General features: G+C 44.0%; 2 protein-coding genes and 1 pseudogene across 11 annotated transcripts; 1 reads left to right on the top strand and 2 right to left on the bottom strand.

The window, feature by feature from the left end:
* Positions 1–9,090: 9,090 nt before the first annotated feature.
* LOC142586297 (uncharacterized) lies at positions 9,091–23,835 on the bottom strand. The gene is made up of 7 exons (XM_075697541.1): positions 23,779–23,835; positions 19,402–19,531; positions 16,394–16,569; positions 14,541–14,666; positions 13,192–13,434; positions 12,316–12,501; positions 9,091–9,263 (listed from the first exon to the last, which is right to left on the bottom strand). Exons 1-7 carry the CDS (start codon positions 23,833–23,835, stop codon positions 9,132–9,134), a joined length of 1,050 nt encoding a protein of 349 aa, XP_075553656.1. The 3' UTR covers positions 9,091–9,131.
* A 29,342-nt stretch (positions 23,836–53,177) lies between these two features.
* On the top strand, positions 53,178–108,655 carry LOC142585252 (uncharacterized). Of its 10 annotated transcripts, XM_075695856.1 has the most exons (28): positions 53,178–53,432; positions 53,858–54,093; positions 55,038–55,135; positions 57,848–58,000; positions 58,219–58,264; positions 58,376–58,463; positions 58,990–59,141; positions 63,305–63,433; positions 69,899–70,015; positions 72,129–72,183; positions 72,265–72,313; positions 73,924–74,002; positions 75,805–75,920; positions 76,374–76,450; positions 79,459–79,497; positions 79,590–79,637; positions 81,614–81,658; positions 83,065–83,109; positions 83,580–83,636; positions 83,872–83,901; positions 87,387–87,444; positions 90,248–90,309; positions 91,379–91,541; positions 92,766–92,892; positions 94,628–94,684; positions 102,425–102,501; positions 103,537–103,663; positions 108,468–108,655. In XM_075695856.1, the coding sequence occupies exons 2-28, from the start codon at positions 53,866–53,868 to the stop codon at positions 108,507–108,509; spliced, it is 2,364 nt and encodes a 787-aa protein (XP_075551971.1). In that variant the 5' UTR covers positions 53,178–53,432; positions 53,858–53,865; the 3' UTR covers positions 108,510–108,655. The 10 variants fall into 10 exon arrangements, 9 of the variants coding, with proteins under 9 accessions (XP_075551971.1, XP_075551970.1, XP_075551973.1 ...); XM_075695855.1 differs by having other exon boundaries at positions 53,178–54,093; XR_012829063.1 differs by lacking the exon at positions 108,468–108,655 and having other exon boundaries at positions 53,178–54,093; positions 94,628–94,682.
* Positions 108,656–137,396: 28,741 nt separating this feature from the next.
* On the bottom strand, positions 137,397–139,148 carry LOC142584372 (very long chain fatty acid elongase 4 pseudogene; annotated as a pseudogene).
* Positions 139,149–144,179: the final 5,031 nt, after the last annotated feature.

The following is a 144,179-nucleotide window of genomic DNA, read 5'->3' as shown; positions in this document are numbered from 1 at the left end:
GATCGCCAGTTAGCCTTTAGAGTCTATACGGGAGTACGTTTATCTAGGTCGATTACTCACAGGGGTCCCTGATCGTGAGAAGGAAATTTACAGAGGAATACAAATGGGTGAGAGTCATTATCAAATCCTGACTGGCAGCTTACTACTGTCGTTGAAAAAGAAATGTGTACAATCATTGTATTCTACGGGTGCCAAAATATGAGGCAGAAACTTTGAGGTTAACAAAAAAGCTCGAGAACAAGTTAAGGACCGCGCAAAGAGTGATGGAACGAAAAATGTTAGGCGCAACGTTAAGAGTCAGGAAGAGAGCAATGGTGGATCAGAGAACGAACGGGGATAGCCGATATTCTAGTTTCCATTAAGAGAAAGAAATGGATCTGGGCAGGCCATGTAATGAGAAGGGTAGATAACCGGTGGACAATTAGAGTTACAGAATGGGTGCCAAGCGAAGGGAAGCGCAGTCGAGGAGGGCAGAAAACTAGGTGGGGAGATTAAATTAAGAAATTTGCAGGCGCAAGTTGGAATCAGCTAGCGCAAGACAGGAGTAATTGGAGGTCGCAGGGAGAGGCCTTCGTCCTGCAGTGGACATCAATATAGGCTACTTCTGCTGCTGCTGATGATGAATGAGCATCTATTCTCGTTTCCAGTCTGCAGTTCGTGTGACATGGGCGTAACTCTGGCTCGTATACTTAGGTAAGAGTCCGCACCACATTTAGTGAACTGATTCACAGCGGCATGACAAGGTGCTCGAATTGCACACAAGAAGAATTGCACTCCCAGAGTATTGTACGTCCAAAGTGATGCAGCGAATTCACAAAATGAGAGCGCACTATTTCGAAGCTTCACAGTTGTGGAACTCATCACCACCGCCGACATTCCTTGGTCTGCCTGTTAAAGCTACAAGAGAATGTTATCTATATATATGTATATATATTGTGTACATGCATATACGGGTTTTACTTATGTTATCACTCTTGAAAATTAGTAGTTGTTGTTGCTTCTTAGACTCACGAAATGCCGTTGTCGTACCGGAGATGTTATGTTTCTCAGCTCGAAGGTATACGGAATCAAAAGTGAAACTCTCAGTTCTGTACAATGTTGCTGCAAGAAACATGTGTTCCTACGCATTATGCCAAGCGCGTGACGCTATGTGCGCGAGTAGCGCGTCACAAAAGGATTGCACGACACAATCTGAATCTTTCTTTCTTTTTTGCTAATTTAAGCTGCGCTCAAACTTCCTCCGGCAACGGCCAGCGGCTGGCCTTCCCAGTTCTTTTTTTTTTTTCGATAGGCTGCAGGTATATATTTAGTTCCTCTCCGTTACTTTCCTTGCGTCATGCGGAACCCAAAAAAGTCTGCGTAAGAAATCTACGGTGTTTCTAGCCCCATTTGCGTTTCCTTTTTCTCCTTCTGTTTCATGTCCGAGTTGGCCGTCGAGCCGACAGGGTTGCGTGTGCTGGCGACGAGCGCCACAACAGTGTGACCGATGCGTCACGCAACTGTTATCAGGTGTTCGCACGCACCGCCTGTCACCCTTGTCGCTCTCACTTGCCTACACTACCCCCCACACCCCCTCTTTGCTTTTAACCGAGTCCGTATATCCCACCCTCTTTTGTTTCTGTCGTCGTCGCCACAGTGCCGGTCGCTGCGCAGGAAGCTCGTCTGTCTTGCGGCTTTAAGGCTTTTGACAGTTTCTGTTCAACTTAAAAGCGAGACACTGTGTCCCCCTCGCCAACTTTGCCACCCACATTGAGATCCCCCTTCCGTATCGCCTTCCGACAACGCGAAGCCAGGCGGAAAAGGAGAAACGGCAACGAGTGGAATCGAGCCACACCCTGTCTGTCGCGTGGGGTTCGCTGGGACACGCTCGCGCTACGCTATTGGTTTAATACGCGCGCACGCAGATCTAGCGAGTATGTGCGTGCGCGTAGTGGTGTTTGTGTAATCGAGAGTTCGGCGGCTGCCCGTCAACTCGCGGGAAAGTTGACATATGGTTTGAGAGAGAGAAAGAGAGAGAGAGAGAGAGAGAGAGAATGATGTATTTGCCGAGGCAGCTTGGATGAAAAAGTAAGAACAGAAATCGGACTTCGAAGCAAGTATTAAAGTGACGAAGCAAACTAGAAGGCTTACTGGGAAGGAAAAGAAGTATTAAAAAGTGTGGTACTGAAGTACGACGGCGCCAGCGTTTTATAATCAGACCAAGAAGGCTTTTGCGGTGATTGCGAACCTGACAGGGTGTAGTTTAAAGCGAGATATTTTTATCTGGACAAAGCAAAATAAAGGTGGGAGGGGCAGGGGAGGGGTAGACACGACCGCGGCTTTATAGGTAGTTTCTTGGAGCACAGAAAGTCGAGAGGACGTTAAAATAGCGAGGGCGTCGTGCTTGCGTCTCTGAATTTCGTAGCTGTTGATGCTGCTATTCATGCATATTATGCGCATGCATGCGTAAAACGACATAAAAAGAAAAACTGAAATACAAGTTAGCCGAATCACAATCGACGGTTAACGTAGCCAAAATTAATCCGGATAGCTCCACCAAGGCGTCCCCGATTTTCCAGATGTAGCTTTGTGGCATCCGACCTATCAACTGTTCCTATTAATTCACACACACACAAAAAAAATATTTCACCAGACAATGATTTCCAGCCCCATATGGGGCTGGAAATCATTGTCTAGCATATCTAGCAAAATGTCTGTTTTGGCTAGTCGACCCACTTTCGTTAACTGCAAAACAGCGCCAAAGACGTGTGAGTGAGTGAGTGTGCGTGCGTGTACGTGTTTGTGCGTGTGTGTATGTGTGTGCTAGCGAAGACTTGTCGCGCTTCCCTGTCATCGTTTTTCACCGTCTTTCGGCGGCTGCCCTCCTTAAACGCAAGCACTTCGCCCTTGAATTGATGCAAATCAGCTAGCACCTGCCGGCCTTCGTGTGTTCAAAGAACGTCGGAGCTGCGGACTCTCTCACATCTCCATATTATAGCAACCGTTAAGTGCGTCCGTCTCGCGTTTGTCAATCCAAAACGTGACCCTCCGTCCCGCAGAGTCGAGTCCACAGACGCTAAATCGCGGCGCCAAATCTCGTATATCCTATCCAGGTCCGGCAGATGCGTGCATTGCAATCTCAGAAACCGCGTTGTTCACGTACGCATAAACGCATTTACATGCGCGGCCAACCGACAAATCTGCTCGCGTACTGAAACGCGTAGCCTACGCGCTGCTCCCCTTCGTAGGCCCCGATCGCTATCGACGTTTCCCTTCTATACCATGCCACTGCCCCCCCTCCTCCCCCGTTCACTCTTTCCTTTCGACGCACCGTCATGTTGTGTGTATCGCAGCATGACAAATGGTGTTTCTTTCCCGGAGAAAACGGACCTCGGCAGTACCACCTTTTGACCCGGCGACAGTTGGCATCCGCAGACGAAGCCACGTAATACTTAGCGAGAGAAAGACAAAAGGGCCTTCTGGGAATGAATGGACGACGACTTCGTTTTTGTTCTTAGTTTTTGTCTTTCGTTGTACGGGCACTGCCCGGGCTTTCTGCTCCTTTAGCCAAAAGCACTGTGTTTTACAGCCAGCCTGCGCCGTCGGCTCATTTATATATATTTTTTTTTCTTCTCATACATGAAAGATGCCTTCATCGTTGTTCCTTCAGCAGCGACAATCTACTGTCGCCATCGCCGTAATTGCGCGACGGGACCCCAGCGGCTGCAGGAGGCGGTACGTTGCCCCCAGTTCGCCCATTGTTTGCGACGTGCGCGCGCGCTGCAGAACTTTAATTTGAGTGCGCGCTCGTAGATGCGAGATCCGCGGACGCTGAATTCGTCAGCCTCGTAACCAGACGGCGCCCTTGTTTTTGTTCCTTTGTCGCACGTGGTTAGGGCCTTAGAGCACTGGCCCTTACATCTGAACATGCGCCGAAGCACAAGCTGTTTCTAAGCTATACTTCAAAGAAATTTTCGGTGAGCAAGAGCTTTACTATATAACAGAGACACGCAAAAAAGTAGGATATCAGAAAAACTTAGTAACGCTAGTCGTGGTCTTCAAACTTGTCCTTTAGGTAGGAACAAATGAGCCACCTTTTGTATAGTTTAATACACGTAAGCATGAAATGTGTTATTGTTGCCTAGCAAGTTAGTAAACTCTCGAGAACACTAATTCTCGGTGTTCTTTTTTTGTTTTTTTTTTTTGGTGTAGCAAAAACAAACGAACATAGCATTTAGCCGGGTGTGCTGCATGCTTCGCCTGCCTATAGCTATCATTAACCGCCGCGAGGGAAGCTCATCGGTGACGTAAATTGCGCAGCCAACGCTTGCGTCACTGCCCTGTCACCTTTTAAGCGGCAGCCCACCCTGTTAGATGCTATGTTCGTTTGTACGAGAAATATGTTTGGGAGCGCTGCAATCACGACACGCAAGCGAGCAAGTCACCTGGTATTTTTTTTTTTCGCGGGCATCTGCAGTAAGCGGGAAAACAGTAATGCCTAATAGATAGAAAGCTGGAAACTGTATAATCGGACGTTTTGCAAAGCGCTCTACAACTTTCTAATTTGAATTTGTGTCTGACTTCGTTGCTTCCGAAGTTGGTTAAATAATCTTGACTAATTAAGCAATTAAGCAGAATACAAAAAATAGCGTGACTTACTCCATACGATGGTTAGCAACATGCATTTGGTCGCGTCGTCTTAGAGTGTATTAGCATATTTTAAAACTCTGGCTAAAGTTAGCTAGGACACCCTGAGACAACAGCGCATAAGGCGTGTTATGCGCAATCTTTAGTTTGCGTTGAAGAAGTAGCGCTTATGGCGTGTTTCTTTTTCTTTAGTTTTAAGAAGTTCGTCGGTACTTTTTGGTTTAGGTGTCTCTATTCCCTTGTAAACTTGTTTGTAGTTTTGCAGCCCGCAGCAAGCGATAATTCTTAGCCACTTGGTTTTGCTTCTTACATATTTCGACCTTACTCTTTGCCATACTTCATAAACGAGAAAACGAAATGCTCAATGAAGCCTGACTAGCAAAATGCCTCTTTGCAAACTTGTTCCGCAGGAATCCACGACTGAAGCCGGCGGAGACAATCGCAATTCAAGGACGAACGTCGATTTACCGCTTTCTATACCAACCATGCAAATACAATGACGGAGCGATTGCTTGACGTAGTAAACTTGTCTGCTTACAAATTTTAGTTTTTCAGCACTGCTAGTCCACCAGAGCTTTTAAACCTAACTTTTTATTTTATAGCAATTCCTTCCCCTTAGTAGCCAACGTTACATTAACTTCTTCCAATCTTCCCAACAACGGGACACTGTCGTTTGCAGTTACAAACAAGTAATTTAAGATACACTTTGTGCTAGACGATTTCATTCCGGTGTGTAGTATGTGCGAAGGACGCAGTTTTCTCGAGGATGTGTCTGTAGTGTTGTAGAGCCACACATTGAGCGAGGCGTTTGCCGGTTCAAACGTGTCCAACTTGGTCGCGTGGCCTATGCTTGCAAATGGTCACTAAACGAGAACGGCGCTTCTAGCAAATAGCTATAGACTGGTTCGCTTAAACCTGTTTCCGCAGCAACGTGCGATCTGCATGTTTTCGTCTTATCGTCACGCTATATTATCTAGACACGAGCTGACGCTGTACGGATCTTACGGCGTCAGCAGCGACTATAACCCTGGAAGTTTGAGCTCCCTTTCGATTGTGCCTGCGTCTTTTTCTGGCTTACCACCAAGAAACCACCGCTCACAGCAGGACTAGCGTTTTCGGCGCCTGGTCGTTCCTACCATTAGTGGAACTGGCGCTGCAGGAAAACCTGCCTCCTCCTGCGCTTTAAGAGTAGAGATGGACATCGGGTGCTGCGTGCGCCCACCGCACGAAGCGCTCTTTCTCTCGCCACACTTTTGTGTCCACACGGGGATGTATCATCGCCCCGCGGCTCTGTAGCCTGACAGGACGGCGCTTACGCGCGCTGCAGGAAAAGCAACAACGTGCGATGCCGAGTAGCTTCGCGGGCGGGCACACGCGCGCACACATACACACATCGTGGGGAAGCCGCGCGTGGGACGGCAGAGGCCCGCTCGGCTGGCCGCCGCTGAGTCAATTCATTACCTGCAAGCCACGGGCTGCGGTCAGCCGCGTCGCGTGACCGTGCCGACAGGCCGCGCCGACCGCCCCCCCTCCGCCTAATGGACCGGCGAGCTACGCGTCCCGCACTGTATACACTCCACCGGCGCTCTTCCCGTGCCCAACACGAGGCGCTCAGGTTCACGGCTATAGACTGTACAGTACGATGCGGTGGTGGCGGCGAGACCGGCGTTGCGCTGAGCCCCGAGCTTCACACCGTCGAGTCATGGATGACCAGATGCATACTGCGCATATCGATAGCTGTGTGGGAAAGCACAACTTGTGGCGTGGGATCCCTATAGAAGTGAGCCTAAAATAATGACGAGTTTTCTCGGCTCCGAGTAAGCGTGCGATTGAAATACGCATTCTCATTAGTCTTGTAAAGTTGGACGTTTCTTTCTTTTCCCGACTTCGGCCGAGCAGTCGCCTCTTTTCCCAATGATATACATACACGCACGTTGAGTCAGAACATTAGAAGCCAGCATACAACGAAAGCAAGGAAAACAGAGGAAAGTAAACGTATTATTAATTAAAGCTGATAGTGAAATTTGCGGTGGGTTTCGTATTTCTAATAATTAGAGAGGGTGCAAGTTCGGAGGTTGCGGGTTCGGATCGTGCGGTGCCAAACTTGTTTTCTGCCACTCTTATTTTCCATTTCCTTACGTAAAAGTACCGAGTTAATCGTAAATTAATAACCCTCGTCTTTAATTATACAGTTAATTTCACCAAAACTCTCGTTGACTTCATTGTCCGTTGGCTTCTTACTGGAGCTATCAAAATAATTACGCGTGTCTTCATGTTACTACTCCTGAACGACTTGTACTGGCGGAGCTGGTGGACAACGCTATACAACAATATATGCAACGCTATGACAGTACATGCAGTGCTATACATTCGCTGTCATGCAAATAACGACACACAACGACACAATTAACAATGCGAAGTGTTGAAGTGAAGGAGGAAGCCCAGTAAGCGACCTGCTTTTATGGATGTGAAAGCATCAAATGGCCCATCAAGCGAAAAAGCCGGCGTCTGTAGCAGCGAAACGACACCTAAATTCGCATTTGTTGCGACGCCAAGTCACGTGAGCGCCTCGACAGGGCAGAGCGGGCGAAAGGGCCACCTGCCGCATCGCTGGCGCGCCAGGTGTGGTGTGAGGGGAGAGGGCAATGCCACGACGCCACGCCACCCTCGCTCTCGGAAGCCTCCGTTATCCACGCGTTCCTTGACTGCGCAAGCTCTCGCCTGCGTTCCAACTTTGCCTCGGTAATCGCTATAAATGAATTACTGTATAAAAGAAATGAGTTCGAAAGGAAAAACGTTGTCGGTAGTGCGTTTCGAATCTACGACCCCGCGCTCACAAGCCAAGTATCTTACCCAGATGGATGGATGGATGCTATGAATGTTCCATTTGGTACGGGGCGGTGGGTTGTGCCATCAAGCTCTTGTTATTACATTGCCTAATCTCCTACCTTTATTCAAAAAAAAAAAAGAAGAAAATCCCATGAAGAATTCACATCACCAGACTTTCTGGACCCTTACTGGAAACTTTGTTTTTGTACGCCTCCGTTGTTTGTCGTTTCCCTACTTCCACCAATCTTCCAATCACCCCTCAGTAATCTCTATTGCGGACATGTTTACTTTCCCACTGCTCTCGCTGAACCAAAGGACTTCAAGGAAACAAGAGGTGCCTAAATCACCCGCTGCGCAGATACTTTCACATACTAATAAAACATGCTCGATCGTTCACCTAGCTTTACCGCAGCAAGCACTTGCTTCTTCCTTGTATTTCGCTTTATAAGTGCGTATTCTAGGGCATCCTGATCTAGCTTCGAAAAGTAAAGAGCTTCCCTTTGAGTTATGATAGATTATTTCTTTCCTAAACTCGTTTTTTTCCCCTCTTAAGTAGTTGCTCATAGCAGTTTTCCATTGCTGCCACCCATGAGATTATCTCAGCCTCTCTGACTTTCCGCTTGACTTTCTTTGTTGCCATGTTGCTCACCATATACCGGTCACATACTTGCTGGGAAGCTTCCTAGTTCTTTTCCTCCACCACGAATTAATGCTTTTCCTGCACAAATATCTGAACACTCTCCCAGCCCATTACCATATTTCCGCATTCCTCAGTAGTTCTTCATAATCAATTTTAGTCTGAGCTTCTCTCACTTCAAAACTTGTCCAGCCCATATCATCCTACACAACTTCATTTGTAGCCTTCCCGTGAGCGCCCAATGCGAGGCGTCCCACTGACTTTTGGTTGCCATCGAGTCCATCGTACCCAATGGGCAAAACGAGTGCCTCATAGATATCAGGCCTGTGCACTGTGCTTTATGACATCATGCTACTTGGACCGAAACTTACATATTGCCAAACTGGGCGTGACGAAAACGGTGACGTCAAAATCAACGCGGCTTACCCGGGAGCGACCCCAGTAGATTCTATGCCAGTCGGGCAAAGCAGCATGAAGTCACAGATCGGAGTGCACCGGCCTTGTGGTATCTTGGAGGCGTTGGCCAAGCATCTCAACGCACTCGCTTGACCGCGAGGAGTTCATAACTCGAAGAACCGCTCAGCGGCGTTCCATTCACAACTCATGAGAAGTATACTTAGGTGTCCTCGGATTTTTCTCGTGATTAATGAGATTGATTATATTTATTGGCGTCTCTTTAGTTATATTTTATGGGTTTTTTGATGCGCGCAAAATGCGTTGATTGTTGTTTTATCTGTTTAAAGTATCCTTAAACGTGTATTTGGCGCTGAAAGAGCCTATCTTCTCTACGGCGTTATTTTTTCGTGATACCGCGACAATAAAATTAAATAATAAACAAAAAGATCCTCGCGGTAGGGGGATGTTTAAGAGTTCTAAAGGCAGGAGCTAAGTGCAAAAAAAAAAAAATAAAGAGCCAAGTCGAAAGGCGCGGTCGACACAGGTGCGTGAGCGAACGAACGAACGAACGAACGAACGAACGAACGCCTGTGTGTCCACCGTGCCTTCTTTCGTCCTCGTGATTCCTTGCACATAACTACTTTCAGTCGGAATGTTCCGGCAAGCCCACATCGCTAGCCCTTGAGACCACGTTGAACTTCTGGCACTCGACGGCGACGAAGATGCACATGACGATCACGAGGCACGACAACAGCGCCACCGCCGCAATAAGCACCTGGGCATCGCTTGAGTCAAGGAAGTACTGAATCCGGCTTTATCAGATGAGCCGTTTCGCGCACGTATACACGCGCTGCTGAATGAAATCTGGGGCAGTGTCTATCTCTGGCGGAGGGGGGGGGAGTATTCTGTAAGAGTCCACCTAGTGAACTGTCCATTTCGGCCGCTGCTGATTGGATGCAGCTGTACGAGCGAGGAGGAGACGAGCGATCCCAGGCAATCAGCCGTGGCCGAAATGGACAGTCCACTAGGTGGACTCCTAGAGAATACCTCCTCTGTTGACACGAAGAAAATCGACGCCTCAAATAGTGTGACGTTCCCTCACGTCGTACACCAATTATATAAGCATACAAATACGGTAGCGCCACATCTGCACAATGAGACCACGAGTCATCAATGTTGAATGAATGAATGAATGAATGAATGAATGGCGCTGCCCGCCGCTGCGGTGAAGTAGTGGGAATAGTGGGTGAAGTAGTAAAAATAGAGCGTATACGCTCTATTTCAGTATGATAGTAACAGCGCCAGCTCTGATAAGATTTTTGCACGCCCGTTCATGGGCGGCCATTACCGAAAGGATACGTCTCTAACGACTCGAGAGGTGACATCAAGGAGGTGGGCCAACGGGCCCACTCTTAATTATACGGGCCTTTCCCTCAGAACCAGAAACCACGCTGTTCGTTTCCCCATTACCTCGCAGGGGGCGCAGCTATACGGCAGCAGCCATCTGCTCGTTCCGATCATTTTCCGGAACCATATGTCAAATCTGGACCAGCGGCCCCCATAACGAACCGCGTGAAATCACAGGTTCGTTAACCCTCCCACCAACTCCCTCTTGCTAGATATCTTTTTTTTTTTTCGTCTTTCTTTGTCTGGTTTCCCCGCTTGTTGTTTTCCATGTTCCTCTTTGGCTCCGGTACTATAGGGAGACGAGCGAGGAGGAGAGCAGGCCATGTGGTTCTGACGCCCTACGAGACCCATCGCGCGCAAGCATGTGAAAAAAAGAAAACAAGGAACGAGCCACGGTTAAGGGCAAGAGTGAGCGAAAACGTTGGAGGAGGGGGGGGGGGAGTAGAGACCTCAATAGTTCGGAAGCAATAGAAGAAAGAAAAAAAGTTGAGCGAGTAGAATAGAGAGGTGATTAATAAATACCGTCAACACTGCAAAGTGCGATCAACGCTGACTTGAAACTTTGTCCGACCACTGCCCTCGAAATAATAAACATTCAGAAGAGAAACAGAGAAAGAAGTGCGCATGTGGTGGAAAGGAGGATAAAATAAAGTGAGTCTAAGGAGCGCTGCCACTGAAGTTAACAATCGAAAAATTTGTGGAACAAGCGCGCCCGTAAGAAAAATAACAAATATATGTACATATCAAATGAATACTCTGTAAGGCACTATACAGACCACGGTGCTATAAAGGTTCTAAGTTAAGACATAACTTGTTTGCGTTGCCGAGCAGATCACGTGAGGCTGAGAAAGAGACAAATCGCAGACAAGGAGGTTTGGACAGTGGACGGGGCAAAGCGGAACGGGAACGAGTGACAGCGGCGCAAGCTCCAAACGAGGATGACGGTGCTGGTGCGAGGACTCGGAGAAAGAGATTTCGGGTGTGGATCGTTGGCTACGCCTAGCGGGGAGATAGACTGCGTAGCAAACGCACACAACGCAAATGAATCGAGAAGAACGAAAAGCGAGCAGACAGGTAAAAGGCCGGAACAAAGGGACAGGAAAAAAAAAAAGAAGTAATAAAGGAGGCTGACCCGCTCTCTCTCTCCTTTTCTCTCTCCACACTGCTTGGCCCCTTCCGCATGACTCACGTAATCGTTTTCAATTACGGCGCTACGCCCATTGGGGGACCGTTGGAGAAGGACTAAATTATGCATTCCGGCAATCGCGGCGCGAGCGCGTGCAGGCAGCGCAGAGCAGCGATCGACGCGGAACAAGACAGCTCGAGGTATACATACGGAAGAGTGGAACAACGGCTCGAGCACGAGGTCGCGGGATCGAATCCCGGCCACGGCGGCCGCCTTTCGATGGGGGCGAAATGCGAAAACACCCGTGTACTTAGATTCAGGCGCACGTTAAAACAACTCCAGGTGGTCGAAATTTCCGGAGTCCTCCACTACGGGGTGCCTCATGATCAGAAAGTGCTTTTGGCACGTAAAACCAGATAATTTAAAAACAACGGCTCGCGCCAAGGACAGGCAGGCGTCTGCGAGAAACGCAAGGGGGGCAGGAAAAAATGAGAGGCGTCGCGCACACTCCTGCTCGCTATACACCGATCACCACTGAGCACATAGGGTGAGCCGACGTCATAACGAAATCGTTTTATTCGATGTATTGCCTTTATTCGAAGTTCTGCGAGCTGCACCTCATATGCCGGATTATTCTGTGTGAAGTAGCGCGAAGCGGGAAACCCGCGTGAGAGGGCTCGGCGCAGCATACACGGTGGACCTTTGTTTTTCTTCGTGTCAACCTACACAGCCAAATAGCGCTGCGAAGGCGACTTCGCCGCGTGGCGGCAGTTTCTCGAGGCTGTGAGTGCATCACCCGATCGTAACCGACTGACGAAACAGCTGCGACCACGAGTCTCCGGACTATAGTACATTGCATTTCCGGAGTTATAGTATGGCTCTTTGAGAGTCTTTCTGCTTTTAACGAAGTGCCTTCATAACAAACTCCACCTTCTGTCGCGATGATTGCGTTGTAAAGACGGAGTATACCATACATATACCTCGAGCATGTCAGAAGGTTTCGTTAGCTTATTCTGTGTGGCTACCTTCTATGTATTCTTTATGCGATGTGATGAGCAAGCTATACGGACGCGCGGTGAGGTCAACTTACGTATATATATATATATATATATATATATATATATATATATATATATATATATATATATATATATATATATATGTGAACTCACCGCACGTCTGTAGCTTGAGGCGCTATAGAGCCCCTATGCGCGTGGACAAAACGGCGCTGTCTTTCATACAGCGCGAACAGCGCCACGAAAGGTATACAGGATTACGAAAGAAGTAAGGATACGGGCAGCACTATGTTCTTCATGTGGGTGTCGCTGACGTACGAGCTGTACCACGAAGCGCCATCTCCATCGGCTGCAGAGGGGTCAGAAGCAGCGTATTCTTCGGCAGACGCGTCGGCTCTCCCACCGTCCCCCAAGGCCCAGCCTCGAGATTTCGATGGCGCCATCAGCCTCGTTCTGCGCTCCAGCTGCAATGCCAACATTCGAGCGACCTGGACTCGTTGTCCTATCGCGGCACGCTTTAAGTTTCGAAGATTCAGATTCAAAGAGTGTGTCATAGGCAACGAAAACTGCAGGAAATGCTCGGTGTGGTATAGTTATGCAGAAAGGATCGATGAAGTACACGTGCGGCGCCGCATTTCCTTCTTTTATAACCTGACGCTTCGTAAGCATGCGGCGTGAAAATCTCCCCAAGCAGGCTACTTTTCATCTTTCACAGGCGTTTAGCGTGGGTTTTTCATTTCCTTTTACTTGCGTTGATGTTGTCCCAAAAGTCGAAGTACACAAAGCTAGGCCGGGCATGAAAATTAGCGCGTGGTCGCCTGTGTTCATCCGCACTAGAATACAATATGTATGTTCAAAGACGGATTCGAACTTCTGCCATTGTTGTTTTCTGCACACCGCGAGGAAATAAGTAGAAGCCTCCACGTACACAACACCCTGAAGGCTCTAAACACAGCTCTTCACATAAACTACCACGGGCGATACCATATTACAGATCGGACCTGGAAAGGCGCGTGCTGGTTGAACAGAATGAAACAACTGCGAGGAGGAGATGCATGAGGCTCCAGAGAAGGAACGCGGGTGCCCAAGTCTAAAGCTTTACCCAAGTCAAGAAACTCGAGGGCATACAGCTGATCGGACCAATCTCGCGCTACCTCTCCTCGGCGGCGCTTCTTGGGTATGTTGGCGAGGAAATTCTTCTTGTGGTGTCGGTGGCGGTGGGTCGGCGAGGAGGAGTTGGCCGCGGCCGTAGTCACGCCGACGTAGACGATGCACATGTGGTACACCATCAGGTCCGGGTTGAAGCTGCCGTAGTCCAGCGGTTCGCTCTCCCACCCCGCGTCGCACAGGCACCACTGGTTCGCGGGATCCGGACGTCCCTCGTGGCAGTTCACCTTCTGCGGGTTTTGTTTCGCGCCATGACGTCATAGACATCCTTTAAGCGGCAACAGCACGGGATTCATTTCCGACGTAAACGCACCCGGTGTGGCGCGTTCATTTTACGCTGACCGATGACTAAACGTTGTAATTACGATCGAAACAACGTGTACGTTTCTGTTTAAAGTGAATGTACACGACACGCATTTCGGTCGCAGATAACTGCTGTCGCAATTGTGATACAGAAGCGTCGGACACTTTGCAACGTCACGCCGGAAGTATACGTGGAAAATAGTAGCATGAAAAAAAAAAACATCTGAACTCAACTGAACTGCCCCAGTAACCGAGGCTGTATTTCTTTAACACGTCAATTGAAGGAGTTGCACAGGACAATGGAGACCTTAAATCTTTATCAGTGATTGAACAAGCGATGTCATTGCAGCTCCAGAGACATATCTACTTCAACCACTGTGGATATCTGCATTCACTCATGGTGCAAATACAGAGATGTGAAGAATTCGACGAAACCTCGCCTGGTCAAGTAGTGTGTTTAACAGAACAAAAATTACGGTCACTGACCAAGCCAAAAGTATTAGACGTTTCGGAACCCGTACGGGTTCCTTGTTGGACCAGATATAATGCGGTCTTTTCGGACTCCCCTTTGCTCCGAGCTTGCCTGTTTATTTTATTCCAGCCATGAAACAATCTCATTGTATTTCAACGTTCATGTACTAGAGAAAAATGGTCCTCCGCCTGACTGCAGCACGAAGGTATTAGTACACAATTGAAACCAACCACAGGTTCCTTAGAAAGAGAGCTTTACAAATAATTCGGCCTAGTCCGGAGATCGAACGCGGCAACAATGTCTTGTCGGGGCAGTCGCTCTACTTTCGATGAGCCTTCTTCCCCTTGCTAGCCTCAGCAGAACTAATCTGTCAATGTTCTTCTACAAAATCTGTTACCGCATCTCGCTGCTATTTCTGCCCCTTGTTTTATAATCTGCTCCCTGCTGCACCGCCATTCTGAGTCCTTTGTTATTTGGATATCGCTACGAGGCATGTGCGATCCCCGCGACAATGTCGAATAGAGAAAATCGTTCACACGGAACGTCTAGATGATGTCTTACAATTGGGTAGCCGTGCATGGATCGAAGCGGCGACTTCTTTTCCTGGAAGCTCTCGAAGTACTCCAACTCTTCGTCCGACAGAACTTCGCCCACCCGTCGGCACGCGTTGCTGCCAGCCAGATACACCTGCGGCGCGTGTAATAGCTGAATATGCGCTGTGTCTGAAGGTGCAACCGCGCAGCTCCTCAAGTAAGTGTCTAACAGAACTAACCAGAAATAGCCTTCTAATATTTTCACTGCCCAACGTCGCCTTGACAATCCCATCTACAACACCATCACCTGTTCCACTGTTGTCAAACGACACCGGCAATACTGCAACGCTCGAACCAGCCTTTTAATATCTACATGCCAGCTAAACTCGTATTCCGGTGGCACCACGTTGTTACCTACATGCCACTTCCGACTATGTTTTCGTTCCCGTCAGCCCTGCTGTTAAAGCTTTTTATGCTTACGGCATATTTTTGTAGGTAACAGTAACTTTGAAATGCTAATGGCGACAGAGATAGTCGCTAATAGTTTGTCTGTAGTCTCAAGTTGTAATGAGACGAATTGGACAACTTATGTTAGCGAGTGCAAATTCTTCTTTGTCGGCTCTTTCATTCCAATAAATGATGAATTCGCTTCGTCAGTCAAGGGGATAAACAGAAATTTGTGGCACACAAGTCATCGCGAACCCAGACGTCCTACAGCTGTAGAATGCGTTTTTTTTATGCTATAAAGCAAAAGGGGGCGAGTTGTCACACGCGCCAGGAGTGCACGCCATGCCAAAACACGCCGTGGACGCACAGACTACAAGGTCATATGTTGATAGTGAAATACATGCATGTATATACATATATACACATATATTCACAAAGATAAACCTATGGCTGAAACCCCCAAAACTGGCATCAGGCACGTATATTTTATTTACGCGAATGATATCCCGGATTAATTCTGGCGACCAGTGTTCTTTCCACGCATTAAAATATTAGTAATATTTTCCCTGTCTGTGCAGTGTTCCTTCGTTCTGTTCTGGCGTTACCCTCGTAATACAACAGAATAACATTGTCTAAATTAATCCAGGTCTTAATTTTGTATTAATCTTTTCTTTTTCAGTTCCGCATTGTTGCATTATTCTTAGTTGTCTCGATTGTTGTCATTTTACGTATTGGTACGTCGTTTTGCGTGGTATTTGTCGCCCTTCCTGCTTGAACCATGTGTCCGCAGTATTTAATAAATAAAATAATGAGTATGCATCCAATGCGACGGGGAATCGAACCCTTGCACCCATCCTCGGCAGCTGAACACCACATAGCCGCTGGGACACCTCGGCACGTAAGGCCGGAGTAGCACCTTTAAAGGTGTTGGTTTGTCTCACGGTTGACACCCTTATATATATATATATATATATGGGTGTTTCTGCAAAGTTCAGCACGCAGGACCCGACGTAACATACGCAGGAAAGAGACATTTTGGAAGACTTATTTACTAAACGTTTTCGGCTGGTGGACCAGCCTTCGTCAGAGTACAGTACTGTAGTTGTAAACTGTGCAATAATTCTGACCATCTGGTGCTCCCAGAAATATCTGACACGCGAATTGGACAGCGACAGGTATGTGAAAGTTTATGTAATGCACTCTTCGTGTAGTTTGTCACATCTATCGTCTTTAATTGCTAAAAAATGTCGGCAAACAAATAAAAACTTCACTTGTCCCCAGCAACGATTCGACCGACTCGACACAACGGTCCGACGTGGGCGTTAGCCATGGTACAACTAAGCACCTTTTATACCCGGGTGTTAGTATTTAGTGCACGACAGCTTGTGGAAACTAAGTGAATTTTTTTTTCAAGGCAGGCGACTCTGCCCTCACCATCTCCTCCTCCGCGTTGTCCCAGCAGTTGGCCGTGGGCTCGCAACGCTGGCTCGTCTCGTTGAAGAAGTTACGCACCCCGTTGTACTTGATGTCGCACAGCACGGGTTGACACGACCGTGTCGGGTCCAAGTCGGGGCTGCGGCAGGTCTTCAGCTCGGACGGACTGAAGAAGTCTGGCAGGGGGATCGCGAGTGTGACACCGGAACAGAGCAATTAGAAACCCCGGTGTGCTCTCGACGTGACATCCACCATTGCACATTGACCACATTGACCACGGCCCCAAGGGATACTAAACTATGGTGCATAAACCTCTAATCCGGCATTCACTAGAACATGTTTCTCCTGTCTGGAATCTGCACAAGCAATGCGACGTTAATCAAATCGAGGCCATCCAAAAGAAAGCGATTCGCTTCATATGTCGCAGGTTCGATTGGGATTTTTCACCTTCCGCATCGCTTCCATCCCTATATAGACTTGCAACCGCTCGCAGATCACCAACGCACGGAATCGCTAAAGTTTCTGCGTTGCACTGTTAACGAGTTGCACTCTTAACGATTTCAACAGATAATTTTCTAACTCCGGCTAGACCATCCTATACTAGAAGTCACCATCCCCTAAACATCGCGCCTTATTTTGCCAGTACAGACATCTTTAAACACAGTATATTTCCCCGCGTTATTGAATATTGGAATTCTTTGCCTGGTAATACCGGTTATCTGCCTTTAAACTTACATTTAGCGACCATTGAACAGGTAGTTACTTTCATTGCGTCTGTATTGTTTATATTGCCTTTGTTATTTGTCATTGTTCTGCTTTTCATACACACTCTTGCAATAGCCGAATGGGGCTGCAGTATGTACAAATAAATAAATAAATAAATAAATAAGTAAAGCTTGCCCCCATCACTTCACCTGTTTCACAAACCATCATGATCATTTTATTTTTATGTCCTCTGCAGCACGAAGGCCTCTCCCAGCGATCTCCAATTACCCCTGTCTTGCGCTAGCTGATTCCAAGTCGTGCCTGCAAATTTTATAACCTGATCACACTGCCTAATTATCTGCTGTACTCGATTGAAATTTCCTTCGCTTTGCACTCATTCTGTAACCCTACTATAGACCAACGGTTATGTTTGTCGTACGCATTGCATGACATACCCAGCTCCATTTTCCCCCTCTTAATGTCGACTATAGTATGCCGGCCAGCCCCGTTTGCTCTCTAATCCACACCGCCATCTTCCTGTCCCTCATTTTCCCTTTCATCGCTCATTGCACGGTCCTTCACTTCTTTTCAAGCTTCTTTGTTAACCTCCAAGTTTCTGCCCCATATGTAAGTGCTGGTAAACGTAATGATTGTGCACTTTCATTTTCAAAAGATAGCGGTTAAGCTCCCGAACGTAATTTGGTAAACCCTGCCATGTGCGCTCCAAGCCCTTTTTATTTTTCTATAAATTGTTTCACAATAGGCTAAAGAATTTCTTTATTAAGAAAATTTAGAGTTACTGTTTTTCACTGTTTGCAGTGTTTATTCTTTAAAATTATAATTTATGTCCTAACAGCGGTGAGTTACATGAGGCAGTTACAATGCGGAACATTGGCGAGAATCTCGCGCCAGGATTTACGCACGCCAGCTACGTTCGCAATGAGCCACACACACACACAAAAAGATGTAAATGTTTCCCACTTAGAGAAAAACTCATTTTAACTCATATCGTTCGTTTATAATTGTAAATCGCCATAGCTTGTTAGTATGTCTCACTGAAAGAGGTCTTTCCGCCTTTAGTTGGATAGCTGGCGCAGGTTTCCGTGAGCGCAGACCTGAGGATGAATTCACAAACAAAGTAAGACCAGTTTCTAGCTTAGGCATTGGCCAGTTTGCGTTTGCATGGTAACTATCACCATGCTTGTTTCACCACTAGTTACCATGCAGTAGTGCATGGTAACTATCACAATTGGCTGCCACTTGTTCTTACTAAGTTTTTGAATACGAACTGCGGTCTAAGAAAAGATTGCACCTTTTGAGGCTTATCTTGTCTTCGAACAGTGATCGTCATCTATCTTACCTGTCTTTCGTTCCTTTTTATGCTGCGCATCATGCAAGCCCTGTGTTAACGAAAACGTCTTGCGCTAAGCTTGTTTGCAAGCGAAATTTCAGCCAAATCGTGATGCTGGACATATGATTAACGAAGTCAGTTGGCCAATGGAAACGAGCCCTTACGAACGAAAAAAAAAAATGATAATGAGCCATTCCACTTTGTGAAGGTAGTTGACCAGCGAAGCTGTTTTACACACTACACGCAGGTGACACATAATTTTATACTAAGGTACGAACTTCTTGATGGGTGGTAATCGTGACGAAAAGTACGCATACTCATTTGTCGTCTTAATCGGAGGTCTATTTTCACTCGCAAATGCAATCACATTCTTTGATAACGTCAAATCGATGCACGTATGCCGCTGGGCGGTCGGTTGGGCTGGATAGGTTATGGCATCGCAAGGCATATGTCTGCAACACGGTATGCGTAAACCGCTCCCTTTTTTGTACCGACACATCCACATTGAAATTGTCCACAATGACAACAGCAGTAGTGTCATCGCAGCTAATTCACGCAAAGTAAGTAGTCATGAACCTTACGGGACTATGAGTCATTGCATTTTTTGCTTGCCTACGGGGGTATATCGGGGGTATGAGCCATTGTTCATGGGGTTATGAGCCATCGATTACGACAGCATTCGACATGCAGTTCTCTATGTCGTACTATACACTATAGAGTTGAGAGCGCATATACAGTGCTAAGCTAAAGAAAAAAAAATGCATGCATGCAAGATAGATGGCGATTACCGTATGTGAACAAGAAATTTCCCCAAATAGCGCATTCTTTCATTTTTTTTTAGCATGCTTTGTGAATCACTGTGTGTTCTTCGACGGTGCGAGCTCAGACTCCTTGCTAACTGGCAAGCTTGAACGCTGCCCGCAGTGCGTCAATGACTCGCGCGTCGACCTACCACGAAGAAAGGCGGGTGTATTGGATCCTGCCCTGGGCACCGTTGTATTGAAGGAAACCGTGTGGATCAGCTTCTCGCCATCCGGCACTGCAATCTCAAACTCGCAGTAGCCGACCCGGTCCAAGAGGTACTGAAAAAAAAAAAAAATGCGGCGTGTGGTTTACGACGCGTCTCTCAAAATTACAGCTCTCAGTAGGACAACAAACGTCTTATTACAGAAAGCACGGCGCCACATCGAAGACGTTCCGCTCACCGTGAACGCTCTACAACGAAGTACACGCGATGCAGCCACCCATAGGAAGCGAACTTCTTACTTCGTGACCAACGAACGCGCTTCTGTGGACACCGCGTAATTGAGGCAGCACGAAGCCACCTTGAGTTAGCCACAGACTTCTTATATACGATCAGCTTTGCGAGAGGCGTATGTCATTTGTTCGCAACCTGCTTTAATATATCGTTTCGCGTCCGCACAGCTTACGGCGAACACTCAGGGGTGACTATAGTATTGGGGTGAGCACAGACGTCCGGTGCGTTAAAGAGGCTGTCGCTTCCGCATATGCTGGATCCGTCACAAACGCAAACAGTGGTTTACGACCATGGCCAAAAAGAGAGAAAAGAAAAAAAGCCACGAAAATCGACATCGGCACTTTGAGCATCACGGAGAAAGAGAGAGGTTAGTTACAGCCGCAGTAGGCAACTGTCAGAATGGGTGTCAGAGTTCAATTACACAAAGCACGTAATTGCCGGATACCGGAGCCCGCCCAGGTAGTTTTCCGCAACCGCTGCGCGCAGCCGTTCCCGCGAGTGGAGACCGGGTGGCCTTCGCGCCAATCGAGACATAAACGCAAGACACACATCTGGAGCCCGTTTAATTTCGGGGGCACCCATCCCTCTTTCATTGAAGCGGTGCCACCAGGCCTGTCAAACGTCTCAGCGGTTACGAGAGCCTATGAGTTATTTACAACTGGAACCGAAATCGGGTGCAGCGCGGCCACGATATTTAGGAAGATTAGTGTGTATTATCGCAACGAAGACCGGGACGCCAAAGCCAACTAAGATGCGTTAGAGCGAACTGAGCTTAGGTATCGTAGTGGCGTCAAGCGAAAAGAATTTCTTTTTTTTTTCTGTCATGAACCTAAGAGAGAGATGGTTGGAAACCTAAACCACTTCTTGTGGTTCTTCTCCCTCAGCGTATACTATGTGCCATTTTTCCTCAAGTTGGTGGCCACACTGTGTGGCCACCGAAGTCCTGCAGACAGAGCTGGTCCTTCACGAACTAGACAATACTTTTTTTTTATCGGCGCACTTCCTATCCACCGAGCTCAAACACCTGCCTTCCATGCATAATTAACATTCATATAGGACAGCACGACCTCAATGCATAATACGTAATACATAGTACGTAATAGCACCGCTGATGTACACTGAAGAACCAATTGTGCTCGTCGCAGGCGCCTCGTCGATGTAGCTCATCAGAGTAGCAACAACAAACAACATTTCCTAGGACTTCGATGCAGTGCTCTCGAAGGTACAGCAATGAAACAAGCCAGTAAGGATACGGATGCCGTTAAATGTGTCTCGGCGTCCCTCACAAGCGTTTCTGATAAGCGCCTGCTCCAAGTGCCTCCGAGGCCAAACACTACAAGTAACATGTCGTGGTTTCGGCCCCTGCAGCCACTGAACGCTTCTAAATGCAGTATGTGCGCCCACTCATATATGTATACACACAGGTTCAACACGTTGTTGCGTAGCCACGGGAGAACAGCTGCAAGCCGCAGATCACTTGTGGCCGGCCACACTGCCCAGCGAAAAGACCTGACGTAATTTATTGCGCCATGTTCAGCGGAGCTGCGCCTCCACACCCGCCCACTCCACTTATTTCTCGGCTCGATTCCGGTGGTCGACACCACGCCGCCGTGTTTAGCTGCAGGCCGCACCCTTGCGTCCACTGTTTATAAAGCAGCACCTTGCGGTGCTGCCCGGTAATTGAAGAATGAAATGGTCGAGCTATAATAGTAACAGCCCAGTGTGTAATTTCAACCGGGAGCAGTTTCTGTTCAGTTATCGCCTTCCTTTGCGCCAACTCTATATAAGGTATACCGAAGAACGCACGAGGGGGCGCTCGAGTCGTACTCATTTCTTGAAACAGGAGACACGTGCAACTGCAGTTGTGTTTGTTCAGAGACACTTGCAATTGGGTTCTTGTCTCTGACTTGCCATTTCCGGTTTCGCGCTTATTATGGCTCTCTTTAAGGCGAAATTGGGCCTCCGCTCGAAGGCTTGTTTCTTAAGGACTCGTCCCACTGACGAAAGCAGCGATTCGTGCCTTTCTTATACCTAATTAGCGGGAAATTGGAAGCGATTATGAGCGCTGCACAAGTTAGCAAAGCAGGCAAAACTGTTCGACGCTCTTGAGGTTGTTGGCTAATAAAAAAAGTAAAACAACACACGCGTTCTATTACAGAAGATATGCACCGTTTTGAACGTACTGGCTCCGACCAATATAAACCTGTCTCTATATATCTCGCAGAAAGCTCCTGTGAGAGATGAATGTTACTTCACATTTATATCGTCTCACAGAAAGCTTCTGCGAGACGATATAAGTGTGGAGTAACGTATAGAAACAGTGCCTGCGGGGTAAGCTGGCGGGTCAGCAGAAGACGTCATCGGTCGATCTCAATTCACTGCTGTTGGCACTGGTCACTCGGATACCGCGAAAGTCATCTCTCACGTTTCGCACAGCTCAAGTCTTGGGACCTCCTCTCTTATTAAGTTTTATTAACGGTCTTCCTATTGCAATTTCTTCCACCATCCGGCTCTTCGCAGATGATTGTGTCCACCGCGGTCGTGTACCTTCTGTTCAAGACCAGATAGCGCCACACAGAGACCTGACATTAATGAAAAACTGGTGCATTAACTCTTTAATGAAGCTCAACGTTAGCAAACGCCGGCTCAAGCATGCAACGCGCAGACACTCTACGCTCACGCACATTCTCCTACTCCTTGAATTGAACAACCACAGACCTAGTTGACTCGTATACCGGTGCCCAGACGTCACCACTTACAAATACGCTCACTTGGTCTGAACACATCGAACAATTAGCGGCTGATACGTCGAAAGTACTTGGCGTTATAAGATGAAACCTTACGCTGTGTCCACTCTCCACCCGAAAAACTCGCCGATGAAACATTTATTCGGACAAAACTTGAGTACGCGTCTGCGATATGGAATCACCCCCAGATATACTTAGCAGCTAACACACACACACACACACACACACACACACACACACACACACACACACACACATATATATATATATATATATATATATATATATATATATATATATATATATATATATATATATATATATATATATATATATATATATATATATCCAATACCGTACCGCGCGTTTTATCACACCTTCGTACAGTCGTCAACAGAGCATTACACAAATGAAAGTATCTATTGGACTTGATACACTACCTCACCGCCGCAAAATAACCAAACTTTGCCTCTTCCATAAACTGTACTACGAGTTCAATCACCTGCATGGGAACTTCTCAACCCTCCTACCCGCGCATCGCAACGCCTTTATAATTATTGTAGTCTGCAGCGTATGCACGGCTCTACTCACAACTTCAACCAATCATTCTTGCCATTATCGATTGAAGAGTGGAACGAGTCAGATCAAGTTATTAACGAACGAAATCTTTTTACAATTCAAGCAGCTGCTGCCAGATCATCTCAAAAATTAACACTCAGTTATTCTACTAATGTTCTGCAATATCTGACCAAACGTGCAATTGTATTACATGTCAATGTAAAGCCAAATTTTGCCACGTTCTTGTAAGCCGTATTTTGATGGATTCTCCTTGCATCTCACGCTTATATAATATTCTGAAAGGGGCCTTTAAGGCTATAATAATAAATAATGATGACGATGAATTGCATGTGACATACACCGAGAAGGTATATTGATTTGTCGATAAAACAAAAGCCCAGGTGCAATACAGTCACGAACAGAGTACGGCGAACGAGAGGACTGGACACAACTTCTTAAATCTAAAAGCAAACTCTTCTTCAGGTGCACGCGTCACAGTGAAATACAATACTGCCTAGCGTACATTCTTTTTTTTTTTGCCGTTGATCATTATTTTATCGAATTTTAGTTGTTACCAACTTATCGCTCAGCACAAGACGCTCTTATACCGTATACCTGAAATTTCTTTAACGTCGCCGATTCTATCCATGGCAAACACGATGGGTGCGACATCGGTAAGGTATAGGTGTTAAAAGCAAGCATATCGCGACTGTGCGAACTGGTGTAAATGATGTACGTTGGCTAAGACCTTTGCACGCTGGCTCACCATATTTGCGTAGTAGGCCGTGAGGTTCCGGCTGTCTCCAGGATAAATGTCTCCCATGTCGCCTCCAATCAGCAACATGGACTGCAGCAAAGAGTCGCCGAAAAAAACAACACGCCGGCAGTTAGTCCACACAAGTTGAGTCGCTCGATGTGCTGCAGCTACTATCGCTAAGCGGAGTTATGCGTCACTAGTTGGCGTGCACGCTTTTATAAGCACACAGGTACAGCCAGAAATACGCATCGCATAATCACAGGCCTGATTGGGTTATCGTGATACCAGCACCACCTATATGGTTGTGACACAGGTGATGCCCTTGATCCAGGCTGCGCTACGTCACTATCATATTAATTCAGGGCAGTTCGTTAGTGAACTTATCCGCCTCAAAATTACAGAAGAAACCTGACGCTGCACGCGTGAAAATATTGCATAAGAAGCTTTATTACCCACGGTGCACCTATACCTACCTCCCCGCCAACACACAGACGCACACGCATGCGTGCACTACTAAATCACATGCTGACGAAACATGGTTTAGCAACCATGTTTCGTCATGTTTAGCAACCATGTTTAGCAACCACTTCCAGCAACGGTTATTCGACTATACTGACCCTTTTCGCGAGGCAGTTTGTTCTAGAGAAACGAGATGGCGCTTTCGGCGGCACGCCGCACGTCGCCTCAGCGACAGCGCACGAATACGAAACCGTTACCGCTTCCACGTTGCTTCTGTGCGATCAGCTGTCGGAAATGCAACTGAGTTTTCGCTAGCGCACTATGCTCCCATCAAGCCGGATTGAGTCATGCAGGCTGGAGATGTGGGTAGTAGTGGGCTGCAAAAATAGTGACTGGCATATTCAGGAATGGAATGAATCTGTGTAGCCAAGTTCGCGGACCGTTGCTGCAACTGTCCGTACGTGTTACCGGCACTTCGAGCTGTATGTGGCTTTCTTCGAGGATATAGAAATTTGCTCATCCGCCAACGTTGTATCGCTAACCTTCAAAGAAAGTGATTCAGCCCCGGAACGTCGACAAGAGTGAGTACCGCTCGTTAAACAATTACAAAGGGAGTAGTGCCGCTTCCTGTCGTATACGTTTCGCGCACAGTATTTACACACATCTACCCTAATTGGCACGAAATATTATGCGCCCACGCTATCGTCAACGTGTCAATAAGTGAATGGACGCACACTTGAATATATGCGCCCCATATACGCACAATAAATGACGGACTACACCGGTAGCGCACGCTTGGTCGACGCTGAATGTTTTGTGACGGTGCTCAAGAGTAAGCGAGTTACTAGCGATAATACATTTTTGCTAAAAGGTACTACAAGATACAGTTTATCGGAACTGAGCACACCCGCGAGTGATTAGGCAGAAATAATTAGATAGTGATCACACCAAGGAAACTTACTGAGTCAGAAATGTGACAGGCCGCTGCTTCAGAATATTTGCCAAATAAAGAAAGATAAGCATAATACACTAATCCTGATTCCATTCATGAGCGGAAAGTTTGGAAAGCTTGCAATACATATTTAGCCTCGCTTTTAAAACGAGCACCATATACGCTGCTCGCGCCGTTTGGACAAAGCTTAATCAGCTTCCAAAGCGCTTTTGCTTGTTCTCTGAAGCTGTGGCCAAAGCTTCGTGTCGTCCACCCAGTCACCGTCTATGATATTTCCCGAAACAGAGACTTGCTAAGCCGCACCGGCGTCATACACACTCATTGTAAACGCGGGGGCAACGGAGGCAGTTGAGGCAAGCAATGGACGCGTCACCATGTGATGAAACGTGGCAGCGCTCACGGGATCGCCGCGAAAAGGGTCAGTAGATCCGCTATCCTCTCGCCTCCTTAATTTATGCCACTGCCACTATAACAAGCACCACACCACCGTGACCAATGCTACGGATATCACTGCAGTTGCCCTATTGCATGCGTCGAGGCGGTGAATAAACTTGTTGAAGTGCCTGTACAACACCATCTAGATGGCTTACGCTTTTCACACCAGACACCGCCTCTGTCGTGATAATTTTAGCAGACCCATAGGCTATGCATTTTAAGAGTACCTTTGTCTATGCCGTAATAGGTTTTTCTTTCGTGAAAGTAAAGATTTATCGCCAAGATATATGTCAGTTAATAGGTATACACACAACAGTAATGCCACAAGGCTGGATGAACTCAGACGATGAAGAAAATTTAACCAGTAAAGCCGTTTCAAGCGACCTAAAATGTACACATCTGGCTATTTCCGCACTAAGAATTGTGTTACTCTCAAAATTTTCTTAGGGTTCTACAGGCAGCCTCGATACCAGCGCATCGCGGAAAGCTGCAGCAGCACGCATGCATGACAATGCGACAAAGCTTTCAGAAGCAAGGCCCATAACCGCAACGACATAATGGTTGTTTTCCTTACGTCACAGTCGACGTCGCCGGGTGCCACTTGCTGGCAACACGAGCGGCTCACGAGTGACAGGGAGAGTGGATCGTGCCCTAGGTTGCTCACCGTCACGTCTGCGCACGCGCGCCGAGACGCAGTGAGAAATGTCGCTGCAGCTCGAAACGGGTATTTTAAAGCAAACAATAGCAAAAGCTTGTCACGCGTTCATTGTTTTGCGAGATGTCACTGATTCCATGTTGTTGCTATCGCGCCCTTCATTGGCTCAAGCACCTTCGCACAGCCGTTATCCCATGGATATGCCGCAGTATATCAAGGGAAAAGGTTACTTGTAGCAATCACTTCAGAACACGTACGTAGTCGCGTTTATATGAACGCGATAGCAGCATAACAGCACAGGCAGCTTCAATTCTAACATTGCGTTAATGCACATGAATGCATGCGCATGCGCAAGCTAAGCACATAGCTTCAATCCTCCAAATATGCTATGCTTAATTCATGAGGGAGTAAGTTGGTTGTAGCTTACATGTGGAGACTGCTAGTGCATCATCATCAAAGTCGAGAAAAGATTGAATGCAGCGTTTGGCGGGCAAGGCCTGGAATTCCGAAGACACGTTTTAATGGTGCGGTGACGCTTATCACGTTCGATTTTGGCTACTGCGCGCTTTGCAATGGCAATGTCGACCGGTCCATCGGCAAGTCCGGCATTACGACACAGCTTCTCGCTTTCAGGCTTTTAATGCGATTAGCATTCTTTGCAAACTTTGGCCACTTTCAATCAACCAATACGTCCGTCCTTTGACGCTGTCATGATGCCGTCGTGGTCGTTTCTTCAGCTGAAGCGCATGGGCTATAACGGAGCCATCTACGCAATGGTAGGTATTCAGGTATACATATATGGTCACATCTTGAAGGAAGGATGGCTGACATTCTTAATTGCCCGAGTAAAATAAAACGCATAAGCATTACTGCCTTCATTAATTTCAGCGTGAAGTAAGCAATCATAACCGAAACTCAAAGGCACGGGATCAAAGCTGCACCAACTAGCACAACTGGAACTTCTACTGTAGCATATAGTCTGCGTTCATGCCCGCGGTTATGCACTTTTCAAGACGATTCCTCCTTTTCCGAAATTTTATTTATATATGTCTCTCTCGAGCTCTCTTTGTTGTCGCTTGTTGAAGAGTAAAACGAAAACAAACGGTGACAAAAATAAAAGGTGATGGACCGAATAACAAAGTTGGAATAAGATCTTTGTGAAAACAGTTAATTGCTTGTTCTACACATTAAGCAATGCGCGAAACGCCAGGGTGGCACGCAGTTGCGGACGCTGAGCCAAGAATGGCAGGGCGATATCAGCTGGATCCTAAAGGAACCAGCGGCGACATGCGGCGATCAAATATAGCGGTTTCCGTCAAAATCCAGTTCGATAGAATCTTACAAGAATCTTCCCATCCTGCAACTATAGTCCTGTACTTCTTTCCTCCTTCCACAGCCTAAGCAGCTTGTCAATCAATCAATCAATCAATCAATCAATCAATCAATCAATCAATCAATCAATCAATCAATCAATCAATCAATCAATCAATCAATCAATCAATCAATCAATCAATCAATCAATCAATCAAATTTTATTTACCAGAACAATAATAGGAGGGACGCCTGTGCAAAAAGCTATCGCAGCAGCTTCACGAATGCCCAGGGTCAATTACATGTTAGCGGAATTCACGAATACATATATTTTATGCCCGAAACATCAAGAAAAAAGATGAACACAGGAAACGATATCTCTAACGCCACAAAAACAAATTCTCCTTGAAAAATAACTACACCAATAAAATGACACATTTTGAAAGAAAGAAACAGGGCTCTGTATATAATGCTTTTCGAAAGGTGAAAAGACACATGGCAACATCACGAACATACATGTCGGAATTTAGTGCTAACAGAATAAAATCTGTACGTTGCAAGGTGCTTAAATTATTCTAAATTATTTTAAAGTATTTAAATTTGAATAATGTTACTATATAATTAATTGCCATTATGAAGAAAGTGTTGCGTAAACCTACTTTATTTAGATTAGCTGTGTATTTATATTTGTTGAGTACTGCTGTTATATTATGTGTTAAAGAGACACTAAAGGGAAATACTAAGTCAAACTAAAGTGATAGATAAGTGCTCGAGAATCTCTAAGCTGTCAATAGTATCGCGAACAGAGCCTTAATAATCGAGAAATCGAGGTAAATGCATGACATGATTAGAGACTCCCCCGGGACATTCAAGCACTTACTTGCCCGTGGACGAAATCACTTCTCAGTTAAATTCTGTGACTAGTACTCAACTACTCATTGCAAAAAAGAAAAAAAACAACCTCGTATTGTATTATAAGATGAAATAAAATGCTACTTGTCCAGTTACACTTCATGTTCAGAAAAAAGAACTTATCGAAATTACCGTTTACAACGACGCGGGTGGTCGAAAGGTTTCGTTTTAGCTCGATCTGCGCCGCCCAGGCTTTCGCGTTTCAGTACTTGCCTGATCGCGCAGTGCTGGGCTAGTTTTGCTGGCTCGCGAAACTTGCACAAACTGCAAGTATCAGAGAATTTAACTTCCATGTGATGTCGTGGGATGCCCGAACTAAAGTGAACTCCCATGCAGTCTTCGGCTTTTGACCAAAAAGAAGCTGCAGCAGTGAATCCGCCGCTCTGGCTTGGCTCGGTGCCGCCGTCTGTCGGGCGCCGCTTTATTCACCGACGGCAGCAAAGGGCGGTGATGGCGATGCAGCGTCGCCACTCCCCGGTTGGGTGGAGGGAGATTTGCATTTCAAAAAAAGGTATTCGGACCCTTCAGATACAATTTTTCTCGTGAGCTTAGTCTTTTCTTGGCACGAAACAAGCGTTGCGAGGTTTCTGGAATGGTGTTTAAACAGTCTACGTTGACTTTTGCCTTTAGTGTCCCTTTAAGGACTGCAGCTTGTATACATAAGTTGTTTCGAAACACCGGTACTTTCCGTATTTCGGAGTTTTGCGTACATATTGTATTAGTGTGGGGTTCTAAAGTAGTAAGTGACGCACAAAAATAATCAACGTATTCCGACGAAAATTAAATATTTTCTAATAGACTATGCTCATAAAATTTGCCTACGCGATTTAGGCATGATTTAAGAAATATATTATTTGTTGGTGAATGTCTCTGAATGTAGTGATCTCTACCATCTCTGCTATCTGCTACTGATCTCCACTATCTGGTAGGGACCCGTAAGGTAGTTGATAATGATGACTGAAACATAAGAAGGAAAAGGAAGAAAAAGAAGCAGAATATGATGGTGGTGGTTGTGGTGCTGGTAGCGGCGGTGGGATCATATTTTGATGGGGGCATAGGTAAAGGGTGCGCTAGCACAGGCCACCAAGGTCATCCTTTTTGCCTCTCTGTATGCATCCTAATCTTTAAGCACTTTTTTTACACTAAGCTACATTACTTGCAGAAAATAAGTTCGCTTAAATGCGTGGTTTTTCTTTGCTTGGCGCGAACAAACTTCCAGCCCGTCTCGGCTTCCGCCGAAAATTCAATTTTCCCTACTGCACTTACGAGCGGTTTGGTAGTGCCATCTACTGGAAAGTAATCACAACATACAAGCTACTGTTATCTCGGAGTCAATGCTACCACACGCAGCAATGAGGTCCTGGGCGGGATATTTGAAACTGCAAAACAAAACGGAGGGCTGCGTGACAACAGACTACGCACGAAATAATTAATGATCTACAGGGTCAAATCGGTTGGGTTCGAGCCTGAGCGCGTGTCCGACTTTGTTATTTCAAATCTAAGTCTTTCTCTTTGGAGCAAGTGCCACTAAACCTTGAAAGTGATTGTCCTTAAACATGTTTCGTTAAAGGTTGTTCTTTGTATACGTTCTTCTTGCCCGTTCAGCTCCTGTTTATAAACAATGTTTAACGAACCCGTCCAACAACAGTTTCTGCTAGAGTCTAAAAAGGTCAGAAGAAAGAATTTCGAACTCCCAAGGTATTACAAAACACAAAAACGGCGCCGGCCAGCAACAAAGAGCGGGTACATGCCGAAATGCGACTTAATTATGAATTCGACAGATACAATGACACGCTCGCACGCTTGCAGAATATATTCTTGTAGCTGAGGTACTTACAGAATACAAGGGCAACGTCTCCTTTGTGTAGGTCCATGATTCCGTGTCCCTAAAAGTGCAGCAAAAGGTTGTAACTTTTGTTAACGGATATGTTTTCCACTGTAGAGATTCATTCATTCATTCATTCATTCATTCATTCATTCATTCATTCATTCATTCATTCATTCATTCATTCATTCATTCATTTTCAGCATAACACGAACATCTATCAATAAGAATAAATTGGAAGCTAAGCATCAAATTAAATATATCACGCACTTCAATGGACTCAATCTTAAGCCGTAGGCGCACAGCATTTCCCTTGCTTGCAGATGGCTATAAGCTGCAACGACTGTAAATTGCGAAACCGATTAGAAAAAAAAAACTGTTTCCTATTAAGCCGGTAGCTAGAAATCATACAGGAATTTATCGATTCTTTCAGAAAGTGAAACAAAGGGGACGTACGTATAATGTTCACCATTTAGTAGTCGCGGCAGCAATCCCCAAAGACACGTTTTTTTTTTTTTTTCAGTCATCTGTGTATTCCACAGAAAACCGGGCATTATATGAAACGAAAGCGCGCTTTTTCTTGTACCAATGGGTGGCAACGGTGGGGTGTGCCACATTGCCACTTCTATTGCCACCCCTTGGTACTTGTGTACCAAGGTGTGGCCAGTACCAACGTGGCAGTGTGCCAGTAGATAAGTTCAAACAGAAAATTCCTGAAGACATGAATACAGTTTCTTATTTTTTAGCGTGATCACTTTAAATTGTAATGAGCGTTTGCTGCGCCGCATCGCTTTCTAGACGTGATGTAATTCCCAATGTCAGCATGGGCACCTGAATCACGCCAATTCAAGCTATGACGAAAGGGGAAACGTACAATCGCGTTCAAGTCCAATCTGATTTGCTCGCGTCTCACTTTGTGCCGGTTCATACACAGTACAGATTTGTTTTAAATGGCCACGCCTTGCGCTCACCGGCTACATAATCCGCAAATTGCCATACGCGCTGTAGCATACTTAGCTAAAAATGGGCTAAAATGACTAAAATTGTTTTATCTCCAACAGCCGTTTTTTAAAATAATTTTGTATAATCTAAAAGGAAAAAGAGAAAAAAAACGAAAACATGCATTATATGTCACGTGTTCGCTTTCTTTCTTTCTTTCTTTCTTTCTTTCTTTCTTTCTTTCTTTCTTTCTTTCTTTCTTTCTTTCTTTCTTTCTTTCTTTCAACTGTAATGATTAGTTATTGACCTATCGAGGGACCGACAACGATAAGTCATGAATCACAGAGCCTCAAAATCTCCCATATCTCTTGAGCTTCGTCGTCAGAGTGTTTATCGCAAGACTTATCGCAAAACAACTATTTGTCACGGCCTGGCTTTCTGAAAGTCAGCTCGCAAATTTGGAATGCTGAGGCTCTTCGCATTCTTCAACAGCCATGGGCGAGCGTCAAGAATGCAAGGTAGGTTTCACTACAGACTGACCTTTTACAATACTTCTTTTCGTTGAGCTGGCCAGTGCAACCTGGAGTACGCATGTCGGTGCAGCGGAAATGTGTTCCCCTAAATATGGATGTTTCGTTGCACAATAGAATTAACGCAAGAATAGTCAATCAGTCGGTCAGTTGGTTGGTTGGTTAGTTAGTTTGCTAGCTGATTATTTCGTTCGTTTGATAGCAAAATAATTTATAAGGTGGTAAGTTAACTTGTGAATTAATTATTTGATTGATTCTTGTGTGAGTTAATAAAGAACTGTCTGGTTAATTAGTTAGCTAATTAGTTCAATTATTGGTGTAGCAGTCACGCTTGGCTGTAGTTAGGGTCCGTCGTGTTTTCAGGTAACCCATTATCTCCCGATTTTCGCACCCCGGAGAAATTTCATCAAAATCAGGTTAAACCCGATTTCTCCTCGAAGTTTGTCCTTTCGTAAAATATAATAATAAATACTGGAGTTACAAAACTAAATAATTCTGCCCCCCCCCCCTTATTTTTCTTTTTTGAACAAGTGCTCCAGATATACAATTAATACTATTGATATACGAATATGGTGTGTCCCTCGTTCTCGCTTAACACTCAAGCGAAAGCCGGCATATATAACAATAGTGTGTATTCAATGCCTGTCAGCATTGAGTCAACGAAAGCTTGTTGCTTCTTTTTTAGTAGCCGGGTTTACATAAATACGATAATGGCGCTTTGAATCGCATTTCCGGCACGTCGCACACATGTAAATGGCGGTAATGCGCTACGAAGCTAATTACCGCCGCGCTAACATTGCTCTTCATTCCGAACGGTAGCTGTGACGACGTTCAAAGAAGGGTGGCTGGTTTTTGGTATTCCTATAATTTTGTTGCAAGAGCGTATATTTGGAACTAGTTAAACAGGACGTCAACAGACATGCTCTACACGTTTAAGAAGTACAGAGAAATTCTCCCAATGACAATGATGATGTACATCAAAAATTGCTTCTAGGATAAGAAAAAAAAGCACTTTACACCTCCTGCGAAGCATGACCCTGTGCACTGCTTTTTGTACTTTCTTTTTCTTTGTTAGAAAAGTGCAGAGAACAATGTAAAGAAGGTGTCTCCAAACAGGTCTCTATGTATTGTTTTTGTTAATGTGATTTCTTTTCAGTGTATAGCTATGCCCTGACAACGAGTATCTGTAAGATCTAAAGGATAGACTGTTGGGCCAGTTGGTACGGTAACATATTCTTGATGTATAGCGCGAAAGAACACAGACGAGGACTGGAAGCAGACCGGACGAGCGCTCTTCCTGTCTGTTTCTAGCCTTTGTATGTGTCCTTTGGCGCTATAAACCAAGAATTTGTAAGATAAGTTCGTCCCATGATCTGCGAGCTACTCGCCTTGCATGTTTCTGCTCCTGCGAAGGATTTCGATTGTTTAAACAGGACGTTTGTGTCTAAAAGTAGGCCATTTCTTGTGATAATCTCTTCTAAAGGTTATCAGAGAAAATCCTGAAATTTGGCTGCCAGATGACACCCCCCCCCCCCCCCCCCCCCCCCACCTTCCGACTTCTTCTCGGTTTTTCTGTCAGACAACAAAACATCCGATTTCTCTCCGGTTTTCCTCTTTAAATATAACACCCGACTTTTACCCCCGGAATTACAAAAAATATAAAACCGGTTATAACCGGTTAACATCGCCCACTTATTAATCAGGAAAAAATTGCGTCAATAACGCTTTAAACTACATACAGGGTGTCCCCTATAACTTTTGCCAAAATTTAAAACCTTGAGAGTGCCGCGTAGCTGGACAGAACCAAGGTAACGTTCTTTACCGTCGCTTAGAGCAAGTCAGACAATTTCTTTTTGTATTTCGCCTGATTACATAATCACTATTTGTTAAATAAATACTTTCCCAAATATTATAATTAGAGCAAAATTGTGAACCAGAAAATTATAGGCCATCCCGAAAAATTCCCGATCCATCTTTCTGTTGCTCTTTATGTGCCACATAATTTTTTTGCCAAGCCTGGAAGAAAGCCCGTGAAACCAAAAAATATGCCGCGCCACTATATAGATAGTCGCGCTGCGCTTTTTGCGAGCTCGAGATATATATACATATAATACCTCTAATGCACCTAACCTTGATATAAAACACGCACCTCAGGGGCGAATAATTCATGCTGGGGTGCGTGAAACAAAGGTAACCTATACAGTGATAACTGTCAACTTGTGTGCTGTGTGGTTGTTATTAGTGGTGAGTGGAATAGAATACTCTTGCTCTTGCTCTTGCTACAGCGTACACGCACAACGCTTGGCTTCTGAAGCGCATCGGTGGTTCTATTGTCGCCCTCTTCGTGATTTCACAGTCACATCAATGCGGTTTCCTGCGAATTATAAGTTAGCCGCCGTGGTTGCTTAGTGGCTATGGCGTTGCGCTGGTAATTAAGCATGAGGCAGCGAGATCGAATCCCGGCCATGGCGGCCGCATTTCGAAGGGTGCGAAATGCAAAACGCCCGCGTACTGTGCATTAGGTGAAAGTTAAAGTATCCCCCACTACGGCGTGCCTCATAATTAGGTCATAGTTTTGCCACATAGACCCCCAATATATATATATATATATATATATATATATATATAATAAATTCCCTCGCAAGATTCTGCTCGATATGTCCACCGTTTTTTCCCTCTTTTCAACAAGCAGCAAGTTTTTACTAAAAAATAAAACGTATTTGTGAAGACTTAGTTACGCGTTGTTTCCGGCTGGTCGACGATGTCGGCCAGCAGTGCAAACTACAGATAAAGTTAAGATCAAGTTGGCGCTTTTTTTTCTGTCAAGTTAAACACATTTCAGACGTGCTCCGCACGCTGCCAGAGTCTATCTTATTGCTTGTTATGCTAACATCCCTGCATTCTTATACTCCACACCGACGTATCCTAGGTCGCAAGTGCAGCATACACCTGCGGGAGTATAGGCATGGTATTAGGGTAGAGGCTTGGGCGAGTTGGTCGTGGTTCCATAACGGCGTTCATTCCTATACTTTCGTGCGCTACGCAAACACCCCCGTTTAAGCATGGGCTCCAAAAACCGGAATTTGCCCCCTGTTCGCTCGTTGGGCTAAGCGAAGTCGCCCGGTCACTTTAGCTATAGAATTAACATTACTTTATTAACACGACGTTGCGGGTTCGGATTCGCAGCTGCGGCGTCCCCACTCCAGTTGGGGCGGAACGCATAAATGCTTGCGCACCGAGCTTCGGTGCTCACACTAAAGTATCCTAGGTAGTCCGATATAAATCCGAAAGTGTCTCACTATGGCCTCTCGCATAATCATATTGTGTCTTTGTGACATGAAACCCCACATTCTTTGTAGGACTATAGGGAACTTAGAATAAAGAAACGATCCAAATAAAGTAAGTGAACTTGACAAAGATGAGTATCTGTTTGCACGTAACTAAAAAGCAGCAGCACGTGACAGTAGCTTCAGTGCACTACGCGTACGTGAAAAAGTATTAAACAGCCGTTTGAAAGTAAGCGTGCGAAGAGCACATCATTTTGGTCACGGAGTCACCTGCATTTCAGCTATAAATCTACTGAGGACACGTCACTTCTAGGCTGTATACGAGCGCGATGCGAAAACGTAGTTAGAAGGTGTTAGACATGTGCTGAAGGACGGGGAGCGATCACGTGTCAGGAAATTGTGGTCTAAAAGCACACGTCTAAATGTGCAATCGAGTGCTTCTCCGCGTAGCTTTAAAGCATGCGGTGAAACCGCATATGAAGGAAATCACTTACACTGTGCGGCTACGCAGGTAAGCGGCTACCGCTGGCTGGTTGGATTTTGTTAACGAAGCGCTGCAGTTGAACTTGGATTCCCTAGCGTACACTAACGTCACGTATTTTGATCCTACGTAAAGCAAGCTTCCCCGCACAGACTTAACACGCGCGGAAAAGCCAGATGTAAAGGAAGACATTGGGAATTCTGCCACAAGGATTCTAGGCTATAGCTGCTGCATTGGTCGTCAATGACGTAATACCAAAGACGTTTACCGGAACACGCTGGTCACGTAGAAAGAAAAAAAATGCACTGGGAGCGACATGTTGTGACAATGCAACCATAATGCGTCAGGAATGTTCTTGCTTAGCGTGCCCTTCCTTTTCTCACTGATTAAGACTTCAACTTTATGGCTCTGACGATAAGTTTACACCAGCAGATAAATCAAACATATTTGCTCATGCGCAGCGTCCAAGCAACGTAGGACATTTCGTCGCCCATTGTTTCCAGCGTGCTTTGTCTCGTATTGTTGCCCTCTCAAGGTTATACCAACGGGTGATTGAAGTTGGCTCTTCACTGCCTATGCATTTGACGCTCTAAATTCAATCCAATAGAACGAACTGGGCTTTTACAATGCATTTCACCTTATGCGCGGGGGCGTTACGCTTGCCCGAAGACGAGCGGCGACATCGCGGTATACGCTAAAAGCGTGGTCTTCGAGATTATGGCGCGCCGTGCTGTTGCAACGGCTGAATGCCGCAGTACTGGAGGCCACGCAAGATCGATGGACATGAAAAGCATTCTCTTGCGAAGTTCGACAGCGCTTAATAGAGATAGAAAACTCACGTATCATCTCCTGACCTGCTTTACTACACATCGAGAAAGCCCTGGCGCAACAAGAGCATTCCCTCTTTTTTAAAAATTTTTCTCTTCTTCATATGCTATGCCCAATTTCGATAAATAAGAAACAGCGCAGCAACAGTATCACTGAAAGACGAAACAACTCAGGCGCTGTCCTCTTGCTGGGCTATTTTTCTCGAAATGTTGCTCAACCAACGAGCCCGACTTCGCGCACTTGTAGGCTACGCCCGATTGGCTTCCATTACATGGTGCAATGTAGACACCCAAAAGAGTTCGTGCGCACTTTTGTTGATTGCAGTGTTATAAAATGTCCCCCTCGAAGCTGTTGTCGTCTACGTTTTCCGGTATTTCTATATACGTCTACGCTGTACTGAAACCATTTGGTACATACGTTGTATAGGACCGCGCTTTCTTGCCGGCAGTCTTCAGACGTAGCCTTGATTTAGTAGCGAAGGTTGCAGCTATTGTCCTGAGAAACTATAGGAAGAAACTAATACAACTGGCAAGAAGACTAAATTATGGCTCGTTTTTCTTATTCTGAAGTAGTTCGCTTGCACATCTTTCGTCCTGTTTTGCTCACCTTAATTCCTAGCGGTAGCTGGCCGACGTCTCTCTTGGTTTGAGCACATGTGGCGAGCAGAACCAGAATTCCAGGCAACAGAAGCATTTCTTTCCTGTAGAAGGTATCAACACTTGCAAATGTTTGGAGAAGGCTTAATGAGGAGACAGTTCCACACCAAATAGAACCAGCACTAATAAACTTTCATTACCGATGAGCTCCAACAATTAAACAGTGTACTTACTGCACGAGCAGGATTTAACTGGCACACACTCTCCTCAAGCTTGTCTAATCAGACGTGGTACCGTCGAACGTGTACACGTGTAGGCTGGACCAGTAATGCCTCCAGCTGGACCTAGGACAACCCCAGATCGCTGAATATTAAATCTCACTATAAAATATTCATTGCGGGAGAGCGGACAAAGTCAACTGACTTAAAGCTCCGTTGGCCCAGGTGTTTATAGAAGTGCGGTTGTTAAACCATGGGCGTTTCATCATGAGTGTAGACGCAAAAGAGGTGCCCACCTAGGGTGGCACTTCTCGGAGGGCACAGCGCACGTGATGCCACACCTTACCCCGATTCAACAACACGCTTCAATCCAGCAGGCCACAGAGAACAGCTCAATTTTGCAACGTTGGATTCCATTTTGTATATTTACTGAATTTCCCCAATCATCTTTTCTTTTCGTCATTATTTTGGGGGGGGGGGTGGTCTCGAAAAACAATAAACCGATACGCGAAAACCTGTATTTATTTATTTATTTATTTATTTGTATACAGATACTGCCAGCTCTTACACAGGGCTATAGCAGGAGGGGAATACGAACATTTACAAATTAAATATTTTGTACATGGAAAATTGTACATTGAAACACAAAAAGGGACAATAAATTAAAATTAATAACACCAAGAGGTAACAGCATAAACCGCTGAAGATAACAAAGATACAATGTAAAGTATATTACGTACAAACTAGGATATCTCCAATATGTTTTGCGAAGAAATCAGTTGATGAGGATGAAACGGCTTCTTCCGACAGGAAGTTCCATTCTTTGATAGCTTTTGGAAAAAAAAGCTATACTTGAAAGAATCGCTATGAATAACAGGGGGACGAATAAACATTGAATGACGATGTCTAATGGTTTCACCGGAAAGAATTTCAAAAAAGTCTGAATACCTAATATCAACATGATTATGAATTATTAGGTAAAGATATTTAAGTCTTTGATATTTAGTTCTAGCCTGTAATGTCGGTAGGTCTGCCAGTACACAAAGTTGAGAAGGGGAGTCCATCCGCCGATATTTATTGAATATGAATCTGACTGCCAGATGCTGTATTAATATGTAGTATACTGTAGACTGTGTAGTATACTGTAGTATAGTGTAATTACTGGGACATAAAAGAAGAAAAAAAAATGTCGGTGTTATTTTAAGTCACAGATCAACTGACATCAGAGAGGAGAACTGCCAGTTTACCATTGAGACTATAGTGCGATACTCATGTTTCTTCTTTTGTAAGCCCTAGTGTAAGCTGTTCTTCGCAAACCTGTCAGTTTGCGTGAACTGTGCTTCACACGAGGTCCAACATTTGCATAAAACGAAACAGGTTGCAAGCGATAAATGATGATGATGATGACGGCCTCATAGCTCATAACCACACTGGGGGATCGGCCAAGAATTGCGTGCTGAAACAATTACCTAATCTTTTAAGTTTTACATATTCGATTAAATAAAAGAAAGAAAAAAAGACAAAAACAAACAAATTACGAAGGACAATCAATAAGTTATTCACTTAGTTGATTGTATGTAACCGCAAACGGCATCAAACACATATCCCCGTGGCTGACCCCTGTAACTGACGCACCGAAAGATAGTGTTATTTCTGATGATAACATTAATCCTAATTTAGCAAGCGGAATTTCCAGATGTCTTTTTCTTAACAATTTGTATCACCGACATAACAAAATATAGTGATCTAGCGATTCTGTTTCTTGGCAGTATGGACACAGAGGCGATAGCGTCAGACCATTCTTGTGTAAATATAGGCTTAATGGAGGAACACGGCCGCGTAATCTCGTGATCACTACTTCTGATTGTCTTGATGGACACCACTGGAGTTTCCACGGAAATATTAGGTGCTGAAATTTTGTCCATGTTATTACTGATTCATTGACATCTCTATGAATGGAACATTTTCTAGATCTAATTGCTGTTATATGCGTCACTACTGGAAGAACCGGCATTATAGGTCCACTCAGCGATACTCGCGCTAATAAGTCTGCCATTTCATTAGAATGTAATCCACGGTGGCCAGGTACCCATAATAGTTTTAGAGAATTCAACTGTGGACGAATAATGTTAGAAACGTCTTTAGTGTTGGACGAAGCTGTAAGCGAAGTACAGACTGAAAGGGAATCTGTTATAATAACCGCACTTATATTGCGTTTGAACGGAGTCTCGGAAGCGCTAAAATAATTGCTGAAAACTCGGCTTCGAAAACTGGAGTGACATCTGGCAGTCTCAAGGAGAATGACCAGCCAAGCGGAAGCGAGAAAATGCCTACGCCCGCCTTTTCGTTGTTCACTTAAGCGTCTGTAGCTATTATGTTATTTGTTTGTACTTGTGCAAGGTAATTTGCAACATGCTTTTTAAGGAAGTGGCTGATTGAAACTTGGAGTTTGGGGGAAGTGTCATTAAATTCTATCTTAATATTCAGATTTGATTCAGTTGATGGAATTACCTCTCGAATGTTCACATTCAGACTATCTAATTGTTTTTCTACAGATATAATCTGTGGAGTATGAAAACGAGGCCACTGAGCAAGAAAGAAGGAATTTGGATCATTAATAAAGGCGTATTCAGATCGTCTAAGCACGGCAAGCTGCAAAATGTCAGAAATGCTTGAATTTATGTTAAGATGCGAAATTTGCAGGGCAATGTTGGTAGGCGGGCTTCTTGATAGATAACATTAATAGCCCAGTCAAACTCGCAGACACAGACACATGCGCAGGGCCTCACGCTCCAAAAGAACCTGAGGCTGTTTTATAAGCAGGACCGCCTGAGAACAATACACACCGAAATTCCAATATGGGGCGCATATAAATTTTATAAATCATTAGCAGTGAATCCCTACGCAGTCCATATTGTCGGTTACTCATTCTGCGCAGAGTACCTAAAGCATGTCGAGCCTTACACGCTACCCTTTCTATGTGTGAACTCCAGTTGCGTTTTCTATTATATATGATTCCCAAATATTTTAGAGACTCAACCTGTGGAATAGGTTCTTGCTTATAAGCTATAGAAATTGAAATCGGATACGTGACCGGGAACACTAAGATTGCGCTTTTGCTTACATTTATTGACATGCAGATTGTCTGAAGCCATACACCAAGCACACTCATGTATCTTTGCAATTTTCGGTATAGAGCGTTAATGGCATTGTCAGCCGCGAAGAATGCAATGTCAGCTGCACACTCATAAAATTGCACGTCCTGACAAGTGGGGGTGGAGCTCATTAATATATTAAATAATATTGGGTACAGGACTGCTCCTTGGGGAACACTACGAGTCTGTCTGAATTTAGACGAGGAACATCCCTCCTTGAAGCAATAAAATTCTCTTGATCGCAAAAATTCTGCCAACTACGCTTTTTAGGTATCGGGATTACTTTAGCTACTTTCCAGTCGTAATGTATCCAGGCTTTGCTTAATGAATAGTTTATTATGTTTCGAAGGTCGCCAGGAGATAGATCGAATTAAATTGTTATCATGTGAACGGTACTTCCATCAGGACCAGGGGCTGACAAGGGTAAGTTTCGAATCACTTTAGCTAATTCAGGCAATGTAATTTCAGTAAACACTGTTGTTGGGGCTGATTTTTGCAAATTATAGGACATCAATGACGTGAATCTGCTCTACAAGCCTTTAGCAATGAGTTCAAGAGATTTTCTCACTTCATCGGACGATAGATTGACATATTCAATATTAATTGGCGATGGCAGAATTTACCGATATCTCACATATCTAAACGATCTTTTGTTTTTAGGTTTAGAAAGGAAATTGTAGTGTTTTCTATTATAATCTTCTTTAGCTTGAGCAACTGTGCGCTTAAATACAGCAGCGTGAAATTTGTAATCAGACCAATGTTTTGGGGACTGGTTGTAGAGAAGCTGCTTTCAAGCTGCCTGTTGGCGTCGGTGGTCTCGCGTGCTGTCTGTACTCCACCAAGGGCTATAATATGCTTTCTTTGCAGATGTAACACTAAACTTAGCTTTTTTGTATGTTCTTTTGATTGCAGCACAAAGTTTCATAGCCTTGATGTCTTCACACTCTTCAGAATAGGAAGCCAAATGTACCATAAGATCGGATTTAAATTTATTATAATCTACAAATGCGCATACCTGAGAGCATGATGGCATTATCGGGCAAGCAATTTTCAAACATTATTGGAAAGTGGTCACTGTTGGTGGCGCAGTCCAAGGCTATCCAGAATGAGCTAGTGAGGGACGAACTTACGAAACTTAAAACCAATGCTGAGCGGGACTGATTGCAAACATGTAAATTCTAGAGTTCAGACGAGACAGATTATTATCTATTGTCCAGTCCCACAAACGCTTGCCACATTGGTCAGTTTGAAAGCCCCAGTACCTATGATGGGAGTTGAAATCTCCAACAAGGATTTTGTCCTTACACGATGAAGTCACTGCTGTATCCAAACATAGTGTTCTGCACACTCACAGGAAAGTATAAATTTACTAACGAGAAAGGTAGACACTTTGGTATAGTTACATCTAATGCAAAAATTTCACTTTCGGGATACATATGTTTATATGAAATCTTTGCCTTAAGGCTAATTCTGTTAGTGATAAAGAAAGCTAAACCTCCGCCCTTTCCGACGGTCCAGTCGGAAAGATCGGTAGTTACTAAATTGAAAAGGTTGATGTCCCGAGAGCCATGTTTCTTGCAAAGCAATAATATCTGGGGAGAATTTCGATGATAAATACAATAAATCTCCTACTGCAGAGTGAATTGATCGGCAATTACAATGAAGAATTTTAAGGAGTCCTATGGTTGCGAAAGAATGGACTCAGTAACTGCCTTACTTAAAATGCTTTCCTTTAAGAAATCTTCATTTGTAAGGCTGTCGTTCAGATATTTTTCGAAATTTGTAGTTACTTCTTCATTTAAAAGGACGTGGACTGTCAGTTGTTTGAGAAGGTTTGAGAAGTTGTTTGAACAGCTGTTGTTCCGAATATCTGTGCCATCTGCCTAGTTAGAATTTGTGTCAAGGAGTCAAAAAGGTTTCCAGCTAGGCGCTTCATAGCTTTTTCCATTGCCCTTTCGACAGCATCAGCAATAGAAAGTGAAAGAGACGCGTCCGTTGTTGCCGCTTGGCGGGCTGTGACGCCGTCGTATCCCTGTGTCCTAGCATGAATTTCAGTTTTGGCTTTTCTACGGGAACGACGTTTTCGTTCAACGATTTCTAGGATTTGCATTTCTCGTGCCTTTACTGAACAATTAGAATAATCAGCAGAATGTGCGTCATTGCGGAGGCAGCACCTTTCTTCCTTGCTTTTGCGCTCCCTAGAATTGTGCTCTTCACCACAAATTAGGCACCTGGGAGCAGATCTACGTCATTTCAAGGTGCGTCCATAACGCCAGCACTTTACACATTGGAAGGTACGTGGAGACAGAGGTTTCACTCTGTAGATCAGAGGCCGGGCCTTAATCTCTGATGGTCGAATTGTCCAGCAGATGTGGCTGTGACCAACTCAGTAGGGATCTTGTTTTTGTCAACCACACGTCCACACCGATAAACTGAAATTACACCCGCCGGTGAAAACGTCTCTAATACTTCAGCCGGTGTCATGTTCATACTGACGCCGCGGTCAAGCCCTTTCACACATGCCAAGTGGGGAGGAATAAATGCGCTCACCGGATTGGCAGCAAACAGCGAACATTTTAAAAGGTCTTGTACACAGGACTGGTATGCAGAAAAGCAGAGGATACCGCCATTGCGAAATTGGCGGAACTCAGTGATGTTCTAGAAACGGGCCGTCGCCGATCGCAATTCCACCTGAATCACTTTTGGATTCTTCATCCGTATGACGCCGTCATTGGTTGCAACAAGAACCACAGGAACTGATGTGGCGCGGTTGCGTAGAAACAGATACAGCGGCAACTCCTGCGGAGGAACAGAAGTGGACCAGGGGAAAGTCCCTGGCCCTGATGAAGAAAAGGGCATCTGCCTGGTCGGATTAGCTAAATGACACTGGCAAAACAGTTGACAATCGATAAAAGAAAAAAAAAGAACAGCTACTCAATCTTTGGCCAAAACTCTGGGAGCCAAGAACAGCTAGGAGAGGGCCGACAGAGAAGAACTTCCCAGCAGCATTTGATGATGATGATGATGATGATGATGATGATGATGATGATGATGATGATGATGATGATATTCTTGATGAGTTTGGCGCATACCCACTCACGAGGATTGGTCAAGAGTCGGGTAGACTTTGCTTATGTGTTCAGGAAATAAAACAAATTTTGTTGCATAAATTTAAGCGAGGGAAATTCATAACGGTTCAGTAGACTGTCATTCAATGAAGAGAAAAATATTATATATGATATAAATGAGGTAATATAGGAGCAATGAAAAGAATAATACGCTCACCAATGAAATCGGTTTGATTCAATAATAAGTTTTTCTAAGGCGAAGCACACATTCCTGTGCGAGTGCCCAAGCACAGATGCTCCGAAAGACTGCAGTACCGGAGTGTTCAATGGCAGGCCAAGCTGTCACACTAAGTTCTAATGTCATTTTTCTCGTAGAGGACAAACGCCGGCATTCCAGTAAGTAGCGCTCAGTCGTCTCTAATGAGTTGCAAAAATGGCACAATGGGGATATTGCCAGACCAGATCGGGGCATGTAAAAATTTAGAGATGGGACTCGACAACGTAGTCTCGTTAATGTGACTTCCATTTGTCTTGTGTTGCAAGATTTCCTGCTCCAAGGGAGTGCAGTTCCAAGGATGATTTAAGGTTTGTTTTTGATGTTAAAAGGATGTATCTTCTGAACCTGACGGACGTGATAAAACCCATCGTTGGAAGAAGGGGAAGCACCGGGCCGCTGATAGAAGTCTTGGCCAAGCTGTCTGCCACCTCATTCATATATATGCCTTTGTGCCTAGGTACCTATATTAATCGTAAACTTCGCAAATGACTTGAAGCCAGTGAGTACAAAGTTTTTAATATGTGCGACTCGCCGGGAGCAGTAAGTGAGGTGCACAGCGACAAAGAATCTGTGAATATTACCGCGGTTGTCCTGGAAAATTGTAGCTTTCGTAAAGATAGGACAACAGCTGGGAATTTTGCTAGATATATCGGAGTGAAATCGGGAAGCCGAATAGAAAAAGACCAGTCCAATGATGATGAAAAAATTCCAACTCCTGCCTTTTCCTGACTCTGCGAAGCATCCGTTGCTATAATTACGTTAGTGTGGAGCTAATTCAAGTGATCCTGGAGTAAGCCAAGAATATACGAGGGAAGCTGCTTTGCATTATTTTGGAATAAGTCATCATAAGTAATAACTAATGAATTTGCGATGCTGTTTTCCGTGATTACATCATTTATATTTACATCTGACGGATTCAATAACGATTGTGATATAATGACTTGTGGCGTGTGAAACCGTGGCCATTTGACTAAAAAAAATTGGGCTCGCTGTTTGATGAAGATAGACTGGGATCTTCTTAGTGGAGATTCATAAAGCCTCATGAATGTTTGAACGGTGAGTATTTTAAACCTCATTTCAAGGGCAGGTAATCTTGATTACTTGCAGAGCACAGCGTTGGCTACAAACTTTGGTACCCCCAGACATAAGCGAAGCGCTCCCGTTCCAGCAAAACTAGTGGGTGTAGCTTGTAAGACGCGGCGCCAGAGAATGACGCACAGCCCAACTTTAGTATAGGTCGGATATACATGCGGTAAATCATTATGAGTGTGCCTCTGCGCATGCCCGATCGATTATTTCTTATCCTTCTTAATATCCCCATTGCACGAGAAGCATTTGAAGTTATATGTTCAATACGCTGAGGCCAATTAAGATTTCCATCATAAATAATTCCAAGGAACTTGACTTTTTCCACTTGTGAGATAGTAGAATGGCGGTAGGAAAGGGGTATAGTAACTGGATCTTGTAGGGGAAAGACAAGAACGGCACTCTTGCTTACATTAACGGACAAGCGAATACTGTCCAGACATGCTTCTAGCTCTCATAAGTATTCCTGTAAGCATTCGTACAGTGACTGAATACCACTTGCTGAAGCAAAAAACGCTATATCAGTGTAAACATACGTGCTTACATTCTGATGATAAGGAAGGGAGCTGAGTAGGACGTTAAACAACAGCGGGAACAAAACTGCGCCTTGAAGAGCCCCGCGCGTTTGTCGGAATTTTCCCGATGAAATTCCACTTTGTGCACAGTAAAAATCCCTGCCCTGCAAGAACTCTGCAGTCCACGTCACGATGTAGTCAGGCAATCCAATATCCTGCATCCTCTTTATTAATAAAGGGTACTCCACACTACCGTATGCTTTAGAAATGTCTAATATAACTAGAGCTGCATATTGTTTTTGGTAACGAGCCAACTCAATTCGGCTTTCTAGGTCGACATGTGCGCACCAAATCGACATCCCTGGTCTAAATCCAATTTGGCAGGGGCTCAATAATTCTCTTGTGGTCACAAACTTAACCATATACGTGCGTTTAATAATCTCTCAAATAATTTTACAAAATTTGATGTTAGAGAAATAGGCCGAATATTGTCTAGAACATACCCTTTGGTTTGTTCTTTCAGCAGAGGAATCACCTTCGCTATTCTCCACACAGGAGGGAACCATGCATATTATACTGAGTAATTTACGGCATCTAACAAGTCGTTAGGAGCGACTTTAACGAGAAGTTTAATCATCTTGGTAGTGAGTCCATCGGGACCTGGGGCTGCAGCTCGTAAACAGGAAACAGCTAGGGACAATTCTGACATAGAAAACTCTTCGAAATCTTCTGAAGCGCCCTGTCCGTGAGGAGAGAAGGGAAGAGAGGTAGCGAATCGGGTCTCTAACCCTCTCGCGATTACATTTAGAGAGTAAGCTTTTTCACTTGTGGTTAAAACTACCGACTCCCAGTTCAAGGGGCGTGGAATCATTTTTTGGGATCTTAAAATCCGAAATAATGCATGCCTATTATTTGCTTTTGTGAGGAATTCGAAATGTCGGACATTGTAATCGTCTTTTGCCTTAGACACCGTTCTTTTAAATGTTCCAGCAATAAATTTATAGTTGCTCCAGTTTTTCGAAGACTGGTTATGCATGAGTTGCTTCCATGCACCTATACGTCGCTTGTAGTCCCGCGAGCAATCTTCCTTCCACCAATTTGTTTTTGTTGCCTTTAACTGGAACTCTGATCTTTTGTGCGAAGTATCAATGATTGAGCAGATATCCTCAGCTTTCAATGGAGAATTTTCAATTGATTTGAATGTGGTCTGCAAGCATTTTTTTAAATGTACGGTAATCCACAAAAGAGTGGATTCCAGCCGCCACGGTGGACTGCGGACCTACCGCTTCAAACACAACTGGAAAATGATCGCTGGTTGTCCCGATATTCACCCTTTCTCGTGCTGATGTGGAAAGACCTGGACCCGAAAATGTAAGATCCAGCACAGATCTAATCTGTCCGCGAAGAAATGTAACTGATCCCGAATTTCACACGAAATGTTATTTGTTATTGCCCAGTCCCATAGACGCTTTCCGCACAAGTCTGTCCTGGAACCCCATGATACATGATGAGAGTTGAAGTCACCAGCCAAAACTATATCTTTACCGCATTTTGCCATAACCGAGTCTAGTGGGCGTGTATCCTGCACACCCGAGGGAAAGTATATATTGACCAACGAGAAAGGCCTACTACCAGGGAGAGTAATTTCTACTGCTAGAATTTCACATTCTGGAGACATCAGCTGGAATTATGTATTTGCACTGTGGCAAAACTTGCTTGAGACCATAATTACAGTCCCCCGCCTCTAGACGGGCGATCTAGGCGAAAGGACCTAAAATTGCGCAGAAAATTGTTTTTCACGGGATAACCAGGTTTCTTGCAGTAAAATTACATCTGGAGAAATTTGAGAAGATAGAACGTTTAAATCAGTTGAATCAGCGAATACTGATCTGCAGTTACACTGCAGCACCCTCATCTACCTTCCAGTGATGAGAGCACCGCCTCCTCCAAAATATTACATTTCAGGTTGACTTCAGGGAGGATTTTCTTGGATTTACTGAGTATGAAGTGGTAGCCTTAAGGGGAGAACACCTTCTTTTCTGTGCCCACACGTCAATTTCCATGTTTGAGGTATCTTGATAATCAGAATGTTCTGGGCTATTAGTTGCCTTGTTTGAGGAACCTGTAACAGGCCTGACTTGCTCTATATGGGTTGTGGACGCAATTGCCCCATTTTCTTGAGTGGGCTAAACAAGCATTCATGTCAGAGCTTGATGGCAGGACAGTAGCACTCGGTAATAATTGTTCTAACTTTGAGGATATACAGTCCATTAAAGCATTCCGTGATGCTTTCTGCAATGCGCTCCATAATTTTAGCCATAGATTTTTCAATAGCTTGTGCGATTACCTCTGACAGGCTTCATTCAACGACAGCTTGGTGTCGAGCTGTCACACTCGCATAACCATGGGCTCTTTCCTTTACCCCCGCAATGGCCTCTTGGCGTGAGCAGCGCCTTTTGTCCATAACTTCCAGTATTTGGACTTCTTGAGTTCTTGCAGGACAGTTTGAGCAATCAGCCTTGTGGGCTCCACCGCAGAGGCAGCAAGAGTCCGCCTCTGCCGAGCAATCACTAGCGGAATGGCTCCCGCCGATGACGCAACAACGAAGGCTGGATTTGCAACCACCCATGCTGTGACCATAGCGCCAACAATTGCGACATTGTAATGGGCGCGAGGCAAGCGGGTCCACTCTGAATATTAGAGGCCGGACTCTTATCTCAGTAGGGCAAGATGGGCCTGCAAACGTGGCAGTTACCAACTCAGTAGGGACACGTGTATTGTCCACCATTCTGTTGCACCGGTAAACAGCAATTACCCCAGCCGCGGAGAGCTTTTCTAGGGTCTCTGCCGAACTTAAAGAGGAGCCTACACCACGAACTATTTCTTTAGTGCAGGCAGGCACTCACTTCTTAAGTCGTACATACACGCCTGGTCTGGCGAACGGCAAACAATCCCCCCTCTGCCAAACTTTCGTACATCAGTGATGTGCAAGTAGTGATGCGTTGCTGCCTGAAGTTCCGCCTGAACTGCCTTCGGGTTGTTGAGCCGGATGGCTCCTCCATGCAAAGGCACCAGCGCCACAGGAATGCTGCTCATCCCACTACGAAAGAAAGCTTCAAGAGGTATTTGATCAGGTGGTAGGGAGGCCGACCATGGCGGAGATCGCCCCGTGCCGTCCCCTGGAGAATTTTTCTGCATTTGTGGCACTATCCCCGTATCAGACAGTATAAATCTATCTTAAAACCCTGCTTGGTATCTACAAAACTGGACTAAATCCGCCCGACGTACACTTAGCCAAAATCCCGTTAGCTCACTATTGCGATCCGAACACCAGCTCGCCAGGCCTCCTGCTTGCACCTTGCTCGCACCTTGCGGACGGGTAGCTCGAACCGACCACTCAAGCTCAAGAACGGTGCTTCTTCTTCGTCTCACTCGTGCTTCGGGGCACGTTGGCACTTGTCTTGTCTTGTCTTGTGTCCCAGACAGTGGCGCGTATCCACTATGGGGGATTGGCCAAGAAGCAGGAGGTTTTCCGTAAGGTTAGAAGTATAGAGAAACTAGATCTGAATAGTGGAGCGTGGGACGATAGAACTGTAATTTAGACTTGCAATGAAAAATATTGTAAGAATTTTGATAATTTAACGTAAAGAAATGAAAGAATAGAAACTATGGATAATTGTAGAAAATCAGCAAGGTACTCTTTTTGTCACTCTAATAAAATTGTAAACTGCAAGAAAAGCATCCCTGTGGCTGGTTCCCAGTGAAGTTGCCCCAAAAGAAAGAATGCTTGTCGCGGTTAGCGATAGGGCAAGTTTGGTAAATCTTTGTCTTAGAAAGCGGCGGCATGAGAGAAAATAATGTTCGATAGTCTCAGGTGCACTGCAAAAAGAACATAGAGGGGACATAGCGAGACCAGACCTGTGTAAGCAAAAATTTAGAGGAGGTATACAACATCTCAATTTTGTAAAAGATACTTCCAATTGCCTTGAAGGACACCAATTAATATTCCATGGGAAGCCAAGGTGGTGGAATTCAGAACACGGTGTTAGCATGGATATTGCGGAATGTTGAGATATAGCGAAATTTCTGTACCTAGCCGCGGTGACATAAGCTGATGTCGGCAAAACAGATATGATAGGGCCGTTCAGGGATGCTCGTGCGAGTGAATCGGCCATTTCACTCAAGTGCAACCCACGATGTTCCGGTACCCAAAGCAAACATACTTTTCGTAAGTACGGAGGTACCATCGAACTAAATGTTCTTTGAATTGCTGAATTTAAAGATGCAGTTAGTGCTGTGCATACAGATAGCGAGTCGGTCACGATAACAGCTAATGGGTCTTTTTGGGGGAGTTTTCGTAATGCTAATATAATCGCTAATAATTCTGCCTGAAATATAGGTGTGAATTCGGGAAGGCGAAGGGAGTAGGACCATTGAAGAGATTCAGAGAAGATCCCCACTCCTGCCTTCTCATTGCAAACAGAAGCGTCAGTAGCTATTACGCTGTCAGTGGATAGCTGGTGCAGATGACCGTGTAAGATATTAATTAAATCTCGCCTTGGTAATAGTTTAGCTTGATTAGGAAATATGTCCTTGAACTCAATTTGGAGGTCTTTAAAGGCATCATTTGAGTGGTAAACTTGGCATATGGATACATCCAGTTTTTGTAACTGTGCTTGTACGAATACTATCTGAGGACTGTGGAATCTCGACCACGATACTTGGAAAAGCTCAGCAGGTTCAGTGATAAAAGCATATTGCGTACGTCTTTTTAAATAGCCATAAATTTTTAAAGATGTCTGAACCGTAAGCATGCGGAATCTGCAATCTAGGGTGGGTATATGAGCTTCCTGATATAAGACAGCGTTGGCAACAAATCTAGGTAGCCCAAGGCATGACCGTAGAGCTTCTCTTTCTAAAAGTAACAGAGGTTTAATTTTGTAGGCGGGGCCACCGGAAAATATCACGCAGCCGAATTCTAATATGGGCCGAACATACATTTTATAGATCATCAGTAAGGTATCCCTGCGTAGTCCAGAGCGACGGTGGCTGAGCCGGCGGAGCATAGCTACGGCTCGTTATGCCTTTGTTTTAATATGTTCAATGTGACTGCGCCAGGTGAGTTTGCCATCGTAAATGGCACCAAGGTACTTGACTTCGTCAACTTGAGGAATGAATTCCTGTCGGTATTGTAAAGATATATGCACCTGTGCAGTTAATGGGAATACCAATAACGCACTTTTGCTAATATTTAACGACATGCATAACCCCTCTAGCCATGTCTCCAGAATTCCTAAGTAATTCTGCAACGACTGTTGTAGTGAATGTATATTATTTGCGGACGTAAAAAATGCGATATCGTCCGCGTAAACATAAACGTGTACTTCCGGACACAAAGGAATTGTGCTTAGCAAAATATTAAATAATATAGGGGAAAGAATGGAACCCTGTGGTACACCTCTTGTCTGCTTGTGTTTGGACGTCGAAATACCGTGTTGGTAACAATAAAACTCTCTATCTCTTATAAATTCATAGATCCAAGCGGTTATATATTTTGGGAAATTCGTAGACTGAAGTTTATCGAATAGAATACAATGTTCTACAGAGTCGTAGGCTTTTGATACATCTAGCGTCACCAAAGCTGCGTACTCTCGTTTGCGGCGAGCAAGTTTAACGCGGCTCTCTAAGTCTACATGGGCGCACCATATGGAGTGGCCGGGACGAAATCCAATCTGGCAAGGACTGAGAAGGGTGTCATCCTGCATAAAATTTGTTATACGGCCATGAAGAACTCCTTCTATTAATTTGACGACATTGGAAGTAAGAGAAATTGGTCTTATGTTGTCAAAGTCAAGTCAAGCTGATTTTTTCTTTAATAGTGGAATAATTTTAGCTACTCTCCACATCTCTTGGAACCCATGCATTCTTGAGATAGAAATTCATTATGTTTAGGAGGTCCTGAGGCGCATAATCAAATAAAACTTTTAGCATTCCTGTTGTAATTGCATATGGACCGGGGGATGACGCTGGCAGCGAAATAATAATGCGTTCAATCTCTGTCGCTGTTATTATCTCAAAGTCGTCTGCCACGGGGGGTTTCTTTAGGCTTAAGGGCAATTTATGTCTGAAACGTCGCGCAAGTCCTTGAGCAATTTTCTCAAGTGATTCCGATACTTCTTTTATTGACAGAACGACAGAATCAACATTCACGGGCGCTGGTATAACTTTACGAGATCTAAGAAATTTAAAAAGGGCCTTTTTATTGCAAGACTTCGAAAGGTATGTTTAGTGCTTGGAATCATAATCCTCCTTAGCTTTTGAGACTGTTCGTTTAGATGTAGTAGCTATATATGTATAATCAGCCCAATTAACAGGACTTTGGTTGAATAAAAGTTTCTTCCGCGCTGCTTTTCTACGTCTAAAATCTCGCTCGCAGTCAGAATTCCACCAGGGACAATATGATCCACCCTTAGTAGATTGCACAACAAACTGAGTTTTTTTTTATGACTGTTTTAGAATGGAACATAGGCTCATTGCTTTAATATCCCTCTCCATGCCCTCCTGAGCGTGTAAAGCTGATTTTAATGCATTTTTAAATTTTTCGTAATTAACAAAAGTGCGCACATTACTATCTAAACTAGTTAACGGGGTAAGCAGTTCAAAAATTATAGGGAGGTGATCACTGTTAGTTCCGGAGTCTACAGTCTTGCAGGAGATGACAGACATGCTCGAGGTAGCAAACGTAAGACCTAGGGCAGATCGCGACTGACCCCGTACGAAAGTATGTGCTCTCGGATTTAAGCAAGAGAACTGATTCGTTAAGACCCAATCCCACAAGCGTTTGCCACAAGTGTCCGTTCGGAAACCCCACGATACATGATGAGAATTGCTGTTCCATTGTTGCATTCGAACCGACGTACCGCCTCGAAGCTTCTTCTTTCTTTCTTGCCATCTTTTACCTCGTGTCCGTTTGTGCAGCGCGCGCAATGTCGCGCGTTGAATGATTTCTAGCCCTACGAGCCATCCGACGCAAGCTCTGCAACGCGGCGCTCCAAGTTAAGCTGACGGCTTATAAAACCCACGTTAGGCCCAGTTTAGAGTACGCCTCAACCTTATTGTCGGACCCGCATACGAAACAGAATGTTACCAGGCTAGAGAAAATACAGAGGATGGCTGCAATATTCATTTGTAATAGGTACAGGAGAACTGACAGTGTTACAGAAATGATGGGTTTTCTTGGACTCGAGTCCCTGCAGTCTAGGCGGGCCGAATCAAAGTTGAAGCTCTTGTATGTCATGTATCATGATTTTTTACCAATTGATTTGTCTCCCTACATAACCCCTGTGTCTCGCGCCAGCACTCGTTGCAATAATGGCAAACAGCTCGAACAGTATCGTATAAATATTGATATATTCAAGTTTTCATTTTGTCCCGGCACCATAGCAGCCTGGAATTTGTTACCGAGGGACGTTGCTGACAGCCCCAACGTTGAAGTGTTCCTCGCAAAAGTGAGAGTTATGTCTGAATGATGCATCGTTTTTTTGCTCTTTCCATATCTTTTTAGCGAATGTATATTCAATGTTCTTTCTTTCTTTCTTTTGCATTGTATCTGCTCAATCCTGCCTATAGAATAAATAAATAAATAAATAAATAAATAAATAAATAAATAAATAAATAAATAAATAAATAAATGGCAGGTCCAGTCTAGTGGCCGTGGAGCAAGTTTCAGTCTTTTGTGACAGCGTTTCCCGAAGTTCTTGAACGTATTGCGTTGCTGCGTTGCTGGAAGAAGCAACCAACGAACCGGCGCACGTGGGTGTTCGTCGCCCTTAGCCGATTTCACGAGGCGGTCTGGCAACGCCGCAAATCACGTGCCTAAGTCGCAGTTTTTGTTTTGCAAGCGTATGTATGCGTTCTAAAGGACATAGCTTGTCGCACTGCTTGGGCGTTCTTGAGTGCATCAAATAATAAATAATCTTGTGTTCCGCGCATTATGTAAGGGCGCGCGACAGCGAAAGACTGGTCACAAGAACGGAAACGCAGTATGATCATGAATGTCGCCTTGATAGGAAAGGCGTTACGGTAGCGACGACAGTTGCAGCACCGGACTCGGGGGAGGGATTCCGCGCAATCTGTGAGGATTTTCTCTGTTATCACAACTGTGGAGCACGCTCACTCCTTGTGCGTCACTTAGCTGGAAGATGTTGGTAGTTTACGCTTGATGGTTTCCATTCTTCTTCGTCGTCTCCTTTCGTGTCGATGTCATACAGCGGTGCGCACACTATGTGTGCTTGTGTGTGACTGGCCGTGGCTGTGTTAGAGTAGCTGCGCGCTGTCTGGGCGCCTTGAGTGGAGTTACCATGCGTTGAATGCCGGACGGATCTGAGAAGCCTATTCATTTCTCAGCGTTACCGCGTGGTGTAAACAGTGCGGGCGCAGTCAGATCCGTTGTCCGACATGTTTGACAGCTGATAGCTCTGGTGACGCAAAGACAGGGAACACGAAGAGGCGTGCGAAGTGCCCAGCAGCGCGGAAAGTCGTCTCCGTGTTACGTCTCAGGTCCTGGCATGCTGGGGCACTACTCGGAGGCCCGGGCCTACGGCAGTCGGGACGATGAGGCGCAGCAGCACGCCGATGTCTTCCTCGACTTTGACGACGACCCCGTGAGCAAGGAGGCCATTCGACACGACTGGAGTGGTATGCTCTTCTCACAGGAAGAGAACCCCTTCGTCGACGAAGACAACGATTTTATTCTCATAGCCGAGTGCAACGAAGTCCACGGACCGATGCCACTCGTGAGCGCTACTCTCACTTTTACGTTGTGTCGTTTTGCTGTGTCGCGCGTGTTGATGAGATTTCAGAGCGCGTGTAAAAGCGTTTTCACGCCGAATTCTGCCGCTCAGTCCTGGAAATGAGAACTAGGCGCATGGGTGGTGCGAACATCATGTAACTTGATTTGTTTGTGATTACGTGGCCACGAAAGTCAAGCTTAGCCAGTAGTACTGCACTGGGATTTTAAGAGGGCTGTCCTTATCATAACATTTGGGCATACCTGTGCTCATTTAAAGCGTCAACCTGTATTCATATATAGCTGCATGTATGAAAAAAATAATAATACACGAATGCTTCACTTTTTGCATGCTTGACGTAAGACACACATAAGGAGCTTATATTGTTATTCAGCTACCAGTGCACAACAGGCATTTCAGAGTGCCATAATCATGTTGCATATTTGTGTGAGCTTTGTCACCGAGCTTGTTTGACCAATATCTTTATGTTAGTAAATAAGACAACATTGAAAACTTGCTCTGAGGGAAAACAGATTCTGCTAGCTTTCGGAGCTGTATCATTGCAGCTGGTAATATGTTAGGCACATGGCCAATATGTTGATTTCTTTGGTTGTGCGCACCTTCGCAGGTGCTTGCTAATTCATGAACACGGTGAAAACGAGCAGCATAAATTTGCTAACCGCTTCTCCTTCCCTTTAGATGCCATCACAGCTTTGTCTGCTTGTTTAGTTACTACCTCAAGGTTGTGCCTCTTTCACTACTCTTACAGAAAACAGCACTCTGGGCTGTCACAACTGTGAAATCTGGATTGCTAATGGTGTTGTAGTGAACTGTGTGTGAAAAATGGTGACAGCTTCTGTCATGCTATTGTGCCCTAATTACTTTGCATGCACATCAAGAGAACATGTCAGATTCTTGTCACATAGTTTACACTTGTTTTTCTCCTGCAGGTAACCATACCTCATAACATAGGAGACAGGGTGGAGAGCATAGACATCAACTCATTAGTAATCAGCATACTCTCTGTTGACTATCAGCAAGTAGGAGCGTGAGTATCAATTCAGTGAAATGAGATATGAGGACTATGTGTTTGATCATATATCGCTTGCAGGCTGCGTTTCGGAACTTTTTGTGCCAATAATCCCTCCAAATTTGATGCAGGCAAATGGGTGCCAGCCACTAGTGATAAAGATGCACATTTGCAACATTGAACACATACGCATGTGCACTGAGAGTTCTAGTACTATCGTATGCTGTGGCAGTGCTAAGATAAGATTTGCAATGCAGTAAGTGCTTATTCTATCAACTGAGAGGGGCCAGCACAGTGTTGTGCACCAATGCCGGCATGCATCCAACACAAGCCTGCATTTGTGGCTGGTCACTCGTGATAAAAACAGCCTAATGACAGGGCTCATGATATAGAAGGTGACAGGCAAAGTGCTTACTGCTGAATAACATTTATAGCACAATGCAAGTTGTATAAATACAAAGGCAGTAATGAACCTTGCAGGCCTGCTGCAGTTCTTCAGAATTCTTACAATGGTACATGTTTGGTGTAAATGTTATTTTATCTATGATGCTGTCCATCACACCTTTTTGTGCCAATGAACAGTTGCACTTTTTAGACCACTAACTGCCAGCAGCTTCTGCAATACTCAATTCGCTTGTATCCTGTCCCTAACACCATACATCAAAATATATCTGGTCAAAATATGTCTGAATCTCACATCATCTTTCATACCTCATAGCTGATGTGTTCCTTTGGCTTCTTAAATATGGTTAGCTCAGCACTTAACATCCATGAACTTGTGGCTGTTGCATTTCTTGACCTTAGAAAAGTTTTTGATACTGTTAATCATCAAATTCTTCTTGAAAGATTACAGTGCTATGGTTTCCGAGGCAGTAGCCTTGAATTGTTCACTAGCTACCTTTGGGATCGCCAGCAGAAAGTTGTCATTGATGACTTCACATCTTCCCAGCAGTATGTGTGTACTGGAGTTCCCCTAAGTTCAGTGTTAGGGCCTCTCTTGCTTCCTTTGTATATAAGAAATGACTTATTAAAAGTATTAACCAGAGCAAAAATATTGATGTATGGAGATGATGCAGCCATTATAGTAATGGCAGACAATTGGAATGGCTTAGAAGCAACGGGTAACCTAGAATTCAAAACGGTGTCTTAACAGCTTTCGGCTAACAAACTTTCCATTAATATCAGAAAGACTAAATACACAATATTTCATTCACGGAGTAAGGTCGTTGACACTAACACGCTAAATATAGTCATGAACGATTCCTCATTGCAGCACGCTCATGGCTTTAAGTATCTTGGAGTAACCCTGGACGATCACTTACACTGGCAAACTCATATAGATGTGCTCTGTGCAAAGTTGGCGTCAGCCTGCTACTGTCTTTACCAAGCTCGGGAACTATTTGAGTGTGATGTATTGCGAATACTTTATTTTGCTTTATTTAGTAGCCATTTATCATACTAAATTGAATGTTTGGGCTGGATGTATGACATGCCTCTTGACCGTATTCGTTGCATACAAAAGTTGGCTTTAAGAATCATGACGCACTCGAGAATTGATACACCCAGCAGGCCATTGTTCAATCAACTCAACATATTGCCATTTGATCTTATGCGTGAGCATAAAACAGCTATCTACGTAAACAGTGTCGTGAAATGCAATTATCCTTTCCCTGTATCCATAGTTTTTTCATCACATTCTACCGGAAGTACTGCCGCTGGAAATTTCAACCTGCCTCCTGTACATAATGTATATGGAAAAAGACTACTTGAATTTGTTGGAGTTAAGACATGGAGCAACATGCCCTCTAAAATAAAATAAACACAAAATTTTGGCAAAGCACTAAAATCATATTTATTAGCTATGAACCTCTGATTTGGTGCCTGTATTCTTACTTGGTGTTCTATTCTTTGTGGTTTGATAATTTGTGTAACTGGTGATAATTTTTATGCATGCTCTAAAAAAATATTTTGTTTTTAATGTGCTAATTTGTTTCATTCATCCTCTGTACTGATCTCACTATGCTTGTACCAAATGTCTATTATATTTCGCTTCCAGACCCATGCACTAGTCTGTGGCTATTGGGTCCAACAATCTTTTGCATAATCACTGTAACACCTATGATGATAATAAGAAAGAAAGAAAGAAAGAAAGAAAGAAAGAAAGGAAGAATAAATTATTGCATCTGATAATGATATTTGTGACAACCACAGGTGGCCCATATCTCCTTCACTAGTGTGCCACTTCTACTGTATTTTTTATTCATCTCTTTACCCACAGTACCATAAACTGGCAATACAGTTTTGGTCCTTATAGGAGAGTCAACATCTGTTTATACTTTTGAAGAATGCTGTGTACTTAGCAATGTAAACAACATACATAATTGTCCCATGAACAAACACCTTCATCATATTTTTACACTATGCTAAATATTCAGTGATAACTTTACCCACGTATATATACAATGATTTGTAGATATGGTCTGAAAGCTTTAAAATGTTAGTGTGTTTGTATGTTTATCTTGCTTTCTCCCAAAGCAAAACTGCATCAGACTTTGAGCTTTTACTGTCTGCACCACTTACTACTTTTAGTTAAGAGTACTTTCTCATGTCCAGCTTGCAACACCTGTTCTACTATGAAGCGGTGAAATGGCCCCTTTAGATTGTGCAAGTTCAGTGGTCTTTGGAATACTGAGTTTCATAGCGGCTTTCTTTCGATTCCTCATTTTTCAGCTCATCAACATTCCCCAAGCTGGACAGCCAAATCCTGATGCCAAGTATACGAGATGATCTGCACATACTTGTCAACTACTCTGTCATGTTGGATCCCAAAGCAAGGGGTTTTGTTCGTCCCATGTGCATTGCCTATGCGTCATCCGACAAGGGGTATGGTATTGTAAAGTTGTGTACATTATGATAGGTGTAGTGTTAGAATTCATGTTATGTTTCGGCAACTTTAAAAAGCCCTAACCTTAGCATTCATGTGCTTTTTCTTTCAATGCAGCAAATGTTTTGATGCTTACATTGTGATAGGAATCATAACTTTTGCAGAGTAATAGACGAACCTTGGTACGCATTTTAACAAGAATCATTCCAACTTTCAGAAAATTGGTCAAAAATGCACGTTACATCCGATCTGCACTTATTGAGGTAATGTGAAATTTAGATAATTTTATCTTTTGGAGTTTTCATGTTTTATCAATGTTCATAAGGCTTAAATGTATCCTTATATTCTCCTTTTCTGGGACATCCCCATTCAAGGCATCTTTAGCACTGAAGTTGTTCAACATCAAGTATTTTGTTCAAGGAATCAGAAATCATCTCAAGGATGTCAAGCACACCAGAAGATGTATGTAGCTTTGTTTTCGTCTCTTCATACTGTTGGAATTATGCATAATATGTATGCTAATAACTGCAGGTTACATTAAAATTTAGTGTTGTCCTCTATACCGATAAAACAAGTTTATTGCACCAGTGTAGTGTTAATTCTTTTGATGCATAAATGACTTTTTTACTTATTTATCAGCTTATTCAGTCCTCCTGATCCATTCGCTGAATATGAGACCTCCTGTGAAATATAGTAAAGCACTAATATAATGATCACAGATATAATGAATTATCGGACATAGCAAAGTAAATGTTTATTGCAAATATTAGAATGTCATGAATATATACCTATGATGAATATCAAATGTAGTGAAGGTGTTCTTCTATTTGATGTGGCTTTGTTATGACACCGTTTGTGAAGTTTTTGTGGAAGGAGATCTGCTTACATTATGTATAAACCAGATCATATTTCTATAAGCTTTTAAATTAAAGGCTTCTTTGCATAGTGATCAAAATAGTGTGTTTTTTGTTTCATCTTATGCCATCAGTAAACGTTGGATGTGGCCAGCGCTTGGACACATTGAATGGAGCATCAATCTCTGAGGCAAGCTTTCACGAGTCACTCAACAAATATGAAGACATGCTTGAATCTGCACTTCAAGAAATAGAGGACGCCCTGGCTGCTGGCTGCCCATTTGATGCAAGTGGAATCTTTTCCCTTCATTTTTTCTTAACGCATTTCTTTTTCTTAACAAGGATTGTTTGCATTGGTACAAACTGTGCAACAAGATGGTATAAAATGCAAGAGAGGGAACGCATGAGCGCCTTTTTTACCTTGTGCCCTGTCTTGTCATGCAGTTTATATCAATGCATCTGTATCAACTAAAGCAACTATCAACCCTGTTATTAATTATTTGTCTCAGTGGCCATGGCCACCTCTGAATACACTGTCTTTCTTAACCCTGGAAAGCCCAAACATCGTTATACATCAAGGCAAATCATAGTGACTTATTCATATTATATCTGGCTACGAGTACATTCGTAAAAAAAAAAAAAACATTGAAATGTTCATTGAGTAAAATTAAGACAGCTTGAAGATGAACGGCAGATTGGGCGAGTTGGTGGTTTTTCATAATGTTTAAAAAACAGCGCTAAAAGCATACACCGGACAACAGAATAGAGGATAGGACACATGTTTCTGTTTCTGAATGCATAGATGCTGTAGCAAGTAGTGGGCTGTCTAAGGGACAAAGTAACTGGTTTCGCTCTCTGGTTAGCTATTTATGTGACAAACATTTACAAGGGGTGCATCTGGACAAATAGTTGTTCTTTGCAGTCACGTCTGAAGAACTTTACGCTGAAAAGGCCCACAATACAGTCACCAAGGATTCTCGGACTGTTAAAAACAACCTAACTCGTTGCAAGCAGAAGGCAGTAGCTCTGCTGTTAAAGTTCAATCTAGAAGCGCTAGCAAAGAAAGTGAGACACGCTGAGCTACCCGTTCTTGAAATTTTCTTTGCAGCCAAGATGCACAAACCTGAATTTCCCTTCAGGGCAATCATGTCTGAGTGCCACACTTGACAGATAGTTGTTTCTACATACTTAAACAAACATCTGTCGACACTTAGTGCGGCAGACCCGTTCCAGGTTCCTAATTCAGAGGAGGTCGTAAAGTTCCTAATGAAAGATAACCCGGGAGCATGTTCCAGTTTCAGCGTGGATGTGGAAGATTTCTTCTTTTCCCTTCCACATAACATGCTCCTGCAGTACGTTCAGAAATGCATTGAAGAGAAAAATGGTGAGCGTGTATTTCAAAGTGAATCAGAAATTAACACTGGATCCTTTCTAGAACTCCTGTCTTTCTTCCTCATAAATATGTACGTTGTTTGGGAAGGCAAAACATACATGCAGAAGTCTGGTATTTGTATAGATGCCAAAGTAGCCCCAGTCCTAAGTAATGTTTTTCTTAGCTGTGTTGACATAAAAGTGGAGAAACACTTGGCCGGTGATCTTATATGCATTTTTAGGTACGTAGGTGATTTTCTTGTGCTTGTCAAATCCCTCAGACCTGAAAGTGTGCCACATACTCTCGATGTTTTTAAACAAAACGATTTTGGACTCAAATTCACGCATGAAGACCCAGAAAAAAGCATACTGCAATACTGCGATTTAAAGCTAACCTTCAAGCAAGACCACTTCTGTTGGCAGTACTCCCTTAGGAGCGAGAAGCCCCTGTTGAACTACAGGTCATGCCACTCAAAACTTATCAAAAATGGGGTAGTAGCCGGCTTCATGGGTATGGCAGTCAAGAAGTCTTGTCATCATAAGATGAGCAGTAATATTGAGGCACAGGTACATCGATGTAGGGAGGCCAGTTTCAAGGACTCGGTCGTTGTCTCATGTGCAAGCAAAATCCTCAGAAAGTTAAAGCCCTCCAAACACGACTTGGAGTAGCGTGGTAGCCCGGTTGAAAGCAGTAAAAAAGTAATGGTAATACCATACGTTCATTCTCTCTCACACAGATTTAAAAAAGTAGGGGCCAGATATGGCGTCAAAGTTTTGTTTCCAGCTCCTAATAAAGTTGGTAAGGTGGGAGCAGCTGTCCAAAGAGAGAGAGAAGGAATAGGAAAGAACACGGACTGTAAAATAAACCATGGGAAAAAGCCCGTGCTCTGTAAGATTGCTGTTGTTTACCAAATCCCTTTGTCATGCGGCCTTTCGTACATAGGGCAGACAGGCCGATGCATCAATGTAAGGCTATCGGAGCACCAGGATTCTTTAGACAAAAAATCTACAAACATGGCAAAGCATTGCTTCGAATGCAAGTGTTAACCGTTCTTTGATTACACAAAAATCCTGTTTGTGCACAATGATAGTATTAAAGGGAAGTGAAGGAAGCATTTCACACAATGCGAAAAGGTAGTCGGTGTGCCAGTCAGCCTTTTGTAACCTTATCTTTGAAGGAAATGGGCTTGCTGAACCGGGGTGAACAACGATGTTAATCTCACCCACGACAACGGGGCAATGTGTTGGAAATGACAAGTGCTTTTATTCTCATCGAGCACGCGTGTACGCTTGATGTAAGGCTCTAAAAAGCAATCGAGCTTGTTCAAAAAAAAAAAAAAAAAGCCGCGCCGCGTGTGTCTTATTCTCTATTCTGTTGTCCAGTGTACATTTTTAGCACTGTTTTTTAAACATTAAAGGGCCCCTGAAACCGTTCGGACAAATTTTGTAGACACGTAGGGTACAGCTTATGTAGAACATTTGCACCACAATTTCAGTGAAGCGTTACGTATTAATGGAGCTACAAGCTATTACAAGTTACCCTCCTCCCTAGCCATGCTTTTCACCCTCAACTCGTTCGCCGAGCGATCGTGGCTAAGCTCTGCCTTCACTGGTTCTGCGTCACGATGCAACGTCACATCGTCCACTTCCGGTTGTTTTGCAGCCCACCCCCACCCACGCGAAACCTCTCCTCTGGCCGTCGACGCGAGAGCTATCGAAGCAGCGGGCGTTGCGATCATTCTGTCGTAGCGCCGAACGTGTCTGGTATTCCTGTAATCCCCCACTAGCCGAACTTTTCGACCGAACGGTGGAGGCATAAACTCAAGCTGATGAAGGAACTTTAGCGTAGACGTACGTGAGCTGCCTGATCGGTCTCCACGGTCCAGCCACCCGTTGGCTCGTAGCTTAACCAGCCAAAGAAAGAGCTAATATTGCTCTAAGCAAGTGTAAAACATTTTAAACATTTACAAAAACAATGTGTTAACGATTACACTCCTGCGAAAAATTTACACCACAAGCAAAGAAGAATATATTTTGTTACTACTACTGTGTGTGGTTGACCTCTATGCCACCAGGTGGCTGCACCGTGCAGACCATTCACATTTGCACTTCTGTTCGTCCCCTGAAACGACACGCAAGAGGACACGGCCAGGCCCTGTCCCCTTGCGCTTGCGTTTACCCTAATACCGGGCTCACGAAACGCTATTGCGTTAGTAATCTTCTGGTGTAAAGTGACGGCCGCAATCGTGCAAATCCTGGCGCCGATCGGATAGCGGCAGTCCGATGCGCTGCAACCAGTCCGCTCGTCTGCTGGCTTGCAGAGGGACACGATGTCGCAGCTTGACATATTGCCAGTCGCTACGTTTGCAGTCCACAACGCAACAAAGTCAAATCATAGAGCTCGCGAAAAGACAGACCGACACTGATGGCGGAGCTCTCGTCAAAGACGGAGCACGTTGTAACATAAGCAGACGACACTTGTTGTGTGCCGGAAGTGCTTAAGTGTACTGAAAAATTGTTCTTGTGCATTCTCTTTATGTTACTTTCTTTTTATAAAAACAAGTTAACTAACATTCCAACTATTACGAACATCATTTGTTTGCCATAAAGTTGGAAAAATTATCGATCATGCGCCCTGGTCAGCCAATCGGATAGCTCGCCCCACTGACATCATATGGGTGATTTCCGTCATATGGGTAGGGGTGGCTTAAAATTCTCCCGAGCAGTGTGCTGCGATCGGCAGTGATGTGCATTTTTAGAACCTTATAATAAATTACACGCTTTACGCGGAGCATTTAGATGTGTCAATTAATGATCAGAAGGACCTACTCTAAAGACTCAGTACGTTTGTAGAAAATTGTCATAATCATTTCAGGGTCCCTCTAAGACAACTTGTTCATCTATATATCTGGCTGTCAGCCCCAGTTAGGGGTGTGGGAATATTATAAAGTTTCGGATAATGAATTGAAATGTGTCTTATTCCACTAGAACTTCGAATCAAGCAGTCACTATTTTATTGCAATATGTATCCTGTTCCCCTAGTGGCCTTATTTGCACTAACACTCTGCCAATGCATAGGCTGACCATGCTCGCCGCATCAAGTACCAGGCCAAGGACTTGGTGCGTCACCTGCTAAACCTGCCAAGGCTGAGCCCCGAGCTGGAGCGATTCCTCCAGTTTGCCACTGAAAAAGCACAGCTTCATGAGGTCTGTGCTTCATTCTTCTTTTAACATTTTTCTATTACCCGCCGTGGTAGCTTAGTGCTGAGCCCGAAGTAGCAGGTTTGATCCCGGCTTCGGCAGCTGCATTTTGGGGGGGGGGGGGGGGGGCACAATGCAAAAATACCCCTGTACTTAGATTTAGGTACACGTTAAGGAACCCCAGGTGGTCATCTGAATCTGAAGTCTTTTACTGCAGAGCGCCTCATAATCAAGTCGGGGTTTTGGAACATATAACCCCAGTAATTAATTTTTTACATTCTTGTCTTTCACGACCAACGTTCATGAAATTGCAGACAGCTTAGGTTCTGATGTTGTTTGTCCTGCATGGTCTGTGCAGATGTAACCACTTGCATTTGAAGCAATAGGAACTGACTGTGTTAATCCAAAACGTAATTGCTGTAATCAAACAGTTGCAATTTTGAACACGTGGTCTATAGATCAGAAGTAGAGAGTCAGCTATAACTGTAGTAATCAACAAGCCATGTGGCACCCTAATGTTTAACAAAAATAAAGATAACGCCGGAAATGTTAGTTCTTGGCCTCAATTGCAGCTAGAAAATGTTCGAAGCATCCACATTTCAGTGTGAGATGTTCACTTCTGGGCATATTTAGAAAAATGATATTAGTCATGTAATGTATGTGACTTTAGCCCCTAGAATAAGTAAATTGAAAATACTCGTGACTTGTGTGAACTTTAACACCGAAGCTGCATATAGCTAGGGTTCCATGTATTTTTCGTGTGCATCAAAAAACACTATCATCATCAATGGCTCATACCCCCTGAAGCATTGGCTCATACCCCTGTAAGCAAGCAAAAATGCAATGGCTCATAGCCCTGTAAGGTTCATGGCTACTCACTTTGCGTGGGTTAGTTTTGATGACACTACCCCTGTGGTCGTCGTCAGTGATTTCAGTGTGGATGTGTTGGGACTGAAAAGTGAGTGGTTCACTCATTTCGTGTTACAGACATATTGCTTGCAATGTCACACTGATCCGGCCCAACCAACTAACCCAGCGGCGTATGTGCATCGATTCGCCTTTGTCAAAGAATGTGTTTGCATATATCTCCAGGTACACTTAAGTGTGATATAGAGAAGTTAATGACCACACACTTTGCATGGGTTAGCCATGGTGGCACTACCCTGGTGATCATCATTGGCGACATCAATGGGGGGCATTTCAAAACCAGGCAAAAAATTGTTCTCTCAATTTGTGCTAGAAAAGTTTTGTTTCAGGGGCCACACCAATCCAACTCTCTCAACAATGGTCAAGTATAGATTTAACTTTGACCAAGTTCCTGTCTAATGTTGTAACTGAAGCAATCAATGTAATCACAAAGTAATCAAACAGAGTAATTGCAAAGCTATCGTCACTGCCATCACCAAATGATGAAATTAAATACATTTACCCTTGTCTAACCCTGTGTGATGTGCTGCAGCTTCTCTGGTCATTCACCTTCACAGAGTGGAATGGCTCCTCAATTTGTTTTTAAATGAAAAATTTGCAGTGGTCCTGCAGCAATTATCACTGGGCGATAAGTCAATGAAGTGATTTAAGAGGGCACATAGGTCTTAGAAACCAAAAAAACCAAATGAAAGGTTGGATAATAATATTTGGGTGTCTGTAAGCAGACCGATATACACCTGGTGGCTACTAACCATCTAGCAATGTAAATATTTCAGTACTTTTTGTTGTATTCAATTAAACACGAGATGTGCTTGTTTAGTGTTTTTATTTTGCATTTTCTCAGAGCACGAACTTTAGGCTTCTTGCAATCCTTTGGGAGCGATGTCTTACCTGTCAGGGCACCTAGAATAATCATATTTGTTATAGTTGGTAGCTAAATGCATAATTAACACAATGGCAGAAGTAGCTGCTTTCTTTGTGTGTGTGCTTATGTGTGTGTGTCTGTGGCTTTACAAAAGTGGCCCTGAACCACCCCTCGGGCTTGGTGAAACAACATAGTCTGTGGGTAGCATATGCTGATGTGCTCATTGCAACCAAGTTTTGCTGTCGTACGCGGTGCGTGGAACTCGCAAGCAGATCGCGAAGTCATTTTTCTCACAGACACTCTTTCTTCAAGCAGAAGGCCCTGTCCTCACTCTCTTCTGCATGCTTTAGTTTGTCATCGGACGCTTTATTTCATAATTTCCTTAGACAGCTGGTATTGGCCGATAGCTGACCTAAAGCTGCGATCGGCTACATGGAGCAGATACCGCAGCCACTGCGGGTTGCAACCATGAGTCCACTGACTAAGCGCACTGCAGCTCACTGAGGACAACCGCGTTTGGCTTATGTTTAGCGTGTCGTAGGCACCGGAGGTGGAAGTCGTGGCTTCTACGTTAACATCCAAAATAAAATTTGAACATCACGCCATGGTGACATCTAGAAGGCGGACTGTTGGCGGCACGCCCCACTGCACCGTAGGCTTCGCAGTGCAAGGCATTGAAGAAGGAACGGGAGCACAGCGGAGGCCACGTTTGATTTCCAATAACTCTGCTTCTGCTGAACACATTGAAGTACTTCTTGCAGCAAAGCATCTATAAAATAGTCTATTTTCACTTCAAATGCCTTTCTCCACTTCGATAAAAAGTGGTTCAAGGCCCTTTTAAGTAATTAATTAGCCACATTTAGATAGCAACAATTTGTAGAGCTGTATAATTATTGGTACTTCTCATACCAAAAAGGTTTTCTTACTATTGCGAGCTTTATGCTTCTAAGTATCTAGCTATGTGCCCCAAGCATACTTTGGGAGGCTTTCTTGCTCCACTCTTTCTGAAAACAATAGTAATATATTTCTATTTAGCTGTAGAACTAACTCATCTATTAAAAAAATGATTGCACATTTAAAATCAGCCCAAAGTGCTGGACAATATCTTGCAGTTTCATTAAATTTGGTAAAGAAGGCTTTAAAGAATTCCTCGATGCCAACTTCTCCCCTTAAGCCAGTTGGTCTAATAGAATCTACAGAGATGGAAAAAGGGTGCATTGAGAGTCTTGTGCAGGAAGTGCCGTTTTGTAATTCATGTTGGAAGAAGCTGGCTATATGCATTGCTTCGAATAACCTCATGGGGTATGACACTGTAGAAGGCCAGCAAAGCTGTGTAAGAAGTCTTATTGTTTTTTGAGTGCTCAGAGAGTGGGCAGGTTCACATGTATTGTCTGCTCTCCCGATGGGCAGCTTATCAGCAGAGCAGGAGGCATGATAGCAAGTCCTTTTGTTTTGTGGCCTGATAATGCCACCTGCTCTGTTATCCAGGGATGCTCATGTACTAGTACATGCATGTGTGCAATGATGAAGTAGAAGCTGTTTGTTTAGAAACTGCTCTTTGGGGTATGTTTGCTAAGCTAGCCTTGAGATAGTAACCCTACGACGGACTGTTTTCCAAAGGCACAAATATGTCTTGGGCTTTCAATGCAGGGGAAGTGCCTGTTACAATTTTACTGTAGTGCTCCTTTGAACAAGGGGTGCTCTTATTTTGTTTCTAACTTTCCAAAACAACTTCTTGGACTAGTTGGTAGAATATCCTGTACATTCTTTAGAGCTGTGTGAAGGAGACATACACAGTAGAAGAATGCAAACCCACAAGTTTTGCTATCAACTGCTTAATGTGGAGGAGACAGCAACAGAGCTCTTTTGAAACTACTAGAGGAATATCTGGTATTGCAGTACTAAAAACATAGCACAGTAAGGACAAAGGACAAGTGGAGACAGGCCAAGCACTGTCTTCACTTGTCCTTTGTCCTTACTGTGCTATGTTTTCAGTATTACGATGAATAGCACGCATAAAGCTATCCCCTTCTAAAGTGGTATTGCAGGCTGTTAAGATACTGCTTGAGGGATGGGTAGCACATGGCTTTTCCTACAATTTTACATGGCTTGATTGAGAAAGCACACTACAGTTTCTTGTATTCTTCTTGTAATTCAGCTGGTTTGTGTACTAGTTGCACAACATTTCTTCAAAACTAAATTTAGAGTGTAAAACCATATGTATAAAGCAATTGAATAGACAAGGACGAAGGAGGAGGACGCAACATGAGCGCTAACTTTCAACAAAGGTTTATTGAAAATGTTTCATACCTGTTACTACGCTATACCAACAAAGCCGAATGCCAATTCTTGGCAAGCAGTGGAGTGTTTTGTGTTTGTGACCATTTTGTTCTGTTGTGCCATTTTGACTATAACTATGTCTCAACACTTAGAATGCATGTTAGTAAATGATACTCTCCATGGGTGGCTATCTTAGCTATCTTAAAGGACCCCTCACCGGGCCCCATAGCAAATTTTGGTTATACGCTGAAAGTTGTCACGTGTCCACTAGGGAGCGTTCTGCTACAAACATTTTTCAAATCGGCTCATTAATAGGCGAGATAGAAATAATTAATTGCAACGAACCCATGATTTCAGGAGGGGAGCACCACTGCATAGCGAGACACTCTCTCCACTCACCCCGTGTAGGCTCCGCAAGCGTAGTTCCTTCCCTGCGTTTTCTTATACCGGACGGCGAGGATCACGTGACGCATGCGTCACGTGCTCCGCCTTCATTTTTTTCTCTTAGCTTTCTTTTTCTTTTTTACGGTGGTGCGCATGAGCTGTTGTGATTGTCTGGTTTTGCGCAGTGCACGGTTTTGCACGCTAGGCACAAGGGCATATGACTAGCGGTATAATTCAGTGCTAAACGGATACTGAAGCAGAACAAGCGGATCACAGAGCATGATCACGCGCTGGAACACGATAGAAAGTGGCATAATTTCGGTACCTGTGCACGTGACTGCAAGATCGTGCGAACAAGCAGGCGAAGCGGAAGTACATCTCCCTTGCTTTGTTGGAAGTAAAACAAAAAACATGCAGACCTTCTGTTTGTGTGTTTTATTATTTTTCTAAACTTCAATTCATCGATTCAAGCAACAGATCGCACAAATAAGAGTGGTGCCTTGAATAATTCTCAAAGTCGCATGTCACCACGAGCAACGTCACACTGCGGACCCGACTACGTAGGCGCAGGGGTGCGAGTACGTCATCATCCGACTTGGAGCTCAGTGGCCACGAGGAGAAGGGAAAACGGCATTCGGATTGCAATTTCAGACCTTTCCACAGCGCATAGTGATGTGATTCTTTGTAGACACGATCGCTAGTGCACATTCTATGCTATGTGCTTGTCAGCTAGTGAGGGGCCCTTTAAGGGGTTCTTTTATTTGTAGTGTTCTCAAAACAACACAGTAGTTATAATTAGAGAGTAAATGAAGCCAATCATTGCCATGCAGATGATTTGAGATGATAATACTATTAGGTTAAAGGTAGGTTAAAGAAGAGGATGGGAGCCAGGAGGACAAAGTTTTGACAGATCTATTTATTTTATTTTAGTGATTTTTATATATTCATGAATTGGTTCAATAATCCCATGCCTGATGAAATGCTATGCTGGCTATGCATAGGCACTAGCCAGATTTTCCTCTATTAATTTTGGCATGAAACTCTACAGAGAAAAATTAATTAATTCACATTCTTGCATGCACAATGAATCTACAGTAAACAAAACAGTGTGAAATTTTTTTTTACATTGATTGTAGGCATCATTCACATGAGTAAGCAGTATAAACTGATCCATTGCCTCATATTTATCAGCTGATAGTGGTGCTTGTGGGCATGTTCTCTTTGGTGCCATTCAGTAAGATTTCTAACCCCTCAAATAGTTGTAGTTGATGTGTGCATGGAGAAGCATGTATGGAACTTAAAGTATGAATAGTGAAGCTTACAAATTCCATTTTTTGCATTTTCAACTGCACATATGTGTCTTTTAACGCTTTACAGATTATGTGTTTCTAAGTCAGTTCTTGATTTTCCAGCACCGAAGTTTATATGCGCACAGTTCCATGCTTCCTCTGCTTTTACTCCACCACTTTGTGGCTACAAATCGCACATTCACTTCATTGCTGCTTTCTGCTTTATTTTTCTGCTACTGATAAACCTTGTGTAACCTTCAGACTCATTGAGTGCGGATGTTAATTTAGCAGTTTGTGTTCCTTGTCAAATAAGTCGTGTTGGAGCTAGATTAAAACACATTGCTGAATTGCTGAAAAGCAGGGCTGCATGCCTTCACAAAAGTGCTTATGGAACAGACATTCACAAGTAATCAAATATAGCAATCAATAGAAAGCATTACTGAGCTTGCCAGAGGCTAATGAATGTCAGTTGTTAGAGTTGCTGTACTTTTTTTGTAAATACCTGCAAACTTCTTGTTTTTAGTGAAGCCATGCAGCACTGCTTTTCAGCCACTTGTATTGAATTATTAGATGGCAGCCAAGGAGCACTGGTGTTTTCATAAATGGTGTTGGGATTCTTTCGTACCAAAATGGCTTCGGAAATACTTTACTATTTGATATAGAAATGCTATAGAAATGATATAAGTGTGGCTGCAATAGCAAGCAACTTTGCTCTAACACTTTCAGCCCAGGGAGCTGAAGATCCCATTTCAGAGGGACTACGAACATGGCCTGGTGCCATTGCGGGACATCTGGAAGAAAGGCTTCATCCTCTGCATCTACTGGCTATACGTCACATACAAGGTGATTACGCGTACAAGTGCTGACTTCTTATCCTGGCACCTGGTGTCTCATTTACCCCCAATTAGAGAAGCTTGTAGCGAAGCCACTGTTGGCCATCTGGTGGTCGGTTTCGGAACCATACCTGGGGAACATCTGAGAACTTTGCGGCTGCCCCTCGTGTTTGTTGTTCCTGCCCCCAAGCACAGCTTGGTGGCAGGAGCATAAGTGGGGCGACAGGATTTTGCATTTGGGAAATTTTGGAAATTAGTTGGAAAGTCTAATCAAAGCATTCCCAAAATGATCTTGCTTTATGAGAGAGGATATGTGTAATGTGTCGCTGCTCTAACAAATGGTAAAAATCAGACAGTGCTTGTGGATCACGAGACCTGGTTATTAAGGGAAAATCAGACATCCACCCGTTCGTAGCAATTGCTACAAAGGAAACCCATACGGGTTCCTCGAAAAGAAGCCTCAGAGTTGAAGAAGAATTTGTCGTGGTCCGGGACTCGAACCCGGGACCACCGCCTTTCCGGGGCAGCCACTCTACTATCTAAGCTAACCAGGCGGCTAGCAGATGGCAGGGTGAAGTTGAACCTGTCGACAACACGAAGCAAAGGCAAGTGTTTGACATAGTAGTTCTGCGGAAACCCGCAAGGTGGAGGGAAGTAATTGAGTAATTAATTAAGATGGAATTAATTAATTACTTCTCTCCACCTTGAGGGTTTCTGCAGAACTAATTATTGCACATTACTTTAATGTGCCAAGGAACTAACAGAGGCTGCAGTCCTCACGTTATGTCAGTGGCGTAGCTAAGGAGGTACACCAAGCACGTCCCCCCCTCTCCCAGATTTATGTGTTTGTATGCCACCCGCCTAGCTTCCCTCCCTCATACTCCTCGTCCCTGATCAATTGCAGAGCCTACCCTGAAAATATTTCTGCCTACACTACTACATTATTTCCTTTGGTGGCATTGTCAAAGCTAAATAAAATCTAGGAACAGTAGTACTAGTAGCAAGGAGACGTGCAGTCTAGTCCAAAGGCATGGGGATTTCGTTTCACAGACATTGTTTAGGGCATTAGTTACTAATGCAGCAAATAAAATTGGCAGAGAAAATAATCCATACTCTTCACTAGCAGTTTTCGTATGCTTAACCAGGACAAGTATACTTGCCAGTTCATCTCGGTTTCAATAACTTTTTGCTTAAAATGGTGGTAAGCTTGACCTTATGGTTAGCATCTGTTGTTGTACTGCTACTCTGTTAGGCCATTTATCTGGTGCCTCTCTGTTTATTTTCACTTGGGATTTATGCAATGGGCACATTGACAAGGGGAGGGGTTGACACAATGAAGATAAAAAGCACCAGTTTAAACCATGTATACTGTGCTGTCTACTTGTTACAATGGTACCACTTATGAGAGCAAACTCCATCTTTTATGAAACTCAACTTGCATTGAATTTTATAAACTGACAGTTGCCCAGTTCATGTAACAACATGTCAGTCTAGAGCAAAGGGCTCTTCAAAGGGGCCCTGAACTACTTTTTATTGAATTCGAGGTTAAGATAGGCAATTCCAGCAATACTTTGCTGCAAAAAGTACTTCAATGTGTTGAAAAGCGGAGTTATTCTGGAAGTACGTAATTATTATAGAAATTTGAAAGCAGATTTTTGCTTACTTCATCCTGCTTATTAAACTGCGTCAATAAACATGCACAGCAGCTGTAGGAAGGAGCGTACTGGTCCAAACACCCTTCTTTATTGATGTCAGCTATTGGCCAATAGCAGCCATGTATGGGAACCTATGTTACGAAATAAAGCATTGAGAAAAGAGTGAGGAGCAGGCCTCCGTCGAAAAGAGAGCGTCTGAAAAAAAAAAGGTGACTTTGCACTCCACCTGCAAGCTCTAAACTGTAAAATTTGGTTGAGATGTTTACAGCAGCATATGCCATCCGCGAGCAGTGTTTTTTCACCAAGCCTGTAGGGTGATTCAGGGACCCTTTCAACAAAAGTTAATAAAGATTTGGCAATGGAATTTAATTTGTCAATTCGTGCATTGTTCAGTTTGCCTACTTTGTCATGGGCATCTAAACTTGGACTAGCTGCACTGATTTTATGGTGGACATTGCTGTCTTCTAGTTTTTCAGAAGGAGAGCAGAGAGTGTGGCAGTCTGTCTACAGCAGGAAAAACCTTGTAAGTTCACTACATTTTGGCATGTTTATTTTGCTAGAGGCTTCACAGGAAAGTATTTCTCTCGTAAAATTTCACTTGCAGTGTCTTCGTTACGATATGGTGCCTGCCTGAGGTCAACAGACTCTACAAGGTAAGGACCACAAGTCCTACCATCCTTTTCCTTTTCTGCTTTTTCACATAAAGCACAATAATTTTTCTGAGTTCAGACTTCACTCTTTTCAGTCTTTTAGCGTTGGGCTTATAGGAGCCTCTTCATGATTTGTGCCAGACTTTATTATTTTTTTCTGTGTTGTATTTTCCACGGTGCCGAAAAGCATTAACTTGAATGTCAATGCATATCACCACATATATTGAAGAGTAATGTTTCTCTAAAGTACTGCTAAGCACATAATTTCTGCTAAAGGGATATAAATTAGGACATCATTGGTGCTTAGCTTCAGTTCTTCAGTTGGCACATGTATTGTAAAGTGATCAATTACAAAGTTAATTGATGGCATTTTATTATTCACCTCAAATCACCCTGCAATTTGTCTTGCAAGTGTACAGCTGGATTACTTATTGAGTATCCAGAAGTCCATCTGGATACTGTTGCAGTATAGTGATACCTACCACAGGTGACCTTGAATACCTAAGTCTGTATCTAATAAAAGAGATAAGCTGGTATATAGCATACAAGGCAACCTCATTTAGATTCTATTGCAATGCTTAAATAGCAATTCATATTACCTGAATATGAATGTTGACTTCTTTCACACCAAAGCTGTTACACTAGAAGAACTATTTTTCATATGTCGAGAATGTTTGCACAGAAAAGGCATCTAAAGCAGTTGCAAGGAAAATAAACTTTGTTAATGATAAAACATTGCCAGAATACAGAACACATCATGTGTCACCTGTATGTGAAATAAAAAAGAGGTTTATTATGCAACTCGCAGTGGGGGGGGGGGGGGGAATTATCAAAGACTTGCAAAAGAACTTGTTTGGATGTTTGCAGGCATCACTGTAAGAGAAATGAAACTTGGATTGTAATGAAAGTTTGAAGAAATACAGGATTTTATTCTGCAGAACATTATGTAGAAGTTGCGTAGATGTGAGGCAATCGGGAGAGTCGCAGGAGATTATCAAAACTACCTTAAAAAGGGTGAAATTAATTTCGCTTACTGACTGATTTGGTTGCGGCTGCCATGCTAGCGAGCTACATTCTCAAGGCAGAAAACAGCATGTTGATCCCATCGGCTCATCTTCGGCATATTTTCAGCCTATTTACAGCAGTATAGCAAACCTAAGTCGCTCGTCATTGTGGTATTTGTGATATCATATATAAACCACTGTTAACAGGCTTTATCTTGATGGAACAGTCTTTTCATGCACCTGGCAGTCTCAAGCTCCAATTACCAGCATGCATCAGTAGATGCTTGTGTGTTCCAATGCACCTACAGCTCTTACCAAAGGGGTCTGGGTGTGGAGAGGGCAAATAGTTGCCTTTCTTTTCTTTTTTCTTGAGAGTTATGAGCTGGTGAAGAATTCCAAGAAATGTAAGGCCTGTTTTAACATGAACAGTGGCAGTGGTATGCTTTCTTTGAGCTGGGCATAAGAACGGCTGAAGTTTGTGTGCTTGCTTAGTCGACTGCACAAACAGTGCATCGTCTCATTATGTCGCATGTTTTCGCAAGAGAAACTGGCCGGAGTTTTGCTGTTATAATGAGTTACCTCTCTGCTTCCTTGGTATCTCGCTTTCAGGGCATCAGCCTCTAGTCTTGTTTCAAACGGCAACATGTCATCCCATGACAGGTGCTCAAGGTCTATTCAGCCAATGTGTGTAAGTGATGGTTCAGCTTTTGGACAAGGGTTTGGGTCTCTTTTTTAACTTCCAGAGGCTGTTTAAGCAAAATTCTCACTTACACACTAATGAAAAGTGGGAGAAACTCGGTAGCAGATGTCTCAGTTTGTAGAAAATGTTTTGACAGCTGAAGTTGTGTTTCTCTAAAGCAGCAGGTGGGGTCCCCTTTTCTTATCTTTTTGACTAAAAGTAGTCTGGAAGAACAGTGCGGTGTTTGAAAGAAATGTAAAGAGTGCTAGTAACAAGTTGAGTGAAGAAGTGCTCCTTCGTGTAGTAATGACTACAGTGGAACTCGTTCCCGCAAGAAGAGCTTCTTGCCTCTTCAGCCTGACTGAAATGAGAAACAGGGACATAGCACACAAGCAGTGGTGAGAGCACATTATTCACATGCATGGTTGAGGTAAGTTATTGTTGAGGCAACATATTTGTACCCGGATAAGTTAAATCAGTATTTCATGAACAGAAGTTTGTTCATAGTATGAAATTGAATACTATTATAAAACGAAGCGGTAAGAGAAACAGAGAAAACGCTGATGAATAAAGAAGATAAAATTGAAAAGAAATTAAGAGGCTGGAGTTAATCTGAGCGTGTAACTACCATTCTGAAATGTCACTTTTTTTTTCATTCTATGAGCTCTACATCACATTGATATTCAGGCACATGAGGGGCTCCATAACCATTGTTTAGCTTGCAAAAGGTATTTTTGACACCTGTGGCGGGAGGGGGGGGGGGAAGAGAAGAGCTGCAGTACTGCTACTGTGGTTAATTAAAAATAGTAAGGTTGAAAAATAAGGTTACTTAGTGACAAAGGAGAAAAACTGCTAAGGGGAGAAAAGAAAGAAGTTACAAGGTGGTGGTTAGCTGTTCTAATGATGCCTAATCATAGTTTAGTAATTTTAGTATCAGGGGAGCTTCAGCATCAAAGCAGACGAGGACAAGAAAAGATTACATTCAGGAAGAATATAGTGCCAAGTTTTATATGACAAGTGATTCATTTCAAACATAATTAACATTAAAACATGCAATCGTTTGCAACTTCTGTATCAGCATCCTGCAATACTGGGCACCAAGATTTAGTGACTATTGAAAAATGAAGCACCTTTTAAATATACATTACCTTAGAGAGTCTTCACTTAAATTGGGTTTGACCAAGTAGTTTACGTTCAGCAATTGATGACTGTTCTCTGTGGTCAAATGCTTTTATTGTCAACAATTAATGCGAGAAACCTTAAATATTATGTTACCTCCAGAAAAATCCAGTTTCTTTCCTATGCTTATCGACTCAATATATGATGCTTAACTTTTATTTGCTGAAATTTGAGAACTCTGAAGGGCTGAAATAAGAGACCTTCTGCACGGACATATTTGGCACTGAATTAGCAAAAGGTTGCTTGTGTATTTGCCAGCCATGTGGCTCCAGTGGCTTCGACATTCTGCTGGTGGGGAGAAAGTTTTGGTTTTAATTTCTTACCACAGCAACCACATTCTAATGGGATCTGATTGCTAAATATTTCGTTTGCTAATATTTAGGAGTACATTAAGGAACCCATCTTGGCAGCAGTGTTGCCACGAAGTTGGCTTTCTCACATACTGCTAAAGTCTAGTGGTTGAGCTTGCTGCAGGTTGAATCGAGGGATAAAGGTTGTCTAATATTCACATAACAAACTCGAATATGTGTCAGCGTGTTTTAAAACCCGCAACCTAAAAAAAAAAATTGTTTGGTTTGTGCAAAGGCAGCAGTATCACTTTATTTGTCGTATGTATGCTGCACTTTTTCCAGATCTACTACCGCCTTGCTCATCCTGAGTGCCTCCCATTCGAAAAAACAGCCGATGGCTTGTGGGACGTGGACAGTGGATTTCTCGATTGCTTCTCTCATCTTCATCTCGACAAAGGGTAACAGGAGCTTGTTTGAATGTACCTCTAACGTCTTTCGCATTCTTGGGACTAGCTGTATGTGGGCATCAAACACAGTTTGTAGCAGTCATTGCTCTTGTAGACTGTTGAGTATTAACGTGTCATTTCCAAGAGAAAACCCTTAAATCACTTGCCGTGCTTAAAAAATGCCAGGAATATTGTTTTCTGCTAAGCTTATCAGAATTCGTCTGGACAACCGGCCACAAACTTGGTTCACTTAAAAAGTCAAATCAGTTTAGTCCTATTATTCCTTCCTGTGCCAAGTTGTTTTCTAGAAAACCTCAAAAACTTCGAGAATTGCAAAGTAATGTTTAGCCGGCTTGTTGGTGTGACGGCATACTATTGCAAGCAGTATTTATTTTTACGTCTTGTTAAAATGTTGTTGTACGATAGGATCACCCTTCTTGCTTTTCATGTGAACTTGATTTGCAGTGCAGTCGAAAGAGAAAAGGAGAATGGTAGCGTTAACCACTCCATGGCAAGCATGCCACTGCCTGAGGAACTATACAGTAAGTTCCAGTTTACGTATCAATCATTTTTAAGGTGTCTTGAGGACCCGCTTGTGAATGATCCTTTGTACACTTTCTGTCTCATTCATGCAGTTGCACAAGCCGCCTAGCCTGTGCTATTTCCGGATATAATGTGGAACTAGCACGGCATCACACGTTAGCGCTTACTGTGTCAAAGTTCACATGTGCTCATAAATTAATGCAGGACATCAAATTACAAAGGCGCTGGCAGAAGAGAGAGTGCAGAAGCTGATTTCCAATGTAAACTTCATATGCCACGTGACACAGTTAGCAGGGCTGGGATAACATATCAGTTCTATTCCAATTCATTTCCTTCTTGCAATTTGTCTGTGGTCCGAGTGGTGCTTTGCCTACATTATCGTTGGGATTGGCCGGCAGTAAGCAGCTGATAATAACAAATGAGCGAGAAAAATTTGGGGATCTGAGGGGCTATACTTTCTTTTTTAGTCGGGACCATATCAAGTGACGTAATATGAATCCGCAGAAAGCAGCGAGAAAGTTAATTGTTATGTTTGATTGAAATGTATAAATGAGGCAAAAGGAAATGAAAGGAGATGAAAAGATAAGTTGCGACGAGTGGGCACTGTACCCACAACCCTCGCATAATACGTGCAGTGCTTTACCAATTCAGTTGCCCCTGCGCCATCTCTCTGGCAAGTTATTTTTGCATCCACTTTCATTTTCCTTTACCTGATTTTTTTTGCATTTAAATTAAATATAACAATTCCTGTATGCTTCCTGTGGCTCATATTATGTCACTTGGAATGATAAGAAAGGAGTACTAGTATCAAGCAAGAGAAATCCTTGCATAATTGCGAGCTGAGTTTTACACAAATCAAATCAGTGATATACTGTACTGGTGTCTCGTGGTACCAGATGTTGTCATAGTGTACACCTACGTTATAACTGTGCTGCTGAAAGCAAGAGTCCCTTCAGCACTGTACGGTACAAGGGGGGAGAGCAGGTTCCCCTGCATTTCTAGGAGAGATGCGCAATTGTAAGGACCAATTTGACAACTTTTGGTGGTGCCTTCATTGCACGGCCTTTAAACACCACACTGAATTCACTGGCGCGCTCTTAAGCTTTTTGTGATACAGCCCGCTACCTTTTTTTTTCGGCGAAGTGAATAGTCTTCTTTTTTTTTTTTTTTTTTTACATTCAAAGCCATGCTGCAATTGGCGTGCATCTTGAACAGGTGTCATCAAAAGGGCTGTAATTAATTTCTTGTGGTGCTCTTGAGGAAGTGAGGCTTCATACCATAACTACAATGTCGACAGCTACCTAATGTACATTCTAGCCCAAGTGGAGCACACAACGTGACATAAGGACAGAGACATGACGCTTGTGTGTTCTGTTTGCGCTACTCTGTACATGATGTCATACTAACTAGCCTATCAGTCCATCCTTCCAGTCCATCCAGCCTATCAGTCCATCCTAAAAAAGAAAGTTAAGTGGGACACAAAATTTTAATGTCAGTACTTTTTAAAGAATGAACATAGGCAATAAAGCACAGAATTTAGTTTTATGTTTAACCAAATTTTGGTGCTTTCTGGCTTAGATCCTTATTATTTTTACCATTGAAAGGTCTGAATGTGGTAGCATCTGAAGCATAGCACACATAACTGGAGCTTGGGCTGCAAAGTCCAGAGCATTGGGCGATACTTAGTGCTCATCATTGATGCTCATGACTGGTTTAAGCCGCTTGGCATGTTACCTAAATTGCTTTGCTAGGCAATGAGTGAAAGTGTCTTGTCATGTGTGAGTACTGCCGAGTATAGAAAAGCTAGGCAAAAGGTTGGCAGGTCTGTGAGTGTACTTCATGCACTCAAAGTGTGGCATACTTACGTGCAGCCTCGATACTCATGGCTGTGTTAAACAACTCTGCATGGTGCTCCTTGGGCTCTGTTAAGTACTTAGTAAAAGTGTTTGTCATGTAACATTACTGAGTAGGGGTGAGCAAGTAGTGATTTGTGAGTCCAAATCGAATATGAATTGAATAATGCCAAAATCAAATTGAATCAAAGCGAATATCGAACAATTTTTTAATAGTTTTCGAATAATGAACAATCGTTATCGCAATTATTATAAAACGGTCTTCACATCCTAGTAGTTTTAAGGTTAACACGCTTCTGTCATTACATAGTACCTTATGAAGCATTGTTTATTAAAGCACAAATGGGGCATTAGGAGCAAACAACTACTTTCTTTGCATGCACAGGACTCTTCAGAGAGTTCAAATGATCGCTGTGTATATAGCCTGTAAAGTATGGCTACCTAAGCAATGTAGCCTGCTCCACTACACAACTTCTCATGTTTTATGTTCATACTATGCCTGCGGGAGTGAAAATTTGCCGTACTATTGCTCCAATTTTATATTTAATTGGGTACAGTTGACATTGTGAAATATTTTAAAATTATGAGAAAAATATTTGCGTTTATGAATACTAACTATGCGATTTGAAGACAGAATCGAATAGGGCACTATATTTGATTCGTTATTATAAAGTTTTGAATATTTGCACACCCCTATTGCTGGGAAGTTTTGAAAAGCTGAGCAATACATGGTGCACATGGTGACAAACATCATCTGAGGAGTGCCTCAAGGCAGCGCAGGTATGACTTCAAAATAATTCGGTGCTGTGAAAATACTACTCGATGGCATTTTGTAAAACACGCCTGCCTAGTTCACAAATTCCTATGAACTTGGCGTTGTTGATTTTGTTATTTCTGCCTTCAACAAAAGGATAGGCCAGCAGGCTAGCTTGTTTGATGGAATTATGTATGTCTCGTGTTCTTTTTGTCCTTCGTCTATTGTTTGTACTTACCGTACAACATCTGAAATCCTGCATTCGAAAACATTTTCATTATGCTTTGCCTGTTTTTTTTATCTTGTGCATGTGTGTCATATTTCCTGACAAGTTATATGTCGAGACCTCTGTTTACTCGCCTGAAGTCTGAAATTTGCTGTGGTACCCTTTTGTTTCCAGACAGGTTTGAAGCTGAAAACAGGAGAATGAGTGAGTCTGGTGAGTTGTTTGATTCCATTGTTGCTTCCTCAGAAGTTTTACCATCTTCGTACAAGGGACTAAAATATTTCCGTTAATAATTTAACACGCAGAGAAAGGCAGCTCTCTGATGGAGACTTATTGCAAGACAAAGGCAGCAGGTATGTTATTGATCTGTGTGCTCATTATTAACTTAAAAGATTAGACGAGGTCAGTTTGTTTCTGGGCAAAACTGCCTTTTGAGTTTTGATGAACTGAGCCCATAAAAAAGTTATGTAGTTATCATTGGGTGCAGTGAATGGTACTATGGGTTCTGGCAGGCACCTCTAACTGTCAAACACGAGGTTGCCTACAGAGGAAGCTGTCTGAGACATTGTTTACAACTTAGAGGCCTGAAATTGACAATGTTGGCGCCGTTATTGGTCTGAAGTTCAAAGCAATAGAATTATGAAGTGTGCAATGAGCATAATTTCAGATACAAGATGTAGAACAGCCTTTGTACAAAACCTAACAAAAATAGATTAATTTTTTAATTCCAACATCGCTGGAACTAAAAAAAAAAAACAACACTACCAGTTGCAGCAACTGATGCTGAATGCAAATCATTGTAAGCCAGCACAGCTCCTTGGCATAACCTCTAATATTGAGCAGCGCTTGCGGCATGCTAGAAATATTGATGCCATGGCCTGGGATATGCATCATAGTATCTGCTAGCCACAAGGTACATATGTCATCTGCTTAGATGCTATTTAAAGGATGTTAATAAGAAATATAGACAATTACTTACCCTGCATCTTTGCCAACATTGCTTCGGTAGTATATGTACTACTAATCTATAAAAAAGCAAAATAATATATCTTGCATTGCTCTTTCTCTCTTTCTTCTTTTTATGGAATTGTTTAATTTCATTTCAGAGTACCAGCTGCTGTTCATACTGTTCACATCACAGACAAAAGTGCTAGAATTTTATTAGTGCCCTTTTTAGTATGTATTGATGGCATAAACTGAAATGCGAACAGAAACTAACTGATCAGAATGCTTGTTACACGTAATTCCCATGGAAGTGCGACATGTAATACTCAGTCACCAGTTTCTAAGCATGGAGTTGTCCCAATTGTATATTCTGAAGTGTGAATTGAACCATTGTTATAACTGCAGGTCAACTTGGAAGCGGATCACTGCATTGCAGTGGTATTGTAATTTTTCACATTAGAATTTATGTTGATATACTAGTACATACCACATCTACATTCAGCAAGACCTCTTAGGCAAAAGGTCTCTTATTTTTGTCATATCCTCATAAGGCATTGGGAACACTGCCCCATTGGAGACAGTAACGTATATAGCATGAAACTGTCTACGAAATGCATGACCTGCGTCAGTGCTGGGCATGGGGTGCTAGTCTGCCGGAGGGCTGTGCAATGTGATGCTCCAGGCTTGTTATGTGCATGTTTACTTTCTATAAGGCTCAGTTCTTTTTTCCAGTCCCTGGCAGACACTGTGCGTTCCTGAAGTAGCATCTTGCAATACTTATCATCGCCTCCTTGATGCTTGTAGGCTTTTTTCAAGATTCCATAAGCACCCATCGAGTAATTGCGACCAGTATATCACAAAATCATTGTGGAGAGGTATTCAACTAAGCTGAAGTTTTGTGATTGCTTTATAATAGAAGCTAGTTTTGGCATAGAGGGATGTGCATGAATGACAGTAGGAGTGATAGAGTGTGGAAGGGAGCAGGTGTGCTTTGAAGCATATGTTGCGTCGAACTTGCAGATAACTATGAAACACTGGTTCAGAACAGAGCTGTTCGCATTAATGAATTTGATGGCGTTGAATAATGAGCATAAGCTTTCTATTTCTTCATTACGATGAAATGTTCTTGGTTGGTTTTAATTAATATGCTTGGAAATATTGCTGCTTGCTAGAAGTATCGCTGTATGGGCTAACATGAAATAATGAAGCCCCAGAAGAAAGGGAAGGGGCATTGTTTCAAGGTCAGGTTTACTCCAACACCATTGGAAACCCATGTGTATGCCTGCATGCATAGGGTAGTCTATAAATGGCTTAGAAATTAAGACAAAGCTGTTGTAAGGAAAACGTGGGCTAATGTGGTTGCTGTTGCTGTTTTTCCTTCTAGCAACCTCATGGAGGTTTTGGCATATCAGACAAACGAGCCTCAAAGGTAGATAGAAAGCTGTGATGTCGCTATGATTGCTTCTTACCGCATAATAAAGTGAGCATTGCATGCTGAAACTTAAACATTCACATGCCAAAACCAGAAATGAAAGGCTTTTTTTTAATAATCTTTGCATCTTGCTTTTAATTGTACCTCAAAACATTATTGCTGATATAATAAAGAAAAACAATTTCTTTATTGATACAATACTGTAAAAGATACTACATTGGTTTAGACTGGTAAGGCATTCTTTCAAAACTTTATCTCCATTTGTTCGGCCAAGTAGTATTGGTTAGTAGGAAAAAGAATTGAAAGGCAAAGCTTGCCTATAGAATTTTGTGTTCAACTTGTAGTGCTCACGATAAAAATGAGATGTCACAAGTTATCTTTGCATTTTTGCATGCTTCAGCCATTTCTGTACCAGAAAAGTTCCCAAATGTTTCTGAGTTGTACCTTTGCATTACTTCAAGTGCAAATCTTTTGCATAGTCCTGCTGTTTTGGTAAAATAGTACAAGGCAGAAGCTGGAAGAGTCCACATATTATGTGTTTTGCAGAGTGATATGCACAGTCCTATAATGGTATTGAAAAAAAAGTAGGGTAAACCAGCTTTGTATAACTTTGTATAATTGTAAATTTGTTGATTTTATGCATCTTCAATATATGACTAGTCGGCAATGCCCATCGTTAAATTGATAAATGTTATAAATGGTATCCCTATAAGTGACCTGCACTGAATTCTTGCCAATAGAAAGTGGACAGTGTGTTGGAGTACTTTAGCTATGGGTGTTAGCCCTCTATGGTCAGACATAGTCTAAAATGTGCTCAATCTCTAGTATGCTCTTTATAACTGTTGTAGGATGGGGACAACTACACAAGGGGATTTCGATTAGGCTGTATGCATATAATTAAATTGATGATGGCAGTGAACACCTGACATCCCAGCTTGATTACTTCAAGAAGTGGAGCAGTATTTACATGTCAAATTATAGTGAGTGTTTGGTTAATTATCTAAATTTTTAAATCAAATTTCAGATGTTCATTTAGGCCAGACATTTAAATTGCTGAGCAGAAGCTAGTCAGCGTACGAGTTGTAGTAGGAATGCTGGAGGAGTTGAGCTAGCAGAAATGTTGAAATTAGTATCAGCTTCAATATGGGGGTGTGCAACGCCAAATTTTGCCTTGAGGTACATCAGCACTCCATACATAATATTGTCCCGAGAAGTTTTCAGAGACAATTGATGTCAAACATAAATGGTGAGATAGGAAGCAAGTAAATGGAAAAAAATTGAAATTTTGGACTTGTGATTGGGTGCCAGGTAAACGACATTATGGAAAATGTTGCATGTTGTCTGCCTGTGTTGATTCATTGCATGCTGTCCTGATTGTTGTGCTGCTGCTGCTTTGCATGTAGATGCTGCAGGGCAGAGATCACCCAAAGTACGGACTATGTGGAAAGGTGAGGCTGCGTTAAGTGCTTAGCATGGTTGCACGCTTGGCTTGCTTGCTTTGAGCATGTTAACCCCCTTCTGTCGTTGAAAACCCTGTGTGGCTTCTGCCAGTCATACGGGCCACTGTGAGAGGCCTGAAGCAGTGAATCGGCTCATTTTTCTATGCATGAAATTCATTGGTTTAAAGCCAGCTTGTTGAGGATACTAAGATGTTCAGATTGACTGAAGGCTTCGTACCAACTTGGCAGCTTCAACATGTAGAGAAAGCATTGTAAGATAGCCATGGTTTTGAGATCAGCTCAAATTGGTAATTGGAGAGCTGTCACTAGTCAACTGTAAATTCAACAGGTGACCGCAGTTTTATGCGGTATTTCTCTGATGGCCAAAGTACGCAATGAAGCAATAACAACTGTCTATCCAATCGTTCGACAAGGTGCAAAGTCTGCTGTGCCTTGTTTTCCTTTGTTTTTTCTTTCAGAGCAGCTACTGCGGCAGAGGAGAAACAGCGGAAGCAGCAACAACAGCGAGGAACATGGTACTTATTATATCATTGACTAGGCATCCAGTTGGCCTCATATGCATAGCTGTAACAGCTTGGGTTTCTGATTGCTACACTGTTCTAGCTGTTGCAGAAAGTCAGTAATTTGCTTTTTCTTTTATTTTGAATTTCCAAGTCACTGCATTACGCAAATGCATGCACAAGTGTGACTAATGGGTTCTCCTTTGTTTCATTCAGTCTCTTTTTCTTTCTTGCCAACTGTTGCCCTTAGAGAAGGTGCAAGGGCCAGAAATGTGCATGTGTAAGTTGGCATAAGCTTTTTACAACTCACAAGCCCTATAACATTGTGTAACATAACTTCATAGTGTGCACTGCTCTGTCCTACTAACTCCACCTCTCTTTTAAGCTGCAACGTGTAACAAGGCTGCATTGGATACATTCTGCCATTGCAAAGGCTGATGATTGTTGCATAAGTGAAAGAATTATCTATGTATGGCTGTTCTGACTGCGCTGCTTACTTTTTTTCTGCTCAAATTTTGCACTGAGGTTGCATTTCATGGTGCATTTTGTTTAATGCATTGTTTGAATGCTATTCTTGCCCATATTGTTCAGGGTAAATGGTAGGTTTGAGTCATCTGTTGTGATGCCAGACAAGAAATGTTGATTACTTGGTAAAGGAATGGTAGCAGCATCGGTCTCTCTTATGGCGGGACATTGCATGTGCCATGTTATGGCCTTAATGTGTGCATGGTTCAAGGGAACACCAGGTTTGTATTTAGTGCCAGTGATATTATTTGTTCGTGGGCTAAATAAAAAAGAAAGTTACATGACGCATTTTTCAACGAGGGTACTGTAAAACAGAGAACACTGAGTGAACTTCTAGGTTACATGTTTGCAGAATTTGCTCTTTCAGCTCAGATTAATGCTTCATTTCACCATGGGTGCAGTGTTGTGGCATTGTTAAAGGAAAACGTCTTTCAGCTCAGTATAGACATTGCATTTCTTTTTATCTCATATTATAGTGGAGTAGGGCTGAAAAAGTTTGTTTCACTCACTAGAACACTGCAAGTCATCAGAGAAATGTCACATAACTTCAGACAGTCTGTTATAGCAACCTTGTTATTTCAGGCAGCCTATATCCTCTGCAGTCCTGAAGAGGCCTACTGAGGTGGCACTTATCAAACTGCCATCCACTTGCAGTGATATTCAGAAAACCTAGAAATAGAACTGCTGTTACTACAGGTAGACAAAGTAGTGGTCTGTGAGGGTCACAATTGGTGTCCTGGGGAAAAAAATGCAGTTGGGACTGGTAGAGGATTTGATTGAGCAATAACATTAAGAAATTAATAGGTGTGAAAGGGTTTTTCTTGACGCTAGGCAAGGAATGGATTAAACTGGCTGATGGTAACAGGGGACACTCATCTGCATGATATGCCATATTGGTCATGATAGTACTTGAGATCATAGCATACCAATGCGTCTTGAATATAGCAATACAGCTTAAGCCTATTGCTTTAGTCATTAGCCATTATAAACGGATGTGCATTTTCAGCTTCGGCTCTCTGTATTGCCCGCTTTGTCAGGATGCCTTGTTCGTCCCAGCCAAGCAGCAACTTTCATTTGGGCTTGTCCTATCACCTTTGTCACCATTTTTCTTGCTTTGGTTTAACGTGATGCTCTACCATTGGCAATGCATTGTTGCTTCTCGAAGACGGCATAGCTTTTTACACTGGCCGCCAGAAGCAATCACGACTAAATCAGTCTATAAGACCAGCATACTGCTTGCTAACACTGTATATTTGCTGACTTGTAAATAAATTGGTTTGTGTAGCTCCCACACCTTTATGAGCAAACTACGGAGAATCAGGGTTGCCATAGTTTTACTCTGGGAAATATTCCACTAAAATGGCATTTAAGATATTCTAGTATTCCAGAAGAATCCTCATAGGAAATTCACCACGAATCTCCTAAGGATAATTCTCACAAGAAATATAATCAAATATATAGTAAGGATAGGATAGGATAGGAATAAACTTTATTTGCCCAGCGGTTATTGCTGTTGGTGCCCGGGGCTAGGCTGCCAGGGGTCCATTGCCCGAGGAAATATAGTAAGGAAACACTTTTATATAGCACATACAGTGAAATTCACTTAAATGGAACTCGAAAGGACAGATGGAGTACTTCTGTTTATTGAAACTTTAAGCAAATGACACAAAAACCAAGAACAATTGTTTTATGGAAAACCATCAAGGTGTTTTAATTTTACTGCCTTGAACTTATTGTGCTCTGCTTTGAGTATCATTGCTTGCCCTTAAGCCATGAATTTCTGCTTTAGAGGCAATCTCTACTGCTTTCTTTTCCAAATGGGGCAACTGATTGAACAATGGGTACTGGCGGTAGATGCTTAAACCACACGAACAGTACTTTTTCTATTTGTTCAAGTTGAGATGCATAGGTCTGCATCTGCTCCTTCGAAATGCTGCTGTTAGGAAGAGTGTATATCTTCTCTTCGTCCTTCCTTATCGATGACAATGTGAATTTCAGAATGCAAAACTTAACATCTTTCATGACGTCTGTTTGGTAGCTAGTGCTTTGTACTCTCGCTTTTTGACTGGTGCTATCACGAGGCACGAAACATGAAAACTAAGCAACGTGAACACCCCATAGCATCCGTTGACACCACGGCCAGAGTGCACTCAAGCCACAGCAGAGCAGCTGCCTTATAAATTGGGTTTTCTTGACTGTTTTGAACTGCCACTTTACATGGTTGTCAGACTCTTGGTGCTTTGTATGCGGTTTAACAGCCCAGATTTGTTTCTAGTTCCAGCTACCAGGAGTTCCCAAAAAGATGTTCCGTTTAAGAGAAGTTTGTTAATATTGTGCCTATGTGGGTAGCCACATAGCAGCCCATTGACGCCGCTGCTAGAGTGGACTAAGCTACAGCAGACAACTGCCTTATGAATTGAAATTTCTTGACTGTTTAGAATCACCACTTTACATGGTTGTCAGACTATTTATGCTTTGTATGTGGTTTAATTGCACAAATTTGGCCTAGTTTTGTTTAACAGGAGTTCAGAAAAAAGGTGTTCTGCTAAAGTGAAGTTTGTTGACATTGTGTATATGTGGATGGCCAGCCAAAGTTGGTACCCTGTTTCTTTTAATCCACCATTTTTGTTTAAGTGAGTTTCGTTTATCTTGAGTGCACTGTGTGTAAAGTACGACAGTGATAATAATAATAATAATAATATTTGGGGTTTTACGAGCCAAAACCACTTTCTGATTATGAGGCACGCCGTAGTGGAGGACTCCGGAAATTTTGACCACCTGCGGTTCTTTAACGTGCACCTAAATCTAAGCACACGGGTGTTTTCGCATTTCGCCCCCATCGAAATGCGGCCGCCGTGGCCAGGATTCGATCCCGCGACCTCGTGCTCAGCAGCCCAACACCATAGCCACTGAGCAACCACGGCAGGTAGTACGACAGTGATGTCAGATTTATTGGAACAAAGCATCCAAGATATATGTTTATTGTATGGCATTTTTTTTTTTACATCAGTAGCAATGTCTGTAACAAAAGCTTTCAAATATGGGCCAGTCAGTTGGTGCTCCTAGTTTGCTTGCAACAGTCTCACTAAAGCAGCGTAAGAAATCCACTAGAATTCACTAAACAGTATTAAGGAGTGTATCATAAGCATTTGTTCCATGCCTTCAAATTCATTTGTTATTGAGTAGTGTTCAGGTACTACTTGGACTTGCCTTAAATATATTTTACCTTTGTTTTGACAGGGGAAAGGAGCTACTGGATCAAGGATGAAGAAGGCACCGACCCTGCAGATTGCTCCAAGTTAGTTGATTATGCCTGTTTCTCGTTTATCATTCTGTTTTTTTTTAATGTCTTACAATATGTCTTCCTCACCCTTTCATTTCGCCACCTACTATGTATAGACCGTTTCATCGGGCGAGGAGGATAGCACGTGTGGAGAGCCTTTCCTCCTCTCTGGCTTGGGCGATCCGGCGCGGCGCTGCTTGAAAGTATTGCTGTCGCATGCTGCGGAACGATTTCGAGATGTTTTATATCTTACTTTGGGAAATTTACGCCATGTTCGTTCATATAAGGTCGTCAGGGAAGCCTTTCGGTGCATCGGCAACTACTGTAGGCGGAAATATGTCTTGGGGGCGCAAAAATGTGATGCGCATAATCAGCCACGGTGTACGCGCATTATCAGTCGCAGTGCGTGTATGAGTTGTTTACTATTTTGCTTATATTGATTTTAATTCAACAAAGAAAACCGGCGTCTCTGTATTACCAGCATTAAATGATAAATGAGCTCACTGTCTGATCGATTAGCATAGGGAGTAAAACATAAAACATACGAGCGCATGCTCGTGCACGGCCAACCTAAAGCAACCACGAAACATCTGAGCGGCAGGCGCTATCAAATATTTGTGATACACTGGCATCGTTTCACGCATTTCAAGTCTAGTGTGTTTGAAATTACCATATGTCTACGCTAGCCTTGCTGCATGAGGCCAATGGCGCTGCTCAACACAGCGATCACTGCGGTTGGGGAGCCAGCACGATACATACATAAGCTGTGTGCTTCGGCATTGCCTTTTTGGCCTGTATACAGGCATAGTAAATGAGAGGGTTCGCATAAAAAGAATGCGATGGCTATTTTTGAGTGCAAAATTTCCGTAATACGTGTCAGTACGTCGTAGAGAACTGAACGAACACAACCGAAAAAAAAAAAATTCGGTTATCATCTTCTTTCTCTAAAAAGCAAGTTAAACAGGCTAACGCCGCACAACGTTTATAAATATATAACCGCTGATGCCGCATGCTTGGACCATGCGCTATATAGAACAAATATATATCTAACCCAGCACCTACTACTGCTTAGGACGCTCACGCAGTTCGTCAACGGTCGCTTTGCTGGACAAGCTTAATTCAGACTCTAAGGTGTGCTGCTATTACTAGCCAAAACTATTTTATTCATGGGTGGAAACCTCATCCATCCAACCAAGTAGTCACGCAATGTAACCTGCATCGAACAGTTTGAATGCTTGTCAAAGTATAACAGCACAGCTCCTATTGTAGCGAACGGTGCCCACGCTGTTACGATATTTCGTCGCATATTTTTCATGGCTCCTAAACCGCAGCTTAGAAATAGAGGATAATACTGCAATAAGGTCACATTAGTGATTGGAACATTCAGAAATACACAATTCATCTCCAAGGCTGATTGTAGGCTCAAATATGCGCGCACACATCGCGATGCGTGTTCCGTCCACCTCAACGCCAGCAGAAATTCCGGCCATGACGCCTTAAACTACTTCAGCGTGTCTCACAGAACCGTTTACCACGTAGAAGACGCACGTCATACTAAACAGACCGCATGACCGTGAAAACAAACGCCAGAACCTACTGCCAAGCGTATACCTGCTATGCAAAAGACCGCTTTCGCCCAAGCCAGTATGGCGCTGCTCATAGGCGGCGCCACTGCTTTCACAATATGGCGGCGCCTACGGAAAAACGGTCTATATTATGGAAAAGTGTAATGGGAACACAATTAGGGATAGCTATATTCAGTGACACTCAAAGTATTCAGTACAAGCTCCTCTCACAATACCGGATTGCATCTGTGTTCTGTGCCTGAGCTAGAAAATAAATCCTAATGACTTTAGGAAGCATCATTTAAATTAGAACCTTCCATTGTTATTTAGAATTGTAAAAAATTGGCAAGTTTAAAAAATATAGAAGCATGAAGTTGACAAATCTGAAACTGTACACCAAGGACAGATACTATCACATTTCTGTAATTTGGATCTGTTATAGCATCTCAAGCAGACAAATTTGATATGTAGGATTATAGATAATGTGAGATTGTTTGGTTTTGCAAATGTCCTATTCACAAATTAGCATCACATTTCAGATCGGAGTATAGTACAGTAATTTTGTTCGGCTTAAGTGTATTATTAGGTGCAACTTGCAAGATTATGGCATCTTTTTTTTATTGCTGAGTTACAGAGTTGTAAACTTGATACTTGAGTTTTTTTTTTTCAATTTTCAACTATCTTTGTAGAAGAATTGACGAACTAAATAAAAATCTGCTTCCTACAGTCATTAGATTCCAACTTTTTCATTTGTATGCAACAAACCTCATGATGTTCACTGCAATGGTTACCGAGAAAAACAGTTTCTCCATTCCCATATATTTAGATGGTATCCGCTGAGTTAAAGCTTCCGCTTATGGAGGTGACTTGTGCTAGCCGTAGGAAAGCATGGGTATGAGTCCTAGTATTATAGGTAAAGGTAATGTACAGGGTATTTAACTGTACAAAAGCACCTGTTCAAAAGTGTTTGTAACACATCTGGGGCATTTGTTGCCACTTGTGTATTGCTCCCTCCCCCCTAGCCCTGTAGGGACCCTAAGGATACAAACAAGGATGATGATCATTGCATAAAGAGCTGTTTGCCAAATGTTTTACTATTGGGGAAGGAATTAGTGCATAAGAAAGTTACTGTATATATATATCCTGTTCTGCATTCTGCAGACTTGTTTACTTTTTCCCCCCATTTGCAGGTTATATAAAGTAAAAATATAGTGTTGTGTCGTTTGTTACTTATTTTCTTTCCTGACCTGCAGGCATGGGCTAACGCTGGAAAAACAGTGGGATGCTATGCAGACTTGCGTGCATGATGGTTCTGGTTAGTATGCACTTTTCACATCTTAATAGGAACCTGTACTGTAAGAAAAGTCTGAGGCATTCCCACTTCGACTTTTCTTTCCAAATTATGTATTTGGTCTAATTGATGTGAGCTCGAACTTCCAGCGCGAATATCACTTTATTTTTATCTCATATATGCCAACCAAAATTGTAGTGGCCTCGAAACTAAGTCACCATACCTTAACCACGCTTTCGTTTATAATTGCCGCTACAAAGAGCCTCTTAGCCACACCACTGTAGCTATTAATTGCATAGGCCAGTTGGTTTACTGTTCTGCTTCAGAAGGAGATATTCAGGCACACGTGCAGAAAGAATAGGGAAAGAAAAATATTCAGTTTCTAATACTTCTTTTTCATCCTTGCAACTCCAAAGTTATTGTCACACTAGATGTTTCTTATTGCAAAAAAGTTGCATTATGCCTGCATTTTTGCGATTTTACATAGGTTCTTTTAGTTTTACATCATCTCCATGCAGCCATAGGCTGGAAAAGAAAACAACTTCCTAGTCGCTCCGGGTACCTGTGTGGAAGTTGCCTGATTGTGTAGTGCAAACTTATTTCTTTTAACCTAATATATCACTGTTACCACAAAGCTGTGTTTTCGGTTTGTTATTGAAAGCAGTATCGTCATAATAGTAAGAGCGATCTGAAAGACACAATGTGCACACCCATCTTGTAAACAATTTGACTATGCTGCACTCAACTGTACCTTGTAAACATGCTAGCCATCCCTCATAAACGCACTGTTTGAAGCCAGTTTATAATGTAATGAGCACCAGGGCAGAACATTTGTGCCACACTTAACAGCAGAAGTTATTTCTTTGTATGAACTTGAGCGACACATGAGTTTATTGTAGAAGCTAGGTAATCATACTAACTCATAGCAACGAGGCCTAAGAAAAAGTTGTTCCAAAAGACAAATGGAGAACAGCCATCACTGTTTATTGTGGCACCTAGGTATAATTTCAATAGCATATCATTCTTACTTCTCCCTAGCACTCTGTTTTGTTCTCTGAGCTTTACGTGGGCTGTTTTTGTTGTGCTTTTGCAGAAGCAATATTCCTTCAAGTGCTGAACAGACGGGTCAAAGTGGAGGACATCCTCTACTCGTTGCTGATAGGCCGGCCAATAGTTGTGGTGGGCAGGCCTCTCAGTGCACATGAGGTTGCTGCCAGTGCCAAGGTTTTGGCTCTCTTCGCACCCCGGCGGTTCGGGTTAGTTGACAGGTCACTTCTTACTCTGATTGAAGGCAACATATAACATTACCTTCAGAGAGACAGACCACTGCCGTTTATAGTGGGAAACTATCTCTTAGCGATGACCTGTGCCCAATGTATAGCTGGTAAACAGTAGTAAGCCATTGATAGTAAGAACAGCTTGTAATAATTACTAAATTACATTTGAACAGGAAAGAAAATGCAATCTCGCCAATATTCATATAGACAAATGCATTGATCCTACTGCATGATATCACTTTGTTGGTGCAATAGGTGGTACAGAATTGATAAGAATTTATTTATTTATAATAGTATTTACATTGCATTTAAATGCAAAGGAAGATGCAATTTTGATGTCTTTATTTTGTTGGTGCTATATTTGCTGAAGTGTGGCACTCCCTCTGTTCAGCCCTGTCCCATTAGGCCATATCTGCTCCAGAGATTTTGTCTGTTGATCTGTTGTCTCCCGCAAGATGGCCATTTTTCACTTGCAGTTTTCTTAAGGGCTAAATCATCTTTTGTTGCATCTGAACGAATGCTAATTTTCAATACCGCCATATCTCATGTCAACTGCACATATTGTAAATCTAAGTTAGCACATTATTTTCTTCTCTTGTCACTCCAACAATTATAGATTTCAGATGCTTTATGCTCTTTCTATGAACTGATGGATATGTTGTGAGACAGTAATCAGCTGCCGAAAATTCTGTGACATACCTTTGTCTCACGGACTCAAAGCTTAGTTTCACGCATCTTGGCCGACAGGTTGCGATTTTATAGGCTGACTTTTTGTGTTGTATGCACTCCCAGACGTTCGGCACTAAAAGGTACAAGCTGTGCAGCAGGTCTAGGGAGCCAGCTGTTTTTATACAGTGCAAAGAAACAAGGCGAAACTTCTTTGTGGGCACGAAGCGAAGTGGTTTGTGTTTTTCACTTGTTTAGTCATTACCTGTTTGTCCTTTTGACATTGAACTGGGCACATCAATATATCTGTCAATGCTGCAAAGTTAACAGCATGGTGGCATTAGGTGAGCATTGTTAGGGAGTGCTGCAAAAATAACTTGCGGGCGTTTCATGCTTAATAAATGAATCAGTTCTTCAGAATATGCAAGGTAGAAGTAGCTTATGAACGGAGAAAAGATTGTAGATTTGGTGATACTTTCCAGTTGATACCAATTTCTCCTTTCATTTGATGCTCCTTTACATGGTCTTTATATGCAGTGATTTCCTGTGGTTTGAGGACCAGAGGTTTGATTCACTGGACAACTCGTGCTTAAATAATGCAGCAGTAATTGGTTATGTTGACGAGCATCGGACCAAAGACTTCGGGCTACCATCTTCAGTCAGGGTGAGTGAACTTGGCTTGTTGCACTGAAGCCTTTGCTATGATAGAATAGACAATTATTGACAATGCTAGAAAGTCTTAGGCGAAAGGTACTATTTAAACTATAAAATTAGGTGGTGTTTTGATTATTTCTATCAGAAGCATTTCTGAAATAACCCTGTCATTACTACAAGCCCCTAGCTGATGAATCTTCATCATCTTATATCAATGAACTGTTTAGTTCTTCGGACAGTGGTGACTTTCTTCTGTGCGAGAGCATCCATGTCATGGCATTCATGTCTGGGCATTCATGTCTTGACATTCATGTCTTGACATTCATGTCTTGACATTCATGTCTTGACAGTCAAAGCTGTAGTGGCTGTGAGGGCTAAATGTTGCTTGCATTCTGAAACCTGTCTGTACTGTGTGACAAGGCCTCTACCTTTCTTTTTTATATAAAGCTTTAAATGTGCAGTCGAACCCGACTATATCGAACCAGTTTACATCAAATTATTCTTTATATCGAACAATTTCTGAACATAATCTAGTTACAATAAATATATACAGCAAAAGTTACGCTTGCATCGAACAAAAATAGCAGCGACTCTCGGTATATCGAACGTTAAGTAGTGGAAAAGTGCCCCCAGAAGTTTGCTTTCTCTTGCGGGGGCCGGGAAACCCGGCGGCACGGATTCATCAAACCGCTCCCCCTACTGTGACCCCACTGTGTCGAGCAAGCCGTCACCTCTCTGCAAAAAATGATCCTGGCCCCGCCGCAGCGCTTGCTCAGACAGCCGAACAGTGGCTTTTGTGCCCTTGTTATGCAAGATGGCACAAGTGCGAGTTGTCTCGCTGCTTTTCGGGTTCATTGTGCTTGCACCTTGTGGGCCTTCTCCCAGTGTTGCCTTGATGAAGCGGCAGAATTCGCCTTTCGCTGTGAAGCTCAAAATCATAAATAGGGTGGAACGCGGTAAGAAGTCGGATGCCACGCAGCGTGCAATATTCCGAGGAGCACTCTCAGCACGATCTTGAAGAATAAGAGGGAGATAAGGGCTAAAGCGGACAAACTCGCGACCCGGTGCCTGTGGCGTCCAATGCATACGCACGGCCGTGTACAAGTGGTTCATTCAAGATCGCTTCAGACGTGCCGGCTCCCGAGTGCCTGGTGATGACTGTAAATTCTGGTGAGTGCGATGAAGCCGCTGCTGGTGCTGCCGAAGTTTGGACCGAGCTGTCAGAATTTCCGGAAGCCGTTGACGAATCGACGGTCGACGAGTTTGTAAGTGCAGATGATAGGGTCGCGACCACGGGAGAGCCTGAAAACAAAGACCACATTGCTGACATTGTACCAAGCACAAGTGAAAGTGGGCACAATGAGAAAAGCAACGACGGTCCTTTGCCCACGTCCTTCAAGGCGATTGGTGCACTCGCACTAGTCCGGTGCTTCTGCACGAATGTGGAAGCTTGCAGCCTCAGCTACTCCGACTGCTTAGACAATGTGGAAAAGTGTGTGTGTCGCAACTCAAGCAGAAGAAAATACAGGACTATTTCATGCAAAACTAAGCTGGTTCATCCATAAAATTATTTTATAAATGGTATGTGCTTTTATGACATCCAATTCTATAGCAGGCTTATATCAAATTATGCTCTATATCGAACTGATATAGCCGGGTTCGACTGTAGTAGAGACTAGTACAAAGGTAATTCCACTGTCACTTGGCTCACGGTTATGTTAACACGCTTTTCTTATTCTTTTCAGAAAAAGGCTTCCGTGCTCAATGTTGAAACTAGTGACTTCACTGGTCCTTGTTATGGTGTGAGTGGGCTTCTGATCTTCTGAGCATGTGATTTTGATACCATTCTTCTGTTCCAGAGCTTAGGATATGTAATCTGGTGCAAGAAAGGTCTAAGCAACAATTTTCTGTGTTGATGAGAATTCAGGCTTGTTTGGCATGGCTCTGAATATTGCTTCATAAAAACATAAATGCTCACTGTTGCGCTCGCTTCTTGTAACAAATGCGTGGAAGTGGGAAATCAGCTGCCTAAACTGAGCTCCTTGCTAGGTTGTATTGATGTTAGGCCGTCTCAAAACAGGGTTTTGGTAATTGTAACATGTCATCATGCATTCATAATGTTGATACCCCAGGTTTGTGGTGGTTACTCATTATGCTCTTTTTCTTTTTTCAACACTGCATACTGTATTGTGGCAATGTCTTGATGTGTTGTTTCAAATGCTAACACAAACTTGTCATAATGGCAGTTTCAATACTCAGTGAGCTGTTTATTTTCAAAGTTTTGTGTGGTAGAAAGTTGGCAGCATTAATATGAGCCCTTCAGGTGCTCTGTGCACAATTGTGCATGCCAAGAGAGTGTATCAAAAGCAAAATCATTGATGAAAATACACTAAATAAAATGTGTGGCGTACATCTTTAAACATTTCTGATTGGACCTGTGCTGCAATTTTGAATAATATGTGTAATGTATTATAGTAAAACCAGTTGGAAGGTATATAGCTCGGTGTTTGCTCTTGGTGTGACCATGTCTACATGTAGCGGGTTCACTGCTTTCATTGTTTTTCACATTGTTAACATCAGCGCATTTTCCACATGGCTGGACAGGTGCTTTCCAAGTATGCTAGACATGAAATAGTTGATGTTCTCATATCTGGCATTCCTGTGTAGTGTTTACACATGCTGTAAGCATTCTGTGTACTTGACAAAACTCACTAAATATAACACAATTATTCTGACTCCTGTTAATTCGATTTTGTTGCTTAAATTGATCCCAACAATGTCTCCACTAGCGCTCAGCATTTCCATGAGCCCAAGATTTTGCTATTTCAATCCTAAAATTGCCTTCACCAAATAATTAGAACTTGACCAGCCAAAATGCATGTGCGTGGTCATTAGTCGTGTCACCACTAATGACCCCTGTTAATGGCAGCATATCTCGGCAGAGCTTAGGGGAGAGTGAAATCATTGAACACGTCATATCCAATTGAAAATGCCTATTTTCAGCCTGCCCTAGGAAGATTTTCAAGCATTAGCGGTAGCTCACAATATCCGATCACAGGTTTACCCAATTCTAATGGGCCTCTTTTTTTTTCAGAAAAAGGTTAGGCTGAAAATTGCCTGCGCGGTGAAATCGGATACGAAACCAAAACCACCTTCGCGGCATTTCTAAACTTTACGGCATAACACCGGTGCATTGAGGCAAAGCTGGCTTACCGTAAAGCAGTACAAAAGTAAATCGGAGTCAGCCAAGCAGAAATGGGCATGCCCCACATGCAAAAATGGAAACAGCAAAGGAGACAACCAAGGGGAAAAGCTGTCTGATGACAAGATAGCCGACATTAAAACCCTACTCGTTACTATAAATGGAAAATTAGACGAGCTGATGCCGCTTAAAAACACTGTAGCTAGCATTGAAACAGCTGTAGAGCTAATGTCGGAAAAGTATGATGAAGTGCTAGAAAGGCTAACTGCCCAGGAAAAAGAGACAAAAGATATTCAAAAGAGATTGGAAATTTTGGAGATAAAGGTCGGAAAGAAAGAAGAAGAAAATGAAACGTTGCGAAGTGACGTCAATGATCTTGAATGGAGGAGCAGAAAGCTGAACCTTGAATTCCATGGCATTCAGTCCACCGAACCTGAAAATCTGCTAGATAAAGTAAACGCTGTGGCTGACACGATAGGAGTTTCAAGGCTTTCGAGCGCAGACGTCGATGCAATTCATCGGCTACCTGCAAAGCACGATAGGATCCCAGGAATAATAGTTAGATACACCAGGCAAGCTGTCAGAGATAAGTGGCTCGAGAAAAGGAATAAGCTGAGGAACGAAAAAGCAACATTGCCATTATCCAAAATATGACTAGTCATAACCGACATTTGTTGCGACTGACGAAGGACTGGGCAAAACAAAATGCATATCAGTATGTCTGGCACAGGAACGGGAAGATCTTCATGCGCAAAACAGATGGTCAGGCGGCAATCGTAGTGCACAGTGTGCGTGACCTTCCGTCATAGCACATTTCAGTGTGTCCAACAAATGGGTGTAAAATGTCCTGTCGGAGTTTGAAATGGCTAATGACAATTACCTTCTTCCAAAAGATGTAAACGCAGTTGCAACGAACCAGCACAAAAATTCACTAAAATGCCTTCATTTAAACGTTCGCTCACTTTACAACAAGGAAGCAGAACTGGATTGTTTTATCTCTAGTTTTTCTTTTCTGTTCGACGCTGTCATGTTAACCAAAACTTGGTGTAAAGACGACCAGGATAACTTTCAGTTTTCATGTTATCAATCCTTCTGCTTAAATCGGAAAAATCGTCGTGGTGGGGGAGTCATGCTATTGATGAAGCCGAATGTAAAGTGTGAACTGCTTCCTTCTTTTTCTGTGCTATGTGATGACCTTGAAATATTGTCAGTTCGTGTAAATAAGCATGTGTTTTCTGTTTGTTACCGACCCCCACATGGAAATGTGTCAAGCTTTTTCTTATTTTACGGGCAGTTTCTCGATTTTGTTTCTGCAAATGGTTACTTTGTCACGTCAGCCGGCGACTTTAATATAGATATGTTAGCAAACACTAACGAACAAAGAAACATGAAAATGCTTATTACATCAAATGGTTGCGATAATGCAATCACAGTACCGACCCGAGTTACGAAAGACAATAAAACACTGCTAGACCTTTTTGTGACAAATTTTGATAATACAGACATCACAGCAGGAGCTATATCATGTGGTCTTAGCGACCATCTTCCGATATTTGTTATGGTAAAGGAGCAGAATTTAAAAGGATGCAAAAGCCGACCACCCATTTTTTTTCAATCTATTACTCTGTCAAATTTAGACAGCTTCAGGACTGAACTACTTAAGTCAGATTTTACATGGGTAATGAAGATAAAAAATGCCGACGAAGGGTATGAAAAATTTATCAACCAGTTCCTGCAGGTTTACAAGCGACATTTTCCAATAAAAACTTTTAAGTTAGGTAAAAAAATCCGCCAACCTTGGATAACTCCAGAACTGCGCCGAAAAATCAACGAGAAAAATATGCTTTACCATCAGTTTATTAAAACAAAAGATCCTGATACCTTAAAGCAATTTAAGGCGTGCTGAAATAAATTAAACAAAGAGGTTAAAAAAAGCAGATCTATTTACATTCACTCTGAATTCCACAGTTGCCTAAAGAAAAGTGAGCTCGTACGGAAAAAGTCGAACACTGTTTTTAAACGCACGAAACTTTCACCTAGAATCGAGAAGTTGTCAATAAATGACTGTGAAGTGTCTGGCTGCGCCCTTGCAGATTCCTTTAATGAGTATTTACTTCGTTAATCTGATCAAGATATACTTGTAGATTTTCACAATTTTATGCCCGTTAGAAATAATTCATCTGCTTTTCTAAGCCCTGTAACAGAGGATCAAGTTACATCAGTTTTTTCTTCTTTAAATAATAGTTCAAGTTGCGACGCTGAAGGAATTCAGACACGTCCGGTGAAATATGTGTTGGATGTTTTATGTCCATATTTAACCCATATTTTTAACCTTTGCCTAACAAGTGCATGCTTTCCAAAGCGAATGCAAATCGCTAAAGTAACTATGCTCTTCAAAAAGGGTGATCCTAATGATATGAATAATTACCGACCCATCTCTGTCTTACCCATATTTTCCAAAGGCTTGGAGAAGCTTATCCATTATCAGCTTTGCTCGTTCTTTGATTTACATAAACTTATTTCAGATGCTCAATACGGATTTAGGAAAAACAAATAGACCGAATTAGCTTTGCTGGAACAGAAGGAATTTATTTTGTCCGAATTTGGAAAAAAGAACTTTGTACTAGGTATTTATGTCGACTTTTCTAAAGCACTTGATTGTATTCATCACTTAACTTTGCTGAAGAAACTGGAAATTTATGGAATCCGAGGTCATTTTCTTGAACTTATTAAATCATATCTCAGTTTTCGACAGCAGTTCGTTCAAATCGAAACATATCGTTCTGATTTAAAACCCCCAAGCGCGCTAAAGATGCTAGACCCGGTTCACCATCTAGGCATCCGTTTAGCCACGGGCGCTTTCAGAACAAGCCCAATTGAAAGCTTATATGCCGAATCGAATGAATGGTCTCTCCACCTACAGAGATCATACAACAGCTTTACATATTTCCTTAAAGTACGCTCCAATCCTGAACATCCATGTTTTGATACAGTTACCGATATGACGTGCGCTACACTTTTCAGCAACCGTCCCTCCATAAGACAGCCTTTTTCGCTGCGTGTGAAGGAGCTTAGCAATGAAATGCATGTCCCACTCCTCGAGCATCGCTTAATGCACACAACCAAGCTCTTACCTCCTTGGGAGTGGAAGGTGATACAATGTGACATATCCTTTATAAAAGTTACAAAGCACGCTCCTGAGGCCGAAATCAGAATGCATTTCCTAGAACTCCAGCACAAGCATTCCTGTGCAGAGTTCTACACAGACGCTTCGAAGTCAAATGCCGGGGTATCCTATGCAGCCGTCGGCCCATCCTTCTCGGAATCCGACGTACTGCATCCGGAAACAAGCATATTTACGGCTGAGGCCTACGCATTACTCTCTGCTGGCATATAAGAAAATCAAAACTTCCAAAAGCAGCGATCTATACAGACTCCCTAAGCGTCGTGAATGCCTTGATGTCAGTCTACACACACAAAAATCCTGTACTTAGTGAACTCTACACCGTCTTGTGTAAAGCGTACATATCTAATCAGCGTATCATTGTATGCTGGGTGCCTGGCCACAGGAGCATTGAGGGTAACGTTCTGGCGGACGAGATGGCCACGTCAATCGCATCGCAAACTGTTCAGCCTACCGCTGCGGTGCCTGTCATAGATCTGAGGCCTTTCTTGCGAAGGAGATTGCGGGACCACTGGCAACGCATGTGGGACGCGGAAACGAATAATAAGCTCCACCTGATAAAACCACAGTTAGGATTCTGGCCCTCTACTACAAAATCGCGCCGAACAGATGTCCTATTCTGTCGTCTCAGAATAGGACACACGTTTGGCACCCATAATTATCTGCTTACTGGAAGTGAACCTCCAACCTGTGGTAGATGCGGGGAGAGGCTGACCGTGCTCCACGTCCTTCTGGAGTGTCAGGAAGCCGAATCTGAAAGAATGAAACATTTTTCCTTAGCTTACAGACAGCACATCCCTCTTCATCCAGTAATGTTCCTCGGCCCAGAACCGCTTTTTAACACAGACACAGTCCTAGGTTTTCTGAGAGATGTGGTCCTACATGTTATTAGCCCCATGCATTCCTAGCGCTTCCTCTCTTTAGAGGATGCCGCTGGGATAGTTGTACGGTATAGCACATGCCTCCAGACCCTTGTGTTTCAAGGGCTCTAAGGAGGCAGTAGTGCTCTAGCATTTATTATAATCTGATATATTTTACCTATTGTATCATACTTTTTAAGTGCATCGAAATGTTCATAGTACAGGTCATATGTCATCGCCATAATTTTATTACACAGATTTTACGCACTGTAGAGCGTATATTTTAAGGCCCCTTTACAGCCACGTCACACCAATTTCATAGTAATCATAGTTACACTGCACACCCACTACCACAGACATGGCGCTCTTTGGCCATTCCTGGCCCTTGCGCCAAAAAACCCCATACATCATCATCATCTGATTTAAAACCCATAGTTAAAGGTGTTCCTCAGGGCAGCATTCTTGGTCCGCTTCTCTTTAACATTTACATCAATGATCTCACTAACCTCTCTACTAAACCTAAATATGTTTTGTATGCCGACGACGCTAGTATATTTCTATCTGCTCCAGACTGTCATATCTTACACAATGACGCGAATTCTCTTCTTACTAAGCTTAAAACGTGGTCAGTAGTAAACCATCTAAACATAAACGTTAATAAGACGAAAGCTGTAATATTTAGACCTAAATCGAGGCAGCTAAATTCTCATGTAAGCTTAAGTTATGGTGGCGCACGAATAGAAATCACAAATAATATTAAAATTCTGGGTGTTACATTTTCTCAGAACATGCTATGGGATAGTCACATTGATACTGTTCTAACTAAGTTAGCTCGAGCAGTCAGCATTATTTCCCATTACAGATCATATCTCCCGTATCAAATAAAGATCCTGCTTTATAATTCCCTATTTTACTCCCATCTTAATTACTGTTTCTTGGTCTGGGGCACAACCACGTATACAAATTTGCAAAGGATCTTTATACTTCAAAAAAACCTTATCAGAGTACGAATTAATCTGCCATACAACAATCACTCGTAAGGTCTTTTCTCCAAAGCATGCATAATATCTGTATTCAATCTTTACAATTATAAGCTAGCACTTGCATTCCAGCGCGACCTAAAAAATCATCTTAAATATCTGCATGAGTTGTCATTACTGAAAAAGAGCACTGTGTTTTACTCTATCCGTCATAAAGAGGAGTGGATTGTACCAACTCCTAGAACCACATACACAATGGAAAAATTATCCTTCACACTTCCAACTCTATTAAACAACTGCAAAAAATCCGGGACTGACCTACTTAATATATCTAAACGTGAATTACGACAAATTCACTGCACACATTCCTAGTAACTCCACCTGTATTCCTATAATGTGTATACTTAATCCTGTGTTTATTGTACAGCTTTATACCCCCTGCACTTATTGTATTGATTGTTGTTCTAGTTTCTTTGTTTCTATTTCATTTATGAAATGATTCTGTTATTTTTGGCTCTGCTAAATTGCGAAGACATTATATGCCTACTTGTGTGTGTCTTTCCCTGCTTTGCTGTTGTTGCCCTGTAGAAGGGGGCTGTGGGCCTTTGTCAAGCTGCCGTTTACGAGCAGCTTTTACCCACAACCTCCTCCATCATCCCGATGGAAATAATTATTATTATTATTATTATTATTATTATTATTATTATTATTATTATTATTATTATTATTATTAAAAGCTATGCGGCGAAGCTGACTTCAGGAATCTGGCCGCCAGCGTGCAGCCCATACACCCTTGCCTATTTTTCTTGCTAAAAATTGGGGTGCGCGTTAGATTTCTACTTTGTTTAGGAGCTCTAATGTCATTTCTACATTATTCTACCACTTTGGACATATAGAAAGCAGAGGCACATTTTATTCGGAGGCTTGTTAGAATCGAGCAAATACTGCCAAATGAATGAGCACTGTACTTCGCTGTCGTTTCTGCATCTTGTTTAATTCGACCCGCCGGATAATTCGATCAGTACTCTCCGAAACATGCATGTAGCAGGTCGTAGCCGTTATACGTTTGGTCAGGCAAATTATCATAATTTAATAAAACTGTTAGTCCACTACGTTCACATCTATTGTATCTGTACCTTGTTTTTCTCCATGTTTTATTGCAGTTCTTACAGGGAACTGTCTAGCAGTTCTGTGGAAGTTTGCAATTCAAATTGAGTTTGATGTGCATAGAGTCAAGTGTGGTCAAAAGTGCCCATTCAAGAGATTTATTAATTAGTGTATGTAACATAAAAATCATCTTTGTTCTGGCATTGTAGGGTGCCCTCCTTAAGCAGACAAGCCAGAGGATACGACTGCTTGAAGAAAATGAAGCCCTGCTAGCTGTGATCTCAAGGTACTGCCACATTGCTCAAAACATCAGTGAATTTCCAAACATCCCGAAGCAAGGTTGTGTTGCACTTAAAGCAGAGGTTGACATATTTTTTGGCAAGAAAGTCTGTGTAATGCATCGTTTACTTTGTGAACTCAGTTTTCTTGCACTGATGCAGTCATACTTTGCATTAGAATATTTAAAGGGACACTAAAGCAAAATGTGAAAACAATTTAGACAGATAAAGATTTCTTTGAAACAGTACTTTCGTTAATTTGGCTGGAAGAGGTTGACTAATAGAAAAGAAACTGAAGGTCCAATTTTTTTTTTAACATTTTGTATTTAAACCCCACAGCCAGCATTTCAATGTGACATCATGGATTTCAGTGTCCTTTCTTGTGCCACTGTGGCTCAACTGGTTTTTCAAGCTTGCTAAGTTCACTCCTTGGCTTATGTAGAACACAATGTAGTCCATTATTGCCAATTAAAATGTTTATTAAGCACAACCGGATGCTGTCAAAATTGATGGTGTCAAGGTAAGTTCATGCGGACACTTCAAGGGAACGTCGCCACGTACCTTTCATTCCTGCATCTTTTGATTTTACCAAGCCGCTTCCCTTGGTAAAAAATGGCCTTTGGTATAGGTGGTGTCCAAAGGCCCGCATGACGTGTTTCCGGCTCCCAAAATCACCTTCTGCCACATTCAAACAGCAAATGCAGCCTTTGAGATCCACATTTCTACTTTGCAGGCCACCGCCCTGTGCGGCATGGATTTGGACACCACCTATAGCACATTTTGCTGTAGTAGAACTTAACTTGTTCTTTTTTTTTTTTTAGTGTCCCATCTAATAAGAGATAAGATGAAGGCAGTGTGGAAAGATGCATGTTGAGAAATGCCAGGGGGCCAAAGTTAACCTGGATCTATTTGCTATGTTGTGCTTCACAGCCCACGGTGGAAGTTTTGGGGAGTAAAACCACATAATTTTGTTTACTGCTGAAAATACAAAATGAAAATAAGTCTTTTATATTTTTAATTTTGTTTATTGTTATTTTCACCAGCGTGCTTGCAGATGTTGAGTATGTGGCTCACACGTGGGTCCTGTTGACTGCCAGTGCCCGGAAAACAGAATCCAAGGCGTTTGCAAAGCAGAAGCAGCTCACCAACTGTGACATGGCCATACTGAAGGTTTGTAAAAGGTTGCAAATTCAAAATGGTCAATTAGTATGTCCGGAAAGTTATTACAGAATGCCAGTTGAGTGATTTGGTTGATACAAGAAAGAATTGGCGGCAGGGAGAGTACAAGCATTTTGACCATGCCAAATCATCAAGCAATCAAAGTTTGTTTTGTATGTTGTAAAGTGAATGAATGGTGTGTAGCAATGGACAGTGTACCAGCCATGAGAGTGAGGCAGTTTATAACTACCTAAAGCTAGTCAAGGGTTCTGCACATCCTCTTCTCTACATTCATTACGTAAGCACAGTGAGGTCAGAGGAGGATAGCAATGGAATATTCTAGCCTGCCCGTAAACTCCTTACTGTTAATGGATTACTGGGCTACTGGGGCCATGGACGGTAGTAGCAAAGCTGGTAGCGACATCTTGTAACGATTTGTCTATCTACAATGTGTTTTAAACTTTTTGTGTTGTTTGGTTCTCGTCGAATGAAAATCATAGAGCAGAATATTGTTGTTGCTGTGAACACTTTGCATCAGCACTTAAGTAGAATGTGATAAGTCACTGCATTATTAGCTTTCTGTGCTTTGAAGGTGGAGTGCCTAACGCATTTGGAGTTTCATAATTAGAAACAACGTGATAATTAATAGACATATCCTTAACATTGAGGAATTCCTGGTTAAACCTCTTGATACCATAATTGTAAAGCTCGGTTCGTCTTTACGATTATGATAAAAATAACCATGGATGAGCTTAGCACATCAACAATACCTTAATTTTCTTTCAATTCTATGGGGGAGCTGATTTCATCCGAGTTTTGCTATACTTCTGGCAGATGGTGCAGCATAAGCAGGAGTGAGTTTATCATGGCAGAGAGAGTAAAGTGTAAAGAGTAAACTGTAAGAGTAAAGCAACTGCAGCTAGCTCTGTTTGCTTCAGCACAGAAAAGAAAAGCTGACTTCAGTAATGATTCGAAAGATTCTGAAAATGAAGTGTTCAGCAGCTCAAGTAAAGGCAACCTTTAGTTTCTTGACGCACACAGCTCAGATACGAACAGTGCAAATGAAAATTGGACTTCTGATGTGTTTTACATAGTGAGGTAGTGTTGCAAACACGATGTGAATAGTGCTCCGCAGGGACATGCCCACCTGTCTTCACATTTTTGGTTTTTCCGCATAAGACGTTTGATTTGGAGGAGCCAGGTGACCAGCTTTTCATACCAGTTGCATGGTGTATGGCATAGTGCTGTTAAGCTCCACTTTTCCAATAAACGATGGTGACTTCTTATAAATAAGTGCTTAACATATTGTCTAGATTGTTTTTCGTATAAGCTTCCACTGTGCAAAAAGTTTGCAATAGGCCAGAATTCGAGATAATAGCGTCGTACAGCAGGAGTTAATACACATGCAGCCCAAGTCACTGTGTCATTGAACTTTGATAATTGCCCAGCAGCGTTAAATTAGCAGAGCCCAAGTTTACCGCTAGTAAATGGATGAGCAGTGTACAGCGGTATCTTTCAGTTTCACTTAGTTGTGAGTTTTGAATCTCTGCAGCAGAATTCGGATGAAAGTTGGAGGTGTGTGTGTGTGTGTGTGTGATTCCTTTTCATTTTAATCAGCCATCACTGTGAGGGTCTCTCTGAGAATTTGTGTCAGGCACAGCAAGAATATTAATTGGGCATCTTCCTGGGCTTTGAGCTCTTTAGCATATGAACTCTGCTGGTATAATATACTAGAAACTTAACCATAAAACTTTTTCTTGATTTGATGTAACAGCGAAATGCAATTGGTGTGTTTGTTGATCAGCTTTCCTGCATTTGTGAAATTCAGGTTATGTGATTGAGACCTTTGGTTTATTGCATGCATAGGCAGAGTGGCAAGGACGAAGGTTCTTCAGGATGGCTAGAAAGCTGATGATGATCTCAGATCCTAAAAATAAAAATATTTGAATACCGTATGTACCCGCCTAATGAACGCAGTTTTCTTTTTTTTTTCCTCAATACCAGCCGTGGTTGCTTAGTGGCTATGGTGTCATGCTGCTGAGCACGAGGTTGGGGGATCGAATCCCAGCCACAGCGACCGCATTTCGATGGGGGCGAAATGTGAAAACACTCGTGTACTTAGATTTAGGTGCACATTAAAGAACCTCAGGTAGTCCAAATTTCCGGAGCCCCCCACTACGGCGTGCCTCATAATCAGAAAGTGGTTTCGGCACGTAAAACCCCATAATTTCTTTTCCCCTATATACCGAAGCAAAGTTGGGGTGTGTGTTCATTATGTGGGGTAAATTTCATCGGGACATTTTTGAAACAGCAAAAATTTTAAATTAGGACGGTAATGATTTGGAACAAGCACAAGCTAACTTATCTTTGCAGTAAAAATGTATGTATACTGTTTGCAAACCATAACTTCACTCTGCGTCGGAACCACCAGACCAGCCGTTCAGGTCGCTTGCAGCTTCATCCATATCATGGTTCCATCATAGAATAAAGAACCAAAGCATCAGCCACTCGAAGTCAGTATGCCCTAGGCCAATTGTGCATGGCGAAACTAAATGTGCGCTCCAAGCAGCGATCTCCGATCGTGCCCCAGCTCTTCCTCACAGCCACTGCTGCTGTCTGTCGTTATCGCAAGCATGACATTGAAGCGTGCACCTGGTCTGACAAGCACGCTGTGTGTGTCTCTTTCCTCGACTGTCCCGCTCATCGGCATGTCAAAGTTTATCGGTGTCTGATCAGCATTTCCGTTTTGTGAGCAGATAAACTCTATTTCCCACAGCAGGCAGATAACTTGGCTTAAGGCCTATCACACACATCGAAACCCAAGGCAGGCAGAAAAGCGAGCCACAGACAAGTGAATTCGACACTACGCCCGACTATGACCACTATGCTGATCAAGTACTGGCCACACCTTCTTCACTTAGACGCTCCCATGTGCCACGCCTGGCCACGCGCTCTTTTACATCAGCATAAAGTATGTAAACTGAATATGTTGCCGAGAGCCAGTTGCATTTTTTTCTCTCTCGAATCTGCGAGATACCTTTGCGCTGGCACTGGCAGAAAGGATGCGTTAAGCATTAAGTGCGCTTGCTTTAAATACATGTGCGAGAATCAAAGGTTGTAGTCTCTGAAAAACTACATCACGGCCATTCAATCGTGGGATTGCACAGTAGCAAAGTTGGGGGTGTGTTCGGTACACGGGGAAAGAAAAGAATTCAGATTTTTCGTGACTAATCTGGGTGTGCGTTCATTACGAGAGTAAATATGGCATTTGATCTCTGAACAAAACTAGGTTACTGCAGAGGCTGTGGCAGCTGAGTGCCATAGGAACAAAGAAAGTAGTCACAAATAAGTTTGGACCTGCCGTGGTTGCTTAGTGGCTTTGGCATTGGGATGCTAAGCTCGAGCTCGTGGGATCAAACCGCAGCCGTGGTGGCCACATCTTGATGGGGGCGACATGCAAGAACATCCGTGTACCATAGATCAGGTGCATGTTGAAGAACCCCAGGTATTCAAAGTTAACCCAGAGCCCCTCACTACGGCGTGCCTCGCAATGAAATATTGGTTTTGGCACATAAAACCCCAGAATTGAATTTTGAATTTTTAGATGGGCTTGCAAGTATATATACATTGAAATGTATATTACCTATGGAAAAAGAATACATTTCAGCACCTCTCAACAAAAGATGGGCTGTGGACTTCAGCAGTAAACGTGCCCCGCAACAGTCGGCTCAGGTGGTGGAGATAGGAGACACAGTGCTACCACCACTCACAACATCTAAACCCTTCAGATGCCGCAAGGCTCTTGCACGAAAGCATGCTCATATCATGGAGCTACTTGGCATTAGGCAGTGACTGCACCCCACAGCTCAGTTATATGAGAGCAAATGCCCTTGGCGGATAAAGTTTCAGTATGAAAGCGGGTAAGAAGACCACAGAAGACAACGTGCTTTAATATGAGAAAACAATTAGAGGAAATCAATAGTTTATTGAAGGAATGATGTGCGCTTGATGGTATATATTTGGTGCAGTGAGGGTATTTAGGTAATGCTTGTTGTTTTGTCCATAGAGAACAGAGCCAGTTACCAGCTTGTCTGTATGAGTAGTAGAGATGGCTTATGTATATGCTGACTCAACATATGTGTCGTGTCCTGCATAGACACAAGTTGGGCGATGACATAGTTTCCGTGAAACTGAAGTCTGCAGGAGTCTTCGAGAAAGACCACTTTTGCGGTGAAAGAAAGAATGGTCCGTGATGTAATATTTCTGCCTCGTATGCTGGATTTGGGAGGGTTGAAAGTGGTAGTGACATGCCTAATCAGAAATTTTCTTGCCCATTATTTCGGTTGAGAAAAGCACGATATAAGTGTGTACACTGAGCCAGAAACAGACACGAACACAGCACTCTTGTCTGGGTTGCTGCAAATATCCTTCGTTTCCTGATGCCACTGCTGTTAAGTTGCATTTAGAACAAAATGCTCATTGAGTTGTAAATCAGGCCAATACTGTATTTTGTTGCTTCTTTACAGATTCTGCACTGTGCACTCCTGTGTATTTTGTCTTGCAGATTAGATTATGACAGATGTATTTGATTGTGGATCACGAATTGCGTATGTCGATTATGAATTGGGGATTATTCATGTACATTTTCTCCCTTAAATGGTGGCAGCCATGTTTAATGCAAGGAACTCGTTCAAGCTTATAGTTTGTAGTCACACAGCAGCTACTTATTGTGTCTGGCTTGCTGTCAACTCTCTGGAGCATGACCTAAATTTGAACGTGACTTTACATGGTTAATTTATATTTGTCTCTTCTACAGCATTACGAGAAGCTGATGAGTGACGTCCACACGAAGAAATGATTGTCACATGTTCGACATTCCACCAAAGAGCACCTGTATAAAGTATAGATGGACAACATAGACTGTGATACTAGCTACATAAAAAAAAAAATTGTGCGCCGACACTGTACAAGACACCAAATGCCTCATTAAAGCCACTAAGGACATCTTGCATGGTTTTGTAACCTTTGTTGCTACTTTTGTTGACCGTAGTGAAAGAATAGTTTGGGTAAGCTGCTTCATAGATCACATTTATGTATTCCATTGTTCTAGCATGTACAGAAGCTTAAAATAAGATCAAACTCGCTTCATAATGATTACTAGGAGCCAGCTTGCAAGCTCAGTTGCAGAATTTCTGTGGCCAATAGTGGAGGACGTCTTGATTATTTTGCAATGTGCTTATGCTTTCTAAATTTGCACGGCATGACTGTTTTAGTAATGTATAAGGCAATTTATACATTGTTCTAATGGGAAAGTGTAATCAATTACTTCATTTCTTGTATATGAGGTGGTAATATAATTCTACAGCTTGTGCATATTACTGGACCTGATTCGACTTAAATCTTACACATGCTCAACATGTAATTTAAACATTATGGTCTTGCTGTTATGACACCTAACTGCCCATACAGCGACGTACGCAGCATGGCTTGAATGGTACTACTTTTATTTCACTTTACCTGGACATGAGAATAGCTGAGAGGAGGAATCAGTTGAAGCCTAAGCCTAATGCTGACAATATTTTATTCAAACATGACATGAGTTTTGATGAGATCATGTTAAAATGTTCAATGTATTGAATTTCATGTAAGTGCTCAGACAAGTAAAATAACGGAAACCTGATATTATGTACGTAAATATTTTGCGCACATATAATGACAATGCACATTGAAAAACAATACCTTCCTGGTGATTAAAACAGTTTCAAAAGATTATTTTGTACTGTTCCAATGTTATGGTGCAAAATCTTATGGAGTTTCTTTTGCCCCAAAAGACACTATGCATATTAGCAACCAAAGTGGCATCAACACCATGTACTTTTTCTATGGCCATGCTTTTTGTTTGAACCTGACTCTCTTTGTTTTTGTTTTTTTAACGCATGTGACCACCCAGCTTCACAAAATTTATTGTCTTCATTCTGCTCTATTACCTGTTCTCGATGAACACCTTTCAAGTTGTGTGATCCTGGTTCCTTCTGAGTGTGTGTGCAGCTGGCGTGGCCATATTTGCCATGGGCAGTAGAGTTCACTGTTAAAATGAACACAAAACTCGTTACTCGTTAAATCGCTACTCATTACAGCTCAATTTTTACATGAAGGCCTTGGCAATACCTTTTTACAAATATAGGTCTACCTAATGCATCAAATCAATCACTTTTCTTTTCAATGCAGTTGTATTGTTACGGGGATGCTGGGAGTATAGACGGACTGTATTTACAATATATATACAAGCAGAGTCAACGTGGTTAAGATGGCTGACCAGCAACAACACACAGCAGCCAGCGTCTTGCGATCTTCTTCCATTCTTTTCTTTTATCCTTCCCCAACAGAATGTTCAAAACATGCTGATTTGAGTGCATATTACTAAGTGTTTTATTTAAGAGTGACTATACCACACATAGAACTGTTTGGTCAACTCCATGTGAATAAAATGACAGAAGGGTAAACAAAGTAATGCTTCTGTTGGGTGGGTGTTTTGCATGCACTGCAATGCACACATCTTTCTATGTTTGCAGCAATTGTTGTGCACCTTGCTTTTTGTTCATCAACTTCTTTGAATGTGTCAAAGGCATCCTAGTGCCACCAGCAGCCCTGGCGACTTAGCGAGTATGCTGCTTGTACATACCTACACTGCACACACATCTCTGTTGCAACAAACAAATATTTCTTATATGTACATTTTAGCTTGTGAGTAGTGTTGTGATGTGCCATCTTCATTGAATAAATGTTTCATCATTTTATCTCACCTGCTCAGTTATCGAGCCGTCTGTTGCTCAATGTCATGCGAAGTTGTTAAAAACGCTTTTATCATTTCCTCCACACCGATGGTTCCAGTTGGTGTTCTGTTTCTGTTCTGTCAGCACCGAGCTGCAGATAGTGGGCATCTTAGCACACTTTACTTGACCTCTCCTCAAGAATGTCACTGCATTTATTATTAATCGAAGGAGGCGCGTAATTGACCAGCAGATCATGGAAGAAGGTGATTGTGTGCTGTTGAACTTGGGGATCGTGACATCGAGCATGACACAACATACACTGTGCATCTTAATTTTGTTCTTCTCCCATGAAGCATGCGTTAAAAATGTAGGCTCGCATGTAGAAACGACACCACACTGGCACCAAAGTACCCATCTCAAATTTAGAAGCATGTTGGTTGCACTTAGAGATCATGGGCTGTTTGCATTATGCTTTGCTTCCAATAGGTGGTGTCACTACCAACACTACTTGTGGCTGCATAAACATTAACCAAGCTGTTGCGGGTGAAGTGAACAGTCGAGTACAGCGAGTTCAACTTACTTGCCTTGTTTCGGGCGTTTACGTGAACCCGAATCAAACCAGATTGTAGCAGTCAGCCAGCTGTGCTGTCCCATGTTGGCTCAAATTCCAAATAGAGTTAAAGAAATGCTGCACTGAAGCATCTTTGCCTACTCGAAGCCCTACAACCTTTTTGCATTCTTTGGTACTCCTTTTGTGTTCTTTTGTATATAGTTTTGTGCATACGTGCAACCCCGTCCAGGGCTGTAGCCAGGTGGGATGGGGAGTGCACGGGGCATGTTTGCCCCTCCCCCTACCCCCACTCGAAATTTCTGTTTACCAGAGATAGCTGGCATAACACGACATGAAGCAACACCTGCCAACGCCTCACCCAGTTAACTGTCAACACCGCCCCCCCACCCCCCACACAAAAAAGATACCTCATGGTTATATTGCGCTCAGTTTTACACAGACGATATCAAGGAAGGACAGGACGTGGACGGACGTAGCGCAATATAACGTTGGACGTTGCGCTACGTCCGTCCATGTCCTGTCCTTCCTTAATATCGTGTGTAAAACTGAGTGCAATATAACCATGAACGTTCACCAACTAGCCCCGTTCGTTACTTTACTAAAAAAAGATACCGTAATTGCGTTGTAGCACTGGCTCCAACCCATGTGGGCCTGACGGTTCGTGTCCGCTCACTTTGGGTGCGCAAAACCTAAAAGTCTACATAAAAATGGCCTCACTAAAAAAGGACGCTTCACAAATCTGCTGCCTCAAAAAAAAAGAAAAAAAGCTGCCGACGTAAGAGGAAGCTTTAGCTCGGTTGCTCCTATCTAAATACATTTACAAGGAGAATTCGTTTTTCTCAGCATCCATTGCGCTAAATTTGGCTAGGTTTGTTGCATTTAAATGAACATTTTAAATCTAGAGACTGTGGTTTCGAATTTTTTATAAAGAAGTGGCAAAAATCGAAAATTTTCAGAAAGCGAGACCAAGTTTACAACTCTGTTACTCGGTAATGAAAGATAGCATGATTATGTGAATTGCATCTAATAGCAAATCTAAAGCGGACAAAATTGATATGTTACACATGAATCTAAAAAAAATTAATAATATGGAAATACAGCTTTTGCAGAACCCTTGTATGCAACGTAACAAATTCACGTAAGATATAATACATTCCGAATTTGCCCGCTTTCAATGATCTAAAATCGACTCTAAATCGAAATTCCGCTCCCAACAGTCACTAGAATTTCACTTTCTCTTTCAAGTGCAACAAATTTCATAAAAATCGGTCCAGGGGCAATCTAAAAAAAAAAAAAAAACGTTCTTGCGTTTTACACGTATTTGAATAGGCCGCAGTTGGGCCCGAGCTTCCGCGATACATAGAGCGTTCTTTCACGGCGAGCAACGCGCCGCACAAATAGACGCGGCGGGACGACGCCGGTGGTTCGCTGGCTTGGCAGCATGGAGGAAGGAAATTGAGGAGAGGTCCTACCCTACCCTACCCCCTCCGCGCGCTAGGATAAATGTGTGGAGGAAATGACGTAGTAGGTTCTTTTTTTGCTGTTTTTTATTTCTTTGCTGCTGTGACCACGCCTTTCGGGCCACAATGGCGGCTTTGTTATTGTCACGGAGGAAGGAAACTCAGGAGAGGCCCTGACGTCACTCTTTGTGAAGCTAAAGTGAAGCCGGAAGTTGGAGTTGCTCATGGCGTTGCTCCGCCTATCGGGCCAGCTCTCCTCTCTTATTTACATTTCTCGCGAAACCACGCCGCGCTGCGCGCAACCGGGCTGCTCGGACGCGCGCGCCCTGCAGCAATACTAAACAATCGTTAGCATGATTCCGCCAAAGAGGGCAAAATTTCCCGCGGATACTCCTTCGTCCGTTGCCATTGCCGTGGCGCGGTACATTGCGGACAGCGTTGCATGCGCATTCATTTCACGAACTTTAGTTCCTCCTGTCCCACCTGGCCACAGCAACATCCGGTAGAGCACGGTACAGATAACGCAGCGCAACAAAACACGGAGACCAACGCGAACCTGCCCGCACGGCGCCTTTGCCACGGTACGAAACCTACGGAGCAACACGTGTGAGCGCACAGAACATTAACAAAGTCGCCATTGTGGCCCGAAAGGCGTGGCCACAACAGCAAAGACATAAAAAAAAAACAGCAAAACAAAGGAGAAGCTACTACGTCATTTCCTCCACACTTTTCTCCTAGCGTGCGGAGGGAGTAGGGCCTCTTCTCAGTTTCGTTCCTCCATGGTTATTGTTCTGTGCGCCCACACCTGTTGCTCCGTAGGCTTCATCATCATCATCATCGCAGCAGCAGCAGCAGCCTGGTTACGCCCACTGCAGGGCAAAGGCCTCTCCCATACTTCTCCAACTACCCCGGTCATGTACTAATTGTGGCCATGTTGTCCCTGCAAACTTCTTAATCTCATCCGCCCACCTAACTTTCTGCCGCCCTCTGCTACGCTTCTCTTCCCTTGTAATTCATTCCGTAACTCTTAATGACCATCGGTTATCTTCCCTCCTCATTACGTGTCCTGCCCATGCCCCCCCCCCCCATTTCTTTTTCTTGATTTCAACTAAGATATTATTAACTCGCGTTTGTTCCAACTAAGATATTATTAACTCGCGTTTGTTCCCTCACCCAATCTGCTCTTTTTTATCCCTTAACGTTACACCTATCATTCTTCTTTCCATAGCTCGTTGCGTATAATATAATATTTGGGGTTTTACGTGCCAAAACCACTTTCTGATTATGAGGCACGTCGTAGTGGAGGACTCCGGAAATTTTGACCACCTGGGGTTCTTTAACGTGCACCTAAATCTAAGCACACGGGTGTTTTCGCATTTCGCCCCCATCGAAATGCGGCCGCCGTGGCCGGGATTCGATCCCGCGACCTCGTGCTCAGCAGCCCAACACCATAGCCACTGAGCAACCATGGCGGGTAGCTCGTTGCGTCGTCCTCAATTTAAGTAGAACCCTTTACGTAAGCCTCCAGGTTTCTGCCCCGTACGTCAGTACTGGTAAGGCACAGCTGTTATCAATTTTTCTCTTGAGGGATAATGGTAACCTGCTGTTCATGATCTGAGAATGCCTGCCAAACGCACCCCAGCCCATTCTTATTCTTCTGATTATTTCAGTCTCATGATCCGGATCCGCAGTCACTACTTGTCCTAAGTAGTTGTATTCCCTTACCACTTCCAGTGCCTCACTACCTATCGTAAACTGCTGTTCTCTTCCGATACTGTTAAACATTAGTTTTCTGTACATTAATTTTTAGACCCACCCTCCGACTTTGCCTCTCCAGGTCAGTGAGCATGCATTGCAGTTGGTCCCCTGAGTTACTAAGCAAGGCAATATCATCAGCGAATCGCAAGTTACTAAGGTACTCTCCATTAACTCTTATCCCCAATTCTTCCCAATCCAGGTCTCTAAATACCTCCTGTAAACACGCTGTGAATAGCATTGGAGAGATCGTATCTGCCTGCCTGACGCCTTTCTTTATTGGGATTCTGTTGCTTTCTTTATGGAGGACTACGGTGGCTGTGGAGCCGCTATAGATATCTTTCAATATTTTTACATACGGCTCGTCTACACCCTGATTCCGCAATGCCTCCATGACTGCTGAGGTTTCGACTGAATCAAACGCTTTCTCGTAATCAATGAAAGCTATATATAAAGGTTGGTTATATTCCGCACATTTTTCTATCACCTGATTGATAGTGTGAATATGGTCTATTGTGGAGTATCCTTTACGGAATCCTGCCTGGTCCTTTTCGTACCGTTACCCGCCGTGGTTGCTCAGTGGCTATGGTGTTAGGCTGCTGAGCACGAGGTCGCAGGATCGAATTCCGGCCACGGCGGCCGCATTTCGATGGAGCCGAAATGCGAAAACACCCGTGTACTTAGATTTAGGTGCACGTTAAAGAGCCCCAGGTGGTCGAAATTTCCGGAGTCCTCCACTACGGCGTGCCTCATAATCAGAAAGTGGTTTTGGCACGTAAAACCCCATAATTTTTTTTTTTCGTACCGTGGCAAAGGCGCCGTGCGGGCATGTTCGCGTTGGTCTTCGTGTTTTGTTGCGCTGCGTTATCTGGACCGTGCTCTACCGGATGTTGCTGTGGCCAGGTGGGACAGGAGGAAATAAAGTTCGTGAAATGAACGCGCATGCAACGCTGCACCCAATGTACCGCGCCACGGCAATGGCAACGGACGAAGGAATATCCGCGGGATATTTTGCCCTCTTTGGCGGAATCATGCTAACGTGCTAACGATTGTTTAGTATTGCTGCGGAGCGCGCGCGTCCGAGCAGCCCGGTTGCGCGCAGAGCGGCGTGGTTTCGCGAGGAATGTAAACAAGAGAGGAGAGCTGGCCCGATATGCGGAGCAACGGCGTGAGCAACTCCAACTTCCGGCTTCACTTTAGCTTCACAAAGAGTGACGTCAGGGCCTCTCCTGAGTTTCCTTCCTCCGTGGCCACGGAGCAAGAAACATTTAGGAGTGGAAACTCCGCTGTTTGCGGCGACCAGAAAAAGTCACATGGCCGCGGAGCCGTTATCGTGCTGGCGGCGCCTGGCGGCCTGGAAAGAAATTACCGCCGTTGAGAGCGCGCCGAAGCTGCCTGCCCGGGCGCTGCATTTTTTTTTTCGCTGCGGCTTCTACGACGCGCCGCATGGCGCCGCCACTGTATACGGTCCCGTCGGTGCATACAACAATTGTGACCTTATCTGGTCGCCCGCGCTCGCTCGCGCTGACGGGAGTTTCACCTCCTAAATGTGTTACTCCGTGTCCGTGGCTGGCAGCGACAAACGGGCAGACGCAACGTCTCGTAGACGCAACCGCTTGCTTGCTTGCCGCATATCTCTGTGTTGCCATACTTTACAGATGTGTTTCTGGATAACACACAAAAAATATTAGGAAAGGTTAAGTAGGGTTTTTATTGTATTATTTGTTGTTAATGACTAAACAACTTCGAAAAAAGTTTCATAGAGGCGCTTACGAAAGATTTATACACATTTCTTTGAGCTGCAAGAATTTTAGCGGGCTGGCTTTGCGCCGTCTGGCTACGTTGAGTGAGCGGTGTTGCAATCCGCGACAACCATATTATTCTAGTACAAGTTGGTTCTTTATTCTATGCTAATACACTGACCTTATACCGAGCGGGCGCTTTTTCTTAGCACCAAGCTTGTAGTTGTCCAGAACACCCGCTTTTATTGTAAACTATTCTGACGCCTCTCGGCGGAAAGCGGGGAGGAAGCGCGCCGCTTTCCGTCGCGCGCATGGCTTCAGGGGGAGTGTAAGGAGGGATGCCGTTTTACTTCGGGTGGCTCGTGCAACACTTCCTAGACACTGTCTAAGATGTGCTGGCTCGGGCGGCTGCGCGCGTCTGGCCGGGCCGCTGCATATTGAAAGCTATCTGCGACAGGTACAGAGACCGCGCTGCGCTGTCTTTTCGCGGCGTACTTCGCGTTGATGCGAGCGGCTGCACGAAGGTCACTTCGCTCGCTACTGTTGCCGCGTTTCCTCACTGCAGCGTTTTGACAACGAGTTTTCGCGGTTATTGAGTGGGATGTGTTCACGTTGGCGTGCGCGTGTGATATCATGCTTGTTAATTTAGTACGCCTATGTTTACATGTTTATACGGTCGATAAAACTGCCATCCTTGCTTCGTATTGCTTTTCACGAATTGCCAATTTTTTCCAAACATTTCGACCTCGGTCGCAGTGCCGCGCACCGCTCGAAAAACAGATTCTGGGCGAGTACGTTGGCTATCGCGACGGCCGCCGCGCCGTTTCTGGGCCAAAATCGCTTGCATGTGAACCGCGCTTTAGACTGAGACATCGAGACTGGTCGAGTTCATCGAGGTGTTTTGCCGTCGCATCGAGTGCAGCTTACAGCATTGCTCGTATAGTTGCCAGGGCTTGAAGGGCCAGTAATCCAAAAGGTGATAACGTCCGCGCAGATTGCGACACCTACCGAATAATAGACATATCCCGCCTATGCGTCGCGAGTTGGTCACGTGATCTTCGGGCACATGCGGGAGTGTTTGGCGGGCAAAGAGGAGCTGTCAGCGCATTGGCACGTGCTGACAGCTTCGTGTATCGCGAGTGTTCTTTCTTTTCGTGTCTTGTGCGCGTCCGCCAAGCTGCTTTGCCATGCCGGCGAGTTGTAGCGGTGTTTTCGATGCGTAAATCGCACAAAAAAAGGCAGTGGCGTCGACCTTTCCATTCCCCAAGAGGCGAGAGGAGGCGACAAACGTGTGCACCGGCAATGCATCGCGACAAATGGCAGCCGTCAAACGCCGACAGAATCTGCGGCGTTCACTTCATCATTGGTAAGTGCGGTCTAGTACGGTTCTCTGGTGGCTGTCATTGCAAGTATACACTGACAGGAAGGAATGCGATCGTTTCCATCACAGTTTGAGACGAAAACGATGGTCAGGTACGCAGCTTAACCGCGCCGCAGTTGCATTAGACCCGTGGATGCGCGGCGTTTTATTAGAGACGACTCGCGTGTAAGTGTACTGCGCTTCTGGCGCGATCGAATTTCACAAACACTCTTCTGTACCTATCACTACATGGCCATATATGTCGCCGAATTGCACTTTCGGCCAACACTCCGGGTCGTTCTTCCAGCCGTCTATGAGGAATGGATCAGGTATCGCTCGTAGCAGGCGAAGGGGCTTCTTGCTGTACCATTGCCGGGCAGCTTCTGCTAGCGAACTCACGTACTCGGACAAAGCCAACGCGGTAGATGCCGTGGTAACCATGGTATGGTTTCTAGCCACAGTATCGATGGCTCGAGATAAATATTTCGCCCACCACAGCTCTTCGTATACGTCTCGCGCTTTGCTTTGCGCATGGCCATTGAAGTCACGCTGTTTACGAAAAGGAGAGGTCCATCCTTCATCAACGAGATAGTCCTGCCAGCGCACAGCTGAACAGCGACGTCAGTACACTGCCCTGAGGAACTCCACAAGTAGCAGGTGGAGGTTTGCTTGTCACACGACTAACGCGTACGTTCACTGTTCTGTGCGATAAGTAATCCGAAACGTAAACATACATAAACATACGTAAACAAAGTAATAAATGTAAACATATGCCCTGCAATCTGCTAGCCGCTGGGTTAGCTCAGACGGTAGAGCGGCTGCCCCGGAAGTGTGGTGGCCCCGGGTTCGAGTCCCGGACCAGGACGAATTTTTTCTTCAACTGCGAGGCTTTTCTTTCGAGGAACCATGGGTTTCCTTTGTAGCGATTGCTGCGATTGGGTGGACGTCTCATTTTCCCTTTATTAATATGTGCGATCTTTAGCTCTAGCATATTTGAGGGCTTCGAGAATGACCATGTGTGGGAGAGAATCAAAGGCTTGCTGGATGGAAAAGCTAAGACAACATCGATACCTTGTTATAATTAGAGTCCTTTGATACTTCAAAGACTCTGGTATAATTGTTGATGACCGCATCCTGTTCCCTCCTAAAATATGCGATAGCACTGACAGCTCGACGCAGTGGCTGTGGTCAGTCAACTGCTCTGCCAGTTTATCTAGCATGCGCGTCGTCACGAGTTCTTTTTGTTTTGCCTTTGGTCAATAGTCCACCTCCACTGATTACTGAGCTCGAGAAAGATCGTCAAGTAGCTCTTCGAGCCTTCCACGATCTGCACTATCGAATGCTTTACTTGGCGAAGCCAGACAACTACCACTGAGACTGCTTAATCTGATCAAATGGTCTTGCACCACACAGATTGCCTTTGGCGGGCCCACGACGGCAAGAGGCCTTTTGAGCGACCACTCAACAGACCGGAGTCTTGCATGGGAAAAATGACGTCTGCCTTCCTTGAGAGGGCGAATGTCGGGGAAGACGCGACCCTTGAGAGATATATACACAATGGTCCTCGACTGTTCGTCCACTTAAGTGTTCCAGTCTCTAGGGGTTCGAAAGAAAACAGCAGTATGCCCTGCAGGTCTACGCCAATAGGCAGCGTCTCTTCTATGTAAAAGACGTATGTACAAATTTGACCGAAGTTTACGCAGACGTCTCTGTTCACGAAGGCAGTACAACTGCTGCGTTTTATTGCACAGAGCCCGCAGCACCGCGTTCTACCCGAATAGATCATACACCTTTAACGTCTGCAGAACTAACAAGCATTAATGGCAAATCAGTTCTGCTGAAGCCAGCAAGGTGGAGGAAAGTTAATGAAAGGGAAAAGTTGACATTCACTAACCTGTGGGAGTCAAATTTCCCCTTTCATTAGGCATTAATATGGCGCTCAAGTGCATTATGCAAAATCACAAAATATCAAAGGTTGTTATTTTAAGCCACTTTCACGAAGCTCTCCGCCGCTTGTCTAGCGCGTCAGCGCTGACGCACCTGTTTTACGTGAAGCACTTGAGAGAGCCCATCAAATCACATCAGAGGGAAGAAAAGTGATGTTTCACACACACACTGGTATTTCAGGGCATGAGGCAACCGATGCTCTGGCGGCGTCGGCGCAAAACCTTGACTTCACTGATGGCAACTTGTGTAAATTCGCTGTAAATTCGTGTAAATTGTGTGTGTGTGTGTGTGTGTGTGTGTGTAAATACACACGCACGCACGCGCGCACAGGTCAGTCGTTGGTACAGTCGTTGGTACAGCCCCACGGAAAATTTTCGGGGGCGGGGGGAAGGGGGCTCGAACCCTCCAGCGACCTCCCCCCCCCCCTCGTAGTCACCTCACTGCAGTTAAGGGTAAGAGAAAGGAAGTGGGGACTCTCAGTCGTGACGACATGTTCGGAAAGGGGGCAGTGTCCAGTTATGGTTTACGTCAAGCCGTGGTTCGACGCCGTAGGTGCGTGGTGCGATCACAGACACCGCGGCTGCAGGAGGTGTTGCGGAGACCCGCACATAATGGAACTGGGTGCGTAAGCATAATAACAAAGTAAGCAGAAGCAGCGCAGGGTACATAACATATGAACCCCGACAGTCATTGAAGTGACGTAGCTGACGGCCGCTGAAAGTGGAAGTTTCCTCTTGTGAAAGGTTGTGAACTTAAGTGAGTTAGGAAACTGTTCGTTTTAGTACCTAAATCATTTCATAACTCAAGCATGAAGCATTTCGTGCTCTTACGAATCGTCACTTTAACAAAGGTGTGCAGTGCCCTGCAGGACACGTATAGTGTGTGTTTGTGCGGAACGTGGGGCCCGCTGACGTCAACCATGCACTCATTTGTAGGCTTTTTGCTATAACTGTGAAAAATGTCGGGACACCGACGAAGAGACAAACCCTAAGTGGACTTGCTGCGAAGTCGCGTGATGGACTGATGTCGTCTCTTGCTGCACCTTTGTCGGGGCTTTCAAAGTACTTCTGGTCGTCCGAAAAAAGAATTTGCAAACTGCGGAGAAAAGGAAACCCCTCACCGTCGAGACAGGAAGCTTACTTACCCGGAAGGAAAAGGAATGGCTTTGTCACGTGTCTCGGCAGTGACTCGATCCCTCGCCAATCGGGGAGAAGTCTCGTCTTGGTCGATCGTTCTTCCCGCGCTATGCTTCCAGTGTAACTATGTGTTACCAACCAGCCAAAGCCTATACTCTTTTGAAGACCTTTTTTTTTTTGTATATTGGGCCTTTCTTCACTCTCTTCGTTTTCTTCTGATCCGTGTTCTTAGCGCTTGTCCCGTCTCGTCTTTGTCGGTCGTCCTTCCTGCGCTATGTTTCCAGTGTATAAAAGCAGCCCCGCCTTTTACATCGAGCTATACAAGTAGCCCCGACGCGCAGGCTTCGGGGTGACGCCACTAGATGGCGCCGAGTGTTCTTAGGGAAGCGCGAAACAGGAGTCCTGCTGCAGTACACACCTCATAATTCGTTTCGACTTGGCAATACGTTATGTCGCTGTATTGATTCAATCCTAAATGCTTTACCTTTGGCAGTCATCGTGAGATGGGTTCTTAAATTAAATTATGGGGTTTTACGTGCAAAAACCACGATCTGATTATGAAGCACGCCGTAGTGGGGGCTCCGGAAAAACGAGCACCTAAATCTAAGTACACGGGTGCATGGGCGCGTCGCCAATCGTCATCGACTATGACGATTATTTATATTCTTCCTCGCTTTTAATCAAACATTTGTCGTGAGAATGCGCTAGGGTACTAGTTCGTCCATTCTTTTACGCTAATACGTAGCGCTTCTACGCTACGAATGCGCTAGGGTACTCGTCATCACGCCCTATATTTTCATGCCATGCTATGCTTTGACTTGATATTTGAATGGAGTCTGCGAGCACGGTGGCTCTGTATTTAAGTAGCTCGCTCTTTCATGGCAATGCTTTGAGGCTTTTACAGACCCTCAATTTTCGCTCGCTTGTGCGTGCTGAAATTGATTAGCCGCTTCACGAGCTAGTGCGCAGAGGCACCGATAAAATGTGCTCGTTATATTCACGCCAATATTTGCGGTAATTTTTAACTCGCTATATGGACACACCAGACAAACTTCGTCGCCGTGATGCTACGTTTAATGTACAACTGCGATAAGATCATATCGCGCACCACTCGCTGCAAACTGTGAGGGCGAAGGAAAGTGTGCGAGAATGAGGAGGATGGTGGCTCTTACATAATCCCAGGCGAGCGCCTGCTGCCGCGGCTTTGTACAAAAAATCACTCGCTGTCGCGCACGCATTCCAAACCTTTTGTGCTAGATGGTGTCGTAGATGGATCAACCTTGGATGGATTGTTGAAGTAAAGATGTCGCACTGCGCGCCATTGACCTTCAAGCAACCTGTGCACGTGTGCACAAAAAGTGAGGGCGTGTGGTTTATCGGGTTCACGTGCTCCGAAGTGCGCGTGCCGCTTGACTAGTGGCCCGAAAGTTAACACCACTCCCATTCTCAGCGAGTTCATCGACGCCATTGCAGAGATGGTGAAACATACTCTGGGAAATTCATCGTCTGAGCAGAACTGATAGTTGGGCGAGTCGACAAGGACATTGAAGGGGGACACACAGCGTGTGTCTCCCTCTACTGTGTCCTTGTGGACTGTGCGCGCTAAATATTTCACTATGAAATCATCGTTTGAGAACCAAGAAAAACTGCTTGCTACCGTGTATAGGAAATCAAGCCTCCTGATGCACAGAAAACGGGGTTTATTACGCATAAACCGTAGATCGACTGTAGATGCTGTTGCGCGTGGTCCCAAGCACGAGATCGCTTCGTCTCCTTATTCGTCGTTCTTGTTCCGACGCCATGACAGCAGTGCTGACGTCACGTGTGACGAAGCGGGCGACATGCGGGGAGGACCTGAAGAAGAACTGGCAGTGGAAAAAAGTGCTTAAAACCAGCAGTGCGGACATGTGACGAGGATTCCAGAGACTTCGAGAGCAGCGCTTCATTTACTGCCGCGGATCCTTCGAGAGCGTTCGTGTTTCTTTTCATGATTTTCTTCTTTCTGGCGAAATGCCTGTAAAAGTGTAAAATAAAGCGGAGTTAGTTTGCCGCCCTCAAGCGACTGCGTCCCTTCGGCTCGCTTCAACATCGCTGGCCGGAGAGCGTTGGTGGCTCCGGACATCGAGTTGGTAGAGAGAGCTACTGGGCGTCCATGAGGAAACTTTTCAACCCCTCTGGAAGCCAATAATGCTTATATGGTTCTCCTTCGCACTCATTGTCGGAGCTTATGCGATGAATCACGTGCTACGGGGAGGGGATGGTGAGCACGCATCCTCTTGTGGCCCGCCTGGAGCCGTGTTTCGCTTTCCAAAGCTAAGGGACGAGCCGAGATTGCTGGGGACTTCATGTGCGCTGTGTTCACAAGTGCGTATAGTGTTCGAGGTCGCGTAATCACGACTTTCCAAGTCTCGGTGAAGCGAGAGGCTGCACGAAGCGTTTGCTTCGCGCTGCCTGCGTTCTTCATCACGCCGGCGTTGTGACAGCTAATGTTCGTGTCGTGCCCATCGAGAGATGTGTTTATGTTTGTCCGTGCGCGGGTGACACCATGTTTGTTAATTTGTTAGTAAGCGAATCTTCGCCGCAATTTACACAGTCAATAAAGCTACCAACTTCGTGTTCTTGTCTAATACTTTGATATCACTATCAAAGCTTCGCCTCTCGGGTAGAACTGCGACTTTATACATACATACATACATACATACATACATACATACATACATACATACATACATACATACATACATACATACATACATACATACATACATACATACATACATACATACATACATACATACATACATACATACATACATACACACACACATACATACATACATACATACATACATACATACATACATACATACATACATACATACATACATACATACATACATACATACTGCAGCTCTTGTTAAGGCCATAGCAGGAGTGAAAAAGTAGTAAAAGTAGTAAATTAGCACAAAAAGGCAAATATCAAACTATAGTAGCAGATAACATAGGCAAGCGAAAACAAGCAAAAAGCACCGACAAACCAAATAGCATAGCCAAAAGGTACCCTTCCACAGCAACTGTAAACTCATTTAATGGGAATAAACAGACAGTACCGGACTAAAAATGTGGAGTGTTATATATCGTACGCGTAAAAAAAACGTAATCTATTTGAACGTGGCAGTAAGCACACTCACAAAAATAGGAGGAGAAAGTCATACATGTTGGCTACACCGGATGGCATACATTTCCTATATAACTCAAATGCCAAACGTCATTGTACTATTAGGTTCTGCGCGCCTACACGGACCCGATAAACCGGATAAACACGGCCCACACGTCACCGGTAGCTCATGTGGCCAACATAAACGCACATTTCACGTAGATCTATTCACCCGCATTGCTGTCCGCGACAATGTTAAGACGCAAAGCTAATTAATTAAAAGGAAGATGTCAAAATAAATAAATAAATAAATAAATAAATAAATAAATAAATCGCAGACTATTGCTACTTCTTTCATGACTAGGAAAGTGCTCAAGCAAACAAAGGACTCTGAGTACTTCTTCATGCCAAGACAAATATATCTTACTAGGATCGGACCCTCTGGCAGGACGCGAGCACTGCTGATAAGAGGCGAATGAGCTGGTGCCCACATGGTGCTTGCTGTTACACCAGAAAAGCTCACCATCTGGGCGAAGCTTGAGGTTGTGAGCCTCATCAATAGAGCATGAGTGGAAATAAAATGAAGTTCACGCACGCTACCATACCTCGACTAGAGCAACGTTTCTCGCAGCTTTCTTGTTGGAGAGATCCCTTGATGTCTTACGCTTGCATATATAGAATGTTGAAGCGTAACTTTGCTATCTATGTCTCGAAAATAATTTTTCAAGTGCAAACGCATTATTTTTAACACGTATCTCCCCATAAATATGAGCAAATGATGTAGTTAAAGGAATATTTACATATCATTCTTTACTTCGAATTTTTGCTTTCAATGGAGGTTCTCGATCTCGAAACCATAAAAAAGAAATTACGAGCAATACTTAGAGTACCCTGAATAATTTACGATAATAGCTATTTTTGACGAATCAGTTTACGTTTAATTTCTGAGATTCACGTATTTCTCGCGTAGTCATGACGCAGAAGGTGATCATGTGGGAACCGAACATCGTGATGTTTTGGTAGTCGCTCCAGCTCGTTCGGATGTCTGTTACGCTCTCCTCTTGGGAAGCAAAACTAGACAATTAGAGGCGTGCCAGATTTTTTTCTTTTTTCTTTTTCCTTTTCTTTTGTGGGGGGAGGAGGTCAAATTTCAGTGCTGTTGCTTAATGCGGAAAAAGGAAAGGTTTAAAATGTCGTCGTGTCAGTATGCTGCTTAACAGTTCCTATGCTAAATCAAGATGATAAAAATTTGTACTCTCCGATATGATTTAGATAAGGCAGTAATCGCTTCTGTGAGCACTTAAGAAAGCGAGTGTGCAAGTCCTCTCAACAGCATATAGAGGAAGTCGCTAAAGACTGGCCGTATAGACTTGGCCGTTCTTTAAGTTTACCGGATGGAGTCTCGTAGCTTTGTGTCGTCTGGTAATTGATCATGACATCTGCCCACTCATTGTTGTGGGCATTGCGAACCTATCACTTCGGGCGGAGACGTTGAGTGATATAATCTGATGGCTTATGGAGTTATGCGTCAAGACGGTCTAAATTGCACGCCAGGTACCTTAATGGTGTAAATAATGTTTCCTGTATAGGCCGTAATGCCCTGTCATGTATGTGCTTGCGGTCAAGAGGAGAAAGCATAAATGGGCCCGGAGACTATTGGCTTTTATTTCCTCCGGTTTATCGTTGATCGCGCGGCGCGGAGGCGTTGGTGATAAATTGGCAATATACGCACGCTCCGCGAGGTCATTTGTCATCTTTTTATGTGACACTCTTTCCTGGAGCGTACACGCATAGATGACGTGCCGGGCGTCTGGTCACGTAAGTATTATGGCGCCAGCCGCTTATGAAGTCGCTGCATTCGGAAACGGCTTTCTTTCTGCAGCCTTCTTTACCTTGCATGGCTGCCGCTTCAGGCGGGTTATGGTCTGTATATGCTTCGCATGTGGGTGCGAAGTATATAGGGTGTTTCACCTAATTTGAGCCAATAAATATATGGAAATGCCACGTAGCTGGACAGAACTAAAGTAACGTTGTTTGCCGCCGCTTGGAGATACTCAAATTATTTTTTTTTGCATTCCGCGTAGTTAAATAGTCAATATTAATTAAGTAATTAATCAACGTATCAATTATCGTAATTAGATGAAAAGTGTCAATGGGAAAATAGTAGAGCAACATGAAAAACTCCCGCTATAGCTTTCTGTTGCCCAGTACGTGCTACACAAAAGTTTTTCGGAGCGTGAAAGATGCCCCTGAATACACACAAAGTGCCTCGCGCGGCCAGTCGCGCGGCAAGTAGCTGGAAGGCAGCGGCTTGGTCTTTCAAGGAACGTTAGCCCCAGTAGCTCAAAGTATAGGCGTCGTCACGGCGGTATAGCGAAGTGGCGACACCTTGTGTGGCTGAAGCACCGAAAAGGTATCCTGGCGTCTGGGACTTTGGAATGTGTTGGTGAAGGTTGTAAGAGTTGGCAGTCGTAGCTGTAGGAAGGAGCTTGACTCTTCGTCGGGACTTAGGAGAGCAGGATTTATTTGCAGTATTTACATTTTGAACAAGACATACATCGACAGTCTAGCGTGACTCCCATATGGAGCCCGCAAGACTAACATACAGCAAACAGCTTACGAGCACACCGCTCACGAGTACATTTCTAGCATGACAACGAGCACACACTAGCAGCCGGCAAACGCTGCTTATAAGCACTTGATCCCCCCTTGATTCCCAGTGGACGGAAACGTTCGTCTAGTCATCGTTCGACGTCACCGTTCGACGTCACCGTAGATGACCCGCGCTTTTGGAGGAGGGCTCACAAACACGTGTTGCACAGGTTTCAGTGCCGCGCACACACACAGGTGTAAAGGTCCGGACCCGACGTCAGAGGGGCTTCATAGAACTCTGCTTCGTCCCGGGTGGCGTGGCCGAGTACCACATTCCTGAGCTGACCGCGCGCCACGTGGCTGCCGGTTATTCGCAGTTCTCTGAAGTGCGCCCCGTCCGGTTGGATAGGAACACCTGCAGCGGGCTGAAAGCTGGCACGTTGTCACCCCATCCGGCCATTCCTAACAAGGTGTTTCATAAAAATAAAATTACGAACAGACAAAAAATAAGAAAAAGAGGGAGGGGAATCGAAACCGGAATAATAAATAGGAGATTGACATAAGTAAAAGCGGGCGGGGGAAGGTGTATATGGGAAAAGGGGTCGTACAGTTGATATATGCGTAAAAACGTGATAATAAATTGACTAGTAGGCAGGGGAAAATTGGAAATGGAGGAATAGGTGACGTTAAGGGGGGAATTAATGTTAGCTGGTGGGGGGCACAATGTGTTTTGTGCCTAGGTTAATGACATGAGAATTTCAGATTACAGCTTTTAGAGATTATAAGTTGCCACATGCCATATCAATTCCCGTAGAGTGTAGGCATTGAAACTTGTGTATGAGGTATGTAGAGATTCTAAGTTGCCACGTGCCATATCAATTCCCGTATGGTGTAGGCATTTAAACTTGTCTATGAGATATGATTCCGTATACTTCCTCTAGCGAGGTGAACGGAAATTTGTTTGTAGTGTATAGAGACTTGCTTTGTCGAATATACGACCATGTTCATTGAAGTGGCTGGCTACTGCTTTAGGTAAATTGTGTTTTGTATCTGCGCGGTGTCCGTTGAATCTTGCATGAATTTGTTTTCCAGTCTCACGTATGTATTGTTTTTGTTTGCTCTGCATTCTAGACAGTAGACTACGTTGATTGATGTGGAAATGATACTCGAAGTTACTTTGGGTGACTAATTCGACGCTGTACTTTTTACTGCAGTAATAGATTGAATATGCTTGCATGTAGAGCACCTGAGGCGGCCACAGGGACCGGTTCCTAACATCGTCTTTGTCCTTAGTTTGGCATGCACAAGAATATCTTTAAGAGAGAGAGAGAGAGAGAGAAGGGAAGACGGAAAGGCAGGGAGGTTAACCAGGCTCAGTCCAGTTTGCTACCCTACACGTGGGGAGGGGAATGGGGAGTGAAAGAGAGAGAGAGAACTTAGGTGTAGGATGTCTGTAGTCGGGCACTCAAGTCTGTTGCCCTCAGGTAGCGAAAAAGCGCTCGAACTGCTTTCTGGGCTTATGAACTGTGAGGCCAGGCTCCCAAGATCTTCGCTTCCGTAAATGGCCTGTCATTCAGTCTATTTAAGGCACACTGGAGAGCCTCACGTTGATTATCGAAGCGAGAACAGTGGCACAGAAGGTGACTGATGGTCTCTTCACACTTGCACTCAGCGCACATTGGTGAATCCGCCATTCCAATACGATAGCTGTAGGAGTTGGTGAATGCCACTCCTACCCACAGCCGACACAGCAGTGTTGCGTCACGTCGTGGAAGGTTCGCTGGTAATTTAAGTTTCAGTGATGGGTCGAGACTGTATAAACGACACTTAGAGTTCTGTGGTGTGTGCCAGTAACTTAACGTGATGTTACGAGCGAGACTGCGAAGCTCTCTTGCAGCGTCGACTCTGGATAAAGGTATAAGGAGTGTCGGTGAGCCAGCCTGGGCACGTCGGGCAGCGTCATCGGCGAGGTGATTACCAATGATGCCACAATGTCCCGGCAGCCACTGAAATATGATATCATGTCCTCGTTCAGAAGCGCAATGACAGGTTTCGTTGATTTGTGACACCAGCTGTTCATAATTGCCACGTCGTAAACTTCGCAAGCTCTGGCGGGCTGCTTTCGAGGCACGAAATATTGCCCATTTATTGGGCGGTTCTTTTTCAATGTATTCGACAGCAGCGCGAAGAGCGGCCAGTTCGGAACCTGCAGATGTCGTTACGTGTGAAGTCTTAAACTTGATGACGACCGATTGAGATGGTAGAACAACGGCGCCCGTAGAATTTTCAGAGACAGAACCATCCGTGTAAACATGAATTCGGTTAGCGTATGAACAATGCAGAAGTTCCAATGTGATCTGCTTGAGAGCCGCGGTGGTCAGGCTAGCTTTCTTCACTATTTCTGGAACATCAAGGTACACAGGAGGCTTCTTCAAGCACCACATAGGGGATGGCGTTCTTGTTGCGGGTGAGTGCCTCAAAGACAAAGAGTGCCGGTTAGCCGCAATTGATCTGGAGAACGCTGCCTTGGGTCTTTTCTCAGGCAAGCGAGCGAGATGGTGGTCAGGGACTCCGGATATATGGCGAACATGCGCCCGGAGTGCGTCAATATCTATGTAGGTCCTTATTGGGTGGTCTCTCGCGGTGGCAATTGTTGCCATGGTTGAAGCATTTCGAGGTAGCCTCAGACATGTTCGAAGGGCTGGGCCTTGAATGATCTGTAGGACATGGATGTTAGTTTTGTTAGCATTGGACAGCACTGGTGTGCTGTATCGCAAGTATCCTAGGAAGAGCGTCCTGTATAGTGGAAGCATAGATGCCACGGATGTGCCCCACGTTTTACCGGCAAGAAACCTTAGTATATGGGAGATAGAAGTAAGCCTCTTCTTCAAGTATGAGATGTGGGGGCTCCATGAAAGGTCTCTATCTATAATAACGCCTAGGAATCGGTGAGTTCTTGCGTAGGAAATTGGTTGGTGGTCAATAGAAATGGGGTACCAGGTCATGGGCTTGTGGGTAAAAGCAATTAAGGCGCACTTCTCGGTCGAAATGCTGAGCCCTTGCGCATGCAGGTACGATGATGTTAGGGTCACTGCTTTTTGGAGCCGTGCACGCACCTGGAGAAGTGTAACTGCCGAGGCCCATATGCATATGTCGTCAGTATATATGGAAAAGTAGTAGTATGTGGTAGAACGTCGGCAAGTCCAAGGATTGCAAGGTTGAACAAAGTGGGGCTAAGAACCTCACCCCGAGGGACGCCACGGCAAGTGTAACAGTCAGCAGTTCGGCCATCTGCACTGTGCACAAAGAAGGATCTTTTGAATAGATAGCTCCGAATCCACTGAAACATGCGTCCACCAATTCCATTATTTCCCAGGGAATCAAGGATGGCTTCATGCGTTACATTATCATAGGCGCTTTTCACGTCGAGTAATAGTGCAACCGATGTACGCTTGTGGTGTTTTTCTTGCTGTACAGACGTGACTAGGTCGATGACGTTGTAAATAGAGGAACGGCCTCTTCTAAAACCAGCCATGGCCTCGGGGTATACGTTGTGGCGCTCAAAATACCATTCTAGGCGGGTGAGAATCATTCTTTCCATGACCTTCCCAACACAGCTGGACAGCGCAATGGGTCGGTAGGGCGCTAGGTCAAGTGGCGGCTTTCCAGGCTTCAGGAGTGGTATCAAGTGGCTGGACTTCCACCGCTCAGGAACGACGCCATCATTCCCTGACTGGTTATAACATTCCAGAAGTCTGCTTCGGCCATCTTCACCTAGGTGGCATAAAGCAGCGTAGGTGATACCGTCTGGTCCTGGCGACGATGAGCGCCTGCATGTTGCCAGAGCAGCGTCCAATTCCTCAAGTGAGAAGGACACATTCAATTCTGGGAAGCGTGTCGCAGGAACCTCACCCAGAATTTCGCTATTGATGGTGACCACACTGCCCGCAATCTTCACACAGAAATCTTCGGCTATATCGACCTGTGAGCGGCCTTGAGGGAGGGCTAGGGCTGAGAATGGGTGTCGTTGCTGTGGAGATGAGCCAAGGCCGCGCACCGTCCTCCATATGATAGACAGTGGCTTGCGGGGGTCAAGTGATTCGCAGAACGTCTTCCACCGTTGTTCCTCCAGCCTGTCCATACGACGTTGGATTTTCTTCTGTATACGTCGAGCGACTCTAAGGTCATGAATTGACTTCGTCTCTCGGCTCTTCTGCGAATCGTTCGAAGTCGCTCAAGTTCCATGTCAAAATCTGTACGTTTTTTAGCGGATGTAAATGTGTACTTAGACGATTCCAGTACACTTGAAATAAGGTTCTCAGTGGTGCCGGTAAATCCTTGTTTGCATGTCTCTTCCACCTTTGTCTTATACGTTGACCACATTATATATACTTGTCGGGAAGTACAAAAGGAGAAGCTTCCAAATCCAGTGATACTTAAGTAGGTGGGAATATGGTCACTGCCATGAGTCTCGATGTCAGAGAACCATCGAACATTTTGACCAAGTTGCCGTGACACCAAGGTCAAGTCTAAGCAACTGCTATAGTTCGAGCCACGCAAGTACGTCGGACTGCCATCGTTCATAATGCTAAGTTCGTGGTCGGAAGCAAATTCCACAAGTTTCCGGCCCCTTGAATCTATTCTGGAGCTTCCCCAAGCCAAGTGATGAGCATTAAAGTCTCCCGTGATAATCCAGGGTCCAGTAGTTGCCGTCAGGATGTCTCGCAATCGGTCGCCGTCGAACCGACTATATGGGGATGTGTAGGCGCCGATAAGGGTGAAGGCCACTTTATTCTTTGTAATGCGGAGACACACGTATTGGTTTCCATCATGAGGCTGCACCGAGTGGGGAATGTAAGTCAGTTCTGTACGGATGTAAACAATTACTTTGCTGGATTGCCCGCACGTAGACGCCATAAAGGCTTCGTATCCAGAGAGTCTTAGCGCTTTTGACACGTTCGGTTCACATATTACGACTATAGGAAATCGGTTCGTGAAAACGTGTGGGCGGAAACATGAAATCCGTGATTTAAGTCCTCTGGCATTCCACTGGAAAATCGTCGCGCTAGGCACTTCATCACGGAGTGAAGGCAGTGGAAGAGCCATTGTGCTTATGCAAGATTTCCAAGCACTGGGCTCAGGGCATCCAACACTTGCACTGCGCTTCGAGATGTTGGCGTATTCGAGTTGCCCACAAGCGTGCGAATTCCATTTATCAAAGACTTGAACATTGCTACAATTCGGCGGTCATGCTCTGTCAGCTCATCTGGGTGAGGGGTGGAGCATTGTGGGGCCTCTCCTTGTTGGGGTTTTTCCACAGGGCTTATCCTTGGAAGTGGTGGCCATTCCTCATCCACGGCATTCTTTTCAGATGCTCCGTTATCTATACGCGGTTTTGACACATTATGCACTGGGGTTAGAGCATATGCAACAGCAAGAGGCTGAGCGGTACGCGTATTCTTTGTGCGGAGGGCAGAATTCCTTGATGAGCGTCTGCGACGAGAACGGCGTCGTCTGACGTCAGCAGCTGCTTCACGATGAGTGGACCGGTCCCTCACCATTTTCTTCAAGATGGAGAGTTCTCGCCTAACTCTGGGACATTCCTTTGATGAGGCATGGTGGGGCCCTTGACAGTTCGGGCACTTATAAGTTTTTGCCTGGCAGTTGCCTGCAGAGTGTTGTGCTGCACAGCGGGAACATATAGCAGACTTTCCACAGACGGCGCTCATGTGGCCGAATTTCTGGCAGTTTCTGCACTGCAGCGGCTTGGGAACAAAGGGTCGGACAGCATGTCGGAAATGACCTACCTTCACATGCGATGGAAGGCAGTCACCTTTAAAGACAATTTTCACGCATCTGGAAGTTCCGAGACGGGCCACCTTTAGTATGTGGGTCCCATGATTGGCAGGCTTTATCAAAAGTGGTAAATCCTCGCCTGAGATGGCCGAATCAATGTCACATATGGCGCCTGTAGTAGACTCTTTTCCCATCGGGATGATGGTACGGACGTTCATGCCACCGAGAACAGTGACAGCTCGCAGAGAATCTAACGCCGACGCTTGGGCGACGTCTACCGCGACAACATTCTTCCGAGGGTTGACTCATAAGTCCTCAATGCCATTTGGCAACAGTTTCTCGAGTTCAACCGATGCAACTTGCCTGTTGAGGAACCTCATGTTGTCGGAAGGTAGCACAGGTAAGAAAAGGATGGTGTACTTCGGCGAACTCTGCGGAGTCCTCATAGTAGATGTGTCCACAGAGGCCCAAAGCATCCGCCGCTTTGCTTTCTGGCTCAGGACAGTCACGTAGTCGTCGTCGGAGCTGTCGTCGCTCTCGGTCGAGTCTATCAGGGTAGCCTCGCTGTCGCTCGAGAGGCTGTTCCGCTTCCTTGAGGCTGCCGACGCGGGCGCCGCTACATCAGGTGGGAGTGCGGGTGGCTCCACTTCCATTCCCGTCGGGCAGGGAACAGTGTTCCCCGGAACAAAGAGAGAATTACCACAAAATACTGGTGACGGAGAACAAACACTCAGCAATAGGACTCTGGGCGGGTCGGGAAGGATCTTAAGTTTCTGGTTGCTGGTGAGAATTGGGTAGTATTTACTGAAGATGTTGTTCACGTTTGGGAGTGCGTTTGAGAAATTAGTAGTAAGAAATGTATTGTTCTTGTGATCCTAGGGCGGGGCTTGAGGACCTCGGCTCCATCAAGTTTGGTTGCACCGGTGTAGGCTTTTTGAAGGCCATTGTTTAGGTGGTACCTGTTTAATAGGGTTTATTTAAGGTGATCGAGTCAATCTATGTAGTTTCGGTCTTCAACGCAAATGCGACGTAGTCGTGTGGCATGGCCTTCAAAGGTGCCTTGTTTGCAATGTCAGGGATGGTGGCTCGTATATTGTAGGTACTGTTGTTTGTCGAAAGGTATCCTATACAACTTTGTCTTTAGTGTCTTATTGTCAATGTATACTGTTGTGTCCAGAAAGTTTGACGTAATAGTTCTGCGGAAACCCGCAAGGTGAAGAGAAGTAATTAATTAAGGGGAAATCAGACATCCACCCGTTCGTAGCAAATGCTACAAAGGAAACCCATACGGGTTTTTCGAAAGAAAAGCCTCGCAGTTGAAGAAAAATTCGTCCTGGTCCGGGACTCGAACCCGGGACCACCGCCTTTCCGGGGCAGCCGCTCTACTATCTGAGCTAACCAGGCGGCTAGCAGATGGTAAGGCGAAGTCGAACCTGTCGACAACACGAAGCAAAGGGAAGTGTTTGACATAGTAGTTCTGCTGAAACCCGCAAGGTGGAGAAAAGTAATGAATAAAGTAATGAACTACGAACGGGTGGATGTATGATTTTCGCTTTGTACAGAAAGTTCATGCGCTCCGTTGAATATTCTGATGACAATTTTATTGTTGGGTGAAAATAATTTAGAAATGCTACATATTTATCTAGACTGCCTTGACCGCGTCCCTATATTATGAACATGTCGTTTATGTATCGTAGGTATGTGTGGGGCTTGTCAGTGCATCGCGATAAGAAATCTGTGTCTAGAATCCCCATAAATATGTTCGCATAGGTTGGTGCAAAAGGCGTACCCATACTTATCCTATGTAATTGTAGGTAGTAACTCTCCTCAAATTCGAAGTACTTATGTGTTAGAACTAACTCAAGGAGAGACAAGCAGACTTCAATAGAGTGTTGTGCATTGTGTTAGGCAGCGTTTGTTTTATCGAAGATAAACCATCGGGGATTGGAATGTTGGTGTACAGGGCCGTGATGTCCAGTGTTGCGAGAATTATGTTTTGGGGTAGTATGTCATTAGTATTAATGTCCTCCATAATTATCAGTGTGTGGAGCGTATCTTGTACAAATGACGGAAGTGTTTTGGGAGAGTCGCCAAGGAAGTGATTAAGGAACGTGGAGATGCTCTCTGTCGGGGCGTTGTTGCTTGATACTATCGGGCGCCCTGGGATATTAGCGAGGTATAGTTCAGTGGATGGAATTTTATGAATTTTTGAGAGGATATAGAAGCACCCGGCCGTTTTGTTGCTCGGTTTACGAAATTTGTATTCTGAAGGTGTTATCAATTCACCAGCCCAAAGTGATTTCTTGAAGTCTTTCGTTGTTCTTTTTTTTCCCTCTTGGTCTCTCTTTCCTGTTTCCCCCGCCTTCCCACTCTCCCACTCTTGTCCCCTCGTCTTAGGAACCACGCTTACAGACGTCAGGCGACAGCGCTCATTTTCTTTGCAGTCCCTCCATTTACAACCAGCCGCCACCGACAACAACCGCACGTGACGTCACTGCACTAACCCGTTAAAACTAACATGCCGAGGATGACGACGCCGCCTTTGACGAAGATAGGTCCTCCTATCGAAACGCTGGCCAGCCTTTCTGAGGCACCTTATCCCTGTTTGTAACCTTTATACCACACTGTGCTATTCCATCTGATGACAGCCCCATTCCTGATGACAGAAAGTGTATGGCAGCGCAGCCCTGTGTCACTGTGTTTCATTGATGCTGCTTGTCTCCCTTTCTTTCTATGTCCCCCTTGCACTCTGTTTCTGTTTTTATCCCCCTTAACCCTTCCCCCTGCGTAGGGTAGCCGACCGGAACTACCTTTGGTTAACCTCCCTGGCTTTCTCTGCATTATTTTTTTTTCTCTCTCTCTCCACGTCAGTTTCTGAGAAGTGACGTGCATGATCAGGGACCCTTGGAACCTACTCGAGTGCGAGTGAAATGAAGGTCCTTCTAGCAGCTTGTTGTCCAAAAAATCACTTAAGGAGCGCCATTTATTCGCGGTGTCTCCTCTTATCGAGGGGCAGCGCTGTGCTACTTCAGTGGTCAGTCTTCATGAAAGCCTCGAACTGAAAGAATGTAATCAGAAGATAAACAATGAAGCTGTAAACATGAGCAAGATCTGTTTGTAAGATTGGTTGCGTATTGACTACATTTTTTTTTTAGTGCCTACATCATGGACTGTTAATGCTGCCGTTTTCTATCCATAATGACGAAATGCCCAATGCTACAGTCGATTTGTATGCATGCATAAAAACGGTTGTAGGGATGCGTTCGATGTTTTATGGCCATGACAATTGGAGGTGACTGTATGCAAAACTGAGAAATTGTTCATGTAAGCAACCCAATATCGCGGCGCCCATATATCGAGAATAACATCTCCGTTAAGTGGAGAAGAAATGGAGTGACATCGAAAAAAAAAAAATGGTACATGACCGCAGGAGGGTGTAGTCATGCGCTTATTATGACACCAAGATGTGGAAATATAAACGTATATATTAAAGTGTAAACCTTCATATGTGTTTAAATAGCATGCTTGAGTATGTGGCATATGCCACCGCCCTGTTTCAAAGGATAATTCACTCATAATGAACCTAATCATAGTAACTTGTTGGATTATAGGGCCGTTTGTGAATACTGGGGCCAGGTTGTCCATAACACGAATCTGAGGCATGCAGGCGACGAACATTCGTGGCACATGATTTCACGCAGGGCCTTGTATGACGTGTGCACAGGGTTTAATGAGTTGTACAGCATGAATTAATGAAACAAGCATGAACAAACGTCTGTGACAGGACGTGTTCTTTCGCAGTGTGTGATCCGAGCTCTTCCGTTCTGTATTGCGGCAAGACTTGTTTGCAAAAGCATGTCGTGATCACACTGATCTTTAGAGAATTTATTGGCTCTCGATAATGCATTTTATATGTTCAGAAAGATTTTGCGCATTAGCGTCAACAAGTAGTGAAGTCTCACAGCCATGCAACGAATGATATCGTTGAGTTGAGTTGAGTTGAGTGGTTGTAGGCTACTGGTGGGATTAGCCTTGCAGTTGCTGCCGGCAATTGCTCCACCGTAGCGACACTTTAAATAAATAGGTGAGTATAGACTGCAACGTGAACAGATGTTTCGTGTGCCACACAAGACGCAAAACGAAAGGCGGGTGTCGACGCCTGTGTAGAACTTCAGCATGTTTTGCATAATCAAATTTGGCACAGTCTACTAGGAAAAAAAAGACATTGCATTCGTAAATATGTAATACACCTGGAAAGTCGCGGGTTTCACCTGTTCATTGAAGCGTTATATAGGCAAAAGAACGGTGGCATACGTGGCATAATGACGTGGTTGATAATGCGCTCTGGCGGAAAAAAGAAGAGAGAGAGAGAGAGCGAGCGAAAGAAACAAAGAGAAATGTATGTTTGGCTTTCACTTACCCACAAAAATCAATACCGTTTTCACTCGAAAGAAGACAAGTTAATTTTTTATATGAGAATACCGTCTAAAGCTGTTTTAGTGTTTCTTATTTAGCATGTCCTTGTATTTTAGCATTGTTTTCTTGCGTGTACGCGAAAGTGAAAGTTAAAGGCGTCTGTAAATACTAGTCCTGCGTTGTAGTTGGCGCAGTATGCGTAGCTATCAAGTTTTGCCCGCTGTGGTGGCGTAGTGGCCGTGGCGTTGGGCTACTAAGCCCGAGGGCGCGGGATCGAGTCCCGGCCACGGCGCCCGCATTTGGATGATGGTGATACGCAAGAACGCCCGTTTACCGTGCATTGGGTGCACGTTAAATAACCACAGGTGGTCAGAATTAATCCGGAGTCCCTCACTACGGTGTGCCTCATAATCAAATCGTCGTTTTGGCACGTGAAACCTCAGAAATAATTAATTATACAATTTTAAGGAAGCTGTTCGTATGGAATGATGCTGAAGAAATGCTGACAATTATGCTTCCCTCAAAAGAATGATCTGAGTTACGCGCGCTGGTTATGAACCGGACACTCGCGTCGTCGTCTTGGAGCTACTCGGATAGCTGCTTGTACAATCTGTTTTATCTTCTTTAGATCTCACTAGACGATAGGAGGACATGTCTTGTTGCATATATTCGAAACTCAGTTTGTAATAAAGAATTTCACTCAGATGTAGAAATGCCAGTAAATATATCCAAACTATAACACAGAGGACGAAAATACGAAGAAGGGCAGAAGCGTACGTATTTGAGCTGGTTTTTTTTTTCATGTCTTGAGCAGAAAAAACAACAACAGTGTAATTGGATGGAAAAAGGGATGAACAACGGCGATGACTAACATTAGGTTGTTAGCGCAGTTGTCTGTTGCTTTCTAACGTCCTGTTCATCGCGCTTTTGTTCCAGCTCTATAGGGGGAAAGGGGCATTATACGAATGTAGCGATGCCATATTTCTGCCGTCTTCCTGGTATAGTCCCACATGTTGCTAGAAAACAAGCGGGAGGCTTTCTTCAAAACTTCTTGAGGACTCAGTTTTATCTTCGAGCACCCATCCTGACACTAATTTCTTACAAAGTTTGAGAAAAGAAAATTTCAGCGGGGCAGCTTCCACGGCACACAATTCCTAGCACATCAACCAAAGATGAAAAAAAAAGCAAGCACATCAATGTTCACTCGACTAATATCACACATGTTGGCGTAGCGATGCTCTTGTACGGTAGTTGAGTGCATGGTCATCAACCTGCAGAACGCCGAGCAAGATCTCGCCCCACGAAGCTGTCGGCGCTTCTTCGAGATGACGAGAGCCGATTAGAGATGAAGGCACACTTTTAGTTTAAAAAGTTCGTGCATGGAAGGAAATACCGACATATCACATGTGCCACTCACACTTGGAGTCTTTGAAGCTCACAAAGCGAATTCCAGCACTGTTCAGATCGCGTCAGCCGGGGCTGAAGAACTCACCCTTACTGCAGCTGGAATCGAAGTCAAGACACCAGGGTCCATTGCGGAATGAATTCTTCCGCAAGGCCGAAGGGTTTCGCAGTTCTAATGCGCTGTAGTTGTCAAGAACAAAGACGAAAGCGGAAATTTATAAGGTAAACTGGGCCTTCTGATTCGCTCAGCCTTGCTTGGCTTTGACACCATTCGAGGTGGCTTCCTTCTTGCCCCCCTTTTTCCAGATGTACGTCTGGACGTAGAAATTGATGAACAGTACGAGTCCGAGCAAGAGCTGGCCGACGCCAAATACGGCCAGCACCTTTGGATAGCCGCAGTCGTAGAATATCGGAATGGAAATGTGCACGAGAATAACCACGAACTGCGCAATCTGTACGCCGGTCAGGTACTTCTTCCACCACAGGTACGGTCGTACCGCGGGTCCTAGGGCCGCCAAGAAGTAGTAGGTGTACATGATTACGTGCACAACCTGGTTTATGAGCAGTCCCAGTATCCCTTGGCCGTCGCAGCCGAAGTTTAGCCACACCCAGCCGCTCAGCACCACGAGGAAGTGATGGAGGACGTGCAGCACCGAGATCTGCGAGAACTTCTTGCGGGCCACGAAGAAGAACGTGTCGAGAAAGTCGGCGATGCGCACGTACAGGTACCACCAGCTCAGCGCCGCTAATTCCACAGACTGCTCGCTATTGTCCTTGCTGAGGCCCTGGCAGAAGAAACTGTAGCCTCCGCCCAGGTACGTTAGTCTGGCGTAGCGGTAAAAGAAATAGGCGTTCGCCAGTGCTGTCGCCACGTTGTACACCAGGATGGCGCGCCGAAGCTTGTACGGTTCGCGGTGCTTCATCCATCGGGGTCCGCCGATCTTGGCCAGGTACACGTAGGCCACCAGGAGCGGGAGGATGAGACGCCCCTCGGTCACTAGACCCCATCCGTCTACCCTGGGGTCGCGGAAGGACCACGCGTGCCTGTACAAGTCGCGTAGCGATGTTAATGCGGATGCCACCATATCGATTTGCGTGTACGTGCAGCTTGTCGAGACGGCCCGTGTGATCTTCCGGGACGTCCGGTGGTGACTGCGGTCGCTGGGAGGTGGGCGAGGCCGGAGCCCTTGTCTCGTTGAGTCGCTTTCTCGTAACGAAACGCCTCTGCGCAGTGTCCAGCTGCAAGGCGTCGTGCGGTCCTTCACGTGCGAGCCCTATACGTGTCCTATCGATGAGCCGCTCTCCCAGCAGGGAAACTCACTGCATTGTATGCTATTCCTCAGGGGCTGCTTTTATGCTGCGAATCTTCTATGGAGGACCCAGTGAAGACGGCGCGAACAGAGAATGATGTGCCGTGATCTGCGTCCGTATCTTTATAGTGACGAGCGACCTTCGTTTTCATTTCTCAGTCCTCTTTATTATTGCTTTTTTTCTTTCACTCGCCTTGTTGGGGTGCTCAGTCTGTCATAGCTGACGCCTGTGTTAGGGTTTCTATGCACGCGAGTGAGGTGGTAGGCGCTAATATAGTACAATTGGCGAGAGTGAAAGGAACGCGATCGACAGACACGCTCATGGGCGGACCCGCGTGAGGCACATGCAGTAAACACACGATGAGTTCGCGTTGGGAAAAATGAAGAGGCCGATGCGAGGAAGAAAGCAGGAAAGGAGCGTTGCTCCAAGCGTTGGCACTTCGTTTTCCTGCAAGTCGAAGCTCTATTGTGAACGTCCTTCCCGAACGTGCGTCGTAATGCTTTTCGCTGATTGTTATGCGAGCTGCAACGATAATTTGCTTCCTAATGTGCCACGCTACGTGCCCACTCGAACAATATGAAGGGGAACGTCCTTTTATCGAAACGTTGGCCAGCCTTTCTGAGGCACCTTATCCCTGTTTATAACCGTTATACCACATGTCCGGCCTAAAAGCACCCAATGAGACGATGTTCAACAGGAAAGGTACTTGTTACATGTTTTACGTCAGGTCTGAATCCACACTTTGCGAATAATCGCAATGAAAAAAAAAAAACGTTTTCGGCGGTGCTCTCTCTCATGTTGCTCTCGACGGGACAACCTTAATTTCTCTTTACATATTTTCTATGTAAGTGGAACATTATTTGCGGACAAGTTCCACTTTTTAATAGCAACTTATGTGGAACGCGGTAAGGAGTGTGTATACATTCCACTCAAGCGACAGATGCTTCAGTTCTGATGAATCAGTTCTACGGAAGTTCGCAAGGTGGAGGAAGTTTCGTGAAAGGAAAAAAAAAGAATGAAGAATGGCTTCGACGTGTCGATCAGTTCGACCTCGCCCTGCAAATTGATAGCTCCCTGATGAGCTCAGACGTATACGGCGAACACACCGCGGATAGCCCTTGGTCCCGGGTTCGATCCCGGGACTGGGAGGATTTTTGCTTCAGCTACGGAGTTTTCTTTCTCGGAAACCCGTGTGGGTTGTTTCTCCTTGTAGCTTCCTGCTATAGTGCAGGTGCACGCCATTTTCCCCCCTGTGATGCTTGCTGTGCGTGTGTTTGCGGGCGCACGTGTGCTGTTCTCGGCAAAGGTCAGCGACACCGCTCGAGATGCTTCTCACCGGCGCCGCCCCTGTATATCCTCGGCGTCGGTGAGTTCGAGGGAAACGCGATCGCTCGCGCGTAATTACGAGCAAGTTTATCCCGTGTCGCAACGGTTGAGCTCCCAAGAGCGTTCGACGGTCGCCGGCAGTGTCGTGCGATGGTAAAACTCCTTTGCTCCGTGTCGTGGTTATGTCGTTGGGCCGAGGTGCTTGGCGCTGTCTCGGCCAGCCAGTGACACGGTTGGCTAACCGTTGGTTATCGTGGGAAAAGAGCCGCGCATGCGTCCGCCGCGTCCTTGTTCGTGTTTTCGATCTACTTCGCTAACGTTTTCACATATATCGGATGTTGTAACGTTACTAGCTGTTTTGCTGGCGTAGGCGCTAGTTGAACAAAAACAAATATTTAACGAAGTATCCAGGGCTTAAGAGGAAGCTTTAGCTCGGGGCCAACTGCAATGCCGCCTATTTAGGATATGTGTAAAACGCAGAAATGCTTTTATGAAGCAACAGCTAGGTGGACCTGAATGGAATTCCTTGCATTTGAGAGAGAAAGTTAATTTCTGGTGACTGTAACAAGCAAAATATTGATTTAGGACTTTTAAAGAAATATTTTCGAAAATTGTTGTTTAAGAAAAAAGAAAACGACAAGCACAAAGTTCACAAACCCGTAACTCTGCCCGAAAAACAGATACTATAAGTTCTGTAAACTCTATCAGTTAGAGCAGCTAAAACGGCCAAATTATATCTATTAATTTACAGCTGATGTAAATCTGGTAAGTGTTCACGAGGGTTTTGCAAAAGTTCTACTTGCATATTAATGACATATTTCAGATGGATGTTTATTACACCAATTTTGCCCACATTAAATTATATAATTAAGTGCATAATTCAAGATTGTGATCTCGTTTCTCATTGCTGAGTTAGAGTTGTAAAAGTGATAGTATTTTTTCTTGAAATGTTGCGATTTTCGCCAGTTCGTATAAAAAAATAAACAATCTAAATCAAAATTTCGCTTTCAATAGTCACTCCATTTTAACCATTTCCTTTAAATGCAATAAATCTAATCGAGTTAGATGCAGTGGTTGCCAAGAAAAACGATTGCTGCGTTCTCATGTATTTGGATGGGAGCTCCTGCGCAAGAACTTCCGCCAGGAAACTTTGCCTTGGGGGCCAACTCCGATTCTCCTTTTCAAATACGCATGAAACGCAGAAATGATCTTATAAGGCACCTGCTTAACCAATTTGAATGAAAGCGCTTGCAGTTAATAGAGAAAGCTGCATTCTAGAGACTGTAGAAATAAGAATATTGATTTATGACTTCAGATATTTTACAAACATTGCCGAAAATTAGTAGCTGAAAGAAAAATTGAAACGCGAAGTTTACAAATTTGTAATTCTGCACCGGAACCAGATATCGCGGTTCTGCAAACTAAATCTGTCTGAGCATTTGAAGTGTACAAATTTCATGCGTGAATTTATAGCTCACGTGAAACTTAGCGCAACTTTTGCAGATGTCCCTTTTCACTAATGATTGGTATATTTCAGGGCGCTGTTTATTGCATCAATTTTGTCTGCTTTAGATAGAATAGGCATGCATTGCAGAATTCCGATATAGTTTGTTATTACTAAGTTACAGAGCTGAAAAGTTCATGCTTCAATGTTATATTTTAAGTTTGGCATTGTTGAACAATTTCTTATCAAAAGACCGATTTTCTAAATAAAAAAAAAGTTATGCAGATCCCACGCACACATGCCGCTTCACCGTAGCGCACCAGCGTGGTTCAGTGGACAGCATATTTGAAACTTGTGTTTTGAAACTGGCCGAGTTCCAACTAGTTTTTGTTAGCAACATAGACAGGACCCTTCCTTCTATTAACGTACGCAATTACGGCACTTAATGGACACTTAGTACTCCGTTATTGCAGCACTTTGGTCCTGACCAAAACACTGCTATAATGCAGCACTTGCAGCACTATAGTGCCGACTGTGCGCCGCACAGTCGCATGTTATTGGAAGGAAGTGCCCTCTTGACGCCACTATCTGAAACATTGTTGAAACTCGACATATATATTGAAATATATATATATTTTTGAACATGCTACCCATTAAGCTACGGCAGCGTATTGCGGGAAGTTCAACAGATTGCCGAAGGGGCAATGTCCAGAATTCCTGGGCATGTGTTCGAATCTATGTGAAGCGAAACTTTCTTGAAGCAATGAATAAAATGCTGTAAAACTAAAAGCGTTGCACACGCCACCGAACATGACGAACGTGCCAGTCGTTTCAAAGGGCTACTCTGCGCTCACATGAAAGGATTCGCGTTTTTTTTAGTCTATGTCTTGAAGCCGCTCACAACATGATAGGCTTCAGGCCAGGCCTCTCCACCCAGGACACCATGAAGCTTATCAAGATACAAATCCTGGAACGCTGCACTCGGGACACGAGAGCCATCCTTGGTTTGGACTTGGAGAAGGCCTTTGATAACATCCGTCACGAGTTCGTTCTCGACGCCATCTCCAAACTTGACCTAGCTAGGCTCGTCCTTCCATGCCTTCGTCAGATCTTTCTTGAGCAAACGATGCGCCATCCTCAAGGCTGGAGATTTGGAATCGGAGAAAATGGAGCTGAGCAGAAGAGGCACCCCTCAGGGGTCAGTCATCTCACCGCTCCCGTTTAACATCGCAATGGTCGACCTCTCAAGGTACCTAGGCAAGGTCCAGGGCATCGGTCACACGATCTACGCAGACGATATCACTGTCTGGTGCGCGAGTGGCAGTGACGGACAAGTCGAAGCCGCTCTCCAGGAAGCTGTCGACACTACAGAGCGCTTTCTAACGGACACGGGACTCCGGTACTCCCCAAAGAAATCAGAGCTCCTTCTCTACAGCCCAACTAGAAAGGGCCGCAAGCCACAGAACTGGAAACCCCCCACTGAAATTGACATCAATTGATACACCAAGTGCGGAGATCCCATTCCCAAAGTCGCGTCCATTCGAATCTTCGGAATGACACTCGAAAAGGCGGGCACGAATAGCATCACCATTGACAAACTGGCAAAAAAAGACGGATGGCGTCATCGGTCTAATCAGGCGGGTAGTTAACAGAAGGAGAGGCCTGAGCGAAGAGAAGCTGATAAGGCTAGTCCACGCTTTCTTGTTATGCCATTTCACGTACGTAGCGGCCCCATGCAGCAAGACAAGCTAAATGCCATGATAAGGAGGGGGATCAAGAGCGCGCTCGGACTACCAAACTACACACAGCACCGACCGACTCCTGCAGTTGGGTATTCATGATACTCTGGAAGAAATTGCAGAAGGGCACAGATTCTCAGGCTCTCCGGCACCAGGGCAGGCAGAGACTCCTAACAGAGATGGGTGTCCCCCCGGCCACTGTCCAAGACGCCTATCAGGGCCTTCCGAAAGAGCAGAAAGATAGAATCATCATATCGCCCGCCCCGCGCAATATGCATCCCCAGCGCAACGTAGAAAGAAGGAAGGCCAGGGCGGTGGCGCTCCTAAGCCGCGCGACAGAACTCCCTGGCGGCAGCTGCTTCGTTGACGCGGCCCAGTATGGCAACAGCAACAATTTCACGGTAGTGTCGATCAACCACAGGGGTTCGACCGTTAACGCCGCTTCGGTACGAAGCACGTCCTTGCGTGCGGCCGAGCAAGTGGCCATTGCCTTGGCCCTCCTGGACGACAAACATCCCAATATCTTCAGCGACTCCAGGGCAGCCATCCGCTCCTTCAGCGTTGGCGCTGTGTGTAAGGAAGCCTGTCGCATCCTCGAC

This window comes from Dermacentor variabilis, chromosome 6 (genome assembly GCF_050947875.1).
Source record: "Dermacentor variabilis isolate Ectoservices chromosome 6, ASM5094787v1, whole genome shotgun sequence".
NCBI classification, from domain to species: domain Eukaryota; kingdom Metazoa; phylum Arthropoda; class Arachnida; order Ixodida; family Ixodidae; genus Dermacentor; species Dermacentor variabilis.
The sequence above is the reverse complement of the archived record's forward strand: the minus strand, read 5'-3'. Positions and strand labels throughout refer to the sequence as shown.

What these genes read in the sequence shown, in the direction of transcription:
- LOC142586297 (XM_075697541.1), bottom strand. Translation starts at nt 23,835, where the DNA reads ATGGGAGACATTTATCCTGGAGACAGCCGGAACCTCACGGCCTACTAC. An exon ending in ACAACGCGGAGGAGGAGATG is followed by an intron (nt 14,667 to 16,393) that starts GTGAGGGCAGAG and finishes CACGCGCCGCAG; the next exon opens with GTGTATCTGGCTGGCAGCAA. An exon ending in AGAAGCGCCGCCGAGGAGAG is followed by an intron (nt 12,502 to 13,191) that starts GTAGCGCGAGAT and finishes TTGGCATTGCAG; the next exon opens with CTGGAGCGCAGAACGAGGCT.
- LOC142585252 (XM_075695856.1), top strand. Translation starts at nt 53,866, where the DNA reads ATGCTGGGGCACTACTCGGAGGCCCGGGCCTACGGCAGTCGGGACGAT. An exon ending in GGTCTATTCAGCCAATGTGT is followed by an intron (nt 74,003 to 75,804) that starts GTAAGTGATGGT and finishes CACTTTTTCCAG; the next exon opens with ATCTACTACCGCCTTGCTCA. An exon ending in CAGACAAACGAGCCTCAAAG is followed by an intron (nt 81,659 to 83,064) that starts GTAGATAGAAAG and finishes CTTTGCATGTAG; the next exon opens with ATGCTGCAGGGCAGAGATCA.